At 35.2% G+C, this 144179-nt stretch overlaps 11 protein-coding genes and 3 pseudogenes across 16 annotated transcripts; 6 read left to right on the forward strand and 8 right to left on the reverse strand.

Moving 5' to 3' along the window:
• The first annotated feature begins 11556 nt into the window (after positions 1 to 11556).
• Positions 11557 to 13654, forward strand: LOC120198543. 3 transcript variants are annotated; one of them, XR_005523377.1, is made up of 7 exons: positions 11557 to 11779; positions 12052 to 12114; positions 12433 to 12587; positions 12848 to 12954; positions 13190 to 13255; positions 13371 to 13453; positions 13533 to 13654. XR_005523377.1 is itself a non-coding variant. In XM_039199854.1 (6 exons), exons 1-4 carry the CDS (start codon positions 11656 to 11658, stop codon positions 12901 to 12903), a joined length of 405 nt encoding a protein of 134 aa, XP_039055785.1. In that variant the 5' UTR covers positions 11559 to 11655; the 3' UTR covers positions 12904 to 12954; positions 13190 to 13255; positions 13371 to 13454. The 3 variants fall into 3 exon arrangements, 1 of the variants encoding a protein (XP_039055785.1); XR_005523376.1 differs by having other exon boundaries at positions 11563 to 11779; positions 12841 to 12954; XM_039199854.1 differs by lacking the exon at positions 13533 to 13654 and having other exon boundaries at positions 11559 to 11779; positions 12841 to 12954; positions 13371 to 13454.
• A 9064-nt stretch (positions 13655 to 22718) lies between these two features.
• LOC120198542 (ribosomal RNA small subunit methyltransferase B-like) lies at positions 22719 to 24677 on the forward strand. Its single transcript, XM_039199853.1, has 7 exons — positions 22719 to 22862; positions 23053 to 23160; positions 23491 to 23607; positions 23689 to 23760; positions 23928 to 24013; positions 24094 to 24190; positions 24340 to 24677. The coding sequence occupies exons 3-7, from the start codon at positions 23566 to 23568 to the stop codon at positions 24466 to 24468; spliced, it is 426 nt and encodes a 141-aa protein (XP_039055784.1). The 5' UTR covers positions 22719 to 22862; positions 23053 to 23160; positions 23491 to 23565; the 3' UTR covers positions 24469 to 24677.
• A 792-nt stretch (positions 24678 to 25469) lies between these two features.
• On the forward strand, positions 25470 to 34511 carry LOC120198539 (poly(A)-specific ribonuclease PARN). Its single transcript, XM_039199849.1, has 7 exons — positions 25470 to 25917; positions 26282 to 26412; positions 26513 to 26841; positions 27048 to 27158; positions 27569 to 27695; positions 27779 to 28070; positions 33605 to 34511. Exons 1-7 carry the CDS (start codon positions 25568 to 25570, stop codon positions 34413 to 34415), a joined length of 2151 nt encoding a protein of 716 aa, XP_039055780.1. The 5' UTR covers positions 25470 to 25567; the 3' UTR covers positions 34416 to 34511.
• Positions 27861 to 43207, reverse strand: LOC120198537. Of its 3 annotated transcripts, XR_005523375.1 has the most exons (8): positions 42398 to 43207; positions 40625 to 41927; positions 40163 to 40509; positions 39905 to 40075; positions 39378 to 39523; positions 39129 to 39220; positions 38945 to 39056; positions 38229 to 38334 (listed from the first exon to the last, which is right to left on the reverse strand). XR_005523375.1 is itself a non-coding variant. In XM_039199847.1 (7 exons), exons 1-7 carry the CDS (start codon positions 43073 to 43075, stop codon positions 39016 to 39018), a joined length of 2778 nt encoding a protein of 925 aa, XP_039055778.1. In that variant the 5' UTR covers positions 43076 to 43207; the 3' UTR covers positions 38864 to 39015. The 3 variants fall into 3 exon arrangements, 2 of the variants coding, with proteins under 2 accessions (XP_039055779.1, XP_039055778.1); XM_039199847.1 differs by lacking the exon at positions 38229 to 38334 and having other exon boundaries at positions 38864 to 39056; XM_039199848.1 differs by lacking the exons at positions 38229 to 38334; positions 38945 to 39056; positions 39129 to 39220 and adding an exon at positions 27861 to 28000.
• On the reverse strand, positions 34723 to 36844 carry LOC120198540 (probable L-type lectin-domain containing receptor kinase S.7). The gene has a single exon (XM_039199850.1). The coding sequence runs from the start codon at positions 36824 to 36826 to the stop codon at positions 34844 to 34846; it is 1983 nt and encodes a 660-aa protein (XP_039055781.1). The 5' UTR covers positions 36827 to 36844; the 3' UTR covers positions 34723 to 34843.
• Positions 43208 to 44352: 1145 nt separating the features above from the next.
• LOC120198541 lies at positions 44353 to 46624 on the reverse strand. Its single transcript, XM_039199851.1, has 2 exons — positions 46365 to 46624; positions 44353 to 45702 (listed from the first exon to the last, which is right to left on the reverse strand). The coding sequence occupies exons 1-2, from the start codon at positions 46525 to 46527 to the stop codon at positions 44606 to 44608; spliced, it is 1260 nt and encodes a 419-aa protein (XP_039055782.1). The 5' UTR covers positions 46528 to 46624; the 3' UTR covers positions 44353 to 44605.
• Positions 46625 to 48242: 1618 nt separating this feature from the next.
• Positions 48243 to 49978, reverse strand: LOC120198348 (annotated as a pseudogene).
• A 3211-nt stretch (positions 49979 to 53189) lies between these two features.
• Positions 53190 to 53952, reverse strand: LOC120197885 (annotated as a pseudogene).
• A 1608-nt stretch (positions 53953 to 55560) lies between these two features.
• Positions 55561 to 78215, reverse strand: LOC120198605 (nuclear transcription factor Y subunit B-3-like). Its single transcript, XM_039199913.1, has 3 exons — positions 78212 to 78215; positions 77587 to 77590; positions 55561 to 56498 (listed from the first exon to the last, which is right to left on the reverse strand). The coding sequence occupies exon 3, from the start codon at positions 56475 to 56477 to the stop codon at positions 55938 to 55940; it is 540 nt and encodes a 179-aa protein (XP_039055844.1). The 5' UTR covers positions 56478 to 56498; positions 77587 to 77590; positions 78212 to 78215; the 3' UTR covers positions 55561 to 55937.
• Positions 70660 to 71544, reverse strand: LOC120198604. Its single transcript, XM_039199912.1, has one exon. The coding sequence runs from the start codon at positions 71334 to 71336 to the stop codon at positions 70698 to 70700; it is 639 nt and encodes a 212-aa protein (XP_039055843.1). The 5' UTR covers positions 71337 to 71544; the 3' UTR covers positions 70660 to 70697.
• An 18534-nt stretch (positions 78216 to 96749) lies between the features above and the next one.
• On the forward strand, positions 96750 to 97226 carry LOC120198606. The gene has a single exon (XM_039199914.1). The coding sequence runs from the start codon at positions 96796 to 96798 to the stop codon at positions 97093 to 97095; it is 300 nt and encodes a 99-aa protein (XP_039055845.1). The 5' UTR covers positions 96750 to 96795; the 3' UTR covers positions 97096 to 97226.
• A 907-nt stretch (positions 97227 to 98133) lies between these two features.
• On the reverse strand, positions 98134 to 99760 carry LOC120198603 (annotated as a pseudogene).
• A 15834-nt stretch (positions 99761 to 115594) lies between these two features.
• On the forward strand, positions 115595 to 119117 carry LOC120198363 (meiotic recombination protein SPO11-1). Its single transcript, XM_039199712.1, has 15 exons — positions 115595 to 115703; positions 115814 to 115913; positions 116118 to 116191; positions 116297 to 116398; positions 116625 to 116698; positions 116925 to 116941; positions 117399 to 117468; positions 117565 to 117601; positions 117694 to 117741; positions 117842 to 117900; positions 117984 to 118015; positions 118183 to 118288; positions 118408 to 118528; positions 118813 to 118876; positions 118969 to 119117. The coding sequence occupies exons 1-15, from the start codon at positions 115649 to 115651 to the stop codon at positions 119102 to 119104; spliced, it is 1095 nt and encodes a 364-aa protein (XP_039055643.1). The 5' UTR covers positions 115595 to 115648; the 3' UTR covers positions 119105 to 119117.
• Positions 119118 to 139832: 20715 nt separating this feature from the next.
• On the forward strand, positions 139833 to 143838 carry LOC120198335. Of its 2 annotated transcripts, XM_039199671.1 has the most exons (7): positions 139833 to 139983; positions 140032 to 140401; positions 140855 to 140949; positions 141027 to 141149; positions 141580 to 142398; positions 142640 to 142856; positions 142962 to 143838. In XM_039199671.1, the coding sequence occupies exons 2-7, from the start codon at positions 140107 to 140109 to the stop codon at positions 143426 to 143428; spliced, it is 2016 nt and encodes a 671-aa protein (XP_039055602.1). In that variant the 5' UTR covers positions 139833 to 139983; positions 140032 to 140106; the 3' UTR covers positions 143429 to 143838. The 2 variants fall into 2 exon arrangements, with proteins under 2 accessions (XP_039055602.1, XP_039055603.1); XM_039199672.1 differs by having other exon boundaries at positions 139833 to 140401; positions 140855 to 140913.
• Positions 143839 to 144179: the final 341 nt, after the last annotated feature.

Here is a 144179-nt window from a genome sequence, read left to right on the forward strand (position 1 = left end):
TTCGGCCGAGTTGGAATACGAACTCTCCGCCGTTCAAAAATTTGAACTGATCGTTGTAAGTATCTCGAAATCGCTCAAAATAATTTTTAGAAATTTTTCCGGGAATTTTCCGACACCGTGGCACTGTTCACGCGCCGCACGCGCCGCCGCAGGGATAGTGAGCTGCTGGAAAACCGGTTTGACCAGTTTTGAACCGGTTTGACCGGTCTGACCCGACCCGTCTGACCCGACCCGACTGTTGACCCGACCCGACCGTTGACCCGACCCGACCGTTGACCATTGATCGTTGACTTTCTTTGACCAAAACTTAAAATGTCTTTGACCGAGCATTAAACGACCGTTAATCTTTTCCGAGTATACCTATCCTGATAGTTTTCGACGTGCCGAATCCGTTTCCACTGTCCGTTTTGTCAAATTCGAACCCGAAGGCCTCTGAATCGACGGTTAAAGTGGTTGACTTTGACTTTGACCAAGAATCTGAATTTTCGGAAAGTCAAACTTTATGTTTTTCGACGTCCTGATTCCGATTCCGCAATCCGTTTGGCCAAATTCAGACTCGAAATACCCCAAAATGATAGTCAAACCCGAAAAATGCTTATATACTTAAGAATTCTAGTTTTGAACAATTAATTAAGATTTGGGGCTGATAGATTATTATTGTTTGAAGGTACAAGAGACTCTCCGGATCGTTCGACAGCTCGACCCAGCTCTTCTAGATCAGTTAAACCACGTGTGCCAGTATTCACCCGTTCGAAAATTGTAGCAGAGCGTGGTGAAACCAGCAATCAGTAAATTTGCTATTTGAACCTATTGTCGAGGTGTTCCCTACTTATATATTGAACTGTTTATTGGTTTTAATATGTGGTACACCGAATTCATTGGCTATTGTTTTATGGATGCACCAATTTAATGTGACAATTTATAGAATATGGCTGCTATCTAATTTTTGTTTTGAAATGGTATATGATTACCATGTTTTTGGATTTGTGGAATTTATGTCATGGTGCAATTGAATTTTGGAATTTAAATATGATGGAATAGCTCTGATCAAGCTAACTGGGCCTAATGTGACTCTTGAGGGCCCCAAGATGTTTCATTAGGTCGGCTTTCCTTTGCTGTGTGCTTAGGGTAAGCTATATGGACTTATTGACTTGGGTTTAAGGATACAAGCTTCATAGCCTATCCTTAAGTCAGCTTTCTTTTTGCTATGTGCATAAAGTAAGCTATATGGAAAATAATTTTGGGAACTACTGATGGTGTACCAGAAAAGGGTTTAAACTATGATTTGCAAAAGTTAAACTCTTTTACGAATTTATGAGATTACTGGACTATGATTTGTACCTATTGTGATTTTATGGAAATGTTGGGACACACTGAGCCTAGCTCACCTTTCGAAAATGTTTTCCCCTTTCAGATACCGTTGGTTAGATACCTCGGTTCGAGCACTTGGAGGATCAACATATCTCTTGAAGTATATCTGATTGTAATGTTTTTACCTTGCAAGTTGACTTTATTTTGTTGACATTGACCTTATTTTAAAGTATGGGATTTTACTATGATGACACTTTTGCTATTACTATTCGGTTTATCGTGATTTGATTTTTAAGATATGTTTTAAATTAATTTATTACCTATTGGTATTATATTTACAAGTTGGGTTTTGATAGTATGATTTATTATAATTTCATGTCATTTATAATGTGATTTTACATTGATTTAATAACGGTTTCAGAAAAATGTCTTTAAGAATCATAATGTGATCCACTAGACTTAGTCGAAACGCATAGGCAGGGTCTAGGGGGTTACAGTTTATCACTCTTGCATGTTATCCTTCTTTTGAGATTTACTCAAAAACCCCTAAAAAACATGGTTTTTCACCGATGATAGGGGAAGAGGCTACGAGATCTATTTTTTAGATCTAGCCCTCCCAAGGCGAGTTTTAGAAAACCAAGTCCGAATTTTTAAAGATCGAAAAAGAAAGCTTTGAAAAACAAAAAAAAGGCGGCGGGCCATCGGTTTCTGGAAAACACGGTGGTCATTCTTCATATTCTTGAAGAACATAAGAACAAGAAGAGAGAAAATAAGATGGGGAGGGGGCATTCGTTTGAGTGAAGGAAGAAATGAGAAAATTAAAACACTTTTGGGTTTTATATTAACTCGTTTGGATCGTGACCCGACCCACCATACCAATAAAATCAGCGTGTTTCTGTTGAAAATAGGGTAAACTACCCTTTTGGTCCCCCGTGTTTCCCTCATATTTATTTTTCCCCCTAAATCTGGTTTTCCACGTTAATTTGCTTCCAATTTGGCCACCCGATTAATGTTCATTTCAATCTGGTCCTTTTATTATTTTTACTCTATTTATTTCTTTTATTTCTTTTATTAATATCATTATTATCTTTCTTTTTATCCTACTTATTTATATATGTATATAGTTCTCTATTATTATTTTTTATTTATATATGTACATCTATTTTGTTTTTACATAATATTTATCATTATTATTTTTCTTATTTTTTTAGATACCATATATTGTTATATATATTATTTTTTTAATTTTTTCTTTGTTTTAATCTTGTTTTAATTTAGTTTCATTTTTAATCTTATTTTTATTTTTATTTTCATTTTTATATTTATATTTTTTCTTTTTTTTCTTCTTTGTCATATTTTTACTTATGTTACCATTGTACATATTTTGCTTATTTTATATCTACTCCATTATTATTATTTTGTTCTTTTTTTGTTTTGCTTATCATCCGCATATGTACATACTTTTTATCTTAATTTGGCTCTGAACTTCACTATAAATCTAATGTCACTATCTTTTTAAGGGTTATCGTTCAAACCAGTTAGAGGTAAGTAATTTGGATCAACTTTTACCTTTTAATTTAAAGTTACGATTTTCTTAATTGAAGACAACTGGAAATTACGTAATACCGAAAGGGCAGTTCAAGGGTGCTAACCCTTCCTTGACTATAACCGACTCCCGAATCCGACATATCACTGGTAATACGCAGATCATGTAAGAATTAAGGTATCCGGTCAACCAATTTATTTGCAAATAAATGATCGGTGGTGACTCCTAATCCATTTTCCTAAGTCGAAGCCCAATTCCGAGCCCACCCGAAAGACAGTTCCGACAGCTTGGCGACTCCGCTGGGGACAAAGGTAAGTAAGTTAGGCTAAGGTAATTTCCGGTTGTCTTTTTAACGAAAATGATAAGTTTAAATTTTAAGGTAACATTTCGATCATTATTGCTTACTTTTGATTATATTTTCAAGTATATAGCTGTACTAACCGTTTTCTAATGATTTCAGCCTTCCAAATTTTTTCACCTAAGGCTCTATACCCGAGCCCCGAACCCTATTTAAGTAGGGGTGAAAGCGACGCCTTCGTTTGAATTTATTCACTGTACGAGCCTAGTAAGTAGTCTTCGGGATTCATATACCTTATGTCTTCGTGTGAATTTATTCACCGCATAGACATAAGGGAATGTATCCTCTCGAGTTTAACTTAGTCCACACAAGCCTGTGATGGGCTTAGGACTAAGGGTCTGACAAGCTCAATTGGCACCGACAAGGAGAACTCGGGTATCATTTTTAGAACCTAAACCGGGAGACTATGGAGAATTAGAGCCTACCCCGAAACCACGTTCCAAAACCTAAGATGTTTTTACCTTAACCTTGCTATTTGTGTGTCTTTCTACTTTTTTATTTTTTCTTTCATCATTTATTTATTTTATTTTATCATTTTTATTTTGCTAACTTTTTGCCTTTGTATTTGTTTTAAAGCACTTGCATCATTAAAAAGAGGTGTTGATCCACCAAAAAACGTGTTTGTTAAGCATGAATAATCTGAACTAATGGACAACGGGGTTGTAGTACAAGAGATAAAAATGCAGAGGACACTCTATAAGGCGACTATGTGTCACATTCAATCCAGAAGACGTGGTGCCTACAATTGAAGAGTATACCACTCTGTTGTATTATAAAGGACTCAGAATGAATTGGGTCTACATCAAGCACAATGAAAGTCTATCTTGGAAGAACTGACTGCAGAAGTTGCAGGGGCAAGATGAATGTTACTAATTTTGGGAATCCCTTCAAAGACAATAGCTGAAATTGGAGACCATTGCTGACGAATTCATGAAACAGACAAATGAACTTCACATAGTTCCTATCAATTGAGGGCTCCAATGACGTATTCGTTGGGAACATGCTCAAAGATAAATGCCTGAGATGCAGTCATTCGAGGCTTCTCGGGCCAATACAAAAAGCAACTCAACATTTGCACGGTTCATCCAGAGAAGCCGGAGCAGTACGACAGGTTATTCAACCGGTGACCGACGAACGCAGAAGACTAGTCAGCATGTAAGAAGTTGTCATGATATTTTTGGTCTCTTAAAAGATAAAACATTTTTGTCTCCAATAAGGATTATTCATAATAACAGGCATATTTTTTGGATCAATACCTCAGACATTTCATACATCATGCATTTAGATATATTTTACATTTTGTTATTTTCTTTGCATTCGCATTAACTAACGAAAGAATGCTTCAAAATAAAGGAATAAATACTGGATACACCACCTCAAGCGTTGGACACACCCCATTCGCATAACACCCGCTTGAAAAAGAGGCGAATAGAGGCCATAATCATACAAATCGAAGAGAATATGGCAAAATTACAGACAGAATTGGAGGATAAGATGACTCAAAACAATCAAAGTACCTTGGAGTCCATCAAGAAGAACCAGGAGTCCTTGGTCGATCAAATTATGGCCAAGTTATCGGGTCTCCAACAAGCCAGTATACCAGAGACAGGTTCATCTAAAAGAGTCACTATACCACCAACCCCAGAAGTGGTTGTCTCACCTGGGATCTTACCCGAATTACAAGTGGACTCATCTGCTATCAAGGGGAAAGCCATATCTGGTGCAAATATACAAGCTTCCACAACCAACTATGGCAATCATCCGGAAGACTATCATGTCCTATATTTTGACGATGAGGATAAGACAAAGAAGATGGAGGAGAAGATCAAGATGTTAGAAGATTAGATGAAGATGGTTCAAGGGGACTATGATTATTATGGAGTGGACGCAATGGAGCTGAGCCTGGTTCCAGATTTGGTGCTTCCATAAAAGTTTAAGGTCATTGAGTTCGAGAAGTTCGATGGGAATAGCTGTCCCTCAGCCCACATCACTATGTTCTGTCGGAAGATGACAGGATATGGAGGAAATAACCAACTCCTGATTCACTGCTTTCAAGAGAGCATGTTTGGTTCAGCTATCCGGTGGTACAACCAACTCAACCGAACTCATATCAAGACATGGAAAGACTTAGCCAAGTCTTTCTTAGAACAGTATAAGCATATTAATGATATGAGACCAGACCGAGTTATGCTGCAGAGCCTGGAAAAAAAGCATAACGAAAGTTTTCGACAGTACGCACAGAGATGGAGGGATCTGTCTGTACAAGTCCATCTACTTTTGGATGAAAAGGAAACTAGAAAGATGTTTGTACATACCTTGAAGACGCCTTACTTTGGGCACATGGTGGTAATTACATCGGGAACTTTCTCAGATCTAGTTATGGCTGGTGAGATGATCGAGCTAGCTATAAAACAAGGAAAAATTGAGGGAAGTGACTATAGTGAGAATCCTCCCATGAAGAACAAAGATCGAGAGATCAAAAATATCAACACCTACAACACTAACAAAGGTATTACGATCTTAACCACTGCTGCTGTATCAACCGGTACTTCTAAACGAACTCAAAGAGAACCAAAGAACGAAAAGGAATCTTACCTGACTAATTTGGGGATTAGACCTCATAATGTCTTCCATAAAAAGACTCACATCAGTTCAATCCCAATGACATATGAGGTGTTGTTCCCAACGCTAGTTGAGGAAAATCTTGTGACTATAGTTCAGTCCAAACCTAGGGATACCCCATATCCTGAAGGCCATGATATTAACGCCATATGCAACTATCATATCGGGAGCTCAGGGTACAAAACTGAGAACTGTGGGGCATTGAAACGTAAGGTTTAAGATCTGATCGATTCAGGGGCATTGACTTTCAATGAGTAATGGGGCATTCTGATCGAGTTGATTGGGGCATTCATCATGAGTTTTGTTGTGTTCTCATCTTGTTTTAAATTGTTTTTCTTTTGTGCTTATTATGTTCAAAAGTCACTTGACGTTCAAACATTTTATGATTCATTTTGAGGAAATGAGTAAATTTTAATCTTAAATTCCTTGAATATTACCTTAATTAAAAGCTTTTCATAATTGAGGTTATAAATCTTTGAAAAATGATAATATTGAACCCTGCAAAACAAAGTCCCATTGGTCCTAATTTAAAAGATACATCAGGAGTCCATCAAGGAGCAGATAAAATGGGGCATCTAGTACCTGAAATTGCAAAGCTAATTGGTTTCTACTTCTGTTAATGACGTTCAGTGATGATCATGATCTTCTCAGATGGAATGGTCAAGTAGGTGAATCTAGTTTAGGTCAGTTGTCTGGGAATTGAACTCTAACGATGAGATTTTCTGACCTTAAAAAAAACTAGACTATAACAGGTTCTTCTTAACAAACTTAAGAAATTGGACCCGTATACCCACATTATAATATTATTTATATACAATAAAGCTTGAGTTGTCTCTCTAGAGCAATTGGTTAAACGCCCCAGCTTTATGGATAATATTCAGCTAGCCTGATAAAGGTGATTATACTATACAATAAAGCTTGAGTTGTCCCTCTAAGGTAATTGGTTAAATGCCCTGGCTTTATGGATAAGATTCAGCTAACCTGAAAAAGATATTTACATATTGAGTTGTTCCTCTAGAGCAATTGGTTAAACGCCCTGGCTTTATGGATTCAACTAGCCAGACAATGGCAAATTTAAATAAGGAGTTTCGGTAAAAATGGACTAAGGGAGTTAAGGAACACCTGTTATAGTCAATTTCACATGAGCACTCAAGAATCTCATTTTTAGACTGATATTTTTGCACTACCTTTGTTAGAGGAGCTTACAAAACTTGAACAAATGGAAGATTTCAGAGAACTGAAACAGAAATATCCTAATAGCTCTAGCCATTGATTATGCTAGTTGTGTCATTTTGGTCGCCTCCGATCGAAATGTCAAATCAAGAAAGAGTGGCATGCCATGATCTTCGCAATGACCGAATCGATGAAATAAACCTTAATTTAAATAACCCACCTCTAAACAAACTTTTAAGTCTTGATATTTGTCAAAGATTTGCAGCTATCAAAGCTTAAAAGAGAATTTGATTCTTTTGATATCCAATAAACTCTTGTTTTATGATTTGCTTCAATTGTGAAGCATAGAATGAGGCAATATTTTTCAAAACTCCTTTTGATATTTTTCAAAATTTTGAAAATTCAAAGGAAGAAAAGCATTTTCAAACAAGATAAGTTATCTGGAAGCATATCTTAGGTTGAGGTTTGCAAGAGTACACCCCGATGGAAATGAAGACAAACTAAGAGAATGCAGACTGCTCATGCAATTATTCCCTTCACATATCAACATTCTGTACATCGGATTTAAACATTTGAAGATTTTAAAATCAGGGATCAGAACTTCAAGATTCCATAATCAAGATTCCAGACATCCAACCAAAGATTGAGATTTCTCTCCAAACCCTAAAATAACATGTTTTACATATACATTTTAGGCATACATAGCAGCATCGCATCTATAGCATCGCATATGTGCATAATTTTACAGATTCATGCTAGAGTCAATTTCAACATCACAACGAAAGATGTTGAACTCAAAAGAAGGGCAATTTACAAGTGCATATATGAACTTCACAACGAAGAACATCCAATTAAAAGCTCAATTTCACAGCGAATGGGTCATCCACGATTTTAACTTCACGAAAAATGATATCGTGCCCGATGAAGTGATTTAGTGTCACAACAAACATGCCATCCACAGATTTGACTTCCTTAAGTCAATGATTAAAGCTTCCGAAAGGATTTCTTTAACATGCATGAACAAGCAGATTATCGATCACCTTTGAGACGGTTTCCCTTAAAACAAATTTTGTCTCTATTGAGACAGTTTCCCTTGAAACAAAATCTTTGAATCTGTTTTCCTTGAAACAAATTTCGTCTCCCTTGAGACATTTCTTTTAAAACAAATTTTGTCTCTCTTGAGACAATTTCCCTTGAAACAAAATCTTTGAATCTATTTCCCTTGAAACAAATTTTGTCTCTCTTGAGACGGTTTCCCTTGAAACAAAATCTTTGAATCTATTTTCCTTGAAACAAATTTCATCTCCCTTGAGACAGTTTCTTTTAAAACAAATTTTGTCTCTCTTGAGACATTTTCTCTTAAAATTTTTGTATCTCTTGAGACATTTTCCCTTGAAACAAAATCTTTGAATCTATTTCCCTTGAAACAAATTTTGAGACAGTTTCCCTTGAAACAAAATATTTTAATATGTTTTCCTTTAAACAAATTTCGTCTCTTTCGAGACAGTTTCTCTTGAAAAAAATTTGTCTCCCTTGAGACAATTTCTCTTGAAACACTAACTCTTGAGATAATTCTCCCTTGAAACAAGAAATTTTATCTCACTTGAGAGAGCTTTTCTTAAAATATATTTCTTATTCATTCTCATCCATATGTTGAATATTTGACAGGAATTCCAAATTTAGCAGCGATTTCATTACACAATTCCATGTTGAAGTAGAAGATTTCAGCAAGGAATCCACGGTTTCACCTTCACGACGAAGGATTTCGTGCTCAAAATTTTCCAGTTTTGACTTAACCTCACGATGAGGGAGTCATTACGTGATTTAAATTGACAAACCAATCTTAATATCGGGTTTCAACTCTACAACAAAGGACGTTCGATATGGACAAAATTTGTATCTTTAAGTCTTTGCTCCATTTTCGTTACATGATAATGAGCAAAGAGGGGCAGCTGAAGACACCAAATTTGTCCTTTGATATTATATAATACATCATAGATTATATTATATAATTGTATTGCACATGTCGTACACACATTTACATATATTTGTTTACATTTTATCATGCCCAAAACCAGATCCCACGGGGCCTAGCAAGACACTCTGGTCCAACCCAGACCCAACACACGTGATTCGCTGGAGTGCAACCCACCACATAGAGGATTAGGGTTTCCTGAAACCCTAACTCTCCCCACTATTACCCCAGCTGCCAACAACAGTGACTGTTGGATCTAGATGAGATCCAACAGTCCATAGCAAATGACACATAGGGTTATTCGAACCATAGCCAAGCATCTCAGTGCCGCATGGTCAACAGCCCACTCCCACGGTTGCACGTCTCGCCCCAACAACCCGCAATCATCGCCATTTTCCTCAGCCAGCACAACAAGCAGAGCAAAGTGTTAATTCAAAATAGGACTTCAAAAAACAAAAACCAACCGAGTTTTACTCGGAATCAACCTCTAAAGATAGGTTTTTTTTATACTATAAATAAACATACACAATATCACGTAAGGGTACACACGAAAATACTCGAAAAAAACATAAGGCAAGTCAGAGTTATTGTACACGATTTGAAAGGGAATAAGAAAAAGGTAGAAATTTTTACCTTATTTGCTCGTTTATCACTCTTGCATGTTGTCCTTCTTTTGAGATTTACTCGAAAACCCCTAAAAAACATGGTTTTTCACCGATGATATGGAAAGAGGCTACGAGATCTATTTTTTAGATCTAGCCCTCCCAAGGCGAGTTTTTAGAAAACCAAGTCCGGATTTTGAAAGATCGAAAAAGAAAGCTTTGAAAAACAAAAAAAATCATTTTTATCGTCGATGACCGGCGGTCGACACCGATCAACGGCGACGGCGAGGCGGCGGGCCACCGGTTTCTGGAAAACACGGTGGCCATTCTTCATGTTCTTGAAGAACATAAGAACAATAAGAGAGAAAATAAGATGGGGAGGGGGCATTCGTTTGAGTAAAGGAAGAAATGAGAAAATTAAAACACTTTTGGGTTTTATATTAACCCGTTTGGACCGTGACCTGGCCCACCATACCAACAAGATCCGTGTGTTTCTGTTTAAAATAGGGTAAACTACCCATTTGATCCCTCGTATTTCTCTCATATTTATTCTGCCCCCTAAATCTGGTTTTCCACGTTAATTTGCTTCCAATTTGGCCACCCGGTTAATGTTCATTTCAATCTAGTCCTTTTATTATTTTTACTCTATTTATTTCTTTTATTTTTTATTAATATCATTATTATCTTTCTTTTTATCGTACTTATTTATATATGTATATAGTTCTCTATTATTTTTGTTTATTTATATATGTACCTCTATTTTGTTTTTACATAGTATTTATCATTATTATTATTTTTTTTTTTTAGATACCATATATTGTTATATATATTATTTTCTTTATTTTTTTTCTTTTTTTTTTCTTGTTTTATTTTAGTTTCATTTTTAATATTATTTTTATTTTTATTTTCATTTTTATATTTTTCTTTGTCATATTTTTACTTATGTTACCATTGTACATATTTTGCTTATTTTATTTCTACTACATTATTATTTTTTTCTTCTTTTTTGTTTTGCTTATCATTCGTATATGTACATACTTTTTATCTTAATTCGACTCTGAACTTGACTATAAATCTAATGTCACTATCTTTTTAAGGGTTATCGTTCAAACCAGTTAGAGGTAAGTAATTTGGATCAACTTTTACCTTTTAATTTAAAGTTGTGATTTTCTTAATTAAAGACAACTGGAAATTACGTAGTACCGAAAGGCAGTTCAATAGTGCTAACCCTTCCTTGACTGTAACCGACTCTCCAATCCGACATATCATTGGTAAGACGCAGATCAGGTAAGAATTAAGGTATCCAGTCAACCAATTTATTTGCAAATAAATGATCGGTGGCGACTCCTAATCCATTTTCCTAAGTCGAAGCCCAATTCCGGGCCCACCCGAAAGACGGTTCCGACAATAACACTGTGAAATCAAAAGAAATCCTAAAAAAACTTGATTTTAGGATAATTTTGAGGGGTTCACGTAAATTGAAGGAAAATTTTAAAGAGAAATTTTAAGTATTTCATAATTAATAAAAATATATGTCGTTTTATGAAACTGTTAATTATTTCATAGGAGATTAAATAAAATATGAGCAATTTGAAAGTTCAATGATCAAATTAAAATATGTTAAATTTAAGTGATCAAAATAATAACATGAGCAAATTTGAGTGATGGAAAGCATAGCTTATCATTAATAAAAAGCAAAATGGAATTGAATCGAATATTTTTAATTTTAATTTTGATAATATTGTGGATATTTCGATTTGGATAACTTATTATTCTGGAAAATTTATTCATAGTCCATCGAAGGATTCAATTAGGCCCAATGATCATGGCCAGGTCGAGTATTGACAAAGAAACCAGACCCATCCCAAACTAGCTCAGTCCACACTTGGGTCTTTGGACCAGTTCTCGCTGTAGTCTGTAGAGTATCAAAGACCGGTACTGGAACTGGTAACCGGACAGAGTCTCTCTCTCTCTTTGCCTATGTTATCTGAAAAACAACCAAAGGGAGCGAAACACAATCTCTTTGGGTCACCCTGGTTGCATTGTCATACGAGAATTCTAAGCATCAATGGCACACCTTCTGTCGCTCCATGTATTTCTTTCTTCACATACACGGGAAACTTCTTCCAAGCCGTCGAAACTTTCCAAGAGAACTAGCAAGTTTAACACATCCATTTCAACAGCTAAAAAAGGTAGCTTATAGCTGTTTCTTCCCAGAACCGTAAGAAATTGGAAGTTTTTTCAAGACCCAAAGAAGGGAAAACGAAAGACTGAAAGCACCCAACTTTTAATGTTGGCTAGCTAGCTATATTGGAACTCAAGTTCAGTCTTTTGTAGAATATTTAGTTGCAATTCTAGCTGATGTAGGATAATTTGTTTTACATCTATATTAATGTGAAGTTTTCTTCTTTTTGTTTTGGTTTCGCTTAGTCTTATGTTGCGTTTTGATTATGTGACAATTCAGTTCTTCTCAGTCCCTCTCACAAAACCCAGAAGCTGAATTTGGAGGTTTCTCCTCATAGAGCTGGTAATATCACCTTTTTATTTCCTTTCTAATGCAATTCTTTTTCATTTTGTTAAATATTAAGGTGGAATAAATAATGGTTGAAATTTTGATTACAGTGGATGCATTCATCACTTCATGCCCTTTTAACATTTGATTCTACAAGTAGAGATGTGTTATTTTCCCATCAAAATATATCATATCCTACTCTTGTCCTTTTGTGATTGAATCTAAAGTCAAGGCTGTACCAGATTCAGAGTTAGAAATTAAAAGTATGATATTCTTATGAATGGCTGGAATGTATCGTTGTTTTTCTTATGTGGATTTCTTTTGATCATGCAGTATCTGCTGTGAGGCTGATGAGAATCCAGTTTGGTGGTGCATTTGCTGACCTTTTAAATGAGAAAGGAAAGGGTTCCGGTGATAATGAGATGGGATATGTGGAAAGAACTCTTGGTTTTCGTCCCCGTGATTTAGATGATCGAGATCTTAGATTGGTCATCCTTCTTTTGCCTTTCCTTCCTTTCATATGTTTAAGATGATCTATTGTTTCATCCCAATGTTAATATAGGCAGTCATCAAGATATTTTTAGGAGTGTTTACATCTATGTCACCCTAAAGTTTGAAGTATTATAACCAGGCTGCGTATTTTGTTTCCTCATTTGTAATAATGTTTAGGGATGCTTCTTTTAAGTGCTTAACAGATTAATTTAAATAACTCATAGTGGCATTATGTTTGGAATGTCGTAGGTTACAGATATCGTTGGCGGTACCATTCGCTGGAGGAGATATCTTGATCATTTAATTGGATAATTATGCCATGATGAAAGTACGTTTAGAAACATGGAACCACTTCTGTTACAGGTAATTTTTCTTCAGATACTTTGTATGGTTTTGTTCATACTACTGGTTTGTAAAATATGTGGATATTCTATTTGTGGCATTCTTAAGTATACAAATGGCATATGCAATGTGGAAACTTCGATATGTTTGTCTTTTCCCATCTGAACGACTCTGGCTTCTATCATATGAAACAAGGGCGAATCATGTTGGAATGTTGGAACATGAATTTTTTTATCTTTCTCGTCTATGCTTTTAGTTTCTCCGAATTGGTTTCTACGAGATTGTCAAGCTTAATATGCCACTATATGCTGTTGTAGATGAGGTAGAATCTGTTCATCAATTTTTTATAACATTTGTCAACTTAGATTTGACCTGAGATAAGATCATGGCCTAAAATCAATTTTTTTCCTTGTCGACTTTGTAATGTATAAATGCAGAATGTAAAACTTGCAAAGGTTGCTCTTCGACCCGGTGCTGGTAGCCTGGTCAATGGATTCTCCGGAAGTTAGTTTCAGTTAAGGTTTGCAACTTTCTGTTTATGTTATGGAAACAATGAGCAATCCTTGTGTTTTTATGTCTTTTTCACTTCGGCTTTGTAGGAAAATAACTCCCTTCCTCTACCCAAATTGGAAGGTGACGACCGTGCACAAGCACGCGCTCTTGCTACTCTTTATTCTCATCCTGTAGTAAGTCTGTGAATCTGTGATTGTAAAGCTCTACTTGTCGTTCTTTTACAAATATATATGAGGGTGTGGGATGCCAGTTCTATAATCCTGATTGGCAACTTAATCTTACCATATATCCTTCAACCTGCTCAATGAATCCTGTTAGGATGTATGTGCTCCACCAAACTGCCTGCTGTTTCTTTCTCTCCGGATCAGATAAATATATGCATTCCAAGATGGTGTTCTAATCCCTTTCTCTGATCCATTGGATTCCAGATTTTTTCTGTAAAAAATCTTCCCCTGCTTCCAGCAACATCCCATACTGGTCACTCAGCACCCTTTCCTTTTCTAACAGCGCAACTCTAGGGACTGCCGCAAGTGTGTTCAGCTGCACAGCCTTTAGCTCCTTTTTCTTATCCTGCACCCTCCTAGTTGTTTCACCATAACAGGAGAGATTGAATTGTCTAAAGATTTTTCTTCAATCTCCTAGTTCAACCCTCTCACAGTCCATACTAAATTCCTCATGGAGAGGATGAGAAAGGGTTACCTCCGACTCCAGGGGTAGACATAACTACCTTGCTGCCTTTCTTCACCTTGTCAAGCTGTTGTTTCTTCTTTCTTCAAATCCTTCATCATGTCTGTTACCTTGCTGCTTAGGGACAACTAAGTCAGCTTATGTTGTACATATAGAGGGGACCTGAGGGATAGAGCCTAATGCACTCCAATATAGTTAAGCCCTAGTTTAGTGTATAATTTTGATAAGAGTTTCAGGCCTCGTTAAAAACCCCCTTCTTGATTAATGGAGTTTATATGAACTCCTTAATCAGTGGAAGGAGGAAAAGAGCGCCTTAGGATTTTATTGAACCATAAAATTACATAAGATACAACCATCGTACACCCCACCAACCAAATAAACTTGAAACAACCATAAAACACCCGAAATATAAGACTAGAATAGAATCAGCCAATTCCTTCTTTAGCTAAGGCATCAGCCTCTAGATTGGCTGACCTATTAACCCATCTTACAACACCTTCTAAAACATTAAGCCTATGAACAATATCTTTGATCAAAAACACATAAACATCAGGAACTAGATCCTCTTTCTTAATCCAGTCTACCGCAACTTTGCTGTCGCTTTCAATAATCAGACGACCCTTCCTGTCTCGTAAATTCGCATAGAACATTAGACTCTTTTGAATAGCTTTTAATTCCATAAAAGTTGGAGCTCCCGGACCGGCAGATTCCTTGAAAGAACTTAAAGTTGAACCCGAGGAGTCCTTTAGAACACCTCCTATCCCACTCTTCTTCCAATCTCTTGTAGTAGTTGCATCAACATTTAACTTTACAAAACCTTGAGGAGGAGGAGACCAAGGAAATATAGATACAAGCCGATTAGGATACAGAGAGCACAAATCCCCTAATGAAGGGTCTGAAATAAGAGAATCCTTAGGAATAAACACCTCTTTGTACTTAGCAAGGAACCAAGAAGCTAGTCTAAACCTTGCTAGGAAAAAATATTCAGCCAAATCCAGCTTTCCCCCTTCAAACACAATGAGATGCCTTACTTTCCAAGTAGTCCAAATAACTGCCCCAGGAATAAAAGACCAAATTATAGAAGAAGACTTTAACTCAGCCCAAGCAAGTAGGATTTTTTTCGCATTAAAATGCAAAACAGCCTTAATCTTCCAGAAATTCAGAAATTTGTTCCAAATCATCCACACCACCGAACACGTGAAAAACAAGTGCGATGGAGACTCCACCTCTCTCTTACAAAGAGGGCACCTAATGTCTACAATTCCTTGAATTCCCCTTTTAACAAGTTCTGACCTAACAGCCAGCTTCCCTAACACCACCTTCCAAATAAAGGACTCCACTCTAGGTGGAATCTGGCCCCTCCAAATAATCTTCTTCCAGAAATATACCTCTTCCGAATCCGAAATAATGGTTGAACAAATCTTAGTGCCATATTTAACAGTATATACCCCATCTCCAGTACCTTTCCACATCACCCCATCACATAACTCCGTAGATAGAGAAACAGAGGAGATAGCATTCATCAAGTTAACCCACTCTTCTACTTCCCAGTCGTTTAAATTTCTTCTAAACTGCACATCCCAACTCCATCCATATGAGCTGTAATTCCCAAATTCAACCAGTTTGCCCATTCAGTTTGTGGAAATGGAGAACAATCGAGGGAAAATAATTAGAAGAGGAAAGTCCAACGCCCAATTATCCTGCCAGAACCTAATTAATCTGCCATCCCAACTCGGAAAGAATACAAACTTCTAAACTTAGAGCCAATACTGTCTTCTTTAAAGTGATTCGAAACCACCAATCTCCAAATCCAAGATACTCTTTGTGGAACTTTGTTGTCAAACATTAACCAAGATGGATCCATTTTGTATTTAGAACAAATGAATTCCCTCCAAACAGACCCCCTTTCATTAGCATACCTCCAATACCATTTTGCTAGAAGAGCTCTGTTCATGAAACCAAGGTTTCTAACACCTAAACCCCCCTCGAATTTTGACTTGCACACATTCGGCCAGTTAACCCAATGTATCTTATTTTTACCTACTCCCCCACCCCATAAGAAATTCGCCATAATGGAGTTGAGAGATTTAAGAACCGTAGCTGGTATCTTAAATAAGGATAAATAATACGTCGGGAGCGAACATAGAACCTACTTTATTAAAACCAACCTTCCTGCTAATGACAGTGAAGCAACCTTCCACCCCGCTAATTTATTCATAAAATTATTCACCACCGGATTCCAAAGTGCTGTAGAGTTCCTAGTAGCACCCAAAGGCAGTCCTAAATATTCAGAGGGAAAACTACCCACAGAACATCCGATAGAGTTAGCCCACTGCTGAACTTCTTCCTCATTCATATTCACACCAAACAGTTTACTTTTCTTCAAGTTGAGTTGTAAACCAGAAACCACTTGAAACACTGTAAGCACCCTCTTCACATTTAAAATCTGCGTCTTGGATGCACCACAAAACATAATGAGATCATCCGCGAACTGTAGATGAGATAGTTTTAAAGCGTCAGCACTCCTTCCTAAAACCAGTCCAGAAAACAGACCCTGTTCCACAGCCTTCACAATTAGCAGATTGAGAAGTTTTCCAATAAAATTAAACAACAGAGGTGATAGAGAGCACCCATGTCTAAGACCTTTAGCCATTGCAAATTCCTCAGTAGGAGCTCCATTCACTAAAACAGAAACTGAAGCTGTGGTTACACACTTTCTGATCCAACCTGTCCACCTGGAACCAAATCCCATTTTCTCCATTACTAGAAACAAAATGTCCCACTCCACCGAATCATACGCTTTCTTGAAATCTACCTTGAGAACACAACCTTTAGGGTGCGTTTGGTTCACGGAATGTAAGATTACCAGTGGGAATAAAAGATTACCAGGGAATAGGATTACTGGGAATGTTGTATTTTGTGTTTGGTTGTTTAGCAGGAATGTAAGATTACCGTGTTTGGTTAAAGGAATAAAAGATTATTGGAATGTATATTTTGACCAAATTGTCCTTATTATATATTTGTATAATATTACAAATTGTAAAATATTTATATATTTTCTTTAAAAAATTAAATTCATAATATTTATATAAATTTTTTTACAAAATTAAAAATATAAAAAAGGTTTAATGAAAGGGTAAATTTTTTTTAATCTCTGAACTTCATATAAAATTTTAATTATAGAATTTATTTTGTAAATCTAAAATAATTTAAGGATAAATTTTTAATTTAACCTTCGTAGAATTTTTATTATTCAATGATAGAAGAATGATATTTTTGAAAAAAAAAATAAAAATTTAAGGACATTTTAGTCCAAAACGCCGGTAATGTTACAATACCTAAGGGAAGGGAGGTAATGACATTCCCGGTAATATACCCCAAAAAATCTACTATTGGTAATAAAACATTACCGGGAATGAGATTCCCGGCCAACCAAACATGGGAATGTGGGATTCCCATCCCATGGGAATCCTACAATCCTTGAACCAAACACCCCCTTAAGACCATTTTTCCTCCAATAATTCACCCCTTCATTCGCAATTAAAGAACAATCCAATATTTGCCTCCCTTGGGTGAAGGCAAATTGAGTAGGACTAATTAAGTCTGAAATATAGTTCCTCAACCTCCTCGATAGGCACTTAGATAGGATCTTATATAATCCACCAACTAAGCTAATAGGCCTATAATCATCAAGGTCACCACTGTTCAAGACCTTAGGAATAAGAGTAATAAAGGTATGGTTGATGCCATGATCCCAATCTTTCCCCGAATAGAAGTTGAAGAAGAACTTCATAATTTCTCCTTTAAGAACATGCCAATATCTCTTGAAAAAACCCAAATTAAAACCATCCGGCCCCGGGGCTTTGTTGCTATTACAAGACTTTAAGGTCTCCCATATTTTCATCTTCAGTAAATTCTTTCTCCAAAATTAAACTCTGCTGAATCAAAATTCTGGAAAAATTCAACTCGATTTCTTTCACTTCTAAGGTCGATTTGTCATTAAAAGCCTTAAAGAAGTGATCTTTGACAGTGGCTTTTATATCCTTTGGGTCTTGAATAACATTACCTTTGCAAATAATAGCATTCAACGCATTTCTTTTCCTCCTAACTGAAGCACATGTATGGAAGAATCTGGTATTTCTGTCCCCATCTTCTACCCATTTGGATCTAGAATTCTGGAACCAAATCTGCTCCTCTATCTTATGCAACTTCCATAATTCTGACCTTAACTCCTTTAACTCAGCAGCTTTCTCATCATAAGAACCATCTTGCTGCTGTTGAACCTCCACTTCAAATTTTTGAATCTTCAATTCTATATCTAAAATTAAAGCTCCAGGAAACTTTCCTCTCTTCCCTGCCCAATTTTTAATGGCAGTTTTGGTTTTTTTCAGAATTTTAAAAATTCCAGCATTCATCTGTATCTCTTTGCATTCTTGAATTGAAGAACTGATCACATCCTCAAAACCTGCTTCATCCATCATATAGTTAAACAGTTTAAACGGCTTTTTCCCCCAATTAACACCTCCATTCTCAATAATTACTGCATTATGATCTGACAATGATCTTGGCAGCAAAGACTGTGTTAAATCTGGAAAAGCTGCCAAGAATTGGCTATCAACCAAAAATCTATCCAGCCTTACATAGGTCGGTGAATCTTGGTTATTACACCAAGTAAACCTACCTCCACTCAATGGCAAATCAATTAGACCTGTAGTAAGAAGAAAACGACTGAAAATCTCTAAAGAATTCCTGTTTTGGCCTCTACCAATCTTCTCATCTTCCTGTAGATACACATTAAGGTCCCCTCCAACACAAATAGGCTCAGAATGTCCTCCAATGAACGTGCTTAATTCTTCAAAAAAACTCTCTTTTTCCTCCTCAACCGAAGGACCATACACATTAATGAATCTGCAACTGAAATTATTTGCCCGAAATCTCCCCGATATAGCAATAAATCTTCTAGATGTACACTGATTTTGCAACTCAAATACGTTATCATCCCAGAACATCAGCAAACCCCCTGACGAACCAACCGATGGTGATTCAATAACCCCTTTCAAATTATTTAACCCACTCCTCAAAAAAGACCTTTGAATTTTCTCCAATTTCGTTTCCTGCAACCAAAGAAATTGAGGACAATATTTGGAAACTAGCCTCTGAACAGCCCTTTTATTCTCTAATCTACCCAATCCTCTTACATTCCATGTTATTATAGATATCTTTAACATCATCATAAAGGAATCAACCAACTAGTCCCCCCTCAAAATCCTCCTGTTTGTCCATCCTCAAGCCTTTTTCCAGACTAATAATCTTATCCAAAAAGGCTTGTTGTCCTTGTTTAAAGGAAATACCCAACAACTTACTTATCTCCCAAGTAACTAAAGCTTCATCCAATAAATCTGAAAAACCAGAAGAAGCTGTTGAAATGCTCACTCTTTCTAAAGCTTCCCTTAGCAAATGTCTTCTAGCTCTTCTGATAAAAAAACCCGATTCAAAGCTGTGATTATCACCCATTAACTGCAATCCTTCAACTCCCTTTCCACACTCATATCCCCCGAATTCGATCCATCATTCACATCCTCACAACCCTGAAACTCTGCATCCACTGACAAGCTATCCAGTTGATTTCCTCTGGAATTCATATTTCTCCAGTCCCTGACGATTAAGGCACTATCTTTCTTAGGCTTAAAATTCAAGATACTTCCCATCCAGTATTTTCTGCCCCTACACCTTTTGTAAACCCTTTTATAACTTCGGCTTTTCCTTTTCTCTAACGGAACACTTTTGGTGCTTAACGAACTGTCAGACTTATAACACAGTCTACCCTTAACTTTGCTTCCTGAATTATCAATGGTAGGCTCTATCACCCTTAACTCAGAATCCTTGGCTTGAAAACCACCCTGCTCAATTATCTCTGGATCTGACCTCCTCCCATCTTCTCTGCTAAAACAACTTGACCTAGCCAAATCTTTATCTTGAACCATTTTCCCAAATTTATCAATTTTAATTTTTGGCCCAGCAGGAATTATCCTCTTTACGTTAGGCCCAGCAAACTCATCTTCTTCTGAATGGACTTCAGACCCAACAGCCGTCATTTTTGAATCTCTCAATCCCAAACCTGCAAACTCACCCACTTTGACACTCCCTCCATACTGCATAGCTGACTTTCCATTAATGTCTGATCTATTTTTTGAAATTCTTGGAAACCGATTCTCTCCACCAACTCCATCAAGCCTGATAGCTGCGCCCTGTTCCATCTAACTGTCCACTCTCTGACAGTTTTCTTCTTCTGATCTAGCAAAATCTTCCTCATTTTCTGACCATATCCTGTCTCCTTCGTTCTCAGTCATGAACGCTCCCAACTTTCCTTCATCAGAACTGACCACCGGAGGATTTGTGGAAAAGAAAATAGACTCATCGTTCGTCGATCCAATCTTCATTGTTACTTTAAAAGATCTTCCATATGATCCAATAGTAATCTGATCTGGAACATCAAAAGGACTAGCCACCCTAATTAGCAATCTTGTCTTTGTAAGATCTTCCCTGTGTTTAGTGTCATCAAGAATATCTATAACCCTTCCCCATCTCCCTGCTAACCTTTTAAGGAAGGATTCATTCCAGCATAAAAGAGGTAACCCAAAAAACTCCACCAAACAAAAAGCCATAGGAACACCATCTTCGTTCAGTAATGGCTCTAAACGATCAAACCAAAATTGAAGATCTTCTTTCTTCTTCATCCAAGCATCTGACATTTCTTCAACTGATTTAAAGATTATTACACAAGAATTCCAGACATACCCCCATCTAACAATCTGGACGTCATAGCCTTCATTAACTAAAGCATTATGAACTAACTCTAACTCAAATAAATTCTTGATAATCCCCGTCAATGATCTTTTAACCCAGCTCGAGCTCTCAGATGAAATGTGCATCTGCATGATGTTTTTCCTGACTTTTTCCCTGTTTTCAGCATCGACGGCCAAATCTTTGACCTCCAGAACACTTCCCGACCTCCTATTCGACATCAATGCATCCTTGTATGATCTGTCATCCCTCAAACTTCTAAGAACATCATCTGGCTCTTTCGGATTCGAAATATCAGCAGTGATCGGACAAGCATCCTTCTTAAAATCTTTATTATTACGCTCTACCCATGCTCGGGATTCATTATATCTTGCGACTCCAACCGTGATCCTTCTCACATCTATGATCGCTCCATTTAGATTTTCTATAGCCCTTCTCAAACCATCCTCATTCCCAAACTGCACAAAAGCAAAAGTGGAAAATATGTATTTTGGGTTTCTAGTTTCCTTAGGGATATAGACTCTCTGAACTGGACCTTGAACTAAAAACATTTCCCTTAATGCACGTCTTGACACTCTCCGACTAAGATTATCCACAAACACCTTCCAAATCTCCTCAGAAAAAAGATTACTTTTCGCCCTTTCACTCACAACTTCTCTCTCCCTCTCTCTCATCATGTTTTTTTTGTTTTTCCATAGTTTAGTGTATAATTCCAAAGGGATTCGTCCCAAGTGAACCCAAACAAGTAGCTTCCCCAAATTGAATTCCTAGTTTTTCATGCCTGGCTCCCATTTCCTAAGCATGACTGATTTGTTTTAGATATGCGAGGTAAGGGTGAGTTCAATTCAGTTCGGTCGGGTTTCTTGGATTTTTTGACCTGTTCATTTTAACTAGGTTCGGCTTGGTTTGATTCACGTTTTTTCCATATAATTTTGTGTTTTGAGTTTTTTACTCTATTTTGACAAAATGGCTTCGTTTTATGGGGTTTTTTTTACATTATTTGATAAAGTTTCAAAGTCTTTTTTATGAATATTTCTAAAAGAATTAATTTTCAAGTAAATAAAAATAATTAATGACTCTTAGATAGTATTTTTTAAATTATTTTCACTATTTGAGATACAAAATACTTATTTTTCTCAAGGAAAATACTTATTTTTATATTATAAAAATAAAATAAAATTAGAATTCACTTCGGTTCCGGTAACCACGGTTTTTAAACTTGTAAAACATTAACCATCCAAATACTTCGGTTCGGTTTTTTTGCTCACCTCTAAATTGCCAGGGACCATGTTCAAGCACCCTATCCCTGGCCTCCAATGTTGCAAACTGAATAATAAAAACATTCTGCCCAGTCGGCCTTACCTCTACAGCACCAGATTTTCCCCCATAGCATATTCGCCATTTTCTATAAAGCACTGTAGTTCGGAGGTTTATCTAGAAATTTAGCTATAAGAGAAGTTTGCCATTCCTTTGCCCCTGCTCCAAAAACCTCACTTGTTTATGTCACGATGGAAGGAGAGTTAGGGTTGGAAGGATTTGATTTGGGAAAATATCGGAGAAGGAAATCGGGGAGGCAGCAACAGGAATTGGGGAAAGAGAGAAGGGAATTAGGGATCGAAGGGGATTAGGGATTGCAATGATATCTGGAGGAGAGAGGCTGAAGTAGAGACATGAGATGGGTTATATTGTTATGGGTCTGGGTTAAGAGAGTAAGTGGGCTTTAATTTACTTAAACCCAACTAAGTAGATCAGTAGGTTTATTTGATTGGGCTTGGGGATTTATAGGCTACCAATGATCATTATTATCCAGAAACTAAAATTACTGCTCGGGGTATAGTATCTTGATTGCCCACTTGTCCATTTTCAGAATGTCATACGAGCAGGGTTGCTGAAAGGTCTCTGTTCTGTCCAGGATGAAAGTGCTGGTATAGCTTCAATACTTATTTCAGCAGAAAAGTTTTAAGATATCTAATCAAAGTATAATATATTATAATAACATTACAGTATGTTATATGTACCTATCGAACTGAATGTTAAAGCGCTTTCCCAATTCTTCTAGATTTGATTTGGATTTTATGAACTTTTCCTTTGAATTATATGACAACTTCGTTGCAGGTCTTGTAGTTTCTGTTGTGGATCCTCAACCAGGTGAGGAAATTATCGATTGTTGTGCTGCTCCTGGAGGAAAGACCCTTTACATGGCATCTCGTTTGAGGGGCAAAGGTATACCAGCCAACTTCATGTGATTGCAGGTTTCTTTTAAAGGGTGCATAAGGACTTCTTTGTAAGCTTAAACTTACGTAGTAGTCATTGTCAGGCATCAAAATATTTTTATTTTTCTATTAGTTCCTGTTTTGTGCTAGTATATGTGCACGGACAATAAAAATGGGATCTTCCGCCTTGAATTTGCCTTCTGGTCTGGCAGAATCTTTAACTTGATTTCGTAATTTAGTTTAGCAAGAGTATGCAAAAGCTTATTCGTATTGTTGGTATTGGCATGCTGAGCAAACAATTTGTTTTAAACAATGTTGTGACACCTCATTTTATTATTAGGCAGAGTGCTAGCAATCGACATAAACGATGGCCGGTTGAGAATTCTTGGAGAGACAGCCAAGATGCAAAAAGTCGATGACGTTTACAACAATCCACGCCGACCTTCGTACTTTTTCTGTAATTTCTTGCCCTCTTAAAAGCTTGAAATTTCAAGGAATAAGAAATTTCTTACATACATCCCTATTCTAAAATTTGTAGAACAATAGCACGATGAAATCTGATAAGGTTTTGTTGGATGCTCCTTATTCTGGACTGGGTGTTCTCTCCAAGGTAACTTGAAATGACCATGTATCGATAAGTGTTCACTTTGTAGCGAGCTTTTATCATTATATAAGATTTTCTTCCTATTCTTCTCCGGACTCTTCCCTTTTACCTTTGTATTCCTCGTGAGTTAAGCTATATCTAACCCCACTTTTGTTTCTTTTACCATTTCAAAGAGAGCAGATTTGCTTTGGAATAGAAAACTAGAAGATTTGGAACGGCTTAAGAATCTGCAAGATGAACTCCTTGATGCAGCTTCCACGTGAGATTTGTTTTCTCCTTTATACCTACAATCTTCATTCCAACATTTTACACTTAACATCATTTGTTCGGCATTTATAGATTGGTGAACCAGGGAGGAGTATTAATATACAGTACTTGCTCCATTGACCCCGAAGAGAACGAGGACAGGGTCGATGCATTTCTTGTCAGGCATCCTGTAAGATAGCAGTTGCTTTTTCCTTAACCTCTGCGCCGATAGAGAAAGCCTTGCAGTTCTCGATTCTTTAAACTTAAAATTTGCTCCGACTTGATACAGTCTTTAAGAAAACTATGTTTAGTAATTAATTTGCAAACATTCCTTTTCAGGAATTCAGAATAGATCCTGTGGATAGATACGTACCGTCTGATTTCGTTACAAAACAAGGCTTCTATTTCTCCGATCCTGTAAAACATTCGCTAGATGCAGCCTTTACAGCTCGTCTTGTTCAGACTTAACGAAGAAAACCCTTTGTGGTCCACACGAGGAGCTCAGCTCGTTGCACTACAAAGTTCTCTCCATAACACAGAGCCACTGCAGTGAAAGAGCTCAAGCTTACAAAGTGCAACGACCGATGTAGATTTTAATGATGCTCCAGCACGATTTCTGGGAGGGCCTTAAGAAGGGGATGATAGCTAATGCATTAGCTTTGATATATTGCTTCAACGTACAGATTAAAAAACGGAAAATCTAATGGTTGCTGTCTGGTGATGACAATGAGAGCTGCATGAAGAATATGTTCATGACATGTTAAAGCTTGAATTAATTAGGTTGAGCAAAACAAGCGCTGCTCCTGTCCTGCTTATGAATAACATATTCTGGTGTCAGCATTAAGAGAATATGATATATATATTTAGTATTATTTTTCTTTCACCTACTTTTGTGGATATACATAATACAATTATATAAGTAATTTTTATTTTTATTTTAAATTTATATGTCCTTGGGAAATTTGGTATAAAAAATTGGATCATCCTATATCTAGTTATTATAGAGTTCCTGATTATATATATATATATATATATATATTAAGTGGAGAGATATTTACATTCGTAAGATAAATGTCAGATTCAAATTCAAATTCATACAAGATGAAGCAACATGAATATCTTTAATCACTCGATCAATTAATAGATATAAAATCCCTAACTATATTAATGTTAAAGACTAATTAAATGTAAACTTAATTGAAAGATGATTAAAGAATTTATTCTTTTATAACAATTTGTTAAAATTTATTGTAACTGCTTAAAATGTTAATAATAAAAAAGATTATTTTAACACAATTTAATAATTATTTATGTATTTTACTATGGAATAACTTATTCTTAAAAATCCCAAAAATTTAAGAGAGAGAGAAATACAAAATGACATCGTTTTGCAGCATAAATTTACCTTTTCTACAGGATAACTTAAAAGCTTAAACCTCCAGGCCACCAATGGCCCAAAAACACAAAACCGTATCTCATCTGTCCTTTAGCATTCTAAAACCCCAGCATCACCATTACCACCCGCCGTCACCTCCGTCACCTCCGTCACAGCCACCGCCATGCTCTCATGAACGCCACGAAACATTGGCCCAAGAGGGCCTTATTCCTATCACGTGTTTTGTCACGTGCGTTTTCCGACACCCCTTCCCCCACGTTCCCTCTAAAGCACGTGACGCGATCCAACTTCGACTCGGCCCTCGTTGAACTCCGTTCGCATGTTCGAGCAGCCAATTTCGTGGCCATCGACATGGAAATGACGGGCATAACTAGCGCGCCATGGCGGGAATCCTTTGAATTTGACCGGTTTGATATTCGGTATCTTAAAGTCAAAGACTCAGCTGAGAAGTTCGCTGTTCTTCAGTTCGGCGTTTGCCCTTTTCGTTGGGATTCGCTTAAGCAATCGTTTATTGCCCACCCGTCAGTTCTATCTTCCTCTTCATTTGAATAAACATTCAGCTTTTGTTAAGCAAATTACCCCCTTGAGTTTTTTTGTTTACCTTAGAAAGTTTTTGTTATGATTTATTTGTGAATGACAGTTCATGGTGAGTAGAGTGATTACTTGTTCACTTGAGAGGGAAAAATGTTTTTGGTGGTTGAATTTAGCTTAGTTTGAGTAGAAGAAGAAAAATGGAAATTTGAGCCATTTGTAGAGAAAAGACTTTTGTTTAAAGTTACCGTAATTGCTATGAGTAGAGCCATTTGTTTCCCCTTAACCTGAAAATTTTAATCTTTTGAATGGTGTTTCTTGCTAATGCATTTGACGGTGTAATATCCTTTGCAGGCACAATTTCTTTGTATTTCCTCGCCAAGAAATTCCACTTGATAGCACCTCTTATGAATTCCTTTGCCAGACAACATCTATGGATTTTTTGGCTAAATATCAGTTTGATTTCAACGCTTGCATAAATGAAGGTGCTTTATTTTATATCCCGATGCTTCAATATTGTCTTTACTGCTTAAGTAACTGTTTCTGAACCTTTTTTTTCTAAGTTACCCTTAATTTGAATCTCAGGTGTATCGTACTTATCCAGAGGACAAGAAGATGAGGCTCGAAAAAGATTAAAATCACTTAATAAAGATCAGTTAACAAATCTGTCGAGTGATTTAAGAGAAACTACGGACTTACCACTGGTCCGAGTGGCAGATGTTCTCTTCACCGAAAGAATGAAGAAAAGATTGAGTGAATGGCGTGATGAGTTGTTACAGAATAGGGTAGGAAGGCCTCAGGATCAAGGGGGGCAAAATGACTTAAATCAACAGTTTCAAACAGTTTTCTTCAAAATGCGTCCTGCTCTGGATTTGAATGGATTCACTTCTCATCAACTTAGCCTGATACGAATGGTATATGGTGTTGCTTCTCTCTTGGATTTTATTTGGTCTTCTACATTTAGCTTCTTCATTATGACTTCCATTTGGAAAGGTTTTTTTAAGACCATTTTGCTCCTGTGTCATTAGTATACTGTTAATAATAATTGTCTTTTCAATGGCCTTTTTTTTTGTTATTATGGAGGACGTAAGATTTAATCTCCGACTCTGAATCCCTGCAGGTCACAAGGAAGCATTTTAAAGATCTTGCTTATGTTCATCGTAATGGTGAAAGTACTTCAGAAAAGTTTGTGGTTTATACAGACTCGGAGAGTGATAGGGACAGACTTGTGGTAAGACAAAACATATATGTGAGGAAGATCTGTCAATTTTTTTCCATATATGGATGATGAGCATCCAACTGTTCTTAATATAAAACACTTCCATATGTTCATATTAGAAATTTGTTAGAAGTAGAACTGTAGATTGTGTTCCATTTAGTTCCATATTTAGTTGGTGGATGCTTTAATATTTAGTATCATAGATGGAGTAAATGGAAAAAATAAATAAAACCCTCAAACTAGAACTAAAACATAGGGTTTCAAGGCTTTGATGGTATTATGGGTGTATCATGCACTGACCTGATGGTGCTGGGATTAGATACTGAGGCTATGTAATTAGAAGTATGGATCTGACAGCAGCATTTAGCATGGCTTCTTTTGCATTTTGTGACGGCTCTTCTCCTTTTCCGTGGTTTATGTAGGAGGAGGTGAAGAATGATTACCAAAGAAGGGAAGAAATGAAGATCAATGATGCAGTAGGATTTCGTCATGTGATTGATCTCCTTTCCTCAGAAAATAAGTTGATTGTCGGTCACAATTGCATCCTGGGTATGCATACTTGTCTCAAGTTATGGGAAGATATCATATTAGTCAAATAGATTACTGAAGTGTTTTTTATTTTGATGATACAGATATTGCTCACATTCACAGCAAATTCCTAGGTCCTCTTCCTTTAACAGCTGAAGAATTTGTTTCCTGTGTTAACAAGTACTTCCCAAGTATCATTGACACCAAAATACTACTGAATGCTGACTACACGTTACAACGAAAGATGAAGAAGTCTAGCACTTCATTATCCTCAGCTTTTTCGTTATTATGCCCTGAGATTGCTTATGGGTCTAAGCAAATTGCTTCTGGGTCTAAGCAAAGCTTTCCGTCTAATGAGACATGTGTTAAGGTCGAGGTCCATGTGGGTGAAATGAGGTTTGCCTTCCCTTTCCTTTAAAATGATTAGGTTAAAATCCCTCTGATTTATTTTATCATAATAGCTTAAACTTCCCTTTCTATCTTTCCCTTTTCTCATCCCCCTCAAATTCTGTCTAGTTTTGCAATCTGAGTTGTATAGCTTAGTATTCGCTCACTCTTGCATATTTATGATATCTAATTCCCTGAATCATCCCCTAAGACTATTTTTTTTTGATAGAATATAGGCCTCGTTAAAAACCCCCTTCATATCCTACATGTTATATAAGTAACATGAAGGACATAGAAAGGAGGAAAAGAGCGCCTCTGAATTGTATTAATCTTGAACATAACATACAACCAATCCATAACCATGGTCTGCTTATAACATAAGACTTAACAGCATAAACACAAACTGCAGCACTAAAAACCAAGCCCCTTAAAAAAAACACAATGAACACCCCAGCTTAATAACTATAACTCATAACCACTGATCATCTTATACCAGCTTTTGCCAACTCATCCACTTCCCAGTTAGCAGCTCTCACAATATGTCTTGAGATGATACCCTTTCCTTCCATATAAGTAGCTACGCCTCTTACCAAGGACTGAAACAACGGGGGTACATAAATCTGGATTTTTAATCCATTTGAGAGCCGTGGTTGAGTCTGATTCCAAGATAATCCTCTGAGTTGGAAAAGATCCCAACTCTTCAATGAGACTTAAACCTCTTTTGATCGCCAGCAACTCTGCAAGAATAGGAGGACCTCCAATTTTTTCAGAGAAAGTTCCTAGTTTCAAACCTCTATCATCCCTAATCAGACCGCCAATTCCTCCTTTGTCCCATCCACCATTGCCCCATCAACATTAAGTTTAATGAAACCTTCTGGCAGAGGTACCCACCAAGAAGTAGGAACGCTCCTATGGTTCTGTCTTCCAATCGAGTCTGCCAATTTTAAATCCCCAACTAGAGAATCGAAAGGAATATTAATATCCTTGAATCTCGCCCCAAACCAAGAAACAGTTCTGAATCTAGCAAGAAAGAACAGCAGTGCAGAATCCACTTTCCCTTTCTGGAAAATAATCTCGTTCCTACATTTCCAAACCGACCACAACACCGCCCTTGGAATGAATTTCCAAATTGTAGATCTCGGAATTAACTCATCCCACAAAATTAAGAAGTCAATCACCTTATTAGGAACCACAAAAGAAATATTCCAGCCCCTCAAAAATCTAGACCACAGAACCCAAACCACCTCACAATGCAAAAACAAATGTGAAATCGACTCCTCCCCCTTCCCACACATTGGGCATAAGAGGTCCTCAATCCCAACCTCTCCTCTCTTCGACAGCTCCTCTTTCACTGCTACTCTTTGATGTGCAACTTGCCAAACAAAAGTTTCTACCCGTGGAGGAGCAACCCCTGCCCAAACATGCCTCTCCCAATTACCCTCCTCACCCTCATTACCCTCCTGGTCATAAAACCTTAATATACACGATTTAGCTGAAAAACAACCCTCACCATTACCTAACCATATCCAACAATCTTCCTCCAATAATGAGAGAGTCGTACTATTCAACAATGAAATAAGTTGCAACCATTGCTCAACCTCCCAGTCCACCAAATTTCTTCTCACTTGTATATCCCACACCCATCCTGAATTGCTGTTCACTCTGAAATCTGCTACTTTACCCCTTTTGTTATTCGATAAAGCAAAATGTCTTGGAAACCGTTCCTTCAGAGGAACAATGCCCAACCATGTATCATTCCAAAACTCCACTAATTCTCCATTTCCAGCTCTCAAACACATGTTTTTTCTAAGGCAATCCCTAAAATCATCAGTAGAAAAGAAATTTTGATTAACTCCTCTCCAAATCCAAGAAGCTCTAACTGTCCAATTATTCCCAATCATCATAGCATTTGTATCCAAATTATTCACACTGCACACCACTTTTTTCCACCAAGAGCTCTTTTCCGAAGCAAATTTCCAAACCCATTTCCCCAAAAGAGCCCTATTCAAGAGCAGCAAGTTCGGAATCCCTAAGCCTCCCAATTTCTTTGGCTTACACACTGACTTCCAATTCAACCAATGGATGTTCTTCTTTTCTGCCGAACTTCCCCATAAAAAACCTGCCATAATAGAGTTTAAATTGTTGAGAACCGTAATTGGTATCCGAAAAATAGATAGGAAGTAGATAGGGAGAGAACACAAAACGGATTTAACCAAAACAACCCTTCCAGCCAACGATAGGGAGTTTGCCTTCCAACTAGCCAATGAACTATAGAATTTCTACACAACAGGCTCCCACAAGGTAAAGCAATTCCTCTTGGCTCCCAATGGTAGCCCAAGATACTCCGAAGGAAAAGAACCCATTGAACATCCAATCTCCTTAGCCCATGCATCTAGAACCTCATCCTCAACATTAACTCCAAATATTCTGCTTTTTGTCAAATTCAGCTTCAATCCCACCAAAATCTCAAAAATGAACAGCACCCTCCTAACATTCAGCAAATCGCGAATTGTTGCTTTGCTGAAAATTATAAGATCGTCCGCGAATTGTAAATGAGATAACATGAATGATCGATCTAGAGTACCTAGCTTGAAACCCGAAAACAACCCCTTATCCACTGCTTTTACCAACAGTAAATGCAGCAACTCCCCCCCCCCAAATTAAACAACATCGGAGATAATGAACAACCCTGCCTTAGACCTCTGGAAGGGTGAATTTTCTCTGCTGGATTCCCATTTACTAGAATAGAAATAGAAGCTGTTGACACACATTTAAGTATCCAAGAGCACCATCTAACTCCAAATCCCATTTTATCCATTATTTTCATCAAAATCTCCCAATTCACCAAGTCATAAGCTCTTTTAAAATCCACCTTAATTACCACCCCCTTCAATCCTTTCTTCCTCCAAAAGTCAATACCTTCATTTGCAATAAAGGAGCAATCCATAATGTGTTTCCCTGGATGAATGCAAATTGAGACGGACTTATAACTTCATTAATACATAAACTCAGCCTTCTAGTTAGAACCTTTGAAAGAATTTTATAAAACCCTCCAACAAGGCTAATTGGCCTAAAATCATCAAGCCCCTCCGGATTGACCTTCTTTGGAATAAGAGAAATGAAAGAGTGGTTAATCTCCATATCCCAATCCTTCCCCTCATAAAAGTCCCTAAAAAACAGCAGCAACACTTCCTTCAAACTTGACCAGAACTTCTTTAAGAAGCCTAAATTTAGCCCATCAGGACCATGCGTTTTGTTACAATCCGAATTGGCAATTGCTTCCCATATTTCCTCTTCAGAAAATGGCTTTTCAAGAGCCATACTTTGCTCATTCGAAAGATTAAGAAATTCCAGGTCCAAATCGTCTACCTCCAATGTATTTCCCTGCTGAAACAGAGCCTTAAAAAAGTCCACCACTGAGGCTTTAATCCTACTAGGATCTGAAGTGACTTCATTCCCCACTTTGAGGGACTTTATATGGTTCCTCCTACCTCTACCTCTAGCACATTGATGAAAAAACCTTGTGTTCTTATCCCTTTCCAAACTCCACTTCACTCTCGACCTTTGTAACCAAGTCGATTCTTCAATTTTATAGAGATCCCACAATTGTTTTTTCGCCTCCAATAGATGTTGCATGGACACCATAGAAGAGCCTTGTTGCATATCAATTTCTAATTTCTGAATTTCTTTTTCCAAACAACTAATTTTCCGAGGAAGCTCTAAATAACCCTTCTTAGACCATTTCTTCACAGCTTTCTCCACCCCTTTTAACACAGTGGAAATTGATATTTTATTCTCTACTTTACACAACTTAATCAGTTCATTTTCCATCATCTCCCCAAAACCCTCCTCCTCCATAACATAGTTGAACAGTTTGAATGGTTTAGGACCCCAATTCCAGCCCCTATTTTCCAGCAAAATCATGTTGTGATCCGAAACAGACCTAGGTAGAAGACTTTGGCTTATCCTTGGGAAAAAAGATAAAAAATTATGATCCACAAGAAAACGATCCAATCTCAGATAGGTTGGAACCTCCCTATTGCTACACCATGTAAATCTACCTCTAGCCAAAGGTAAGTCTACCAAATTAGCATTGCCCACAAAGTGTCTAAAAACATTCATTGAACCCACAATTACTTCACCACCAGCCTTCTCGTCTTGTGACAGAACGACATTAAAATCCCCTCCAAGGCACACTGGGCAATCTGTATTTTCCAAAAAAGAAAGCAATCCCCGAAAAAACAACACTTTTTCAGACTCCACACTTGGTCCGTAGACATTAATAAACCAACAAGGCCCGGAGGACTCTTCAATACTTCCCCTTACTGCCAAAAATCTCCTATGAATGACTTGTTCCTTAACAACACACTCATTTTCATTCCACAACGTAATTAAACCTCCAGTAGTTCCTTCAGCTGAAGATACTGCCGAACCCGTCAAGAAATTCCCTCCCATTTTCCTCAATAAAGAAGGGCTCACCAACTCCAATTTCGATTCTTGAATAAATAAAATTGTGGGCTTCTGATCAACAACGAACCTCTTTACTGCTCTAGCTTTCACCCTCCTACCTAGACCCCTAACATTCCAAGACAACACTTTCCAATTTGACATCTATTTCAATCAAAAACCTTACAAACCAATACCCCTTAACTACTCCCATTTGCTTCTTTCTCCTTAACCAATGTAGCTGCTTTCTCCATAAAAACTTGCTTTCCCCCTCTAAACTTCACCCCCAACAGTTTGCTTACATTCCAGCACTCAAGTGCCTCAGCTCCTCCTGCCGTCTCCCTTGGATTAACATAATCTGATCTTGTCCCCACACAGCTCTTAGCTCCTCCCCTTCTTGATCTGGAATAAACACGCTTGCATAAACCGCTCCCTGTTTTACTTCCAGCCTCACTCTTCCCATACATTCTTTGTTGAGACATCATTGCTGGCCCACACTGCAGAGGAGCCCGAAGCTGCTCCTCAATATTATCTGTTATGGGAGTATTACAGCCCATGTTTACTCTTCCATTTTCTTGATCCATTCCACTCAACAAATGTCTTCCCAGGCCTTCCTGAAGCCCAATATCCCAGTCAACTTTGTCATGCCCATAGGAAACACCCCCCATACTTTTCCCATCTTCTCTCCCTTAAATAAAACCTTCTGACTTTCTATGCTGGATGGAGACATCTTCTGCAATTTTCACTCCTGTACACAAGTCTGCCGAAAAGTTGTTTTTTTGAATTTGAACCAAAATTCAAACCTTCCTCGGAATCTGTGATTCTACCTTGCTGGGAACCTTTAACCCATTCCTCTACCCTGATTTGGTTGTCTGACACCTCCTGCAAAACCACGTGCCCTTCTTGCTGCGCCTGAACATCCTCTTGGCTCCAGTCCGAGGAGCTTTTCTCCCATGGACATCCCCTAAGACTAATTAATTAAACATGAACACTTCGTAAGTGTCTGCTAGCATTAATAGTGAATCAATAATGCTACTCTGTGTCTTGAGAAGCACCCCGGATGTCCTTTTATTCTAAAACCTAACTTTAACTGGCAGGTCTTCTAATTGGAACTCTGGAGCCAAGCATGAAGCTGGCTATGATGCCTTTATGACAGGCTGTGTGTTTGCCCAGGCTTGCAGTCATCTAGGCATCAACTTTCAACTTCATTCGACTTCTGAAAATCTGACTCAGAATGAAAAGTTGCAGAAGCACATGAACCTTTTATATCTGAGTTGGATTAACGGAGACATTATTGATCTGACTGGTAACCGGTCTGAGGAGATGTTGGGCTCGTATATAATCAGAAAGCGATTTCGACCAATTTTATTTAAGAACGTTGTTTTACTCTGGGGATTCCCTTCGCGACTGAAACCAAGCATGATAAGAGATTGCATCTGCAAAACTGTTGGCCCTACCTCAGTTATTTCTATATACTGTATAGATCAAACTGCAGTTCTTGTTCAGTTCAGCAAGGCGGAGTTCGCCTCAGACTTTCTGAATTGGAAGAAAACTCTAGAGCAAAGTAACGATGCAATTTCCGTTTTGCATCCGCTTTCACAACTTCTGGAAGGTGGAAATACTCATGCTGCTAGTTATGAAACTTATAAAGAGATATGTGCATCACCTATATCGAAAGTGTTGTTTGCAGATCAAGCAGAGGCTGTTGGTATCAAATGGAAGACCAAATTGCTACCATCCGGCGAAGAGGAGAGCCAAGAGAATAATAGTTTCCATCTTGAAAGTAGTGCAGTGGATACACCAGAGGCTTTTGCAAAATCTAAGATAAGAAAGAAAGATGATGTATTAAATGATATCGTTGATTCATTTATTAAAGCCGAAAAGATTAGAAGAATCACTAATCTGTAACTCAGGCTTTAAGGCAGTTTTGAGCTTTTTTTCCACCCTAACTTCATTGTATTATGTGTATGACATTGAAAGCTTTATTCAAATATTCAGATTACTCAATTCAAAATGAGGATCACATCTTTTATGGCAATTTTAAGGCAACCTTCTGGACATGAACAATTTGCATTTGAAATGGATTTATATTTTCAGATCAGAGAAAGTAAATATCAAAGATTTGGAAACATATTTTCAGATGACAGCAGAGACCACACAGTTGACAGTTCAATGCAGTTCCTTTGAACTCAGACTAATGAACTAGTCTCAGAACTAGCAAACTAAACTGAACTAATGCTATAATGTTGGTCTTAAAGAATCAAGCAATCAATGAATTCTAAATGTTAGAAAAATGAAAATAAATCTAAAATCAGCTTTGGATCCCTCCCCAGCCTTCAAGCAGTTGTTTTGCTTTCTTCATCATCTGAGACAATGTCTTCAACGGTTAAGCTGCAAGAGAAAACCAGACTCGGTTTTGTCTTTGGTACGGCTATTAGATCCACCTCATTGTTAAGGATCTGAAGGACTCTCCTGATTGAAGGCCTCTCAGCACTATCAGGGTGTGCACAGCTCAAACCTACAAGCAGCAGCTTCCTCATTTCTTCCTCTTTGAAATCCCCATTCAACCTTTTATCGGCGGCTTCAACGATCCTACCCTCACCATGCAATCCCCAAACCCAGTCAACCAAATTCACCAGTTTCTGGCGGTTTACTTCCCTCTCAATTGGCCTCCTACCACAAGCTACTTCAAGAATAACGACACCGTAACTGAAAACATCGGTTTTCTCGGTTGCTTTCCCGTACTGAAGATACTCGGGAGCAAGGTAGCCCATAGTTCCTGCAGTAAGTGTCGAAACAGGGCTCTTGTCGTGATCCATCAACCTTGCCAAACCGAAATCACCGAGTCTTGGATTAAAGTTGCCATCAAGCATTATATTACTTGTCTTAATGTCTCTGTGAATGACTTGTTGTTCACATTCTTGGTGCAGGTATGCTAAGACAGAGGCCAACCCAATAGCAATATTCTGTCTATGGGACCATGTCAGCAATATGTCATTCTCGGGTTCCGGATGAAGCACCTTGTCAAGGCTTCCATTAGGCATAAACTCATAAACAAGCAACAGTTCTCCCTTCTCAGCACACCAACCTTGTAGCTGAACCAGATTCTTGTGCCTCAAACCAGCTATAATGGACAGTTCAGCCAGGAACTCAGTTTTCCCTTCGTGGGAATGTTTGGATCGTTTCACCGCTCCGACGACCCCCGAAGATACGAAAATGGCCTTGTAAACATTTCCGAACGCACCGCTTCCAATGATTCGACTTGAGTGAAACCCTCTTGTGGCTACATATAGTTCTCTGTAACTAAACTCACTTGGCCCTGTTAAAATTCCTGCTTTCAGACCCTTTTCTACTCTCATATCCTTCCATTTCTTCACAGAAACATAACTGAAAACGGCAAGAACCACAAAGAAGAACGCCGGACCTGCAATGCCAAGTCCTAAACCAAGCCTGTTATGGTGTTTTTTGGTTGAATTTGATACAGGAAGTTCTGATATTACTGTCACCGTACTGTCGGATACATTATGAGGATGCGATTTCGGTCTCACGGGAAGGAAACCGAAAGTCTTGAAACGCCAACTATGAATCAAATGAACTTCAGTACTCCCTTCTGTTGAAGCCGAAAAACCAACGAACATATCATCATTAAGATAGTGAGACAAGTCAATATCCACAGATAACAATGGCGTTGGAGGCTTTAAAGTCGAATAACTCAAGAACACATTAAAAACCCTCAAATCATTCTTGTAATCAATCCAAGCCGTGATCAAATTCCCACTCTTCAAATCAATGTTCTGCAACACAGCGTCGGCCGTGATGATCGAATCGAGCTCGTCGATATCCAAACCGACATGGTTCCCATTTGGATCATTGAATTCAGTATCGAGCCTGGTATCAAATTCGATGGCTAAAAATTTGTTCTTTTTCGGCTGTGAAGAGTTGACGAGGCCAAGATACCCTCCGGGACTGCCGAGAGTTTGGTTATCAGGGGAAAGGAAAAACGTTAAGCCGTCGCCGAAAGAGCCGGAGTTGAGATTGTTGATGGAAAAAGAGAAACTCGTCGAAAAAGAAGCCGTGGTATTGGATTCTTGATCGAAGAAACGGATTGGGTTTTCGTAGATGAGGCTGCCTGAGCTCGAAGACGGAACACCGATCTCCCTGGTGAGGCCGATCACGCCGTTTTTGAGATGGGAATCACCAAGAAGGGTGAGGTTCCTGAAAGTGAAAGATGGGAAACCAAAGGAGGTGCTTTCGGATAAGGTTAAAGATGGGAAGAAATTCATGAGAAGCAAGAAAACAAGAAGGATCGTCGGCGCCATTGCTTTCTTGGTCTGAAAGATTAAATCATACAAAGGGTTAACACAGGTCTTTGAGTTGTTCGTTTACAAAGAGAATGCATGAAAATGGGCGGCTGCGGAGTTCAAAATTTTAGAGTGGTGATTATATAACGGTTAGAAAGATTGAAGGTGGCCTTGTTTTGGCCATGGTGGAAACGGCGTAGTTTTATGATTATTGAGGTGGGAACTGAAACAAAAGATGAGAGAGATCCGATGTGGGAATCTGGATTTTTTTTAACCCCAAAAGTGACCTTTTTATGTAGGACTGCGTATACAATTCTGACAAGCCATGTGAAAGGTCTCCATTCTTTAAAGCCGGACATGTTCACATTTGACCCAATAATGGTGCATTGACGCTCCCTTCTAAAATTTTATGTACACATAGTTGAATAGTATAGAAGTACTCTTCCAATACAAAAACGAATAGTATAGAAATAGCACGATGAATTTGATTCATCGATGATAAGAAATTCAATTATATTTAAAGGTTTAACTTTGGATTATAAAATTTATGAAAATTTAATATAATCATAATATATCAAAATATCTTAATAAAATATTAATATTGATGTACAAATTATATATTTTGATGAAGATAATATATATAATAATTTTGTTAAGATATTTTATTTATAATATGTATATTATTATTATTTATAAATTATAATTAATATTATTATAATCATTTTATTTATATTTTTAAAGATTCAACCCATATTTAATAAAATACCTAAGTGATCACGTAATTATGTTAAAATAATTTTTTTTATTACTGAAGTGATAAGGTGATAATTAAAATTTTTAAACAGTTATAAAATGATAATTAAAATTTTATTAAATTATTATAAAATAATCATTAAACTTTATCAAACTATTAAAAAATACCTTTAGACTTATTAAGATTTATCACTTTTTTTATAACGTATAATAACTACTTTATAACAATTAAACAAATTTAACAAACATGTTGGAAGTAAAATTTCAACGATTAAAAAATCATTTCATTATAATTTAATGAATATTTATAAGTTTTATCTTAAAACCTTTTTTTTTTGAAGAAAATCTTAAAACTTATATACGAGTTCATAATCATTTCATAAATAAGCATTATTAATAAATTTTACAAAATACATATTATTTTCCTTCACCCGTCACTTTAAACTTTTGGGTGAAATCAGATTCCAAAGGTACATGTACTTTTATATAATTAGACATTTGGAATCTAACTCAAACGGCAACATAGAAAGTGGATGAGAATTGGCGTCACCTCCGAAAAGACGGAGGCAATGCCAATAGGCCGACAAACACAGCAAAGAAATCTGATATAAAAGAAACCAATACCAATATTATTATTATCATAATGGACAAACATGTGATACCAACTCCAGACCCAAATCCAACACCATACCATTCCACGTCATTGAGCCGTTACAGGAATAAGACTTTTTAGAGGTTGAAAGGGTCTAACATCATCACATCACATGTGCACTCTGCTTCAGAAATCAAAACAATTTCAGTTCTATACAACAATGGAGTTCAAAAGTACAACCAAATATGTAATTTCAACATTCTTTGCCCAACCTTTAGTGCTAAGAAAGGGTGAAAAGACTCTGTTCATTTTGGGCCTCTCCCTGCTTCAAATTTTGAGAAATTGCTATCAGACATGTTGAAATTACAGATTTTCACTGTTTTGTATCATCAAACAACCATTAACATTCTACTTATCCAAAAAAAAACCAACCATTAACATTGACAACTTGGAATCTTGCCAGGTGATGATGGCACAACTACAATATACATCATCTGCTACAACTTTTTTTTAACAAATAAAAAATGATAATCACCTACATGTTACTCTTCCAAAAGAAATCATTCACTCTGCCACAAAAAAAAAACGAAAATTTCATTAGAGGTCAGGATTTTAGAAAGAAACATTGTTTAAGCATTAGATTCCTAGCCATGAATAAAAATGGCGGCAATATCCATGGAGGACCGGTTTGTATAAAGTGCTAGTTGCCTCAATATGTGATTTAGGCCTAAAAGTTACAATTGCCTAGAAGGATAGAAGATACTGCTAGTGAAACTGAAGACATAGTGTACCTTTCCACTCATAGAAGAGATGTCATTGAGTCAGCTGAAGATACTATGGTTTTCAAACTGTACCATTCGATCTAACTCGCTCTATTTTGCTGGAGCTTTCTTGGTAAGAGAACTATGAAAGATAATGACTGTTAGTTCAATTTATCAGCATAGTACAAGATTTTATGGTTTGCATGGTAATCACCTTCAGAAATACTACAAAAGCTTCCTGGGGGGAAAATTCCTTCCGGATCTAATTGTTGTTGGGAAGTGACAACAAGAGCCACACGCTTTTTACTGCAAAAAAAGTTAAAAACTGATTTTCTTGGGGGAAATATAGTTGAAAACATCTTATTAATTGCCAAAAACTAACAGCATATATCTTATGCATGTGCATTTTTTTAGAAAAGATGGAATATATGTGTTCCTAAGCTGGAATTCCTGAGTTACATACCTGGCCCATGAAGGAATAAATTTATTGTTCGGTTCATCATCTTCATCGTCAGAACCTTTGTATGGAGAAATATCATATGATTGTTCTTGGCCTATATCTGCAATTGGGTTATCACTCTCTCTTGCTCTATCCAAGGTGCTCATTACCTGAGAAAGATTCAGTCTCCACATGATGCTTGAACAAAAAATATTGACAACCATTCAATTAGTAAAGGACAAATCCAAGAGATGGTTTCAGTTAAACTGGTGTTCATATAGCTTCTAAGTGATGCAAAAACAATCCATTTGAAGGTCCCATTACTAAGCCTGAATTTACACTCCATCAATTTACTGCAGCGTAGCTTAATTCAAACTTATTACGATGGTCCATAAGTTGTACTTGCATAAGAAAAACTCCTTGTGTTTGTACATGGTGAAAAACATACGTTATATTACCCTCTCAATACAAGCTGAGAGAATACGTCAGCATTTTCTCCATATAAGACAACATTGTTCAATCTGAAAAGTATACCGCTACAAGAACTTTACCTTTGTATTATCTTCAATAATTGTGCATGGTTTTACGGAAGTTGAAGCAACAGCTGTCCTCAATTCCATCTCCGACACTTTTCCTCCATTCCCTCCTGCTATTTCTTTTTGCACTTTCTTATGCTTTGCTGCTTCATCACTAGGAACCTTCATTGTTTGTCCTCTCTCATCCTAAAACAGAGATCCAAAGATAATGTCATTCCACATAAAGGAAAACTTAAAAATGAAATATTCTTTAAAACATAAGGGGTTTTTTACCGGGGCTTGGGACTCTTTTTCATTCTCATCCTTCTTTGAACGTAACTTCTCTTCTAGAGCACGCTGCTGCCTCCTTGCGTCCTCCATATGTTTTCTCTTTCTTTCTTTCTCCAACTTTTCTTCTTCTTCCCTCTGTCTTTTCTTGGCAGCCATATCAGCCACTTTTTTCTTTCGTTCTTCTTTCTTTTTCTTCTCAAGCTCCAATTGCCTCAAGTTTTCTTGCTCCAGTCTTGCTCTTTCAAGTTTTAATGCCTCTTTCTTCATCTTTCGATCATTCTCTTTCTTTTCAGCAAGTTTTTTTGCAGCTTCAGCAGCCTCTAGAGCCTTCACTTTAACATCCCTCTTCCCTAAAAAGAATCACAAAAAACCATCTTCATGATCTATATTTAATAGAGTTTTCATAAAATGTTTGGTAGAAAAGAGACAAAAAGAACAGCTGCAGAAGACGTAAGAGGTGATTACCAGTGATAGTGGAAGCTGCTTGTTTCTGCTGAACAATTGGAATGAACGAAGTGATATTCGAAACTATATTGTTGACCTTCGGTTCCTTTTGCGAGAAGCTTGGCCCACCTTTTCTCAGACTGGTTTCATCTGATAATTGTAGTTTACTGGACCTATTACGAAGTGATTCACTTGCCCTTTTGGTATCATTTGCCCCTGGTAGCATATTCCGGTTCTTTTTCAACTTACTAGTGTCTCTCCTCTTGCTGGCATTGTGTTTTTCAACCTTCTGTTTGATCCCGTTCTCGGTCCCAGTGAAGCTGTAGGCTGTGTTCACAGAGTCTAGACTATCTCTAAAGGTAAATTGTTCAGCTCCAGAAACTACTGCAGCAACATTTGGACATTCCTTAATATCAGCAAGTGGTTCCCTTTTGACAGAGCTAGCCACAACCTCAAAAGCAGCATCTTCCTGAAATCTATCCACCACCTCATCTGTGTTCTCGTTTTCTTCACTAATACAGGGAAGGTCAGGATTTAAGCTACGTCGCTTTTCTGAACTGCCAGAGTATGATGTGATTTTATCCCAAAGCATAGGAGAAAGATGAAGTTTCTTCCCATCTTCAGTAACTTGAGAACCAGAATACAGCAAGCAATCTGAAAAGGATCTTCCAAGAAATGCATTGTTGGTAGCATCATCAAAGCAACTAGTGCTGACTTTAAGTTGACTTCTTAAAACATCATTGTTGGGAAGGGTGCTCTTCTGGCCCATGCATTCTAGAAGTCCATTAGGAACAGACTGGTACAGGTCAGTTGTTCGGTGCACTCCGTACGTGGTTGGAAATTGGGATAAAGGGGTATGAATGCAAGCAGACTTGCAAAGCTGCTCCAGGACGCCAGCACATTCTATTGTAGTCTTCGGAAGGTCCAAGTTGGGAAAGCTTATTCCATCGCCACCAATGCAGACATGTTCACTGTCTGTAATGAACCCCTCAACTTCTGGTCTGCTTTGATCAGAACTTAACAAGCCTGCATGTGGTTGACATGGAGAATTAATGAGAGAAGTTGCAAACTCACCATCTTCTCCAAGTTGAGATTTCCTTTTTTGCTTGCTCCTTCCATCACAAATAAAATGTTCAAGATTCACATCCCCACTAAACATAATGCTGGATGGATATACTCCTCTTGTTCCCTCCTCTAAATGATCTTCATTATTTTCAAGGTTCTGTTGTGGCAAACTTGAGATAGAAGCCACATCAAATTGTTCGTGCATAAAAGTGGAAGGGGTGTTTTCATTTCCACCGTTCTCTTGCCAATCACACTTCCCCTGGCAAGCACAATAATAAGACATTAGCTCAGCTAAAGAGTTTAATTTGCAAGTAGGAAAGCAATCTGTACAATCTATCAATGAAATCAAGCAGTAAAGGAGCAGTAAACAGTGCACAAATTCTTATGGTAACAGAGTCCAAAATAATGTCTACCCAAATGTTTTTAGTTCCTGCAATTTTAATTGTCGTTTCTTGTGTTTCCTGTTTTTGCTGGGGCTATAGGCTTAATGCTTGAGCATCTCTAAGGGTTTATGTCCTATTTCTTGTTTATCGTTGGGACTTTTCCCGGCGTTTATTGTTCAGGTATTGTAACCCTTAGGAGACAGATCAAAATAACATGCAAGCAAAAAGCAAGATAAAGAATTGAGAAATTCAGATCAATTAGAATAGATACATGATAAGCATAAGTGTATCTTATACGAGTCATATCCTCATGATAAAACCCAGTGACTAAGCTCAAGTGCTATACCTTCATGCTTAATGACAACGATGGGGAATTACTTAGTTGATCTTCAACCTTCTGCCGCTTATGCGGCCATGAACTTTCCACATGCATGCCAGGATGTCTACCTGGCTGTATGGACTGAACTGTAACCTTGTTTTCACTTGATTTTGCGTGTATGTGATCTAGAACTGAATCAATGTCATCAGCAATACATCTTCCCAGTGAATCTGCATCTTGATTTTGGGAAGGACTTGGCTCCACATTTTGTTTCAGAGGATGACCCTTAGTTTCTTCAAATGGTGCAACACAAGGATGCTCACTAGCATCACTGGAAGTTACATCTGCTTTCATTAGTAGGGAAGGGTTACAAACTCCAGTGAAATCTATATCTGCCAAATTTGCAGGACAGCTACATACACCAGTATTGGGATTACTTGCTTTTTGAGCCGACATTACAGATTTTTCTTCTTCAAGCTTCCCATAGTCCTTAAAGAGATAATCCGTCTCTTTATTGGCATTTAAATTAGATGGTGCCACATCATTTAGTGAGTTTCCAAGCAAATTTTCATTACAAACTTTGAAGGTAGTTGAAAGATCTTCCGTGAAAGTTTTCCATCCAGAGATTTCATTGCTTTCAGGCAGAATACTTGTTATATCATCTGAAGAAGCCTCAGCTGTTTCTTTTATTGGAGGACACAACATTTAATTTAGAAGTTCTACCTGGTCCCAATGTCTTGTTCAAATCTGTTTCAGAACCCCTCTCTCTTTTTCTAAAATATTCATACTTCAACAGCTGTTCCAGGGATGAGTTGTATTTGTTTTGGTTAAGAACAGAAGTTGCTTCATCCAGCTTACCTGCACAAGGTAGAGGTGTAATAGACCTTTTCTCCAATGAGTTGCCCACTTTTTCAGTCTCTAATATAAGACTAGAAGCCCCACTCAAAGTGCACTCTCCCAAATCATCAAAATCAAGTTGCTTGGGTAACACCATCATGGCAGATTCAGAGTGTTGGCTTGTTCTTACTACTTCTAAGTCAACTCTGTTGTACATATTCAATGATTTTGCAAGAAGAGGAATGTTAACACCATCCAAGTTCACTGCAGAACCAGCTAAATGAGCCTCAACTAATTCATCAGAATCTGCATAAGTGTCAGCAACGATTGCATCACATTGATTCAATCCAGCAAGAGAACTGTCATTGGCACAAGGCAGGGAATTTACTTGAGAACCAGAAACTTCCTTAAATTCAATTCTTTTGGAACTGTCTGGTGACGTTGCATGTGGGAGCTTGTTGGAATCTTTTGGTTTGGGCATTTTGACTTCAGACTCCAGACCATTAGAAGAACCAACAAGTTCAAACATATTTGCACCACAATTAGCTCTTGAGTTGGTGCTATCATCATTATATTGGTCTACAGCAGTACCCAGCTTTGTTTGGTTATCACTTGTTCTGGCCTCTCTCCCACAACTTTCATCTGTGATATCACAAGGCTTAATCAACTCCTTATGATCAAGAGTATGGCAGGCCACCTGCATTGATTTGCAAATCCCGTTATCGGTGCTCCTCTCGGGACAACTATCCAACTTCAAATGTTTATTCTCATAGTCTTTCTGTTGGCTGGAACTTCTGGATCTTTTTAATCTTCCTTGACAAACATTGTTTTCTTTTTCCTTGCTTTTCAGGTCTTTTTCTTTCTTGGAACCACAACATCCAGCACAGATAGCAGGAGACTTTACCAATTCCAATAACTCATCAACAACATTATTTTGTTCTTTTGATTTGCGGATGGGTTCTACACTTGTATTTCCGTAATACTGTGCAACATCACATGTTTTGCCAGCACATGAAATCCCATTCATGAAGTTGGGAGGTTGAACAGAATGTCCAGCTCTAGTGACACTGCCAGAGTGAAAACTTTCATCCCTTTCCTTGCTCTGAAATCGACCTCTTTCTTCCTTTTCTACCATACAGGTTACATCATCATCAACTGGTTTGACAGATTGCAATAACTCAACAACAACAGCATGCTCTAGTCCTGATTTTTTAATGGATTCTGTTAGCACAATACAATCCTGCTTTGCAACAGTAGAACTCTTGCCAACACCTGGTGGACTGTTCTCAGATTTTGCAGGTTGGACAGAACTTCTTGACCTTGTTATTCTGCCAGAGTAAACATCATCACCCCTTGCCTTGCTCCGGCATTGTCCTCTTTCTTCCGAAGCATCATGCTCTAATCCTGATTTGTTAATGGATTCTGTGAGCACAATACCATCCTGCTTTGCAACAAAAAACTTTTTTCTGCACCTGTTGAACTATTCTCAAATTTTGGAGATTGAACAGAACTTCTTGACCTTGTGAAAACATCTTCACTCCTTGCTTTGCTCTGGCATTGTCCTCTTTCTTCAGTTTTCACGCCACAATATACAGTATTACAAACAGGTCTGACAAATTTTGACTCCAATAACTCATGAACATCGAGCTGTTGTCTTGATTTGCAGATGGATTCCGTTGGTACCGGACCATCCTGTTTAGCAACAGTAGAAGTGTTGCCTGCACCTGAAAGCCCACTCATAGACATGGAAGGTTGAGCAGAACTTCTTGATCTAGTGACTCGACCAGAGACAACCTTTTCATTCCTTTCCTTGCTCCTGCAGTCCACTCTTTTACCCTTTTCCACCTCATAACTCACAACATTATTCTTCTTAGCAACAAAAGAATTGTTGCATGTACCCAACGGCCCACTTTCATACTTGGAAGGATGGATAGAACTTCTCATTCTTGTGACTCTACCAGGGTAAACATTTTCACTCTTTCCCTTGCTACTGCATTTCCCTCTTTCTTCCTTTTCCAACTCATAAGTTGGAAGAATATCACTGGATCTGGTCAATTCCAACTTATTCACAATACCTGACTGTAAAGAAGCAACCTTGGATGCTTTGTTTTGATTGTTGCAAGAATTATCATTCTTCTCACAGCTTTCATTGTTTTTACATGCTTTTGCACTGTTTCTATGCTCTAAAGCCCGTTGCCTAGACTTAGATCTCTGGATTCTTGCCAGTGAAGAACAAAGATCAGGACAAATATCTGAGGTTATTCCATCTCTACAATCTTGAGGAGGAGATGTAACACTAGGATCCAGCTCATAAGCTTTACCAGAAAGGCACTGGTCTAAGCCATCATTTGAAGCATCAACTCGGGAACATAATATATGGGGTAACAGCACGTTATCAGTTGTAACAACTGGTTGTTGATACAGAGAACAGTAAGGAAATGAAGCCTGTGGATGTGGAAGTAGGAGTCCTGAGATAAGATTTTCTTTATCCAGCTCTGCAATTTAAAAGTAGACACTCCTTGTTTAAAAATTCCATTCAACTACTGTAAACGGATAACAGACAATTTGGAACGCTTGCAATATTGAGTTACAAAACTGAAATGCAATCAAGAATTCAAATGGAAAAAGGACTTTAAAACAAAAATTTTGGAAAGGGAAGGATTTTCTAGCTTTCAAGAGGCAAATTTTCGATAGTTAATTCAGGTTTATGTACTTAATTTTTTTTTAAAAAAAAAATCTTCAATACAATGAAACATTACATCAAACATTTTCTACAATAAAAAGAATTAAGCGTTAAAATCAAAACTCCGAAGTAATTAACAGGTAATATCAAGACATACTGATAAAAAAGTTTTTAGCGGAAATTTTCTTTTGAAAGATAAAAAAATAATACTACGCAAAAACAAAGACGTCATTGCTAAAGAGCACTTCACATTCATTATTCGTAATAATACATTAAAAACTGAAAGAACCGAGAGAATAAATTCGACAATTTCAATGAAGAAAAATCATTTCTAAGAATTAATTAGGAGACCGAAACTACATTCTCTAAGATACTGTAGAAATGAATAAAAAATGCACTTAAATTAACTTTCAAGAAAAAGGGGGAAAATGCGAAACATTAAGCGGAAGAAAAACAGAGAGGGAAGTAAATTACGAGAAGGAGCAGAGGAGATGAGCCAATGAGGTGGAACGAAGCCATCGATGAGACACTTGGAAGCGAGTTGGTGATCGAAGAGAAGGATTTGGTGCTTCACATGGTCGATTATTCGATTCTTCCTCTCGAAGATCTGAATCAAAGCTTTCTCAATCGTCGACATTTCTCTTCTTCTTCTTCTTCAACAGCATCGAGTTCCCATCTACCGTCAAAGGAAAATAAAGAAAAGAAAAACGGAGGTTTCGGATCGACTACTGATAGAGGGATCGAGACAAAGAGGAATAAGCCGCGTTTCTAGAATTTGAAATTCAAGGGTGAATTTGATAATTTGACTGTTCAGTGGCACAATATTCTTAACTTTGAGGTCGTGGGATCAAGTCCCACGGAGGGCATTTCATAATTCAGAGGTCTCTTACGGAAGTTACTCTCAATCTGGTGTTAGGGTTAGCCTACTATCTTACCTCCCCTTACCTCATACATATTGGAAAAAGGAACAACCATTTTTTGACTGTTCAGTGGCAAAAAAAAAAGGTTCTATAATGAAAACGGTGCCGTTGCAATTGTGCCTTACATTATTAACGAGAGTTAATGGCTTTATTTGAAATTTGGTCCCTCAACCATCAATTTATTCTCAGTTAATAAAACACGCACACATACAACACGAGTTAATTAAAAAAACTGACACCTGATATATTCTTATCAGGCGTTGACCGAGGTGGACCTGCATCGGCCGTTAGTATGTAAGCAGAAAATTATACTTGCACCTCTTGACTCGAATGGATCAGGGACTGATTTACTAAGTCTTCCGGTCCGTCTAAACAAGTTAAGCTTCTACACCACCTCTTTCATAAATTTGACAGGTGGCGTGCCAGGCGGCAAAAGACCCGTAATGGAAGAAAAGAGATGAAACATCCAAGCAAACCCTGTAGATTGAGCCTTATAAGTGTCTTTACTCTCTACAATCCCGTAATAATTCACTGATTGTCACATTCTTTCCCCCCTTAACTAATTCAATCGCTTTCTGCTTCTTCTTTTTCTGAAAGTCATCAAACTTTTCTCTCTGGTCAAGGAAAAAAAGATGTGTTCATCATTTTTCATCCTCGTGACACTTTGGGTATCTGTCTTAGGGGAGGATCCTAGTGCAGTGTTGCCATCATCACCAACTGATCTTTGCTTGAATGGTACATTATGTGAACATCACTGTCATCCCCTCCCACCTCCTCCTCCTGTTGCTGGTTTTTCTTCATAAACACCTCCATCTTTTTCAGGCTATCCTGCATATGGAGCTCCACCGCCGCCGCCATCTCTTTCCACCTATCCTTCATATGGAGCACCGCCGCCGCCGTCACGTCCGGTTCAATCCAACTGTCCACCTCCTCCAGTTCAGTGTTTCCAGTACCCCAACACTCCAAATCCTAACGAATACTACCATCCTATTGATGACAACCACTCATCACCACTCCTGGTTCACCCCTTTCAAGCTTTGCCGTTGTAATTATACTGTTATTGTCATTTGCTGGTTCATTCTAGCTCTGCTCTATGCACAGCTAATTTATCTTATTTTGCTGTGTTCACAAGCACGGACACAACTATCTCTAAGAAAATAATTGTACTTCGTTGTTTGTTGGTAATAAAAGTGGTTTATTTTTATTACATGGCCCTTTTTGAGCAAGAAATACCGTTCATGTATCCTGGTAATAAAATTGTTATAAAAATTATTAATTGTCATCACATAAACATACTAACATATGTAATAATATATGGTATAAACGGTAATAAAATGGTTTGAGTTGGTAATCCTTTCCTTTCCACGATGCTGATGCTTTATTTCTATAATCTTATCATAAATACTTACCCAAAGAACAAATTATAATCAAAATGTAACCACACTGGAGACAAGTGATAGGCTAGCCCATAAAGGCATCACTTAGTAACTAGAAAACTTACAGCAAGAAAAACACAAACAAACAGCTCAATACAGCAGCAGCAGCAAACCTGTCAGCCCCCAAAATTGTACCAGCATTCTCATCATCAGCTACCTGATCATCAGGGTCATTGTCCGGCGAGTCAGCTGGCGAGTCTGCATCTGCTGTTGGTGCTGCCTTAGACTTAGACTTGGACTTGGATACCTTTGGTGAATCTGCTGCCTCCTCGGGGCCAGGGGCAGGGGCCGGAGCTGGGCTAAGAGCTGATGCCTTGAACAACTCTTTAGGCATCAAGACTTTATTGATCGTATAAATTGCTACGGGCCCCTCATCGAGCAGTGTCCCTGTTATTTTGACGGTGCTGATCCTGGTCTTTAGTGTCACATCTTCACCCTCATTTTGCACGGTGAAATCGTAGTTGCTGGCTCCGTCGGTAGCCAATGTGTTCATGAGTCCGTTGTTGGATCTCAACATGGACATAGACTGGTACACTGGCACACCAAAGAATTCGAGGAATGATTCTTGCTTAGACGCTGTCAAGTTCTTGAACTTTGGTAAAAAAGGCTTTACATGGATCATCCAGAGGGCAGAACACAGTCAATCCTCCATTAACATTCTCCTAGAGGCGAGCATCGTAACAACAGAATCATTACAAATCCATTCGGAGAATATGAAGTAAGAAACAAGCAAAATCTCGAAAATTTTAAATACTACAACACGGTTCATGCAGATATCAAGTCACAAACTACGCATTGGGACAAGGTAAGAAACAATCCACACACTGCTTATAGGATAGTGTTAAATCTTGATCAATAACGTACATGCTCTAGGATGGTGTTAAACTTAAACACAAATCTAGATTAGACTTTGTCCATAAATTAGCCAACTAAAATTCCACCATCATCACTCAATCAAACTTCTAAAAATGAATTCTTTTCTAGTTTCTACCCTTCTTTCACTATATTGGTTTATAAGAGAATCAAAGAACAAACTTTCAGCTTACCTCATACGTTCCCATGGCTTCAGGATTTGCCAAAAGAGTATCAGCAAACACTTTACATCCATGTGCAGACATAATGTCAGTAATATTCAGCTCATTTGGCCCTGGAGCAGGAGCTTCAGCCACAGCAGAAGGCAAAGCCTTGTTGATCTGAATCACGGATATATTATAAGGAAGTTCCTCAACAGATTTAACAAAAAAGGAATCCAGATTCCCACCATTGTCTTCAGCTCCAAAACCAACTTTCCCACCTTTAAAATCAGTTATATTAACAAACCCAGAATTCCCAGGAGCCACCCCAGTAGCTTGGAACATAGTGGCAGCCAGTGCAGTGCCATTACTTATTTGGTGAAGCTTCCTGGCACCGAAGTAGTCGAGGAGGACATGGAGTGAAAGTATGTTTTTGACGGTATACATGGAAGGGTTTTTGGCTAAGAGGGAAGACATGGCATCGTTTTCCAAGGCAAGAACGGTGATGGTGGTGCGGCGGTTGATCTCTGGAGCCAAGTGTGTGAGTGTGAGGTAATGGTTGAATTTTGATAAAGATGGGTGTTTTGCTATCAGGAGGGTAATGTTGTGGGCATTTGAGGTTTGGAAGAGGAGAACAAGAGAGAAAATGAGAAGAACAAGATGCTGCCTCTGCCCCATCATTTTTGTTTGTCTTCTCTTCTCTTCTCTTCTCTTCTGGGTTCTGAGCAGTATTTGTAGAGGAAGAAAAGTAGAGAGCTTTGAGATTGTAGAAGGAGCTTGGAATGTGGTTAAATTATAGGGTAAAGTACACAAATAATCCCCTGATTATAGGATATTACTTTTTTGAGTCCTCAACTATTAAAATTTATAAAATAATCACCTAATAATTCATATATTTCAAACTCGTCTTCCTCCGTTAAAATAAATTTACAGTCATCTGAGATTATTTAGATGTTAATCTTTTGATTGAGATATAACATTTTAATAAAAAATAAGTTTGGAATATATGAACAGTTAGATAATTATTTTATAATTTTTAATAGTAAGAGAACTCAACAAAGTAATAATTTATAGTTGGAGGATCATTTATGTACTTTACCCTAAATTACAATGGGAGCCAGTATGGTTCTGAGTGAGTTTGGGTTGGAAAAGTTTCTAATGGAAAATTTTGGCAGCATTTCTTATTTAAGAAAAGTTTCTCATTTAAGAAAATAAATTGAAACAAATTTCCTATTTAAGTGATAGAAATTTTGGTAAAATAACTTTCATAAAATATTAAAATTAATAAAATTTTATATAACAAATTTATATTATTTGAGATAATATGAATAAAAAACTCATTATGTTACCAATAATCAGTTAGTCTAGTCGGATGAGCACTAGATCCCTTAAGTAATATAAAGGGTTTTAATTTTGACTTTCGCAAACGGAATAAATTGGGTTGAGATGATCACCTTCACCTCTGTAGTATCTGATTTATTTTAGTTAATTAATAGATCGAAAACCGATGTCTACACATTTTGTTTTATCATTTTATCATCACAATTGGATTGACCAATTTATAATTTGTAGTTGACTGTTAGACAACAAATTAATGTCTTTATATTCATATTAATTTATAATATGGAGCTGTTGACTATTAAACAACAGTCAATATCTTTTGGACTCATATTTGGGATAATTTAATAAATAATTCATGTTCTACATATTTTATCTTTTTCCTTATTAAAAAATTGTATTTGTATTTATGATTGAGTTATCTATTTGTATAACATTTAACATAAAGTTTAATTATCTTTTATGTCATCGAAATTATCAAGTCGGTTAAAAATCTATCACCCGGTGATTGCTTAACATTTAACATTGTTGAACCACTTTTAATAATATTTTGATATAATAATTTAAGGTAAAATATTTTTAGACTTAAATTGAATTTATTCAAAGTTTTTTAAAAATAATTCAATGTCCATTAAAAGTGAATTTGATCACAAAACTGATTTTCACGTACGTAGTACCAATACTGTTCTTACAGTATCGATACTATATGAATTGTATCGATATTGTTAATGTTGTACCGATACCCAAGGTAAGTTAAGTATCAATACTCTCTAGGTAGTATCGATACTACCAACATTGCTCTAATTCCATAATGCAAAAATTGTATCAATACCCAAAGAGGTACCGATATTACTTTACATAGTAGTATCAATACCATAGGCTTAGTATCGATACCGTCAGGCCCAACGGCTAGTTTCATTTAAAAATATAAAGGAAGTACAGATACTCTCTATAGGAGTATCGATACCTCTGTTCTAGACAGTTTTGTTTTGTAGAGAAAAAACATCCCTAACAGCTCTAAATGACTCTCAACAGCTAGAAACGGCCGCAACTTCTTTCTAACATATAAATACAAGTTGAGGATACTTGAAGAAGGGTTAGAACATATATTCAAGCAATCAAACACAAGATAAGAGTTTTCACTTTTTACTTCTATTCTCTTGTACATATTAGTGTTTAGTGAGCTTTGATTTGTAAACACCCAACCTTTAAGAGATTTTATTTGTTTACTTCTTTTCCTTTTGTAAAGGGGATTAGTTTTAGTTTAGCCAATTGAAAAAATAGGGAGTTTGTAAATGTTACTCTTGATCCTTTAAAAAAAGAACAAATTAGTGAATTTGTTGGAAATCCTTAGTGAGGAGCTAAGGTAGTGGAGGTAGACTTAGTTGAGAAGTCGAACCATTATAAATCGCTGTGCAAAATTATCTATCTTTTATTTCTCCTTACTCCCTAAACACAATTTACCAATTCACCCCTCCTTGTATATTTTTCGATTATCAATTAGAGCTTAAAAAATCCTAACGATTGGTATCAGAGCTTGACTCGTTATAATGTTTCACATCATTGAGACGATACTCGAACATTGCGTTTGAATACTAGATTATTCAAAATGGATGTGGTTTATGAACGTAAAATTTGGTTGATAATGCAATAGAAAAATAAGTTTATTAGTAGGAGAGAATAATTTTCTCAAGTGTGATTGTTATGATGTATATTGAAAGATGTTCGGACGATACGTCTTTAGAAAGACGTTCGGATGATACGACGTATTTAAGAAGACGTCCGGATGATACAATGTATGTTTCCTAGTTATATACATGTTCGAAAGTTTCTTGTATGGCTATCTTCCTTTACGTCGCCCAAGCTATGTAGAAAACTCCTCGTAATCTATGCGCAATAATGGATCCACCCTTATCGCAGGATGAACATGTGCCTACTATAAAATTCAAATTTTCTTAGGTTAATTATTTATTTTATTGATTGTATTCATCTTGAAGTTTTACTTGTACACACCTCATACAAAAAAAAATTATGTTATTAATGAAAGTATGACCACCCTCAAACAAGAACGAAATAGGATGAAATTATGGAAGAGATCAAGTTGCTTATCTTTGAAACTAACAATATTCTAAAAGATAATTAAACCAAAGAAATAGAGGATTAATACTTAATTTCATTAATTTTAAAATTTTTATATCATAAAAGGTAATTAAATCAGAAAAATTAGAAACAAAACTTAATTTCATTTAGTTTTAAAATTGATAAACTCTTAAAAATAATTAAACTAATTTTTTTTGAAAAAAAATCAAAACTTATTTTTAATAGTTTCAAACCTTTCAAAAGGTTAAAATACAATTAAATCATAAAAATTAGGATAGTTCATATACTCTTTCCACTCACGTGGTTCCCTTGCTCCATATGTCTTCATCATTTTACTGTTTAAAATATACTACTTAAAAAAATAATTATTTGTGTGTAATGGTTTTCCACCTCGTTATCGGTTTATGCGTTATCTGAAAATTTCTGCCCCTTTAGCTGTCTTAAACAAAAAAAATTAAATATTGTCCACAAAATTTATAAAAAACAATTAAATACATAAAAAATTTATTTATTGTCAAACAATACAGGATAATGGAATATAATGTGCAAATTAAAACTTTAAATTTGAATCTAAAATATGAAATCTAAAGAAGAAAGGCGGACCCAATAACCAAACCGACTGTTATACTCAAGCCTACTTCATAACCTGATCTTGACCCCGACTCATCATTAACAGCAGGACCCTCCGCACTCTCCCGCGACGAACCCACCGGAGCGGAAATCGGTGGGCTACTGCTGGATGGGAAAATCGCAGGAGACTCTGCTGGCGTCGATGAACTAGAAGGAATATTAGCAGAAGACTCTGGAGTTGCAGCAGGACCTTCCGCAACAGATGGAGCCCCGACTGGAGTTATCATAGGAGGAGAACTTGCAGGTGTCAATGAGGGAGCACTTGCCGGAGGTGTAGCCACTGGTGATTGAACCGGGGGCTTGAAGAACCAGGGGGAGTGGCAATGGGTGATTGAACAGATGGGGGCGTAGCAGTGGGAGTTGCTGCAGGCGATATCGATGGAGAACTCACAGGAGTTGCGGACGGAGGTGACGATGTCGTGGGAGGGGATGAAGAAGCATTGGGAGGTTTGGCCGGAGATAGAGGAGTTGCCTTTGGCGATGGAGAAGGTGCATTAGCAGCTTGTGCTGCGATCTCAGAAACAGAAACAAAAAGAACCAAAATCGAAACAAGAATGATTTTGGTCATTTTTTGCTCTTTCTAATCCTTTACGATTATTTTCTTTGAGATGGTTTCGCTTTTTGAGTTGAAAAAGGGGGAAGATAGAGATTTATAAAAGGAAAGAGTTAGAAAATGGCAGGAAATTGATTGGTAAATTTGACCGTTGCCTTGAAGGGATTGTATAACGTTTTAAGCCTCGTTTCTAGGAGCTGTTCTAAAAGGTCATATAGCCGTTATTTGCTTTGGAATAAGTAGACATAAGAGTGGGTCCGACTGCGTTTTTGTCCGATGTTAATAAAATTTGATTTTAATTTAAGTATAATATAATTTATTTAAAATTTGATTTAAAATTTTAATTAATACTTTACATTTAAGATTTAGAATTTAGGGTTATACAAATTAATATTTATTAAAAATTAAAGTAAATTATTCCATATATTGTTGAATTTTATCATTTGACTCGTTTTATATGGCTGAACTTTAAATTTTATCAATTATAACATTAAACTTTAATTTTACATTCAATTATATCTCTCTGTCATTAAATCACTAATGGAACGATAATATGATTTGCCACATCAAAATACGTTTCTTTTGGCGACAACTATTGATACCTAAAACGACATCATTTTAAGCACTAAACTTTAAGAATGTATCAACTTTGACACTAAATTTTTAAACACTTCGCTTTTTTGCATTATACTTTTTGGTCACTGTCGGTAGCGAATCACCACCCGTCATTAATCATTTTCGCAGCAAGATTTGTAGCAAAATGTTCGCATTTCACTCATCTTTCTTCTCATTAAATTAATTTTTCACGAAACTCACTCAAAATCGACAAAAATCCATTTAATAGTTTAACATATAAATACTTCAATCTCTTTCAAAGATTGTCTAATGAAACTAATTTTGAGGTATGTTGTTCGTATTCTCGAAATAATACTTTCCACCATTTGATTTTTTGAACAAACATTAAAAAAATCATAATCTAAGAAAGTCTTTAAACATCTAAAAAATGGTCGATTTTGAGTGAATTTCGTGCAAAATTAATCATATGAGAATTATGAGTGAAATGAGAACGTTTTAGTACCGATTTTACTACAAAAGATGAGAGGTGATTTGCTACCGATGACGGTTGGAAAGTGCAATGTCAAAAATGTGAAATGTTTAAAAGTTTACTGATAAAATCGTTACACATCTAAAGTTTAATGGTAAAATCGTTACACATCTAAAGTTCAATGTCTAAAATAACATCATTTTAAACATTAATACCTAAAATAACATCGTTTTAAACACACCATTTAAAAATATTTTACAAAACAAATTAAAATTTATTTCTAAATCAGTAGATTGTAATTCATTAATAAACTTTTATGTCCTATACAACAAAAACTCTAAAATTTAACAATAAAATGTAAAACAAAAGAATTAAAAGAAAAAGAAACATACCCAAATCTCAACCAAAGACTTGAACAACAGATAACCCCTCAAGGATTTTAAATTTAAGTACATTGTTTGTAAAAATATTTGAACATGTATGTATTGTTAAATTATTAATTTTTTCAAATAATATTATTTTATAATCATTATTAATTTATAAAAAATTGTAAATGTAAAAATGTAGATAATCCATAAACACAACTCAAAATAACTTATAAGATAATAGAATTATGAATAATTTATAGAGTGCACCTCACAATCATCACAATAAAACATAAACCTAATGTTATGTACTTTTACCGCAAACCACAGCCCTAAAGTATAAGTTCTCCATGTTGTAGACGCATAACAAGGGCCTGAAACTGCTTATACATTCTCCCCCACCGTACACGTGTCCTTGCTAATAAATACGAGGGTCCTATCATAATCAGCTTTTCCTCGCCCAAAATTGTCCCGATAGATTTACTACAGCTCCGATTGCCCAAAGTCACCAAAAGCTTACACCTGTACCCAGTGATGACCTAACCCGGCCACCCGAAATCGAGTAGGACTGAAATTTAACAAAGTTATAAAACTCATCACGATCATACACGTGTCGAGTGATGATGATTATGATGACGCATGAAGAACTACTTCGGCCCACCTTTACCCAACCTACCACCCATCCGATGGAACTCGGCAGAACCATACACGTGTCCTTGATGCTGATGTACCATCATCTCATACACCCCACAACCACCATCGACGCCTCCACCACCGCCATCAAGAGGAGCGTCTTTATCACGTGCAACCGAAGTCTTCTCCCCTTCCATCTCCCGAAACCGTTGCAAGTAAACCTTCAAGGGCTCCACGTAGTCTTCGAACCCTAACGTTGTCATGGCCCACAGGAGATCATCGCCGTTGATGGTCTTCCTCTTCTCTCTCTGACACTTATCGGTGGCTTCTCCGGTGATGAAGCTGATGAACTCCGACACGCATTCTTGCACCGTTTCTTTAGCTTCTTTTGATACCTTGGCGTTGGCGGGCAAAGCCTTTTTCATGATCCTACCAACGTTGGCGATGGGCAAGAGCCTGTCTTGTTCTTTCGGTGACGAAAGGTGGTAGTTGTTTCCTCCTGCGTTTAAAGCGCTGTTTTGAGTTCCTCCCGATTCTATGTCGGAGTCCGCCATGACTGGAAGGGTTTTTTGATGCTTATGGTGTAGAGCTTTTGGACAGAAAGTAGGAGCTTTATGTAGATTTTATGGTTGACAAAAGCGAAGGTTGTTGTAATGGTAAATTAGGACCAAACTGATAAGAAAAGGTTATTTGGAGTTCACCTTTTCCTAGAACGACACATTGACACTTGGCACTTTGATATTTTAATATTATAGATTAATTATAGAATAAAAAAATAATTAAATAATACTCAATTTTACAACCGCACTTGTCAGTCATCTGACTCATCTTTGTTCGTGAAGGGTTATTGAAAGTGGACATCGAGAAACCTAGGATGATGCGATGCATGTGGGATTAATTAAGTTGTAATAAAAATATCAAAAATATTTAATAAAAAATAATTTTTTATATCACAAGTCATATTCAAAGCAAGCTGTCGCAACCGTCTTTCGGTTGGGTCCCGGAATTGGGCTTCGACTTAGATTAGATGGATTGGAGTCGCCACCGATCTTTTATTTTAAAACAAATAGGTAGACCAGATACCTTATTTCTTACCTGATCTGCGTTTTACCAGAGACATGTCGGATTCGGGAGTCGGTTACAGTCAAGGAAGGGTTAGCACCCTTGAACTGCCCTTTCGGTACTACGTAATTTCCAGTTGTTTTAAATTAAGAAAATTGTAAGTTTAAATTAAAAGGTAAAATTTGACCTTGATTACTTACCTCTGATTGTTTTAAAAAACACCCTTGAAAAGTCAAGAAACACGTTAGATATAAAAAAAGATAAAACATAACAAAAATGAAGATGTGCATAGTATTAAATAAAAATAATAATAGAAAAATAAGAAATATATATAGAAACGTATAGAACAAAATATAATAACAAAAAATATACGTAGTAACTAAATAATAATAATACATCTCTACTTATACATATAAATAATGACATAATATATATATATATAAGAAAAAATTTAATATAATATAAATAATTTGAAACAAAAATAAAGAAATATTGTAAATGAAAAGAAAATTATACTTAAATATATATATATATATATATATAATATTAATATAATAAAATAATAAAGGTAAGAAAAGAAAAAATATATATACATGTGTAAATAAACACTAGGAAGACAAAATAAATAAAAAAGAATATATATACATGAGAAAATAATAATAATAAAATAATAGTAAACATAAAAAAAATGTGTATATATAATAACGTGAAAGTAAATAAATATAATAAAAAATATACAATAAATAAAATGAGGGAAAAAAGTTGGATTTCAAAAAGTGACTAAATCGAAAGAATCGAAACGTGAAGATCCAATTTTGAAGAGAAAATATTGATTTTGGGGGGCAATTAAATACTTTAAAAACATAGGGGACCAAGAGTGAGATTACCCTTTTTTCACACCCATTCCGAAAATCAAAGTATTTTCTCAAGAAAAGAAGCCTCGGGGGCTAGATCTATAAAAATAGATCCCGAAAAATGCCCCTGTTCATCGGCAAAAAAAATCATTTTCTTTGGTGTTTTTCGAATACAAAATGTAACAAGACACAAGCATGCAAGTATAAACTCGAAAAAGATACTATATTTACCTTGTATTTCTCTTCGAAAATTTGCAGGAAAAAAACTCTAATTTCACTCTAAGATTGTTCGTAATTTCTGCTTATATTTCGTATCACAATCCGTGTCTTCCAAATGGGGAGGATTACATGTATTTATAGTGAAAAAAACTAATTATTCTTAGAATCCCATCAACAATAGAATCCTAATGTAACTAGACTCCTTGCCCGGTTGTTGCACGTTTGTTGGTGTAGTTGTTGATTTAAAAGATATGGTGGTGGAAGAGTCCCTTAGGAGAGAAACTCTTGCTAGTTATATCTTTTAAGAAAATAGGTGTCTACAGCTGCCCCTCTTTGTCCTTTTTCGTGGAACAAAAAATAGGACAAAGATAAAAAGACACAAATTTTCGTTCAGTGGAGTCGAAGAATAACTCCATGTCGAATTGAGTTGCGGATGGCTCCTCCGTCGCGAAGTCGAATCCATCTTGAAATGATTTGTCAATATGAAATGACCCCCTTGTCGTGCGATTGAGTCAAAACTGGAAAATTCTGAGCCTGAAATCCTTCGTCGTGAAGTTGAAATCGAACTCAGAGTACTGGAAGTAGCTCATGGATTGTCTTCTAGCCAAAGATACTTCGTTGTGAAGCTGAAACTCGTCTTGAAGACTTTGGTGTTGTGGTGTTACAGATGAAGTTGTGTCAATCTGTTCGTGAATTTGAAATCGTATAGGGCCCCTTCGTCGTGAAGTTGAGCCTGAGAATTGGATATCCTTCGTCGTGAAGTTGAAATCCGATGCAGGTCCTGCTGTTCCGAGTCCAATATCTTCTGTCGTGAAAGTTGAAGTTGGTTCTGGAACTGGGAAATTGTTTTGTTGACAGTCAGCCGTCCCTTCATTGTGAAGTTGAACTTGTGCTGTCTCGAGTCCAATGCCCTTCAATGTGAAGTTGAAATTGGCTCCGAAATTGGGAAATTGTTTGTTGACAACCAGCCGTCCCTTCGTTGTGAAGTTGAACTTGTGTTGTCTTGAGTCCAATATCCTTCGCTGTGAAGTTGAAATTGGCTCTAGCTAAAACCTGAAAAAGTTATGTATATATGTGATGAGATGGATGCAATGCTCTTAGGTATGCCTAAAATGCATATGCAACATATGTTATTTTTTGGGCTCAGGAGAGAAATCTCGATCTCCGGTTGCTTCTCTGGAATCTTAGTTCTGGAATCTTCAAGTTCTGATCCCTGATCTCGAATTCTTCAAATGTTCAAATCTGATGTGCACATTCTATTTTTTGATTTGAGAAATGCTTCTCGACCATCCCAAGTATGTGCCTGAGCTGAGTGTAACGGTTTAAATGATGCTTCAAGAGAAGTTGTCTTAAAAAAGACAGAATTCGTTTCAAGGGAAACGATCTTAAAGATATATGTTGTTTCATGAGAAACGGCCTCAAGGGAGACAAAATTTTGTTTTAAGGGAAATAAACTCAAAGATTTTGTGTTTCAAGAGAAACTGTCTTAAGGGAGACGAAATTTGTTTCAAGGGAAACAATCTCAAAGGTTTTGTGTTTCAAGAGAAACATTTTCAAAGGTTTTTTTGTGTTTCAAGAGAAACAATTTCAAAGATTTCTTTTTGTGTTTCAAGAGAAACTGTATCAAGGGTGACACAAAAAAACATATTCAAGGATTGATGTTTCAAGAGAAACTGTCTCAAGGGAGACAAAATTTTGTTTTAAGAAAAACATGTCTTAAGAGAGACAAAATTTGTTTCAAGAGAAACTGTCTCAAGAGAGACGAAATTTGTTTAATGTAAAACATATTCAAAGATTTTGTTTCAAGGGAAACTGTTTTCAGAGTTTATGTTTCAATAGAAACTATCTCAATGGAGACAAAATTTGTTTCAAGGGAAACTATCTCAAGAGAGACAAAATTCATTTCAAGGGAAATGTTTTCAATGTTTATGTTTCAAGAGAAATTGTCTCAAGGGAGACAAAATTTTGTTTCAAGGGAAACTATCTCAAGAGAGACAATTTATTTCAAGGGAAATGCTTTCAATGTTTATGTTTCAAGAGAAACTGTCTCAAGGGAGACAAAATTTTGTTCCAAGGGAAATGTTTTCAATGTTTATGTTTCAAGAGAAACTGTCTCAAGGGAGACAAAATTTTGTTTCAAGGGAAACTATCTCAAGAGAGACAAAATTCATTTCAAGGGAAATGTTTTCAATGTTTATGTTTAAAGAGAAACTGTCTCAAGTGAGACAAAACTTTCTGTTTCGAGGGAAACTATCTCAAGCGAGATAAAATCTTGTTTTAAGAAAAACAATCTTGAGGGAAATAAATATTCTTTCGAGTAAAACAGTCTTAAGTGAGACAAAGTCTGTTCTAAGAAAAACAATCTCAAGTGAGATAATCATCTGCATTAAATGAGACTGTCTTAAGCAAGACAATCTCATCTTCTCCTAAAAGATCTGTAAAATGTATCGGGATGTAACTATCATGATGATGGATGTTTGATGTATGCCAAGATGAAATTTATTTACTGTTGAATTTGCCCTCAAGAGAGGAAAAAAATCAAGGTTTTTATTGCTCATGATGATGAATGCAAATATGCAAATTTCATACATCATGTATGTACATGTTGATGTATATGTTGAGATGTGAGGGGAATGGTTGCGTGTGTAGTCTTCATCCTATCTCTGACTCAGTTTGTCTTCATTTCCACCAGGGTGTACTCTTGCAGACCTCAAGACAATTTTTTCTTCCCCTATCAAATTTTGCCCCAAAAATGGTTTCCTTTGCCTCATTTTCGATCTTGAGCTTCGGAGCGATTATTTGTTGAATTCTAAGATATGCTTCCAGAGAACTTATCTGTTTGAAAATGCTTTTCTTCTTTCGAATTTTCAAAATTTTGAAAAATATCAAAAGGAACTTTTTGAAAATGTTACCTCTTTCTAGGTTTCACAATTGAAGCAAATCATAAAACATGAGTTCATTGGATATCAAAAGAATCAAACACTCTTTTAATCTTTGATAGCTGCAAATCTTTGACAAATATCAAGATCGAAAAGTTGGTTTAGAGGTGGGTTTGTTTCATCGATTTGGTTATCGTGAAGATCATGGCATGCCCCTTTTTCTTGATTTGGTATTTTGATCGGAGGCGAACAAAATGACACAACTAGCATAATCAATGACTAGACCTTTCAGAACACTTCTGTTTCAGTTCTCTGAAATCTTCCATTTGTTCAAGTTTCGTAAGCTCTTCTAACAAAGGTAGTGCAGAAATATCGGTCTAAAAATGAAATTCTTGAGTGCTCGTGTGAATTTGACTATAACAGGTGTTTCTCAACTCCCTTAGTCTATTATTACCGAAAATTTCTTTTTTAGATAAATTTGATTTATTTTGCCATTGTCTGGCTAGCCGAATCCATAAAGTCGGGGCGTTCAACCAATTGCTTTAGAGGGACATCTTATTATTATAATCATTTTTATCAGGTTTAACTAAAGGGTTCATCTCATCACAAAGTCTTTGGCATGACAAAAACAGTGGAGCAAACACCGAATTACCAAGTGTCCGAGCAATGTCATGGTTTGAATGTAATCTATTCATAAAGCCAAGGCTTTCGAGTTTCCTCTATAACCAATTGCCTTAGTGGAATAGCTCAGCTTTAGAGGGACAAATCACTGAAGGGTTCGTCTCATCCCAAAGTCTTTGGCCTGACAAAAGCAGTGGAGCAAACACCGAATTGACAAGTGTCCGAGCAGTGTCATAGTTTGAACATAATCTATTCATAAAGCCAGGGCTTTCGAGTTTCCTCTATAACCAATTGCCTTAGTGGAATAGCTCAGCTTTACGGATTTAATTTCTTAAGATTGTCAAGAAGAACCTGTTATAGTCTAGGTATTTTTTGAAAGTCAAGGGATCTCATCTTTATAGTTCAATTTCCAAACAACTGACCTAAACTAGATTTGCTTACTCGACTATTACATCTATGAAGATCATTATCATCACTGAACATCATAAACAAAGGTATAAACCAATTAGTTTTGCAATCTCAAGTGTTAGTTGCCCCATTCTGTTCGCTCTTAATACATGTCTGAATGCCAGACCTTGGATGGACTCTTCATGAGAAGAGAAAACTTAGCTTGGTAAGAGAAAAACATGTAATCTGATGTATCTTTTAAATTAGGACCAAGGGGTCTTTGTTTTGCAGGGTTCAATCTTGTCATTTGTCAAAGATTTACAACCTCAATTGTTAAACAGTTTTTAATTAAGGTGATATTCAAGGAATTCAAGATTAAAATTTGCTCATTTCCTAATAGGGGAGCATTTTGTTTAAACGTCAAGTGACTTAAAAATGTTTACGCATAAGAAGTACGAAAGAAAAACAAGTTCAAACAAGATGATATGTTTGATAATGCAACAAAATTCCTAATGGATGCCCCATATGACTCTCGATCAGAATGCCCCATTACATATTGAAAGTGAAAGCCCCTGAATCGTTCAGATCTTGGACCTTAAGTTTCAATGCCCCACAATTCTCAGTGGTGTGCCCTGAGCTCCCAATATGATAGTTGCATACGGCGTTAATATCATGGCCTTCAGGATATAGGGCCTCTCTAGGTTTGGATTGGACCGGGGTCACAAGATTTTTCTCAACTAGCGTTGGGAGTAACTCCTCATACATCATTGGGATTGGACTGATGCAAATCTTTTCTTGCCTTGGTTCCTTCGGAGTTCGTTTAGAATTACCGGATGGTACAACAGCAATGGAGACCGTAACACCTTTGTTGGCGTTGTAGGTGCTAACATTGTTGATATTCTTCATGGGAGGCTTCTTACTGGAGTCATCTCCCTCAATTTTTCCTTGTTTTATAGCTAGCTCGATCATCTCTCCAGCCATAACTAGATCTGAGAAACTTCCCGATGTGATTGCCACTAGGTGCCCGAAGTAAGGCGTTTTCAGGGTTTGTACGAATAGCTTCCTAGTTTCCTTTTCATCCAAGGGTGGATGAACTTGCACAGCCAGATCCCTCCATCGTTGTGCGTATTGTCGAAAACTTTCATTGTGCTTTTTCTCCAGGCTTTGTAGTATAACCCGGTCTGGTCTCATATCGTTGATATGCTTGTATTGTTCTAAGAAAGACTTGGCTAAGTCTTTCCATATCTTGATATGAGTTCGGCTGAGCTGGTTGTACCACCGGATGGCTAAACCAGACAGGCTTTCCTGGAAACAGTGGATCAGAAGTTGGTCATTCCCTACATATCCTGTCATCTTCCGACAGAACATAGTGATATGGGCTGAAGGGCAGCTGTTCCCGTCGAACTTCTCAAACTCAGGAACTTTAAACTTTGGTGCACCAAATCTGGAACCAGGCTCAGCTCCATTGCATCCACTCCATAATAATCATGGTCCCCTTGGACCATCTTCATTTGATCTTCTAACATCTTGATCTTCTTTTCCATCTTCTTTGTCTTATCATCCTCGTCAAAATCTGGGATGTGATAGTCTTCCGGATGAGTGTTGGTCGCGAAAGCTTGTATATTTGCACCAGATATGGCTTTCCCTTTGATAGCATATGAGTCCCCTTGTAATCCAGATAAGATTTCAGGTGAGACAACCATTTGTGGGATAGGTTGTATAGTTACCCCTTCCAGTGAACCTGCCCCAGGCGCACTGGTCTGTTGTAGGCCAACTAACTTGGCAACGATCTGATCAACCAAAGATTCTTGGTTCTTCATGATTGTATTCAGAATACTCAGACTACTCTGGTTTATCTTATCTTCAAGTTCTTTTTGCAATTTGGCCATGTTCTCCTCGATTTGAGCGATTCTGGCCTCCATTTGTCTTTTCTTTTTCAAGTGGATGTTATGCGGATGATGTGTGTCCAACGCTTGAGGCGGTGTATCCAGTATTTATTCCTTTATTGAGACATTCTTCCGTTAGTTGATGCGAATGCAAGGAAAATAATAAAATGCAGAATATTTCTAAATGCATGATGCATCATGCATGAAATGCTCGAGGCATTGATCCAAAAAATGTGCCTGTTATTATGAATAATCCTTATTGGGGACAAAAGTATTTTATCTTTTAAGAGACAAAAATATCCTAACAGCTTCTGACATGTTGACTAGTCTTCTGCATTCGTCTGTCACGGTTGAATATCCTGTCGAACCGTTCAGGCTCCTTTGGCTAAAATGTGCAAGCGACAAGCTGTTTGCCCCAAAAAAGGTCTCGAAGGACTGCATCTCCGACCTTCACTTTCTGCCGAGCTTGTTTCTAACGAAAGTGTCATTGAAGCCCTCCATCCGAAGCTTATCGACTTGTTTCTGGAATTCATCTTGTTCTCGTAGTTTTTGAAAGGAATCTCCGGGTCAGTAACCTTTTTCCTCGTCTTGCCCCTACAGCCTTTTCCTCTCAAAAATTTGACATTAGTGTGCTCAGTGTAAATTCCGGTCCATTCGAAGTCCTTTACAATGTAGCAAAGTGACATATTCTTCGATTGCGGGTACCACGTCTTCTGGATTGAATGTGACACATAGTCGCCCTGTAGACTGTCCTCTGTATTTTCATCTCTTGTATTACAACCCCTCTGTCCATTAATGCAGATTATTCATGTTTAACAAACACGTTTTTTGTGGATCAACACCTCTTTCGAATGATGCAAATGATGGAAATAAAATAAAAGAGAGAAAATAAAAAAAAAATTAGTGAAGTAAAACAAAATAAAAAAATGAAAAATCCTACCCCACATGATATCTACCCGAAGATGCTTAGTATTCCTACTCGGACATGATCTCTATCCCGCATGCTAATTTCAAACAAATCCTAACCGCATATTTGTCTAGTTCGCATGCTTTGAAGAGAAAGTAAAACATGAAATAATTCAGACATCCTAGGTTTGGAAATGAGGTTCTGGGGTAGGCTCTAATTCTTCAAAGTCTCCCGGTTTAGGTTATAAAAACGGTACCCGAGTTCTCCTTGCTGGTGCTCCCTTGGGCTTGCCAGACCCTTAGTCTTAAACCCATCACAGGCTTGTGTGGACTAAGTTAAACTCGAGAGGATACATTCCCTTATGTCTATGCGGAGAATAAATTCACACGAAGACATAAGGTATATGAATCCCGAAGGCTACTTGCTAGGCATATGCGGTGAATAAATTCACACGAATGCGTCGCTTTTACCCCCACTTAAACAGGGTTCGGGGCTCGGGTTTAGAGCCTTTAGATGAAAAAAGTTCGGGAAGCTGAAATCATTAGAAAACGGTCAGTTCAACTATTTACTCGAAAAAAATATAATCAAAGGTAAGTAATAAGGATCAAAATGTTACCTTAAAATTTAAACTTACCTTTTTCATTAAAAAGACAACTGAAAATTACCTTAGCCTGACTCACTTACCTGTGTCCCCAGCGGAGTCGCCAAACTGTCGCAACCGTCTTTCGGTTGGGCCCCGAAATTGGGCTTCGACTTAGATTAGATGGATTGGAGTCGCCACCGATCTTTTATTTTAAAACAAATAGGTAGACCAGATACCTTATTTCTTACCTGATATGCGTTTTACCAGAGACATGTCGGATTCGGGAGTCGGTTACAGTCAAGGAAGGGTTAGCACCTTGAACTGCCCTTTCGGTACTACGTAATTTCCAGTTGTTTTAAATTAAGAAAATTATAAGTTTAAATTAAAAGGTAAAATTTGACCTTGATTACTTACCTCTGATTGTTTTAAAAAAACACCCTTGAAAAGTCAAGAAACACGTTAGATAAAAAAAAAGATAAAACACAACAAAAATGAAGATGTACATAGTATTAAATAAAAATAATAATAGAAAAATAAGAAATATATATAGAAACGTATAGAACAAAATATAATAACAAAAAATATACGTAGTAACTAAATAATAATAATACATCTATACTTATACATAAAATGACATAATATATATATATAGAAAAAATTTAATATAATATAATAATTCGAAACAAAAATAGAGAAATATTGTAAATGAAAAGAAAAGTATACTTAAATATATATATATATATATATATATATATATATATATATATATATATACTAATATTAATAAAATAAATAAAGGTAAGAAAAGAAAAAATATATATATACATGTGTAAATAAACACTAGGAAGACAAAATAAATAAAAAAGAATATATATATACATGAGAAAATAATAATAATAAAATAATAGTAAACATAAAAAAATGTGTATATATAATAACGTGAAAGTAAATAAATATAATAAAAAATATACAATAAATAAAATGAGGGGAAAAAGTTGGATTTCAAAAAGTGACTAAATCGAAAGAATCGAAACGTGAAGGTCCAATTTTGAAGAGAAAACATTGATTTTGGGGGGCAATTAAATACTTTAAAAAACAGAGGGGACCAAGAGTGAGATTACCCATTTTTCACACCCATTCCGAAAATCAAAGTATTTTCTCAAGAAAAGAAGCCTCGGGGGCTAGATCTATAAAAATAGATCCCGAAAAATGCCCTTGTTCATCGGTAAAAAAAATCGTTTTCTTTGGTGTTTTTCGAATACAAAATGTAACAAGACACAAGCATGCAAGCATAAAATCGAAAAAGATACTATATTTACCTTGTATTTCTCTTCGAAAATTTGCAGGAAAAAAACTCTAATTTCACTCTAAGATTGCTCGTATTTTCTGATTGTATTTCGTATCACAATCCGTGTCTTCCAAATGGGGAGGATTACATGTATTTATAGTGAAAAAAAACTAATTATTCTTAGAATCCTATCAACAATAGAATCCTAATGTAACTAGACTCCTTGCCCGGTTGTTGCACGTTTGTTGGTGTAGTTGTTAATTTAAAAGATATGGTGGTGGAAGAGTCCCCTTAGGAGAGAAACTCTTGCTAGTTATATCTTTTAAGAAAATAGTTGTCTACACAAGTCATAACATATATAAATTAAAAATCATAAAATCAAGTGAAACAAAATGATTCAAATTAACTACAACATAATATTTAAGGTAAAACATATTAAATAATAAATATAATTATATAACTATAATAAAAAAATAAATTTGGGGCTAAAAAAATCATAACAAAATGATATTGTTTGGTTTAATTTTTTTTAAAATAATCTCACATGGCTAAGAAACATAGAAGAGCATCCCAAAAGTCTAAAGAGTAAAAATATGAGAACAAAACACACATTGCTAAGAAACATAGAAGAGCATCACAACTAACTTCTATAAATAATAGAGGTAATTTGACATTCAAAATCATGGAGCCTTTTGGTGAGCATTAAGTGAACTATTCTTTCACTTCAATCAAGCTCGAATTTTAGGCTTTAATTGAGCTTCTAAATTTTTTTTAGTTCAAGCCTTTTTGAGTTCAAGTTTCAATATTATATTTCGAGTTCGAGTTGAACTTGATAATTTTTAACTTGTGAGTTTGAGTGGAGTTGAGCTTACTTTTAAAGTTTTCAAGTTCGAGTCAAGCTCAGCAATACTCGAGTTCGACTTGGCTCGTTTAACAAACAACGTTTGGTTTAATTTAAAAAAAAAAATTCCGATTTTTTCCGGTTTTCAGACGGTCCGGTTCGAACGGTTCAGCGGTTCTGGCCGGTTCACTAGTAGCGGTTCAACCGGTTTAGATTGAATCGAACTAGGCAACGATTCCCGATTGAACCGGCCGATCCGGTCCGGTTTTCAAAACAATGGTTGTATGACAATTTAATATAAAATTAAAGAAATATGTTATAAAAAAATTTAATAATTTTTTGATATTTTTGGTAGAATGTTATTTTTATCGAAAATATTAATTTCATTATTTAAAATGATCATCTTTATATTAACATTTTCAGTAGGAAAAATAATATTTTATGTAACCTCTAATATTAATATTTTTGATAAAAAAATAATATTTTAAGTAAAATTTTATCAAAAATATTAAAAAATATTAATATTTCTGATAATATATTTTATTAGTTTTATATTAGGTTGTCCTTAAGCATCACCTCCAAGCGGGGAAAGCTAATATTTCCACAAAAGTATCAACAGAAAAAAAACATATTAAAAGAAAAATAAATTGAAAACTTCTTAAATTACTTTGAGTTTATAAAAATATTCATAATTAGTATTTTTTTAAATAAAAAATAAATTATTATATTAGCAGGTCACATCATCCAATATTTTAATTATCAAAATTTAATAAAACAATAATAAAAATGATAAAATATATATATTTTTGAATTAATCATTGATATTTGATCTATTTATCGACTAATCTAAATCGGGTACTGTAAAGGTGAGAGCAACACTCCTAACCCAATTTACTCTATTCACAAACGCCAAAGTTCAAACCTTGACCTTGTTTAAAGAATATAGTACCTCATCCCATTAAATCAGCTGGTTGTTGATATAAAATATAACTTTTTAAATTTAGCAAGTAAAAGTATACAAATATAAAGGTATTTACCTTGTAAACTATAGGTAGGAAATAAATCATGTAAAAGAATCAGACAGTTAGCAAAGCTGCGGTTAACGTTGAAGACCGTCTTTCAGCAAGTAGAACAGTAGTTGTAGCACGAGGGGCTTCCAAAATGTCTACCGGCTTTGCAATGATATCTTCCTGCATGTTCATTTTAAGCTTATTAACCACCATCAGAGATGGTCAACTTCTTTATCGTCGAATTACTTAATTAGCGATATGTTCAGACTAGTGAAAGTAGTAGTATTACAGGCCCTCTTACAAATGACATTGATTTGAATAGTTCTAATTGTGTCACTAAAACGAAGCTCATGAAAACCATAAAACTCACCCCTACTCTTATTGAAGCACAATCATGGTAGCAGGATCGAATTTGATATAACTGAAGCATTCCTAGATAGGAAAAAGGGAATACAAAATTCAGTACTTTTCCCACTATAAAAATTATATAAACGAGGGTCTTCAGACAGAAAACATTTATAAACAACAAAACGTTGACTTTCTAGAGAGGAAAAGAATTTAAAAATGAAAAGATTACTCATAAATATGAGAATTCACATGTATACACAGTCGCCTATCCACCAATTTACTCCATCCCATGTAAGACAAAAGAATCCATTGACAAGCGTATACAAGTAGGATTTTTACTGAAAATTTTGCACGAGTATTAAATGACTCTAACTAAGAACAGGTTCTTCATGAATCAAAGCAGTAAAATGTCATCATTTCCTTTTTCATTAGACAGAATTAAAACACAAATTACAGAAACAATCAACAAACCTTACTCGCATTAGCCTTAGTCGAAAAACTCCAGCAACTTCTCTTTTACTTTAGTTTTTTGCTTTTCCTGTAATTATCACAAATGAATATAGAAAGCCCATAAGTGCAGTTCCTAAAGAAAAATCAGCAATCAAAATCAGCAATATACTTCTGCAGCAACCTAAGACCTACAGAGATAGTTTCTTTGCAAACGCACATGGCCATACTCATGCACACATGTATCATTAGAGATTATTTATGTGTGTTTGTAAGTTCGATATGCCCTATAAAGCGAGAAATGGAAAAGCCCGGGTATAAACAGACCAGCTTTGACAGAAATCAAATTACCTTCCCTCTCCTCTGAAAGTGTCATCAGGCTTCCTTCTAGACAACTTGAATGCCACTGCTGCAAATGACATAGCAGATGTCACTTAACTTGCATCATAGTTCTGAACAATATCAAAGATCTATAGCATCAAACAAGCCCACTGTAAAACACTACCTGTGTAAAGAATGCAGGATATAAATAATAATAATTTTACTGACCTAAGGGGGGAAAACACACATACCATTAGGAATATCTTTAAGAGCAGAACCACGGCCCTGTAAATGCCAAAGCAGCCTATTAATACCTATGGAGTATGGACCACCAAAATACCGAATTCAAACATCAAAATCATTAGTAAAAAGAGATAGTCAATGAGAATACCTTCGATTCAGAGTTCCCTGGGAGCATCTTTGTTGATAAATGATATACAAATATCCCCAAAAAAATATACAAATTGAAGACTCAGCAGGAAAAAGGAAACACTTACAGTGATGTGCAAGAGCTCACTTTATTATCCTTCAAAAGCTTGACAGAAAGGCCCAGTAGAGTTCTAATTTTGCGAAATAAATTACTAAATTAGCTTCATGTTTTTCTCCCGAAGTTGCCGGACTTGAAACCCGGATTTAAAAAGTAGTTAAGTGCCACGTCGGACGTGAGGGCGAGTGACGGAAAATGGCGCGGAACTCGAAAGGGGCTGTAATGGACGGCTTTGATCTTGTTCAGTTTCTCGTTTATTTTTAAATCCAACGGTTGAGGATTTATTTTTTTTAGGTATAACATGCGTCTTGATAGAACGTTGTGAATGAATATGAAAAAGATAAAAATATATTTACACCAACATTAAAAATTATAATAAAAATATTCTTTTAATCTTTTATCAATTAAATTAATATATTTTACATAAAATTATCGATTTTTCCCTAATGAATTCATTTCAATGAGAAAAGGCCCCCAACAGCAATAATTCCACATGCAATATAAAAGTGAAAATGTTGATTCCTTTTCTGCAATGTGTGTCAAGCTCAACAAACCATTAAACTTCATAATAAGAAACCCTAATTCATAGCCAAAATAGTAATGAATTAAGTCTGCAAAATACTGATTTAAACTCTTAAGCTTCGATTTCAAAAGCTGGACACTTGATAGAACCCATTGAAATGTCAATTTCAATTAAATTTTCTTCCTCATTTATTTCTGCCAACAGTTCCACAAGGTCTTGCCGCTGGAAAATAGATTCTGGCAAGAAAGTTGGGAAACTGGACTGCATATTTTGTTTTGGTTCTTCATTGCTTGGGATATCAATTTCAATGAGACATTCTTCTTCTTCTTCATCACCATCAGAGGTTGAATATTCATCTGAGATTTCAGGGTTTGGCTCCACATTACCTGAAACCATCCATTTCAGCTCACCGTTTCCACCTGACCCTGAACCATCACTGCTGATTTCACTCTCTGATGTCAAATCTAGTGACCCATCAGCTTTGCACTCATTCACAGTGCCATCATCAGCTGCTCCTTGGGCAGTATCCGATTCCTCTATTGAAACCACCTTTGTTCTCTTGGAGAATTTGACAATGAAACTCGTTGATAAAATCAAGATTCCAGTTGTGAAAATGATGACAGAGAATTCCAGACCAAGGAAACTAGACAAAACGATTGAGGGAACAAGGATTGAAACACAAAGTAAACAAGGTCTGAAGAGATGAAATGGAGAACAGATTTGATTCTCAGCTGTTGTTCCTATCACCATGTTCAAACAGGATACAGCAAAGATTATGGCATCAAAGTATAGTGAACAGAGAAAGGAAAATGCAAAATAGAACCGACCCTAATTTGCCTCTTACACTATCACTGCTTTAAAAGCAAAAGGAAAGAGATCAGCATTCTGTGTTCCATGAAACTCAAGTGCTTTGTTCTTATCAAAAAGTGATTTGATTCTGAGAATAAAAGCATATCAAAAGTTTTTTACTCCCCACTAACCTCAACAAGGTTTGGAATTGCAAGCCATGAAAAACTCAATGTTTACCCACTTAGTACTATACAATTCTTAAAACCATTTATTTGTTTTTAAAACAAAAGTAAAATTGGAATGTAGGGAACAATCAGAATCACGCATGATGGTAAGTAATAATGTCAGATAATTTTCACCGAATTTCATTTGTCAGCAATAAAAAAATCCAACAAGATGCAATAATGATGTTGCACGTTACTTGCTAGTCCATTTCCAACTCCAAAGTGTTGAATGGAACAAGAGATTGTTTGTTTTGGATGGTAGCGTCCCATTACACCTCTGCTCCTGACTTCCTGTAGATTAATCAATGCCATTAGCTAAGCGGCCAGGTGCATGCATTTGGGGACACCTAAAGCTGAAATCTTCAGTATCTCCAAAGAATCAAGAAAATATGATTTAACTCTTGGATTTTACACCAAAAACATGGGTTATGTTGACACAAATCTCATAATTGAGTGGTTACTGCATTTCCTATACAAATGTTTAAGCAGCTCATTATGTTACATGTAGGTGACTTGTCATAAATGAATGATTGCATACAGGAAGAAGTAAATTAAAGTGGAAAACGATGTCTTTGTACTGCTCTGTGTTCGCTTGCTTTGATTGCTTTTACCATAATCATTAACTCCTGCATTCGAAGCAACCAACACACACTACCCATAAAAGACCCCCCGGAAGTTTTTGAATGTTATAAATTGTGATTCTAATTTTATTTTAGTTTGATTTTAGAAAATTACGATGTAATCTGTTTGATGAAAAATGAAAAGAGAGAAAAAGCCATCAATGATGGGTTTTTAGAGTATTAGATGTTTTCCTCAGCCATTCTCTTACAGCTTTTTTTTTTTATATTTTATTATCGACATAATGAATTTTTCTCGTTTATCAGTGTTTTTTCTCAAAATTGTTTCACGTAAAACTTATATGTCTGTTTATTTTCTTCTTATTATTTCACGATCGATTACTCCTCATTATTTATAATAGGGTAAGGTTTGATCGTTTAGGAATTGTTAAATAAATGAGTTAACTTTTTTAAAATGATACAATAGAAAAGCGTGTTCCCCAGAAGCTAGGTTTTAACTGGAAATGAAAATCACTATTCTGCGGAACAGCTTGCGGTTGAAGATCATTATCTTTTGACTTCAAATTAACGATCAGCGGCTGAACATTGCTTGTCATCCGGTTAAGTAGATGAATGTGATACACCACTTCCCAGAATATAAACCCTAATCCCGGTTGAGCCATTACGAGTATCGATATCAGAATCATGAAGCAGCGTCTTACGACTCTTGACATGATTAGTTGGTTAATTGTTTCTTTTAAGAAAATTATTATGTATGAGATGGTTTTAAGAAAGGTCGTTTACTTTTTTTGAATCCAGAAGAATGCACGAGTCCGACAAAGATTGATCATTGACTTAGAATGCATGGAATGGGTCAATTTCATTAGAACCACTTACGTTCCTCTATCAATGGCTTCCCTTGAAGCTCAGAAATGCTCTTTTCTAAATAGGTTATCTGTTATATTTACAAACCGTGGTGCATTCATAAATATTTTTAAGATAAATACATTTATATTAATAATATAAGCTTTTTATATGAAATGAATATAAATAAAATTTTAAGATGGACATCAAACATCATAATAAAATGAACAATTAACATAAAAAAATCCAAAGGTTAACACTTGCATCCGTTACTATTTACAAACCATATTTAGTCATCAATAATAAAGCAAGAAAAGGTGGTGTTACAAGCAACTCCTATACCGCTTCCTTTCTTTGTAAGAGGATCAACATAAAAATTATTGTGTTATTACGTAACAAATTAAGGTTTCAAAGATATATTCTTCCTAATTTTTCCACTGGGGATGACAATTCATCTCCTTCTGTGAAGTAATCTAGCAAAAAGTTGAACAAATTCTTCTCATTATGAACTTCTTCTTCTTCAGATGAGTTCTTCTCATTATGAACTCCTTTTGGAAATGCTGATGATGATATATCTCCTTCTGTGATAGAGTCATGCAAAAGGTTGAACAAGTTCTTCTCATTATGAACTTCCTCTTCCTCTTCAGATAAGTTCTTCTCATTATGAACTTTCTATGGAAAAGTTGGTGTTGATCTATCTCTTTCTGTGATAGAGTCATACAAAGGTTGAACAAGCTCTTCTCATTATGAACTTCTTCTTCTTCTTCAGATAAGTTCTTCTCATTATGATCTTTCTATGGAAAAGCTAATCCATCGAGTGATGAATTAAAGCTAAAGGTTGAACAAATTCTTCTTATTATGAACTTTTTCTTCATTCTTCAGATAAGTTCTTCTTATTATGAACTCTAATTGGCACTGCTGATCCACCGAGTGATGAATTCGAGCAAAAGGTTGAACAAATTCGTCTAATTATGAACTTTTCTTCCTTCTTCAGATGAGTTCTTCTCATTATGAACTCTACCTGGCAATGTTGATCCATCGAATGATGAATTTAAGCGAAAAGTTTGAACAAGTTCTTCTAATTATGAACTTATTATTCCTTCTTCAGATGAGTTCTTCTCATTATGAACTCTTCTGGAAATTTTGATCCATGAATGATGAATTTAAGCGAAAAGTTTGAACAAGTTTTTTCTAATTATGAATTATTCTTCCTTCTTCAGATGAGTTCTTCTCATTATGAACTCTTCTGGAAATGTTTTAAAAAAACATTTCGCACTGTAGGGCTTACAGCTGACTCGAAGGTTTTGAAAACATCAAAAAGCTCCCGAAGGCTTTTTGGAAACATCATGCACTGTAGGACTTATAGATGACCCTAAGGCTTTGAAAACATCAAAAAGCTCTCGAAGGCTTTTTGGAAACATCATGCACTGTAGGACTTACAGATGTGGGAAATAGTTTACTAAGTAAGAAACTATGAAAATCGTTTTCTTACTTTTCAACAATTTTATTTTTAGAAAAGATTGAATGAGAAACTATGGAAATCGTTTTCTCATTATTTTTCAAAATAACATGTTGATTAGGTAACATGACCAAATCTCAAAATAATGTTCATTCTTGTGGATTGCGTCCATATATTCTTCAGATGTTGGCGTGATTCCTGCATTCGAGGTTTTGAATTCTACATTCTTCTTATAAAGTATTGTTCATCATGAATCTTCTTTTTCATATGAAGATCTGCAAAACCTTATGTTTGAATGCAATCATATGTATCAATGTAATGCATTATCTATTGTGTAAATGATATTCTTATGAATGCATGAATGTTGATGCAATCTTCATTTGACTTCAAAGTGGTGAACTTGGTCTTCCTTCACTTCATCATTTATTGCCAGGGTTATCTCTGGATATCAGTGTAGAAACTTATGCTATCAAGCTTGCATTTCTGCAGAATCATCTGATCAACTTGTATCTTTGTGTCTTCTTTGCTTCATTTAAGTCTCAAAGAAATGTTTTATTTGTGGAACTCTTGCTGTAGTCAGAACTATGACTTTGATGCCCCATTTTGTCTTTGGTAACATCAACTTTCTTTGTCTGGACTTGTGTAGAAATCCAATAAAGCTTTCATCTTCGAAAAGAGAATCTATCATCTTTAAAAAGAGAATTTATCATCTTTGAAGAATATAGATGTAGATATGTATGCCTCAGTAGGGATTAATTAGGAGAGTAGAGTCTGTTCTAATTTGACTCTTTGAAACATATCATAAGGAAGATTTATCCTAATTTCTTTCATGTCTCCATATTTAATTGGATCTCGAACAAGACAACTCATACCATATCATGTTGAGATGCTTAACAACAACCTGTCGTTCAATCTTAGTTGGATCCACTAGTTTCTTGTTGTCAAAATTTCAGCTTCCCTTATGTGGAAAGAAATCTTCATATATCTCACTTCTAATCTGGGGTTGAAGAACTTCATCTTGCATCAATAAATGAAAACCATATGATCACAACATTGGCTCAGCACCATAATCACTGGTTTGTAAAACATTTTGACAACACATTCATCATTTTCTGTGGCTTCTGCACAGATTTCTAATCAGGAAAGTTCTTTCATAGTGTTCAACGCTTTTGTATGATGTCATAAAACCGTTTGAGAACAAAACTCAGTGGGGATACAAGTGAGATGTTGGTATGACCAAAAAGTTGGTCAAATTCACGATATATGCTAGTGTCGAGTTGAATAAAAGATACCAACTGATCTTGATATCATCTCGAGCAAGGGAAAGTGTGATATCGATCACGTTTTCTTCCGAAATGAGCATTATAGAAAGTAGAAACACTTAAGCTATAGGATCCATATATAGAATGAGGTTTATAGAATTCTCGCCGCTGGGGATGAAACACACAGGATAAACTGAATAGATGAAAACTCAATTCACCCTGGCTGGTAATGATAACCCTGGTAACAACGGGAATAAGAATAACATTAGTTGAGCCTCTTTATTTAATATCATCAAGTCTTATGTGAAAAACAACTTTGTGATTTCAACAGCGCGGTTGAAAACTAACTGCCAGAAATCTCAAAGAAATATGTTCAATCATTATTGTCACACAAAAGACCAAATTCAAAGCCGAGATCTTGAGGAACTGAACCCTGGATCAAATGGTTTGCCTGGGGACCATCCTTATTCATACAACTATGATGTAGCTTAACAAAGAACATACTGTTATGTGACACATGGTTTAAGAAGATTGAGTATTTGAAACCATTCTTGCTGAGTAGATATTTGTTCAACAATATGATCCTGATGTAATTATCTGATGAACGAAACAATAATGTATAGTCAGCTCTACTGTCAATGTTTCACCATTTTCATTCTTCATTCTTTCTGTCTTATTGGAAATATTTGTTCAAGGTAATGATCTTTAACACATAATGATACGGGCCTTCAGCATGTCCCAGCATTGTTGATACGAACGTTCAAAAATGCATCAACATTCCTAATTCTGATTGAAATGGGCTTTCAGCATGCCCTGATATTTGCTTCTTGTTAATCTGAGCCTTCAAAATGCCCCACATGGATCTGTCTGAAGGAACCTTTAAAATGGCCCAACATTTACTGATACAGATGTTAAAAGTGTGCTCAACATTACTTCTTGTTGAGATGAGCCTCCAAGAATTCCCAAATATTCATATTGTTGTGAGCCTTCAAAATGCCCCACTATTCTATTTCTGGTTAAAATGGACCCTCAAGATGTCCCTCTAGATCTTTCTGATTCACTCTTAATGTCTATTTGACTGAAATGTAATGATCCCCACGAGGTCCAATTTTGACAATGAACTGTTGTAGGTACTTGTAGCTTTATTCGTGCCCCAAATCTGTTTATCTTGAATACTCTCATTTTGGTATCACTAAACAGTAGTATTATCAAGTAACTGGAGAAATTCTCTTCATGTTGTCACACTTAAGAAGTACTCAATCATTCTGACAAAAATGTCTGAGATATGTGTCTTCTGAATGAGGTGACCATTTTCTGTATCTGGAGGGATTTAGTCAGACAGAGCAATATAAATAGCTTGGTAATCCGTTCCAGGCTGAAACAGTGGCTTATCATCTTTCAGTGAAGGCCATCTCTAAAATATACTTTTATGTGGGAGATAAACCAATTTATGTGAACATTAATCTGATACAATAGCAAGACTACATATACAGTGGTACAGACTCATCAAAAATCCACACCCATGGAACATGTTGATTCTGATAACAACTCATCTGATTATGAAGCGATCTTTCAGGATGATTTCACAGATATTGATAGTTCTTTCTGATACCGAGGAAATCCTGAATTCTTATTCTGATGAGGAGAATAAACAGTTATACTTGACAAAAATAGGATATTCAGAGGTTGAGGCTTCAATAGCCATGGAGAGATGTGGTCCGAATTCATCAATTACAGAGTTGACAGATTTTATATGTGCTGCTCAAATGGCTAAGGCTGTTGATGCACTTCTTTAAGTAGAAGATAGGAAGCAATTATGCAATGACCCCAATTACAAGCAAAGACGAAACTCTGGCTATGATTTTTGGAAAAGGAAGAAACAGAGGAAGCTTGAAAAGAAGCTTCTTAATGAAGACGATCATGCAGTTCATTTTTTAATCCAATGATTGGTTTTGGGGTTCTTACCGAACCAGATCAAATAACTCAAAGAACACTTCTAGATGATGCTATTGGGCCTCTTTATTTCTACTACAAGAAAGTGGCACTTGCTCCAGTTGGTGCTTGGACTGAAATGTCACAGTACTGATGTAGAGCCAGAATTTGTAGATTCGAAGTATTTTCATGCTGCTACACTGAAAAGGGGCTATGTTCATAATCTGCCAATTGAGAACAAATTTCCTCTTATTCTACTTTCTTATTGCACCATACATGATGCTTTTCCATTAACAACAAACTGGTGACCTTCTGGGATAAAGTTGAACTGTTTACAAACATGTACAAGAAGTGCCAAATTGACAGAAATGATCCGTAAGGCTCTTGAAGCTTATGACGATGAGTCACCTTCGAGTGTCCAGAAGTATGTTCTTGATGAGTGCTGAAAATGGAATCTGGTATGGGTTGGAAGGAATAAAATTGTTCCACTTGAACCTGATGAGGTGGAAATGCTTCTAGGTTTCCTTAAAAACCATACATGAGGAGCTGTTAGAGACATGTTCTCCGGTGATATCAATATCCTGTCTTTTTTTTCTGGGATCAGTGATGCAGAGGTCGCCTTCTACTGTCTTAGCATATCTTTGAAAACAGATGTGCAAGAACTGAATGATGTTCGGTTGGAGCAATTGATGAGTAGATTTGTCGAATTCGACCTTGTTGTCAGTGGCATCCACGTAACAACCTTAATGGAAGCACTAAACATCATCAAGATCGACTCGAGGATTTTTGTTGGCGTCTTTTCTTGCATTGAATGCTACAGTGACTGCCTCTTCTGCTGCTTTAAGATACTCACTGCTATATCACACTCTTCCCGAACCATGGAAAGGTTTAATTGACAGTAAAACTGGTTATCTTTACTTTTGGAATCCTATAACCAATGTTACCCAATATGAAAGGCATACAAGTGTAGAATCCGCTCCAATGTCATATTCTGTGCCGCAAGTTTAGATTTCAGTTCAACAATCTTTTGCAGGACATAATGGATATCATCTTGACAAAGAAAATGATCGGCATGAAAGAAGCACAATGATGTATTAAGACTTGAGCTAGCACCACGGTATAACCAGAGTGCATGTAGTGACTTGTTCATGGCTCTATGATGTAATCTTCTAGAGAACATGAATTGATGGTTGGGGAAAATAATCTGTCTGGTGATGCTTATCGCCCTCAGCATGAGATAAACGATAATCTTTCTTGATGAGCTGCTAATAATGTCATAGGAGATTGTCACAAGTTCAATTTTCCAGACTTTCTGGCTTCTTGGACCACTTGCCTTCAAAAATGTGAAGTGCTTCATTATTCTGGCCTCGTTCATTATTTTTCTACAACAGAGGTAGAATAAACAACAATTGTTTCAAGAACCTTCCTCATTTGAGACTGTCCTGTTTGAAAATGTTTTTTTCTCCTTTCTTTATTGAAGAATGAAAGAATTTTGTAAAGTATTACCCCTTTCAGGTTCACAATATAATCAAATCATAAACAATGAATTTAATGAATATCAAATAAATCAAATACACTTTTAAATCATTCAAAAATCATAGTTCTATGGCAAGTGTCAAAATTATTGACTGATTTGAGGTGTAGGTTGATTTTGGTAAAGTAGGTTCTTTCAAGTTGGTTCAGTATGTAATGTAACACTAACCCGTACCCGACCCGGATACGAGTCTGAGGTGTCACATTGACTTTTCAAACTTTGACTCTTGACAAAATTCAAAGAAAATTTAAAAATTTCATTAAAGTAAAAGCAATTTAGTTACATAATTTGACCAAAATAACCAAAATCGATCAGAGCATATTTAACTCAATCAATTAGTACATGCCAACTATATTCAAAATAACAAAAATCATTTAACTCATCTATTTTCTGATCTGAAATCTTGTAAGGGAGATGCTGACCTGTATTGCTCCTCACAGCTTCTATATTCACTTTCAGTAACCTGCGGTGAAACACTCACACGCTAAGTTGATGACTTAGTGAGGCATAAAGAAAACACATCTAATGGAATTCATACCCACTAATCATGCATGACTGTTTTATGCTATCAAATTATACAACTCATTTACATATACATCAACATATATTCATGTATATTATGTAACAGATACCAAAACCCCTATCACACATATATCATATCATGCAATTCATATCACACATCATATACATATATCACATACATTGTTCTCATATCACCAACCTGTTTATCCTTACTAATTCCCTTGTCATTACTTCAATTCCGTCATATGAGCATATAATGAATATAAACATATATATATTTTAATATGCCACAATACATTACTAATTTCTATAATCATATAATACATAAACGCATAACATCTCATATCACCATGAAATATATGCACTTCTACCATGTCACGAGAAATACACATATCATTATATCAAATTATGTTATCTTTTCAAAGCCCATGTACACATATGAGAACTATAGATATGTGAGTCTATAGAGGTTGTGCACTATGCTGTCACCATAGCTCGTATAATTGCACCGAAGTGCCACGTAGAATTGCACCGGAGTGCCGCGTAGAATTGCACCGTAGTGCCATATAATAATGTCCATAAGGACCACATATCATTCCTTAAGAATCATATACATATACTAGGGATCAAGTATGTGTCTCACCAGACTTCACACATGTTCCAAAGAATACATATATGTCCCAAATGACCACATATCATTCCTTAAGAATCATATACATATGCCAAGGATCAAGTATGCGTCTCACCAGACTTCACACATGTTCCAAAGAATACATATATGTCCCAAAGGACCACATAGACCCTCGACTCTTGGCATGCCAACCATACCCCTAGCTCTCATGACACATAACATGGGCATTAATATTTATGTTAACATACATTCACATATACACATAGTCATGTAGTTCTTTCACATAGCTCATCGTCATATAAATCACATATCACATATACATATAAACACATGGTTCACTTACGCGTAGAAAATTTTCATATAATCGCATAGTCATATAATATTTCATATAACATATATTTTCTCTTTCATATATCTCATATCATGTATCATATCTTGTGATCATATAATCATGTTACTTATAATCACATAACTTCTACTCATAGGGTTCAACATCATTAAACTTAGTTCACTTTTTCATATTATCATACATTTATACTCTTATATGTCCTATCAATAACCTATAAACTTACTCATATTCTCATATATACTATTTTAATATAATTTGTATAGTAATATTCTATAATTGTATCATATAATGATTTTACCCAAGTACTTCTTTATAAAGTTTATATTACAGGTTCAATTAGTATCATTCTATCCTATAAATAATTTCCACTTATTTTATATCATTTTCCCTTTTCACTCACATAAACCATCTATTTATTTAGTTCAATTTCTCATGACTTCCATAATACTCTTTAATAAAACTGTGTAGCTCTTCACTTTAATACATAAACCATAGTTTCCTTTAATTTATCAATCTTCTCTATATAACTTATGTATCCTTATTTATGCCCTCGAATTCATACTATTCTCTTAGAGTCTCCTAACATTTCTCGTATAATCACTTATACCATATCACATGACTTATAATTGATTATCTTATTCTCTCATGTTCATTTCATTTCTTATGACTCTATCATATAACTTATTCCATGTTCTTCCATTATTACAGAATAAAGTCTTACATAAATCATATAACATATACAAAGCATATCATTATCTTTAGTCATGCATACATACAATCAATGTAATACATATAATCACATATAGTTATAACCAACACATAATCATGTCTATGACTTCATGCATATTACTCTAGGAAATAGACTCATCACAAGTCTTATTTCCATTAAACACTACATGTCACTAGTATGCACTCACCTTGGCCTTACTAGTCAATTCCAATCTCTTATCTTTCCCTTGATCGATCTTACTTGCCAAATGTTCAGGAATTGCTTTACGCGCAGAATCTACATAAATGTACATTTTGAGGCAATCATTAGATACCTACACCTTGTAATTGGATACTAGCAACTTAAACGAACTTATTAAACCCATATTCATAATTTTCCTTTAGGGGGAATCGGTTCCCTCCTGTGGGGGAATCGGTTCCCCTATGAGATTCTGGAATTTCTGGTTCGTTTGAGGGGGTATCGATTCCCCTTGAATGGGTACCGATTCCCCTAGCCCAGAAATCATATTTTCAACACGAAATTTATTTCAATTTCATCTTAAACACTTCATATTTCAACCTCTTTCATATACTAAACTCAAACACACATACTTAAGCCCATTTGTACTCATTTAACCCATTTAATTCTCAAAATCTTCTCCTCTTAATGAAATTCAATAATTATACTCAAATTTCAACATGTTCTAAATTCCTTTCTATCACTCCAAATCTCTTAATTCAACTATTGACAAGTCAAATTCAACTTATCAACTTTATTTCAAGATTTCATTCAAAAATTCAAAATCTTTAATCTCTCCTAATTCCACCATCCTTTGTTTTTAAGATGATTTAAGCTTTCCTTAAGCTTAATTATCATCCAATAATCATAACCAAATCCTAAATTCAGTAAAATATCAACTAACAAGAGATCTTACCTTTGCTTATGGCTTCACGGTGGAAAAGAAGAGAATGAAGAAGAGAAGTCTGGAACTCTCTCATATTTCCCACGTTTATATAATACTCAAAAAGGGAAGATAAAAATCTTTCCCATGAAAAGACCATTTGCCCCTTTAGTTCATCCATCTTTGCTATTTAATCCAATATTAAAATTCTTTACTTAAATCCCGAGACTTTTAATTTCATTTCTAAATTGAACACAAAACTTTCAAAGTTTGCAATTTAGTCACTGACCCTGATTTGGGATGTTACAAATCTTCCCTCCTTTAAAGAAAATTCGTCCTCGAATTTTCACTGCATGCCTTTATAATATCATATCTTCTAATATTTTCATATTGCTTCCCTTAATATTTCCTGCCACCACTACAACCTACCATTTTCCCATACTCAATTCTTCATATACATCCACATCTTTATAAGTCCATATAATATTATTCATTATATAGATAGCAACCCCAAATCCTTAATCCTTTCTATTATGGATCAATTGATCTTTTTCATCATTCTCTATGTGCTTTGCACATAAATCAAGCTTTTGCTCATTTTTTAATCCTTGTAAATATTATTATACACCCAATCTTTTCATATAACCCTTACGTATTTGTTCAAAGAATAATCACCCATTCTCGTTCTTCTAATAATTGAAAATTGTATTATTTCAATATCAACTTATAACTTATATCTCAATATACCTCTTGTCTTACTTGATCGTTTAACCTTCATCTTTGTCTTTTCTTATCCCTTTATTCTTTCATTCCTTCCAAAATCAAAATTTCCTTATAACATAGATCACATCTTTTCTTCAGGCTCTCATACTCTTTTCATATCATTTATACTTATCCCTGATTACTGATCTTCATCGCATCTTCATAACTTTGATAATCCGCTTTATTTATACAGAACCTCATTCTTTACCATCTCTTGTACTTGTATTTTCTTCCTCAAAGCTCCTTTTTAAACATACCAATACTTATTTCCTTGCCAACATCATATTTATATGATCAAAACCATATCCAAATCCACATCATACTTGATTAACTTAACTTTATATTTTCTTCAAATCTTAGAACTTTATTATCCATACTATTACAATTAATCAGTCATAACTTTTCCAATTTAGGGCATAAACCCTAATCAGACTAATCATATTCATCTTCTCAGTTGAAATCCAATCAGTACAACTTACTCACTTATCCAACCCACACTCTTATCCGTATACAATATTATTCTCTTGTTTCCTCTATTACCTTACATTTCTGTGATCAAAATACATAATCGTGTCTCAATTCACACCCTACTTAATTAATTTACCTTGACATCATCTTCTAATCCTTTACCTTTGATACACTTACCATCACATAATTCTGTTAGTCACCACCAATTATTCCAATCTAAAGTATAAACCTTCATCGAACCATTCATATACATTCATTCCAGTCGGAATTATCTCAACAATAGTTTACTTAACTTATCAAATCCACATTTATTATGATCCAAATATACAACTGTATCCAGATCCACCTCATCTTTGGTTTTTTTGTTCTGATAATATCTCAAAATCTTATAATTCACATACATTTTCCATCACATAATCTGGTTAGTCAATGCTAACTCTTTTCATCTAGAATGCAAACCCTTATTATAGCCACACTCTTGCTTATACACAATATTATCCCTTTGTCTTAAATTCATAAACTCTATCTCCATATCTCTTATACACTTGTCACTGATGCATCTATTCTTGAATTCTTATACAAATACTCACCACATCCTTTGATCTTTTTAACAATCTTATAGTGACACTTGTTCACCATATTCTATCTTATCCACATAATAACAAAACTACTCAATATCGTGTTTCCGATTCAAAACAATGAAAATTTTCTATCATTATTTAGATATGATTTCAGCTTTCTGAAATCAACTTGTGATCTTACTAGGCATTTCCTGAGGTATGCTCTTCATCTTGCCTGGCCAGGGCAGGTGAATAGCTATCACAGTCAGAAATATCACCTTTCACTTACTTCGAAATATCACGATCGGATTTCTACTGTATTAAACTATTCTTATTCTTTTAGCAAGACAACATACTCCTTACACTATCAGATCAGAAATTTTTCACTCTATGTTGGCATGTACACATTTATGACACTTTGGACTTCGGTTTATGCCGAGAATCGGCTAAACCTTAGCTCTGATACCATTAAATGTAACACCCCAACCCATACCCGACCTGGATACGAGTCTGAGGTGTCACATTGACTTTTCAAACTTTGACTCTTGACAAAATTCAAAGAAAATTTAAAACTTTCATTAAAGTAAAAGCAGTTTAGTTACATAATTTGACCACAATAACCAAAATCGATCAGAGCATATTTAACTCAATCAATTAGTACATGCCAACTATATTCAAAATAACAAAAACATTTAACTCATCTATTTTCTGATATGACATATTGTAAGGGAGATGTTGACCTGTATTGCTCCTCACAGCTTCTATATTCACTTTCGGTAACCTGCGGGTGAAACACTCACACGCTAAGTCGATGATTAGTGAGGCATAAAGAAAACACATCTAATGGAATTCATACCCACTAATCATGCATGACTGTTTTATGCTATCAAATTATACAACTCATTTACATATACATCAACATATATTCATGTATATTATGTAACAGATACCAAAACCCCTATCACACATATATCATATCATGCAATTCATATCACACATCATATACATATATCACATACATTGTTCTCATATCACCAACATGTTTATCCTTACTAATTCCCTTGTCATTACTTCAATTCCGTCATATGAGCATATAATGAATATAAACGTATTATATATATTTTAATATGCCACAATACATTACTAATTTCTATAATCATATAATACATAAACGCATAGCATCTCATATCACCATGACATATATGCACTTCTACCATGTCACGAGAAATACACATATCATTATATCAAATTATGTTATCTTTTCAAAGCCCATGTACACATGTGAGAACTATAGATATGTGAGTCTATAGAGGTTGTGCACTATGTTGTCACCACAACTCGTATAATTGCACCGAAGTGCTACGTAGAATTGCATCGGAGTGCCGCGTAGAATTGCACCGTAGTGCCATATAATAATGTCCATAAGGACCACATATCATTCCTTAAGAATCATATACATATACTAGGGATCAAGTATGTGTCTCACCAGACTTCACACATGTTCCAAAGAATACATATATGTCCCGAAGAACCACATATCATTCCTTAAGAATCATATACATATGCCAAGGATCAAGTATGTGTCTCACCAGACTTCACACAAGTTCCAAAGAATACATATATGTCCCGAAGGACCACATAGACCCTCGACTCTTGGCATGCCAACTATACCCCTAGCTCTCATGACACATAACATGGGCATTAATATTTATGTTAACATACATTAACATATACACATAGTCATGTAGTTCTTTTACATAGCTCATCGTCATATAAATCACATATCACATATACATATAAACACAAGGTTCACTTACACGTAGAACATTTTCATATAATCGCATAGTCATATAATATTTCATATAACATATATTTTCTCTTTCATATATCTCATATCATGTATCATATCTTGTGATCATATAATCATGTTACTTATAATCACATAACTTCTACTCATAGGGTTCAACATCATTAAACTTAGTTCACTTTTTCATATTATCATACATTTATATACTCTTATATGTCCTATCAATAACCTATAAACTTACTCATATTCTCATATATACTATTTTAATATAATTTGTATAGTAATATTCTATAATTGTATCATATAATGATTTTACCCAAGTACTCCTTTATAAAGTTTATATTACAGGTTCAATTAGTATCATTCTATCCTATAAATAATTTCCACTTATTTTATATCATTTTCCCTTTTCACTCACATAAACCATCTATTTATTTAGTTCAATTTCTCATGACTTCCACAATACTCTTTAATAAAACTTTGTAGCTCTTCACTTTAATACATAAACCATAGTTTCCTTTAATTTATCAATCTTCTCTTTATAACTTATGTATCCTTATTTATGCCCTCGAATTCATACTATTCTCTTAGAGTCTCCTAACATTTCTCGTATAATCACTCATACCATATCATATGACTTATACTTGATTATCTTATTCTCTCATGTTCATTTCATTTCTTATGGCTCTATCATATAACTTATTCCATGTTCTTCCGTTATTACAGAATAAAGTCTTATATAAATCATATAGCATATACAAAGCATATCATTATCTTTAGTCATGCATACATACAATCAATGTAATACATATAATCACATATAGTTATAACCAACATATAATCATGTCTATGACTTCATGCATATTACTCTAGGAAATAGACTTATCGCAAGTCTTATTTCCATTAAACACTACTACATGTCACTAGTATGCACTGACCTCGGCCTCACTAGTCAATTCCAATCTCTTATATTTCCCTTGATCGATCTTACTTGCCAAATGTTCAGGAATTGCTTTACGCGCAGAATCTATATAAATGTACATTTTGAGGCAATCATTAGATACCTACACCTTGTAATTGGATACTAGCAACTTAAACGAACTTATTAAACTCATATTCACAATTTTCCTTTAGGGGGAATCGGTTCCCTCCTGTGGGGGAATCGGTTCCCCTATGAGATTCTGGAATTTCTGGTTCGTTTGAGGGGGTATCAATTCCCCTTGAATGGCTACCGATTCTCCTAGCCCAGAAATCATATTTTCAAAACGAAATTTATTTCATTTCATCTTAAACACTTCATATTTCAACCTCTTTCATATACTAAACTCAAACACACATACTTAAGCTCATTTGTACTCATTTAACCCATCTTAATTCTCAAAATCTTCTCCTCTTAATGAAATTCAATAATTATACTCAAATTTCAACATGTTCTAAATTCCTTTCTATCACTCCAAATCTCTTAATTCAACTATTGACAAGTCAAATTCAACTTATCAACTTTATTTCAAGATTTCATTCAAAAACTCAAAATCTTTAATCTCTCCTAATTCCACCATCCTTTGTTTTTAAGATGATTTAAGCTTTCCTTAAGCTTAATTATCATCCAATAATCATAACCAAATCCTAAATTCAGCAAAATCAACTAACAAGAGATCTTACCTTTGCTTATGGCTTCACGGTGGAAAAGAAGAGAATGAAGAAGAGAAGTCTGGAACTCTCTCATATTTCCCACGTTTATATAATACTCAAAAAGGAAAGATAAAAATCTTTCCCATGAAAAGATCATTTTGCCCCTTTAGTTCATCTATCTTTGCTATTTAATCCAATATTAAAATTCTTTACTTAAATCCCGAGACTTTTAATTTCATTTCTAAATTGAACACAAAACTTTCAAAGTTTGCAATTTAGTCACTGACCCTGATTTGGGATGTTACAATGTCGCTTCGGGCTTCCACTAACTTAAAGAAATGGTTGTTATGCTCATCTTGTAGAGATGCTTCTCGTTTCCAAATTCTCAGGAACATCTTTGGGATGTGTGGTGCTTCATTAAGAGCTTAAGATCATCTCTTATGTCATTGTTGCACCATTCAATATTCGAGCCGTCTTTTCAGGTTTTCAACTCGAATCCTCCTTTGGTTCTAAGATGTTATTTAAAAATTTACATCTTGTACCCCCCTTTTATCATTTTTCATATCATGCATTAAGGATTTTAAAAACTAATTTTTGCAAATAAAAATCAATTTTGAGAGGCGGAATGAATTCTGAAGATATTATCTCTTAATTGGATGCCTTCAATCTTATTTTGCTTGACTTAGATCTGCTTTTACTGGGGATTTTTCTATCATCTGGATCCCTCTAGACTGCCAATTTTTTTTTATCTTTTTTCCTTTTTTTCTCCTTTTTTCCTTTTGTTTTTTTTTCAAGTATAATATTTCTTGACAGAATCTAAGTTTGTTTGGTTTCTCAGAACTTTCCCATTCATTTCTGCCAAAATCAATGCTTCTCCGGAAAAGGCCTATTTTTTATAATATTTGACCCATCCCAATTAGACATCCATTTCTCACGGAAATCTTTATGTATAGGCAAGATCTTTTTAAACACTAGATCACCCTCTTGGAACTCTCTAGGATGTGATCTTTCATCATCCGTTTCTAATGCATTTGCTCATGGGAAATAGCTTTCAATTGATTCTCATCAATAAGGTTTAATTGATCAAATCGAGCTTGGATACATTCAGTCTTCTCCAATTTGTCATCCTTTAGGATACAAAATGATGGGATCTCAACTTCAATTGGTAATACTGCTTCCATCCCATAGACTAAACAATAAGGTGTTGCCCTAGTAAATGTTCGTACAGTAATTCAATATGCATATAAGGCAAAAGTTAGCTTCTCGTGCCAATCTTTGTAAGCTTCAGTGGTCTTTGTAATGATCCTCTTAAGGTTCTTATTTGCTCCTGCAAATGCCCCATTCATCTTTGGGTGATATGACACTGAGTTGGCGTGCTTGATCTGTGCGCGAAGTTTAGTCATCTCATACATAGAAGTCCTTGTAAAAAGAGGTATCTCCATGGGGATGAATATTCAAGATTAACTTTACTTACATGAAAAAATGTAATTAATGCATGATATATTTATTTCAATTAATCACTTTTTCCTTCTTCTTGAGTATGCCCTAATCACTCGAAATTATCTTCAATGAGTTGGTCCATGATGCCTCATCTCGTCTCTTCTTGTAGTAAGATTCACGGATAATTGAAAGTTTGGTTCTTTTGAGGTCTTTTGGTGTATGATGGTTTTGTGTTTGGAAGGACAAATGTGTGACTTTTAAAGTCATGTATATGGTGGAAGGTAGTATAATGAATCGATCAACTCTACCCGAAAAAGTAAACATCTAGAGTTGGTGTCTCAAAAATAGGCGGAGACATTACTTCAGAGTCTCAGATAAATGTAGTGTCAGGATTTGGTTTTGGTAAGGGTCGAGTAATTGGAGTTGAATGAGATATGGAAGATATAATTTTACCACTTGCCAAAGATCTATAACTCTTGAAAATTTAAAAGAATATTTAATCTACTTGATACTCAATAATCTCAAGATTAAAACTTGATTCCTTGCTCATAACCATAAAAGCAAAACAAATTTATTTATTGCACAAAAAGCGAAGAAATGAACAAAAAACAAGTTCAAACAAGATGTTGAAAGTATAAAGTACTACAATGGTAGATAACACTTCCACTTATTTATCTTATCATGCCTCATTACTCCTATAAGGTTAAGTGTGCAATTGGACCAGAGTTCTTGTCCTCATTTGCCCCCCATTTCTTGATCATCTTTTGTGTCAAATTCTTTGGATAAACTTTCAGATGCAAAAATCTCTCATTCTTCTTGAACAGACTCTATCATCTTTTTTTTCGAGTGGAAATTGGGCTTATATTCAGAACAACTTTCTTTGGTGATGACAGTTTTGTTCTGATTCTGAATGCATCTTGCAGCTATGATTGGTAGTATTCACCAGACTCTTTATATTGCCCACTGCCTTACTTGTCCTTAGAAAATCTGATACATGTATTTAAGTTTTCTTCAGAGTTGCATCTTTCTCATTCATTTTTAAACCTGTGGGCCAATCTCGAATTACCTCTCATTTTACTTCTTTATCATTTATAATCAGAGAGGTATTGAAAATTGAACGTTTTATCTTTGGCTCAAATGCTTTGTTTTCCTCTTCCTCTGTTGTATGTACTTCACTTGTTTTAATGCTACCCACTGTATTTTGGGGTTTGATTCCAAATTGATTGACTAAAATAGACTGATCATCCACTTCTATGATTCCCCAAACCAAAAGGTCTTGAACCCGTCGTTTGAAGTTACCGCAATTCTCAATGGAGTGTCCTCGGGCTCCAACATGATAGTCACAAAAGACTTTCTCATTATACCAACTTGGATATGGAAGCAACAAAGGATTAGCTCGACATGGAGCAATAATCTGGGCTTGGAGCAACTTGTAATATATCTTGTTGCATGAAACTGAAGGAAAACATGATAGATTCTCCCCTGACATCATTGTCTCTTTACAATTGTTTACTTTGCTTTCTTGAAGACCTTGTGACTGATGACTAATATATTTGCTTTGAATGTTTGATTCTTGACCAACATCATGAGGAAGATGATGACTTAAAGATCTCTTTTCTTCAACCAACTTTGAGTTTTTGAGGAATTTAGGTTTCTTATCTTCAAAATATAGCAACCCCTCTTCGATAAGATTTTGGACTTTTAATTTCAGGGTTATATAATTTTCCGCAGAGTGACTAAAATCTCCAGAATGATAATTGCATAAATCTTTGACCTCTTGCCAATCTGGACGCCAATAATATGCTCTAGGAGGAATGGGTGTTACAAGACCACTTTCAAAGAGAAATGGTAACAAGTCTGAATATGAGATTAGAATTGGAATGAGAGGTATCACTTTATTTTTTTCCCTTCTTAGCTTTCTTCAATGGCTTTTTAACCTCTTCTTTACTTCGCTTCACCTTGATCTCTGTTGCATTTTCTGGGGTCACACCCGATTTTTGTAGATTTATTGGATTTCCATATTCCCTGACAAAGTCCTGGTCATTTGTTTCCATTGTGTCAGCTATATCATTCATAATTCCATTCAAATCTTTCACAACAGAATCCTCTAAGGGTTTCTCTCCATGTATCACAACATTCATCAGGTTCATCAGCTTAGTCATTTGCTCTTTTGAATCATCCTGAAACTTTTTTGCATGATCAATCATCTCTTATTGAGTCTTGATAAGTTGCTCTTGCAATTTCTCAATTCTACCACCCTTGCTAAAATCTCATTCATAGCTATTATCTCTATTTAGGAAGACCAAGTTAGCTCCACTTTGATTTCAAAAATTCTGTCATGTAATCCTCCACGAATTATTCCAAGTTGTCATGATTAAATGCATGTAAAATAGTTTGAAATAAAATGTAATTATATAAAGATGGAAATGCAAAAATGAAAATGTAAATACAAATGTAAAAATGCAAGAATGAAAATGTGAATATGTGAATGTAACAATAAGAATACAACTTGTGTAATACAAAAGCAAACATAAAAGTATAAATACAAAACGAAAATGCAAAGATGTGAAATGCAAATGCATGTATGAAAAGGTATTACTCAAGAGTGATCATCTTAGAACATATTTCATTGAACACAAAAGTTTCGGTACATCAAATAAAACTTTACATATAGGGATATCTTTCATTTCTAACTTCTCCAAAGCCCAGTTAGTTTCCATTCATGCTCAAAAGTTGAGTCTTCAGTCTGCTTCATCTCCTTGTAAAGTCAGCTAAATCTATCATTTAAGAACCATATTGCTTGTCTGGACTACAACTTCTTCCATGAGATTCTCTTTCATCTTCTGTGTCACTTTTCGGAGTTGCTCATTTTCCCTTGTAAGAGATCCTTTCTGTCCAAGAAGTTCTTGAACAAGATCTTCATATATGTTGCAGTTCTTTTTCAGCTTGGTGACCCCTGTGATCCACTCTTCTGGGGTACTTCCTAGGCCAGCATTTTGAAATGCTTGACTGATCTTCTGAAAATCTTCATGCATGGTTTTCATTTCTGTGCTCAATTTCTTGTTTGGTCGTTCAAGTCCTTCAAATAACATGCTTGAGCTTCATAAAAACCTCCACTACTCTGAATACCCTGACTGTTGTTCTTACCATAGACTGCTTTTGGTATCAATCTGGTAGGATATTTGTGTAATACTTTTGGTATTAATATACCGGTTCTCTATGTACAAACTTCCCTCGATCCTCGTAGTTTCTTCAGGATGTCTTTCCTTGGCCGCATCATATTTGTTGATCATAAAACTTTTTGTCCATTTACGATTTCTTTCCAATTTGATGAACAGTCTTTTAAGTCAACACCTTTGGTTATGCCATGATCATGTAATGCAAGCACAAAATAAAAGAAATCAATATAAACAAGTTAAAATAAAACAAAATGTATGAAAAATAAAAATGAGAAAGGAAATAAATAAATTGGTAAGTACCAATTAATGAAAAGAAAATATTCTACCTATCATGGTATATAATATATCCTAACCTCATGCTTTCTAGTTCCATGCTTTGTTTGGAAAAATTAACCTAACATCATGATTACTAGTTCGCATGCATTTATTCAGAGAGAAAAATAATAAATTAAAAGCTAGAGCTTATTTCTCCTTTGTGTACACCTATTGACATGGTTTCAGTATTGTCTTAGATTAGGAGAATTTCTAGGGTTTATTATATGCAGGTTTTTAGTTCTAGGAGTAAAGGTACTCGAACTGTCCTTGTTGATGCCCTCTTGGGCTGTCAACCCTCAATCCTAGTCCATTACAGACTTAAGCAGACCGAGTTCAATTCGAGGGACACATTTCTTTATGTCTGACACGGAGAATAAATTCTCACGAAAACATAGAGCATCTGAACCCTGAAAGTTACTTGCTAGGTCTGACACAGAGAATAAATTCTCACGAAGACGTCGCTTTCACTCCCACTTAAAAGGGACAAACTCAATTATAGAGCTTTATGTTATGCAATACAAGTGTTGTGTGTGAGGAGAAATGTTCAAACCTCTGACAAAAAAATAAATAATGAAATAAAATACTTGCAAATAAAATGAAATATTAATAAAATAATATATATAAATACTATGAAAATAATAAGTATATATAAAAATTTTGAAAAGAAAGAATTATAAATTAAATATATGAATTTTTAATTTATAATTAATAGAGACAATTTATAATTGATTTTAAAAGCTTGACCAGTCCCCAGCGGAGTCGCCAAGCTGTCGTAACCGATTTTCGCCCGGGCACGGAATTTTTAACTTGGCGGAAAAAAATAACACAAATAAATAAATGATTTTGATTTTTTATAAATATTTTGGGAGTCACCATTGACCTTTTGGATCAGGTAGGTCAAATACCTAAAAATTATATTTTAAAAGAGTTTTTAAGAAAACATTAGTTAAAAGATAAACTGACATGCTTTTTAACCAAAGATTCATTTTTTAATAATAAAAAGGGATGGTCGATTACGTTTGGGGAATGATTAACACCCCCACAACGCCCAAATTTGGTACTTATTAATTATAAATTGTCTCTATTATTAAAAATTCAAAGATATATTTAATTTATAATCATGTTATTTATAATTTAAAGAATATATATATATATATATTATTATATTTAAATAACATATTTATTTATTTAGAAATATCAGAAAGGGCTTCTAGGTACTTTAAGACAACTCTTTCTTTTGATATTAAAAAATAAATAATAATAATAAAAAATTATTTTAATATAGTAAGATATTTATTTATTTAAAAATATTAGAAAATGGCTTCTAGTTGTTTTAAGACAGCTCTTTCCTTCAATATTTAAAAATAAATAAATAACTAAAACATAATAATAAAATAAAATTTAACATATCTAGTTCATAAATAGGATTTTTTATTTCATAGAAAACAAATAAAACAAATAAATAAATATTATTTATTATATATATTTTATGACTAAGATATAATAAATAATAATTAAAGCAATAATTGAAATATAAAAGTAATAATATTGTAATAAATAATGATTAAAATAAAATAAATTAAAAATATAGTGTTAAAATGTAGAATATTTAAACTTAGTACTCTACTTCAAAATATCATAAAATCCAGAGGCCTACAGTGTATTTTAGCCTTAATAATATATACGGGATTAAAATGTAAAATATTAAAACTTACAACTTATAATTCAAAATATTAATATAATATGTATATTAATAATATAATTAATCCTTAATTTTAAATATATACATAAACATATAATCAGTGGCGAAAATATAAATAAAATAAAATTAAAACACCAATTTAAAAAGATATATAAGTTGATTTTAGTGACTAAAATAGAAGTTTATAAACTTCTGGTGACTGCGCGTGTATTTTAACTATTTTGAAATTATACCCAGATCCCTCATCAAAACGACGTCGTTTTGATGAGGGTATAAATAGCCTAAAAACCGGCTCCCTTGAGCCATTTCTTTCATTTCTCCATTTTATCTTCTCTCTCTATGAGAGAGAAGCTCTGACTTCTCTCTAAAATGAAGAGGGCGTCCTAAGGCCCGATCTAAGTTATTTTAACATAAAACCCCATAATATATCGTAAATCTACGATTTTCACCTTCGACGTTTTGGTTCTCTGGCGACGTTTGGAGCTCTCCAGCGACAGAGTAAGTTCCTCTCTTCTCTTCTCTTTTATTTTTGTTGTTGGTGGTTGTTCGTTATGCTCTGTTGGTTGTTTGCTTGCTCTTGGGTTCCTCTCTCTGTTGATGTTCTCTGTGTTTGGCTTTTTTTTCGTTTTGCTCGGTATCTCTCGGTTCCTCTCTTCTCTTCTCTTTTGCAGGATATGGTGAGGCTTTATAGTCATTACCGGTATCCTCTTCAAACCGGTCCAAAGGGAAGTTTTCGGTGAGTCACCGAACTTGTGGTGACTCACCCCTTGGGCATTGACGTGTGGAGAGGTCGTGGCAGCCGCTGGAATCTTCAACGAGGGTGGCAGCGTCGTGGTTGAAGCACCTGGCAATGGCGTGAAAGAGGAAACAACAACGTAGCCCTAGGGTATCATAACCCTAGGGTTTCTTCTGGCACATCTGGGGACCGTTGGATCAAGGCCAGATCCAACGGTTGAGAAGAAAGACGGCTGAGAGATGATGCTAAAACCCTAAGAGGGTTTAGGATTTGTTATTAAGTTTGAGCCAGTCTGTTTGGGCCAGTCTAGTTTGTAATCGGGCCTATGGTTTTGGGCCTGCAATGAATTAAAATTAATTAATTATTTAATAAATATAATATAATAATAATAATAATAATAATAATAAATGAAACAAATGAAATATAAAACTAATGTCTTCATCATGTTTAGTGGCGACGATAATAAGAAGAATGTCAAACAACGACGACGTTTACAAATGAAGCCAATGATTACTATTTCCAAAAAAGATTTTGAGGTTTTTTAAAGAAAAAGACTTTAACGTGTCACGATAGCTTTTCTTAATGATAATTGACGATAAAAGTAGTAATGGCAATGACTTACAAGTTTTAAAAGTTTAGTGAATCAAGTGAAAGTACTATAAAAGTTTAGGGACCATTTATGCTAAACTCATCTTACGCACTTCAATCTCTCATCTAGGGATGGCAAACGGGTACAATTTCGTGGATTCCACACCGTATCCGCTCCAATTAGAGCGGGGATGGGTATAATTTTAGCGGGTAGTATGCGGGTGTGGATTTATAAAGTGGTACCTGTCGTGGGTGGTGGGCGGGTAATGGGTTTGAGACATTACCTGCCCCGCATCCGCCCGCCCCACATCCGCCCGCCCAGCTAAATATCTATTAAATTTTGGACCATTATGAATTTAGGTGTAATTTTAGAGACTAATTTATAAATTTTAATATTGTATAATATATAACATATAATTTAACCAAATATTAAGGATATTTAGTCTTTAATCTGGTATTTAATTAGGGAAATATTCGGCTCTTTGATTAAACCCATAATCCCACTAACCACGTCACTTTCCATGTTCTTTAGCCCATACTGCTCATCCAAACACAAATTAACCGTACTATATGCATTAACATCAAAAGCAACAGTTTCCATATTCTTTAGCCCCTCAAAACCCATATTAGGTGCACTATGAGCATTAACATCGAAAGCAACTCAACAATCCAGATCTATAACTACATGCTCCCTACAATCTGTCTCTATAACATTCGTAGAGCCACTCCTCTGACAAATTGAAGCATGCGTTGCTACCCCATCACGAACTATCTGGGAACCAACTCCAACATCCCATTAGTTTGCTGTCAGGCGGGTCTAGATGAGTATGTCGCTAATGGGTAGTGGGTGTGGGGATGAATTTGAAAATGTACCCGCTTGGGCGGGTGTGGATTTGAAAATTTGTACCAATTATGGGTGGTGGACGGGTGGTGGATTGAAAAATATTAGGTGGATATGGGGATGGGAGAAGGGTTATCCGCACCCGACCCACCCGTTTGCCATCCTACTCTCATCCTCTCTCTCTCTCTCTCCCCCTAACTGGTTACCCGTAATAACCGGTTTCTAATTTTCCTCTTTTGTTTACTACCAACGACTTCGATCTTTTGGTTTTCCCCCTTCTCTAATCCAACGGCCCCAAATACCTTGCCTTTTCACACCGTTGTGTAGACAACAAAAATTATTTAGTTTTTACTTTTCTTAAGAGAAAAATCAGTATACTTCCCAAGAGAATTTATCACTTCCTCTTCTCCCTAAAGTTGCAATATTCCACCATTTCTTTCAAAACCATGGAGATACCAGAAAAACTGGTAAAGCTGAAGTACCCCATAATCTTAGCACTCACTCTTTCACTTACCCTTTCAGTCCTCATCCTTTTCGCACCTTCTTTCCTCACCATTTTAACATACTTTTGGCCTCTTTTGCTCTCCACCGCCCTCTTCCTTTTTGCCGTCATCTTCTTTGGGAAAACCTCCGCTCATACCGCCGCGTCCGATTCCGATCCGGCGGATAAGGCAGGTGAAGTCCTCCTTGACTACGTTGCCGGTCAACCAACTCAACTCACTGTCGACACTTATAAGCCTGAGTAGCAGAAGTTTCGACTCTTTACGGTGTAATCTCTAACTCTCTTTGCTTTGTAACTTCTCCCGTTTCCTTTGCTTTTCTCTTTTCTACTAACTGTTAATTTTGGGAGGACAGTAATAGTGAATGAATGAATTACTACTTACTAGTTTCTGTATTTCTTTTTGTTCTTCACTTAAAGTATTGATTTCTTTTATAAGTTCAGATCATTGAGATCGATCAATTCAATATTCTTAAACTCGGTTTAACATTAACTAATTAAAAAAAATCAATATTCTTAAACTCGATTTAACATTAGGGTAATGATTTTATTTAAGAAGAAAAGCATTAAGGTACGCGTAGGTGTACGCTAATATTCCCATCACGTTTAATCTGGGACGCTGATGCTTTCACGTGGGGCCAGGAGGAGCACAAATGATTATACTATATCCTGTTCTTTTTTATGTTGGGTACGTTTTGATGGGGTCGTGGGTCACCTAGTTGTTGATGGCTACCAGAAAATTCGAAGTTTTGGGTCCCCAATAATTCAGCCTTTCATGTTTAGGCTTGGTTGGTCATCATCATGGGTCCTGCCTCACAAGGACTTTGATCCCCAATCTCACAATGTTTTCTTTCTAACCCAATCTCACGATAAATAAATTTTAAAACCTTTTAATTTTAATATATATTTTATTAGACTATTTGAATTATTTCAAAATAGAAAAAGACTGAAATTATTAAATTATTGGTCGACATTCATACATTCACATTTCGGTCATCATTATTAATAGTTAACCTGTTTATTGTTTTAATTGAAAAATAAATAAATTGAAATTTACGTTTTAAAGTTTAATGTTTATGCGACTACCGAATTCGAGGGGAAGGGAAAAAGAGTTTGGATTGTATTTCAGTATTATTTATTCCAATACAATTACTTCGAAACGTAATCTCAAATGGCATGCAGTTTTCACAACATCCCCCGTCACAAGAAGGTTGAAAATTATGGTAAAATTGGTGAATGGCGATCTAAATTACTGTACGGTGTAATGTGACATTTTCATGGTTTCTGATGCCATTTTGATCACTTCTCTTGGGTTGATTTTGCTGGACCACTCATATCATCAACATTAACATCTTTGATCACATCATCAAGATCCTTCATGGCAACCGAAACATCATCTTCCTTGATCTTTCCCATCTCTTTTAGCTTATATAAGATCATATCAGCGGCCCTGTCAAATGAGTTCAACAAGGTTTAATCGTGTTATCGAAGCGATTTTACGGGAAATGGTTCGGAAAATTAAGTAAAATCTTACCCGTAAGCGTTGCCATCCTCGACTGCCTCCAGGTATTTCTTGGCTGTAATGTTGCTAGCAATGACCCGCTTTGCCAACTTCCTTCTTTCCACATCGGTAATACCTTTGCAATGTAGAGAAATAGCTGGCCTACGCTGGTCGTTCCAGTCGATACCCAAAATATGGCAAACATGCGGCCGAATGTGCTTTGGAAGCTCTCGCCTCCAAAGCCTGTGGTTGACATGGTGGTAATTGCGCAGTAGATGCTGTCGAAGAAGTCCATTCCTTCAATGGTCAGCAGAACAAAGACCCCGAGGACGAAATGTCCCCCCATAACCATCAACGATTTCTTGACCTTATTGTAGTCTATTTTGAGGCCGTCAATCTCCCTATGTGCTTCCACCGGACCAATTTTTTGAGCTGTGCGCAGAGCATTAACCATCACCATCTGTTGCTTCACGACCAAGTACTTTGCGGCTATCTTCACTGCTATTCCGAACAGAAACATCCCGACAGTTATGAAAATGCTCGATAGTATTTGTGCATCGAAAGTGTGAGGGACAAGGTCTCCATAACCAACCGTGGTCATTGTGGTGATACAATAGTAAAGTGAATCGACGAAATCATTTGTTTTATGCCCTCTGATGTCGTCCTCTATTGCATAAAAGCTTATAGTTCCAACGGTCAAATAGACACCGAAGTATATGTGGAGCCGCTTGAGATCAAGATCTCGGAACGGAGGCTATCCGGAGGAGCACATTTCGCAGCTAGCAAAGTAGTTTTGCAGCCCCAAAAGCTTCTTTTCTTGGGAGCATCGTTGGAAGTCATCGAATCGATCAAGTAGAAGTGATCCAGCATTAAGATTACCTGCGAGAAGCATTACAACATACAATATTCATAGTTATAAACTCCTTGAAATCACATATAAAATTACCAGTAAATCAAAATACAGCTCGAAAAGAAGACCTTGTACGTTCAACGGAGATGTAAGCGATTTACCAGAGAAAGCAAGTTTGCAATCCGATAAGAAACGCTTATATCTAGAGGGAACTTTGGTTCCAAATGCATTGCAAAGTTCCTGGAAGATCCATGCTGGTGTCGTTTTGTGTTGTAAGGAACTTTGGTTATGGGAAATTTCATACGCACGTCCAAAATGAGAAATTTCAAGTGCTGGGTAACTCAAATCCATTTCATTGAAGTGATCCATGGAAATATCAATTCTCTATGCAGTAAATGTTGTACACTTGATGAGTGTCTCCCAAGTGCATTCACGTTTTATACAAATTATTATAAAAGATTATTGAAATTAATCTACAAATTAATGTTTCTGCAGAAGATATTAGCCAGAAATGGACTCTCTCAGAATTGCTCCGGTTATGTTTTTGAAGTCTGAATACGAAAATCGAAACATGACTTGTCATATACATTCGAGGGCAACGAACAGCTTGCCATTTAAGTTTGAAAACTTGTGTTTATTGCTCTTTTGCTTGCATAACAAGCTTTCCATTTGCACCAGAACCTGAGAAAGAGAAGTTCATATATTACAACGGAAAAATAGTTTGATTCAATTTGATGAAGACTGAGTGCTCGATAACTCAAAACAGCAATCTGTAAATGATTAAAAGGTCCATATTACAGGTTTAGAGAATAGCTGTTAGATCATTCACCTCATTCCTCCAAATCCAATAGATGCAAGGTTAATACTAAGTTACCAACTGTTATAACCGTTTTCAGGTGGAACAATTATTTATTGTTTTAAAAATAGTTATGATTTTATTTTAGAAAAATTGAGTGATTTTGAATTAATTTGTATGAAATTGGATAGAGTCGCCATCGACCTTTGGGTTAGGTAGGTCGAATACCTAAAAACGTCTTTTTAAAAACAATTTTAAGAAAAATCGTTTTTAAGACAAAAACTGATATGCGTTTACCAAAGATTTGATTAAAACAAGTTCGAGAGTTGGTTACATGTAGGGAATGATTAGCACCCCCACAACACCCAAAATTGGTACTGTGTCGTTTACACGTTGTCGTAATGGTGGAAATCACAAATCGAATATAAAGTTAAAATATGATCTATTTATCGAACATTGATTAATTTGTTTCGAATTAAATAATTAGAGAAAATTCTTTAACTCAAAAAAAATCTCAAAATTAGCAGTCCTCCATCGGGAAAGCTAACTCGAATATTTCTTATCAGTTAAAGAATATTCCCCCTAGTTGATATTAAAAACGTGAATCAAATATAAAATGAAAATCGATCTTCGAATAAAATATATCGCTATTTAGTAACATGCATCGCATTGTTTAACTTAAAATAAAAAGAATTAATTAGCAAAATAAAATCAATTTTATTTCAAGTTCACATTTATTCGAACGTCGTATCAGATTACACCACTTCGATCAAGCGATGCTTTTCACGCCCATTCTATAAATCGTTGTTCTTGAAAATATTTGAAGAAAATACTGACTAGTGGATATCTTATAAATTGAAAACAACAAATAAATTAATAAATGGACTAAGATTAAATATACACGTGTATACAAACATTAAGGGTACTTAGTAAATAAATTTATTTTCATAACAATATATGATTTACATACAAATATCACTAAACAAATATAAACATATATATGGCAAAGTGAAAAGAAATTGCATCTAACTAATACAAAAGATTAAAATACATTAATGATTAAAATGAAACTAAGTATAACATGCCCTATTAAAGTAAAATAAAAATAAAGGGGCTAAAATATAAATAACGAACTAAAACACTATATTTATTTTATATCCAAGGACATAAGAGTTAAAACAAAATATCATACAAAAAAATGGGCTTAAATGATAAAATAAAAAAACAAAGGTGATTTTTACTATTGACTAAAATATACACCTTACAAATTATATGTTAAATGTGAAATACATAACAACATAAAGATAACAAGTAAAATATAACTTTAACAGTGACCTAAATAAAACTAATACAAATTAACAGAACAATTCGAAATAAATAAATAATATACAACAAGTGACCATAATAACATGAAACAAAACATACAACTTAAATCAGTGCAAATAAATAAAAGATAAAATTAGGGACTTTAAATGTAAAATTAAGGCAAAGATAGGAGTACCTAAAGAGAGTTTAACCGATGATTAATATGCAAAAAGTGCTAGAAATATGAGGGCTGAAACGTGATTATACCTTAATTTAGTGACCAGAATACAATAGGACACTTAAATTTAGGGGATATATACGTAATAAACTCACTATTTGGTGACTGAAACACAAAACACGCTAAAGGTTCAAGGACCTTATCGTGGTTTTCCCAAAATTCCTAAATATAATATATTCTTCTTCTTTTTTGTTTCATTAGCCCGATTACTTCAAATCCCTAACATCCATCTAACTCGCCCCTTTTTCTTCGCTCACCACCCCACGGTAGCCGACCCTTCGACTAGCCGGAGTCAACAGCGCCTCGGTCACCCTATATGGGTGGCAATTCTCTTCCAATCGGTGACCTATAAGGCTTAGGGAACACACGAGGACAGCATCACGACCCATGCCATGTCTCTCTTCAAGCGAGAACCAACCCGAAGACCGACCACCATACACGGTGGTCCTTCGATCACAAGTCACCACCAATTATTCTACCCTCTCCGACGACACTACTGTCCTGACGAACACCGGCAACCATGTAACTCTAAAATCCCTAACTTATTTATATTATTTTTTACCTTAATACATTCATTTATATGAATCATCAAGAGTGTTTTCCTTGAACAAAAACATATTGTAACAATTCATATAAAGATATACTCAAATTTTGTACTGACACTTAATAAATGACACTAAATTTCGTAGAATACGTCGAGCGCAGAGCACATACAAATTACATCCAAATGTCAGAGCATTTGTTTTCTTGGTATGATGCTTTCGTTCAACATATATAGCTAAAAAATATGCATGATAATATAAAAACAGTGCAACCAAGAAACTGAATAATTCACAGAGTTTCACTTGATTTCCACGCCAACAGTGAGCACTCCAGCAGTAACAAGTGCACCTTCGAAAGTTGAAGATCCTAGCTCAGTGGGCGTCACGGTTATTGTTCGGCCGAGAGAAATGGAAGTCTTTCTTTTCTTTTTTTTACTCTCTCCCCCCTTACAAATTATCTGATTCCTCCTGCTTTTAAAACTGAATCATCCCCTCTGATTTATTTCTTCACACATCACCTAATCCCACTTTTGCATGTTAATTTTCTTTGTGTTTGGTACTATAATGACGGGTTTAGGTAAGGGTATGGTTATATTTATTTTGACATTGGCTTGATTTGGTGGATGATTGCTTTTTTCCTAGAGAAAATGGTAGCCCCTTGTTTATATTTATTTTTACAGCGTATGAAAAAGGGTCCTACTCCATGACTTTTTCATTTCTGCTTTTGTTATTCTTCCTTTACTGCTGAAGAGTGGATTTGGAACTGGTAATCACATGAAAGCATAAGGCTGACAGGAGTAGTTGGCTTCACGTGGATTATTGCAGTGGTTGAAATCTTAACCGGGTCGGGTAGGGTTGAACCGGTTCGGATCATGTCTGGTCACTTGTAAACGGGTCGTATTTTTGGGATTTGCATCTATTGGGTTGTGCATTGGGCTCCAGGATTAGTCTTGTAATTGGGCTCCAAAATATGTAATAAAACTAATTAATATTAATACTAATAATAATGATAATAATAATAATAATAATAATATTAATAATTAATATTTAATATTTTTGGCCTGGACAAAAATGGGTGTCTATAATTGTCCCTCTTTGCACATTCTTGTGTTAACAAAAATAGGGCAAAGACGAAAAAGACAACTAGTTTTTGTCCGATTTTTTTTTTTAAATTTCATGTATTGGGGACAACGCGGCTCATACGCGATAAAGAGTTCTAGTCGTCTAAGGGTGATACGGTTCCTACATAATGAAGAAATCTAGTCAGGGGATGACACTGCTCATATGTGATGATGAGTTATTGGCCATCTTTAGGATGGGTGATAACACGACTCATACGTGATGAAGAGTTTTGGTTATCAAGGGTTGACACAGATCCTACATAATGAGGAGATCTGGTCAGGTGATGACACGACTCATACGCGATGAAGAGTTATGGCCATCTAAAAGTGATAACACAGTTCCTACGTGATGAGGACAGCTGGTTATCTAGGGGTGACACGGCTCCTACGTGATGAGGAGGTCTGGTCATCTAAGGGTGATAATGGTTTCAAGAGAAACCAACTCACAGATTATGCTTCAAGGGAAGCTGTCTCAAAAGAGACAAAATTTGTTTCAAGGGAATGACTCAAAGATGGTTTCGTTTCAAGAGAAACAAACTCAAAGATTTAATTCGTTTTAAGGGAAACGATCTCAAAGATGTTTGTTTTGTTTCAAGGGAAACAGACTCAAAGATGAGTTTTTCACAATAAATTATCTCGAAAGAGACAAAATTCATTTCAAAGATGATTATTGTTTCATCTGAAATAATCTCAAGGAAAATAAGATTTGTTTCAAGAGAAATGATCTCAAAGATGGTTTTGTTTCAAGAGAAACAAACTCAAAGACGATTTTTATTTCAAGTGAAACAATTTCAGAATTTGGTGTTTTGAGGAAAATTGTCTCAAGTGAGATGACTTTGTTTCAAAGGAAACAGACTCAATGATTTTTTTTCAAAAGAGATTGTCTCAAGAGACAAAACTTGGTTTAAAGAGAAACAATTTAAAAGATGATCAGCTTTGTTTCATGTGAAACAAACTCAAAACTTGTATCTCAAAGGAAAAATGTCTCAAGAGAGACAAAATTTATTTTAAGAAATTGTCTCAAGTGAGATAAAATTTGTTTTAAGAGAAAACACCATCAAAGGTGATAGACAGTCTGCTTGCTCATTCATGTTGAGGAAATATCTTCAGCAGATTTGATTATTGACTTCAGGAAGTCAAATCTGTGGATGTCATTGTTCTTTTAAGTTGAAGACATCTGGTCATTTCTGAGCTTTTATTTCATGAAATATCAAAATGATGTGCTTTTGACCGACTATCTTAGATGTTATGATGGATGCCAAGATGAAATTTATTTGATGTGTTATTGAATTTGTCCTCAAGAGATGAGAAAAATATCTTTGATGCACGTGATAATGAATGTTTGATGCAAAGATGCATGTTTCATGTATCATGTATGTATGCGTATATGTTGATCTGTGAGGGTATGGTTGCGTGAGCAGTCTTCATTCTATCTCTGACTCAATTTGTCTTCCTTTCCACCAGGGTGTACTCTTGCAAACTTCAACATGAGACAATTTATTTCCTTACCCTATTAAATTTTGCCCCAGCTTCGATCCTTAGCTTCGAAAAGATATTTATTAAATTCCAATATATTTCCAGAGAACTTATCTTGTTTGAAAAAGCTTTTCTTCCTTTGAATTTTCAAAATTTTAAAAATATAAAAAGAAATTTTGAAAAATATTACCTCCTTCTAGATTTCTCAATTGAAGCAAATCATAAAACAGGAATTCACTGTACATCAAAGAATTAACTGCCCTTTTAATCTTTGATAGCTGTAAATCTCTGACAAATATCAAGATCAACAAGTTGGTTTAGAGGTGGGCTACCTAAATTCTAAGGTTTGATTCCTCAATTCAGTCACAACTTGCCTATCTTTCTTGGCTTGGCATTTTAATCAGAGGCGGACAAAATGACACAAATAGCATAATCAATAACAACTAGACCTTTCAGAACACTTCTGTTTCAGTTCTCTGAAATCTTCCATTTGCTCAATCTTCGTAGACTCACCTAGTTAAGGTAGTGCAGAAATATCGGTCTAAAAGTGAGATTTCTGAGTGCTCGTGTGAGTTTGACTATAACAGATGTTCTTCAACTCCCTTAGTCCATATTCACTGAAACTCCTTATTTAATAAATTTAATTTAATTTGCCATTATCTAGCTAGCTGAATTTTATCCATAAAGCCGGGGCGTTTAACCAATTGCTCTAGAGGGATAGCTCAAGCTTTATTGTATATATATTATAATCACCTTTATCAGGTTAGCTGAATCTTATCCATAAAGCCAGGGCATTTAACCAATTGCTTTAGAGGGACAACTCAAGCTTTATTGTATACATATAATATTTTAATATGGGCATACAGATCCAATTCTTAAGCTTGTTGAGGAGAACCTGCTATAGTCCTGGTGTTTGTTGAAGGTCATAAAATCTAATCGATAGAGTTCAATTCCCAGGCAACTGACCTAAACTAAATTCACCTACTTGACCATTCCATCTGAGAAGATCATGATCATCATTGAACGCCATTAACAAAAGTAGTAACCGATTAGTTTAGCAATCTCATGTGCTAGTTGCCCCATTTTGTTTGCTCCTAACACATACCTGAATGTCAAATCCTTGATTGTACAACCAATGAGAGAACTAGCTCGGTTCCTATAAGAGAAGGATATATATTCCAGTGTATGTTATGGAGTAGAATCAAGGGGTCTTTGTTTTGCAGGGGTTCAATCTTACCATTTGTAAAAGATTCACAACCTCAATTATTTAAAAACACTTTTAGTTAAGGTGATATTCAATGAATTCAAGATTATAATTTACTCATTGATCATTTCCTTAGAAGGAATCATTTTATTTAAAATGTTTGAACGTCAAATGACCTACAAACATTCACACATAAGAAGTATGAAAGACAAACAAGTTCAAACCAGATGACATATATATGAGAATGTAACAAAAACTCCTGATGGATGCCCCAATCGACTCTTGACCAGAATTTCGCCATTACACATTGAATGTTGGTGTCCAATTGCATTAGGGTTTTTACCCTCATTTAATCCCCATTTATTGATCATTTCTCGTGTCAGGACTCCCTTGTCAACGAGCTTTTCTATCTCCTCCATTAATGGTATGCACTTGTCAGTAGGATGACCCAATGCTCCCAGATGAAAATCACAAGCACTATTCGGGTCATATCCATAAGCAGAAGGGCTAGTCTTCATTCTCAAAGGCCTTGGGGTGAGATATTGACTTTTGATTAAAGGGGATAACAGGTAAAAAATGGGCACTTGAAAAACTTTGAGGATCGTGTTTTTCCAAGACATTTTTTTAGGCCAGTCTCGAATTACTTCTCTTGTAATTTCATTCTCATTATTCCTCATTTTCTTCTCATTTTTCAGTATCGAATAAGTCTCGAGATTTGAGTCCTTTGAATTTTCCACACATACCCTACTCTCCTGGATTTTTCTCTTTCATTTTCCTTAGGTATTCTTCTATATGCACTTCATTTGTTTTGACCTTATCAACTCTATTCTGGGGTCTGATTCCCAATTGTTTGACTAAAACAGACTGATTGTTAACATCCACCTCTATAACTCTATGAGCCAAATTTTTTTTGACTTGGCGTTTGAAGTGAACACAATTCCTGATAGAGTGTCCTCGGGCTCCAGCATGATATTCACAAGAAACATTCTCATTATACCAACTCAGATAAGGTGGTAACAACGCTTAGTGAGATGTGGAGTAATCAGTTGGGCCTCGAGTAGCTTGGAATATATTTCGTTGTATGAAAATGAAGGAAAACTGAGTGGAAATTCTTTTGACTTCATTTTTTCTTCGACACTATTATGATCACCTTGAAGACTTAGTGAATATTCATTGAGATATTCATTTTTAAGGTTCAACTTTGGACAAATGTGTTGTGGGAAACATTGGTGTGCAAATTTCCCTTTATTGATAAATTTTAAGCCTCTGGGAAGTTTAGGTTTTCCATCTTCAAAGCATAACAATCCTTCCGCGATGAGGTTTTGAACCTTTAATCTCATAGCCACACAATTTTCTGTAGAGTGACTAAAATTTCCAAGATGATATCTGCATGAATTTTTAACACCTTGCCAATCTGGGTACGGGTGCCTATAAGTATTAGACTTTGGAGGAATATGTGTTAGAATACCACTTTCAAAGAGAAATGGTAACAATTCTGAATATGACCCTGGAATCTGAATGAGATGTATCCTTTTTTTTTCTTCTTGTTTTTTTAGCCTTCTTGACTGACATTTGAACTTCATCTATACCTCTCTTCTTTGAGTCAGTCTCAGCTTTCGTGTTAAAAGTTTCACCCTCAATTTTCACTTTTCCTAGCTTGATATCTGTCACATTTTCTAAAATCACTTCCGATTGTTGGAAATGACTTGGATTACAATATTCCTCAGCATGTTCTTGATTATCTGTTGTCATCATATTGGCCGTACAAACAACATTCAAAGTCTCATTGAAAGCCTCTATAGCAGGATCTTCTAGCGTACCCTCAGATACATAAATTTCTGCTTCCTCCTGAGCATCTTCTTCGTAAAATCCCACTTTCTTCTTATTTATCAGCTTTTTTTTCCTTGATTAGAAATTAGGCCCAAAACGATTTTCCTTGGTGATGATAGTTTTGGCCAGATTCTGAACACATATTGCAGCTGTGATTGGCGTAATATTTGTCAGGTCTTCTAAACTGCTCAAAACCCCACTTGCCTTCAAGAAATCTGATATAGGTGTCTGAGATGTCTTCAAGGCTACACCCTCTCCATTCATTCTTAAACCCACGGGGCAGTCTCAGATTATATTCATGGAATCCCTTTTGCTTGAATTTCCTTTCACATCCTCTTGCGTCTTATGTTCTTCACATGAATTGCCTATATTAATCTCTGTTGAAGTAATGACTTTCGAGTTTTTGACCTTAACCCCTTTCTCTTGAATTGCTTACTCTAGAGGATCCTTAGGGTTACTAAGAATCTTAACTGAATAATCTGGGATTCTATTCTGGTTTATCCAATGAATCTCATTATAAGCCCATTTCTCTTTTGAAAGACACTGTGGCTGGACATATCCTGGTGTAACCAATCCAGCTGTGAGCATTTTTTAATATATTTTCAAGCGAAAAATGGAAGGGAGTGAACCTAAAACCCTGTACTTTCTGGTTCTTCTCATTTAATCCCCATGATGGGAGACTACTTGATGATGACTTTATAGATAAAACTTGATTGTCTTGACTGGATGATTGTAAAGGGTTAAAACCTCTAATCACGAGAGATCGATCATTCTTAGCCTTCTTGATCAGCATGTGGTCATCTTCTATGCCCCTCTTCTTTGAGTAAACTTTATCCCTCATTAGATCTTCATTCATTATTGGCCCAGTGGAACCTTCTACAACCAAATTTGATTTTTCGAGCTGGTCTGAAATATCCAGCTCCTTAGCAGGTCCTTGATCACTTGCCATAGCACTAGCATTCATAGTCTCATTCAAAAGAGGATCCTCTAGTGACTTCTCTCCATGAATCACAACATTCATCATGTCCATTAATTTAGTCATTTGTTCTCTTGATTCATTTTGAAACCTTTTTGCTTGATCGATCATCTCATGTTGGATCTTGACAAGTTGCTCTTGGATTTTTTCGATTCTATTAACACGTGTTGAAATCTCATTCATGACTCTTTTCATCTCATCAGGATTTGATATATTTTGATCAGTAGAATTATCCTGAGGATATAACATAGTTTCTCTAGTTTTAGTGGCGGAGAAGCCTACTTGGTGACTTGGAAGCTTGTGAGGTGAAATGAGTATCGGTGAACTAGTCTGTGCCTTCACAAATTCAAATGTTTCATAGGTCGAGGAAATCTTCTCTTTGCCTCTTTCTTGGTTGAGCCCAGCCAATTTTTCTATCATTTGGTCTACTAGGTCCTTTTGGTTTTGCAAAATACACTCCATGGTGGCTTTTTGTGCTTGCTCCATTTTAGATTCCCACTCTACTTGCATATTCTGAAGATTCTCTTCCAGTTCTTTCTTTAGTTGCTCAAATTTGGCTTTCATTCTTAGTTCTGTGTGAATGCAGTTACCATTAGAAGTACTTCTTCAAAGTTCCCCACAAGATATGATTAATGCATGTAAAAATGCTTAAATAAATGTTATGCAAAATGCAATTATGCAAATGCAGATGCAAAAATGTTGATCCCAACGATGGATATCGTAGAATAATTTTCACCAGAAATAAAAGCTTTCACATTACAAGACAGTACACTTTACAGACATGTTTTCACTTAGATGGTTGAGTCTGAAGTAGATCACTGCTTCGTCTTGGATCTTCATCCTTGGCGATGCCCCTCAAGTATCTTGTAACCTAATTCCGTTAAAGCCCCAACGGTGCCGAAGTCCGTTTGCCACTCCTTGGCGATTAGCGATGAAATGATCGTAAATGAGAATCTACTATTGGATTACTCCTTGGATCAGTAGATCATCATATCAGTATCGAATGTTGCACGATCTTTGAGCGAGTCTTATTCTTGTATCTTCATATTTGGAACTGATGCCCCTCAATTCTCTGTAAACTAACCCCATCAATGCCTTGGCGGTGTTGAAGCCAGTGCATCGCTCCTTGATGGCTAGCAATGAAATGATCATATATAAGAATCTTCTATTGTATTACTCCTCTGATCAGTAAATCATCACATCATTCTCGAATGTTGCACGATATTCGAGCAAGTTTAATTTTGTAATCTGAACTTCTTTTAGCTTTTGGTGCATGTTTGTGTACACGACCATTTGATTGAAAACTTTTATCTCTTCTTGTGAAAATTTTCTCTTGAATATCCTCTTGCGAATCAACACTTCTCGCATTATGTTATGACAATGCAATGCAAAGAAATATGAAAAATGATACAATCAAGAGAAATAAGTTAGTGTACATACACAAAAGGAAAGAAATTAGTTAATGTACACAAACAAAAGGAAAGAAATCAATTAATACAGGTGAGACAATCAATACAGATAAAAATGTTATTCAAAGATGAATATAACACTTACACCGTCATGATATATACCCGAACATGCTTTAATTAAATAACATTCCTACCCGGACATGCTATTTACCCAAAATAAATTTTCAAGAAATTAATCATAACCACATGGTATCTAGTTCGCATGCTTTTTATTCGAGAGAATTTAAAGCAAAAATGAAAGGTTCAGAAATGCTCCTCCTTTGTGTATGCCTATTTTGGGTACCTACTGACGTACAGAGGTTCGTATGTCTATACCTAGGGTGATCGTTCTATGGTTCACTATATGCATGGTTTTTCTATCAGGAAAAGGTACTTGAATTGTCCTTGATGTCGGTGCCCCCTTGGGCTGCCAAACCCTCGATCATCACCCATTATAGGTTTCAAGGGGAACAAGTTCAATTCGAGGGGATTTACTACCTTATACCCATACGAGGAATAAATCCCTACGAAGATATAAAGTACGTATCCCATGGGTTATTTGCTAGAACTCATTCGAAGAATACATTCTTACGAGAGTAAAGCATTCACCCCGACTAATTTGGATCAAAGCTCGAGTCTAGAACTTATATTATGAAAATGCGCTTGATGTGTGTGAGGAGGAACATTCAACCCTTTTACTCAAAAGAAAAATGAAACCTCTTGACAAAAACTTGGACAGATCTGAAAGCAAAAATTCAAATGTTAGTATGACAATAAAAATGATGAAGCAATTAAAAATTTCAATAAAAGGATCATAAGTTAACTAAAGACTCGAACTCATAATTTCCACCAAATGACAATGTGTAAGCGACTTACAGCCTGACTCTCTAAAAAATGGTCCCCAGCGGAGTCGCTAAGCTGTCATAACCATTTTCAGTGGAACAATGGTTTATTGTTTTAAAAATAGTTATGATTTTAATTTGGAAAATTTGAGTGATTTTGAATTAATTTGTATGAAATTGGATAGAGTCGCCATCGACCTTTGAGTTAAGTAAGTCGAATACTTAAAATGTCTTTTTAAAAACAATTTTAAGAAAAATCATTTTTAAGACAAAAACTGATATGCATTTACCAAAGATTTGATTAAAACGGGTTCGGGAGTTGGTTACGCGTAGGGAAAGATTAGCACCCCCACAACACCCAAAATTGGTACTGTGTCATTTACACGTTGTCGTAATGGTGGAAATCACAAATCGAATATAAAGTTAAAATATGATCTATTTATCGAACATTGATTAATTTGTTTCAAATTAAATAATTAGAGAAAATTTTTTAACTAAAAAAATCTCAAAATTAGCAGTCCTCCATCGAGAAAGCTAACTCGAATATTTCTTATCAGTTAAAGAATATTCCCTCATCGTTGATATTAAAAACGTGAATGAAATATAAAATGAAAATCGATCTTCGCATAAAATACATCGCTATTTAGTAACATGCATCGCATTGTTTAACTTAAAATAAAAAGAATTAATTAGCAAAATAAAATCAATTTTATTTCAAGTTCACATTTATTCGAACGTCGTATCGGATTACACCACTTCGATCAAGCGATGCTTTCCACACCCATTCTATAAATCGTTGTTCTTGAAAATATTTGAAGAAAATGTTGACTAGTGGATATCTTATAAATTGAAAATAACAAATAAATTAATAAATGGACTAAGATTAAATATACACGTGTATACAAGCATTAAGGGTACTTAGTAAATAAATTTATTTTCATAACAGTATATGATTTACATACAAATATCACTAAACAAATATAAACATATATATAGCAAAGTGAAAAGAAATTGCATCTAACTAATACAAAAGATTAAAATACATTAATGATTAAAATGAAACTAAGTATAACATGCCCTATTAGAGTAAAATAAAAATAAAGGGGCTAAAATATAAATAACGAACTAAAACACTATATTTATTTTATATCCAAGGACATAAGAGTTAAAACAAAATATCATACAAAAAAATGGGCTTAAATGATAAAATAAAAAAACGAAGGTGATTTTTACTATTGACTAAAATATACACCTTACAAATTATATGACAAATGTGAAATACATAACAACATAAAGATAACAAGTAAAATATAACTTTAACAGTGACCTAAATAAAACTAATACAAATTAACAGAACAATTCGAAATAAATAAATAATATACAACAAGTGACCATAATAACATGAAACAAAACATACAGATTAAATCAGCGCAAATAAATAAAAGAAAAAATTAGGGACTTTAAATGTAAAATTACGGCAAAGATAGGAGTACCTAAAGAGAGTTTATCCGATGATTAATATGCAAAAAGTGCTAGAAATATGAGGGCTGAAACGTGATTATACCTTAATTTAGTGACCATGATACAATAGGACACTTAAATTTAGGGGATCTATATGTAATAAACCCACTATTTGGTGACTGAAACACAAAACACGCTAAAGGTTCAAGGACCTTAGCGTGGTTTTCCCAAAATTCCTAAATATAATATATTCTTCTTCTTTTTTGTTTCATTCAGCCCAATTACTTCAAATCCCTAACATCCATCTAACTCGCCCCTTTTTCTTCGCTCACCACCCCGCGGTAGCCGACCCTCCGACTAGCCGGAGTCAACAGCGCCTCGGTCACCCTATATGGGTGGCCATTCTCCTCCAATCAGTGACCTATAAAGCTTACGGAACACACGAGGACAGCATCACGACCCATGCCATGTCTCTCTTCAAGCGAGAACCAACCCGAGGACCGACCACCATACACGGTGGTCCTTCGATCACAAGTCACCACCAATTATTCTACCATCTCCGACAACACTACTGCCCTGACGAACACCGACAACCAGGTAACTCTAAAATCCCAAACTTATTTATATTATTTTTTTCACCTTAATACATTCATTTATATGAATCATTAAGAGTGTTTTCCCTGAACCAAAACATATTGTAACAATTCATATAAAGATATACTCAAATTTCGTACTGACACTTAATAAATGACACTAAATTTCTTAGAATACATCGAGCACAGAGCACATACAAATTACATCCAAATGTCAGAGCATTTGTTTTCTTGGTATGATGCTTTCGTTCAACATATATAGCTAAAAAAATATGCATGATAATATAAAAACAGTGCAACCAAGAAACTGAATAATTCACAGAGTTTCACTTGATTTCCAGGCCAACAGTGAGCACTCCAGCAGTAATAAGTGCACCTTCGAAAGTTGAAGATCCTAGCTCAGTGGGCGTCGTGGTTGTTGTTCGGCCGAGAGAAAAGGAAGTCTTTCTTTTCTTTTTTTTACTCTTCCCCCTTACAAATTATCTGATTCCTCCTTCTTTTAAAACCGAATCATCCCCTCTGATTTATTTCTTCACACATCACCTAATCCCACTTTTGCATGTTAATTTTCTTTGTGTTGGTACTTTAATGACGGGTTTAGGTAAGGGTTTGGTTATATTTATTTTGACTTTGGCTTGATTTGTGGATGATTACTTTTTTCCTAGAGAAAATGGCAGCCCCTTGTTTATATTTATTTTTACAGCGTATGAAAAAGGGTCCTACTCCATGACTTTTTCATTTATGCTTTTGTTATTCTTCCTTTGTTGTTGAAGAGTGGATTTGAATTGGTAATCACGTGAAAGCATGAGGCTGACAGGAGTAGTTGGCTTCACGTGGGTTATTGCAGTGGTTGAAATCTTAACCGGGTCGGGTAGGGTTGAACCGGTTCGGATCATGTCTGGTCACTTGTAAACGGATCATACTTTTGGGATTTGCATCTGTTGGGTTATGCATTGGGCTCCGGGATTAGTCTTGTAATTATGTAATAAAACTAATTAATATTAATAATAATAATGATGATAATAATAATAATAATAATAATTAATATTTAATATTTTTGGCCTGGACAAAAACGGTGTCTAACCAACCATTCATAACATGTGATGTTTCTACGAGTCCTAGTTTCGCCGGATTGAGCTTCGGTTATATCAGATACTGTCAACGTTCCAGACTGGTTGACATCTAGAGCCTTTAATTCCTCCTAGAAAAGTGAAATATCATTTTGGTAAATCTTCCCCATTTCTTCAAGTTTGAATAGAATAAACTCAGCAGCTCTGGAAAAATTAAGCAAAGAAAACAGCAAGATTTCAATTAAGCTGATAAAAAGAAAGCATCTAAGTCAATAATCTTAAAATTTTTACCCAATGACTCCATCATCATCGACATCGGCAGCCTCCAAGTCTACCGTTGTTGTTTTCCGAGTAAGAACCATTTCACCAGTGCCTTTTGTCTGTTCTCAGTATTTACCTCAGCAACGTAGAGAAAAAACTGAGCCAAGCAGATAGTGCTAGTTAATATCCATAACACTGCAAAAATACCCCGGCGGTCGAAAAGCTTTTATCTCCATATCCCAAGGTTGTGACTGTGGAACAAACGCAGTAAAACTCATCGACTAGGTCTAAATTCTCAATTTTATACAAGAAGACGTTCCCGGTTAATATAAGCACAACAAGAAGGATCAATGATGTATAAAACTTGTATTTCACCCTTTAATTCTCAATCTCCTTTAGAACCTCAGGTTCAGCAACTCTTTGGTACATATTCAAGGCTTTAATCAGCAATATTTCTTGCTTCTCCGCCAAGTAATCCGCAGTTTTGCTAAACACAGGCTAGCAGTTTCGCGAGGTCGCTGTTAGGTTCAAGGTCTCGCTATCCAACAGTGGTCATTGTAACAACACAGAAAAAACAACAGCATCAGGAATTCCATTACTTTTTTCTCCTCTGATTTGGTTTCTGACTGTATAATGTCAAAACTAGGAGGGCTAACTTTGTAAGAATCGAGTTAAGTCTCCCGAAAATGGACTCGGAATGTGGAAGTGCTTCTTCTCATTAGTATCACTAGGGCTGAAAAGGCGAAAACTGCTGAAGGAGCACTTCGAACATGTCGAAGCCGTCTTCTCTTATTCGGTCCGTCCCCATTACTCTTTCGAGTCTTCAGAGTCGCTAATCCTCATAGCATACGCTGGTTTGTATCATTGAAGGCCATTATGAAGATTCAGCAGACATAAATCACTTCCAGGAACCCTGCAATTGTCAGGAAATTAGACTTCATAGGTGAATTATCATGTGATCTGCTGATTATCATGTGATTTCTTTTTAGTTTTTGTTTCAAAGGTGAATTAGATCTACTCAACTCCAAAATATTTAAATATAGGTGTACTAAAAATAAGTTCAATTTATTATATTTATAAACTGATAGACTTAAAAATATTTAAATATAATATCTTAATTTAATTTATGATAAATTAATATTTTAAATTAAAATATTTAATTTCAAATGTACACAACTAAAATCTTACATGAGAAATTAAAATGAATTCTTGACATAATACTGCTACTAGACTTTAATCTGTATCTTCTTATATAAGTACTCCGATTTTTAAACTTCTCGGAAAATATGGAGGGAATTCGCTCAAGCACTTGCTCTAGAGATCTCTTGAGGAAAATCAAAGGTTTCTCTAATGAAATCTTCAATGAAATTATCCTATTTTAAACTGCTTTGGTTCTTCTTTCTTCTGGTTAACTTTCTCTGAAAATCAAAATATTCTTTCCGTGTTTGCAGAGTTTACGCTGTCGATCTTGGAGGATTTGAGTGAAGGTCGATCTCCGTTGATCTTCATCCAACGCTTCAGAATCTACTGCACCAATTCTGATTCAAATTGGTTTGAAATAAATTTTGCCCCCCTCCCTCGAATTTATGCTTTCTTTATTCTCTTTTTATACTAGCTTATCTAATTTTAATCTGAGATTTGGTGAGAATATTTTTTGAATTATGATGTTCCTTTTAATTTTGGGTTTTCTTCTTAAGAGAAAAAAGAAAAAAAAAATGAATGTTGAATACGTTGTTATTACTGTGCTGAATACAGCAGCTGCCGCTCTAATAAGCCCAACGGACATGAAATTCTTACATTTCAAAAGGAAAGCCATGTCCATAGAATAGGTAATTAAATTAAAAAATAAACTTAAATTAAGATTACATGAATTTTCGTTTATATTTTAAATTCCTGGTGGAAGAACTTGATTGGTTGATTTTAATGTTTTTCAGATGTCTTATTGAGGGTTTTGCTGATAGTTCAGCAACTTCTTCAAGAAAATAAGCATGCTTCAAAGAGAGATATATATTACATGCATCCATTGGTATTTTCAGGTCCAGTTTCATTTCAGTGTTGAAAGATTTGCTTTTAGAATCAGAGGACGGTGACTTGTTTATACAATGTGTTACTTCTATACTGTTTTTGGTCACAATTTGATCCATTCTATTGATTTGCAGCGATGATATTGATGAAACTTGAAATTCTGTTTAGATCAACTTTTGTAATTTAATGATTTTAATGAACTTTTTTGGGGGGGTTTGTTCATGTTTTGTGATGCAGATCAGACTGTCGTAGACAGAGCAATTAATGACATATGCATCCTTCTGCAGTGCAGTCGGCACAATCTAAACGTGGTTGGTAACCTATGCTGTTAATGAGGAATGGTGGTGTGGGTAGAACATATAATAGAAGTTCAAAAGGGACATTAAAATTTTAATCCCATGTATCGCATTCCAGAATTCAGTTTCTTCTGTTTGTTTTTGTTTACAAAAGTAAGGGGAGTTGAAATTTTAGAGATATCAAAAGTTGTCCGTAGAGATCTACTCAATTCGAGACATGTGACTCGTATTCTTTTGGCAGGTTTCTGTTGGAAATGGGTGAGGAAGACTGAAGAAACTAAAACATATTTCTGGCAGATTTGTCTTCAAATAATGCATTTCAAGTTCTTTAGTCATTCGTTTTCTGTATGTTATTAATTAGTAAATGCTATACATTTTTCATTCATAGCTCTCGGCATGTCAAACATGAGTTGTTTAAACCTTAAGATTTGATAACTTAATAAAGTTATCTTCAACCGAATGGACTGTTCTTGTACACTTGTTTGTAAGAATTTGAGGTAAACACAGAGAGTTGAGATCTAATGTATATGTGAAAAAGGTTATGTGGGTTACCAAAAAAAATGGTAGTTGCCTGTTTTGACCTTCTATCAGCTGGCAACCTTTTCTTCATTCATTTCATTGCAGAGTCAGCTTGCATCACCATGATCCCTAGTCTAACATTTGCCTTTCTCAAAAATAACTTACATTGAAATCGATCTGTTTATACCTGCTATAGGTTGGTGATGGGATGGTTAAGATTCTTTGAAGCAGGACGGAAGTTTGATTGCATAAATAGCCCCAACACTGTAAGAATGGGAAAACTGTGTCTCTAAGCTTGTGGCATCATAGTCTAAACATGTCAATATATAAATATCTAATTCATGTTTTATATCGAAATACAGGCCCACACAATCCCTGTTCTTGTTGAGGATGTTAAAGGTGTGTTTAGAAAAAGATAATACCAATAACGGTCACATATGAGCTTAGATGAATATCATCAAATTTCAGCCTCCCTTGGTTATTACATGCAGATCTTGTAAGCGTTGCCCACTACATACTTGTTGTAGAGAAAGAATCAGGTAAACTCATTTTTTTTCAATAATAATGTTGTACTTAAGATGTATGGTAAAATATTTCTAGATTAAATCTTCATTTGTTGAGTGATTGGCATAAATGAAGTCTTCCAGCGTTTAGCAAATGACAAGTTTTGCAGCAAAAACCGTTGCATTGTGATCACAGTAAGCACAAACTTGCCTCACACCAACTTTATTTAATTGTTTAATATTTGTCTTAATTCTTATTAAAAAGATTTCTTGCTCAGGGAAGAGGCTATCCAGATGTTCCCACAAGAAGGTGAAGGAAAGACTGAATTAATAAAAGTGATGACAATAATACTAATAATTTCCCAAGTATTTAGAAGGAAAGATTGATTCCTTTGTGTCGCAATATATGCCAGTCTGATGCTACAGGATCAGTCCATCTTTCTGCCTCTATTAATTACTGGACATGTTACTCTTCAGGTTTTTGCGACTACTTGTTCACAAGTTTTGTCTTCCTGTCTATTGCTTGGTTGATTGTGACCCATACGGCTTTGACATCCTGGCTACTTACAGGTTTGGTTCTATGGTATGTTTTTTATCTGTTGGTGTCCTCAAGTTTTCTACTCAGGCAACACACAAGTAGATTAACTTTCACTCATATCAGCATTATGACATGAATCCTTTCTTATGGAATCTGCTGCTTAGCATATGGCCTATGATGCCAAATTTCTACGAGTCCCACAGATCCAATGGCTTGGAGTTTTTCCTTCAGATTCTGAGAACTTCAGTCTTCCTCAGCAATGTCTCTTGCCTTTGACAATAGAAGGTGATACAGTAAAGATCAGTGGCCGCCACCGGTACCTTCATAATTCCTGTAACACCCCTATCTCATATTGAGAAATTTCAAGAATATGCTATGATACAAAATAAGAGAAAATAGTCAAAACAGACAATACCTTGCAGGTTAGGTGTGCGTGTCCGCAAAGGGGACCAAAACTAAACTTGCGAGGTATTGTGGGATTGGGGTGTTACAATAACATGTTTTGAGTTTACTGTTCTTTTACTTTTTCCCTAGTTAGTTTAGAGATTCCAGTATTTCCTGACTGCCAGATAAGAGGAGAACTGAAGCCATGTTACAGAGATGCTACCTTGACCAAGAAGTGCTAGATTGGAGGTATAATTTCCTAACATTTCTCTTAAAATATTTATGTATGGTTTCTAATTGAATTATTAAATTAAGAAGTATGGGGTTCTTGCATGTTGAAGATCGAAACTAGAGTTGATGCTTCAAAGAGGGACCAAATTCGAGATCGAAGCATTGTCAGTTCACTCACTTTCCTTCTTGGCTGAGGTCTACATTCCATGTAAGATTCAAGAAATAACATCTATTTGTCACATTTGATAATTTGCAACTACATCTATTCAAGTTGCATGTTGAAAATGTTAATCGTTTGCTTTATTTTAAGTTCATTTTTAATAAAAGGAGAGAATTGTGCATCATATACTCTAAATTTTCGATTCATTCAATTTAATCTTTGCAGCTGGTTTTAGGGCCTCAAAATCGTTGACAACAATTGATAACTTTAATAAAATTGTAGATAATTACGCGCAACTTTTAATTTGAAATAAACTGTTTTAAATAATACAAGATGATTTTGAAAAAAATTATAAATATTGAAGATGACAATATCATGAACTATTTAATTTAAATTTTTTTTACTAAATAATTTCTAACTTGGCCTAAAATGTTAATTTTTTTACTTCACATTATTTCTCTAGAAAACCCTTTGTTTGGTTCTGAAAATCTAGGAAACAAAAGTTCAAACTTTGCTGTGCAGACAAGCCCAGAGACATTACAAACGTTGGTCCTCTAAGTTCAGTATCTCGGAGAACATTGTGAAACGAGATAAATGCTCAGCTTACGACCGACCGAGATATTCACACGCCCCCCAGTGGTGGCACATGAAAAGTAGTAATATAATGCCATCACTTTGTGGACACTAATTTTTCATTTTACTTTTATTATTTTATTATTATTATTATTATTATTATAAATATTATTATTGTTATTATTATTATTAAATAATACAAATTACAATATGATCCAACGGTCCAGATGGTTCCAGCAGGAAACCCTAGGGTGATGATACCCTAGGGACACGTCCCAGCCGCCGCCGCTGCTTCCAGAAGACTCCACCGCCACACCAACGTTCTAGTTTCAGCCACGCCCCGTTGAAGACTCCAGAAGTGCCTCGTCAATGCCCCATGTCGAAGCCCTATGGTGAGTCACCACCATAGTCCGGTGACTCACCAAAGGTCACCCCTTTGTGACCGGTCCGAGACGAACCTCATGGTGGCTATAAAAGCCACTGGTTCCCTGAAAAAAAAAAGAAAAGAGAGACAGAGGGGAAACAAACCCAAGAGCACCAAAAAAAAAAAGGAGAGATACGAACCCACAACCAGCAGTAAACCAAAACAGAAACGAAGAGAAGAAAAGGAACTTACCCTTGAAGCCTCGCTCATTGCCGGAAATATCGAGCGTCACCGGAGTCTCATTTTTCGAAGGTAAAAAAATTAGATCTACGTCGATCTAAAGAGATTTAGGGAAAAAGGAGACTAGAACCGTCATTAGGGCGTTCAGATCTATCTTCTGGGGGTTTTGTAAATTTTCGGCCACCGTTGACGGTGGCCGGCGGCGGCGATCGCCACCGGAGAACGGTGGCCGTGGCTGCCGGGATTCTCTCCGTTGAGAGAGTTAGAGAGAAGCCAGAGAATTTTTAATTCTCTCAGTTAGAGAGAGAAGAGAGAAAGAAGAGAGTGAGGAAGATGGCCCGAAGGGCCGGCCATTTGGGGTATTTAAACCCCTCCCCGAACGACGTCGTTTTGGGGGAGGGGTGTGCGTGTAATTTCCATCAGGGGTAAACCATCTCCGCAGTCACTATAGTTTGTAATCCTTACGATTTAGTCACTGAAATAAAACTTCAAACGTTTTAAATTAGTTTCTTAATTTTATTTTATTATAATTTAGTCCTTTACATAGAATAATATATATTAGGTAAAATAACAGATTTAGTCCTATAATTATAATTAATTTTATTTTAATCCCGAATGCATGTTTTAATTTGACATTCGAATTTAAGATAATTTTATTTTAGTCACTAAATTTATAATAGGTAAAATAACATGCTTAGCCCTTGCAATATTACATAATTAATTGTGAATTAGATCATTTAATTTTAGTATGTTATAATTTAGTCATTTTTCATTTTTTTAATTTTTATATTTTGCTACTATAATTTCAATATTATTTATTTTAGCCACTCTTTATTTATATTGTAATTTTTGTTTATTTGAAATATATTTAATTATTATTGTTAAGTATTATTATTTAATTCATATAAATATGTATTAAGTAATATTTATTTATTTATTTTATATCTTACATATATAAATTATATATTAATCTATTTATCATTATTATTTTTATAAAAATATTTTTATTTATTTTTTAATATTGAAGAGAATAGCTGTCTTAAGGCACCTAGAAGCCCTTTTCTGATATTTTCAAATAAATAAATATCTTATTATATTAAAATAAATTTTTATTTTTTAAGAAAATGTTTTAGTTATTTACTTATTTTTTTTAATATCAAAGAAAAGAGCTGTCTTAAAGCACCTAGAAGCCATTTTCTGATATTTCTAAATAAGTAAATATCTTACTTTTATAAATTATATGTATCAATCTATTTATTATTATTATTTTTAGAAAAATGTTTTTATATTTATTCATTTTTCAATATCGAAGAAAAGAGCTGTCTTAAGGCACCTAGAAGTCCTTTTCTGATATTTCTAAATAAGTAAATATATTATATATATATTAATATATTTTTTTAAATTATTTGAAATAACAGAATTATGAATTAAATATATTTTTGAATTTTTAAATTTCTAATAATAGAGACAATTTATAATTAATAAAGTACCAATTTTGGGCGTTGTAGGGGTGCTAATCCTTCCCTAAACGTAACCGACCACGAATCCCTTTTTATTAATAAAAAGAACGAATTTTTGGTTATAAACGCAGATCAGCTTATCTTTTAATCGATGTTTTCTTAAAAGCTCTTTTAAAAGATGATTTTTAGGTATTCGACCTACCTGACCCAAAAGGCCGATGGCGACTCCCAAATTATTTTAAAAAACCATTTATTCACATCACTTTTCCTGCCAAGTATAAAAATTCGTGCCCGGACGAAAACCGGTTACGACAGCTTGGCGACTCCGCTGGGGACCGGTCAAACTTTAAAATCAATTATAAATTGTCTCTATTAATTAAAAATTAAAAGTTCATATATTTAATTTTTAATTCTTTCTTTTCAAAATTTTTATATTTACTTATTATTTTCATAATATTTATATGTTTCATTTTACTTGTAAGTATTTTATTTCGTTATTTATTTTTCTGTCAAAGGTTTGAACATTTCTCCTCACACACAACACTTGCATTGCATAACATAAAGCTTTATAATTGAGTTTGTCCCTTTTAAGTGGGAGTGAAAGCGACGTCTTCGTGAGAATTTATTCTCCGTGTCAGACCTAGTAAGTAACTTTCGGGGTTCATATGCTCTATGTCTTCGTGAGAATTTATTCTCCGTGTCAGGTATAGAGAAATGTGTCCCCTTGAATTGAACTCGATCCGTTTAAGTCTGTAATGGACTAAGATTGAGGGTTGACAGCCCAAGGGGGCATCAACAAGGACAGTTCGAGTGCTTTTACTCCTAGAACTGAAAACCTGCATATAATAAACCCTAGAAACTCTCCCAATCTGAGACCATGCCGAAATTTTGTCAGTAGGTATACACAAAGGAGAAATAAGCTCTAGCTTTTAATTTATTTTATTTCCTTTTCTTTTTCCGGAATAAATACATGCGAACTAGAAATCATGCGGTTAGGTTAAATTTTCCAAACAAAGCATGGAACTAGAAAGCATGAGGTTAAGATTTATACCTTGATAAATAGATTTTTTCCATTAGTTGGTACTAACTATTCTATTTTTTTATTTTTTTCATGCATGTTACATTGCTCTAATCTGTTCATATTGATTTCTTTTGTTTGCATTGCATGATCATGGCATAATCAAAAGGTGTTGACTTGAAAGATTGTTCATCATATTGGAAAGAAATCGTAAATGGACAAAAAGTTCTATGATCAAACAAAATATGATGCGGCCAAGAAAAGACATCCTGAGGGAACTCTGAAGATAGAGAAGAGTTATGCACCCAAAGATCGTATGCCCATTGAAGAGAAAAAGGAGATACGAGAAATAAGAGAGCAGATGCCCAAGATGATGGATAGAATATCTGTTTTGGCCAAAAGAGAAGAGATTCCTGCACAGAAAGAGAGAAATCTTAATGAAGATAATTCTGTAATTTCATATATGCAAGGGCCTTTTGATCCTAACCAATTTGAGAAGTTGCAGACAAGCATCATTTGTATTCACAAATCGTATGGAGATATTAAAGAAATGTTGACCACTATAAAAGCTCCCAGAGATGAGAAGAAATCATGTAATCAGAAATCATCAAAGTTTGGTCTGCTCCCGACGTCTAAAACTCAGGTTCAATCCAAAACAAAAGGTGGTTCTCATTTTGATGCTATCCCCATATCATATAAAGAGTTATATGAGAAGCTACTTGAAGCACGAGAAGTGGATCCATATTATATAAAACCTTTCCAACCTCCGTATCCAAATTGGTATGACATCAACGTTCATTGTGAATATCATGCCGGAGCTCAAGGACATACCATCGAGAATTGTCTTGCCTTCAAACGTCGAGTCCAAAGTCTTTTGGATCATGGAACCTTACAATTTATGGTAAATGATCGACCTAGTTTAGTAACCGAGAGTCCTGCTAGATTAATACCAAAAGTCTTCAAAGGTAAGAGTATCAGTAGGGGCGCCCAGGGAGAAGAAGATATGCTGAGGTTTGAAGCTCAAATACGTCATTTGAAGATTGAAAAAGATAAATTGAGCACCAAAATGGAAACCATACATGATGATTTCCAGAAGGTCAGTCAAGCCTTTCAAAATGCTAGTATAGGGAACACCCCAGAAGAGTGGATAACAGGGGTCACCAAACTAAAGAAGAACTGTAACATACATGAAGAACGAGCCAAGAAGTTTTATCATAATTCACGAGTTGCAGAAGAAAGATGCAATACGTCTGTTAGTGAATTGAAAAGATGTCAAGTCGAAAATCAAAGGTTAAATAGTGCAATGACCAACATGGAAGCATCATATCAGATTCATCAGCATGAGATTGATACTGAATTAAAAGCCACTATGGCCAAGAACAAGACATTGAAGAAATGTTTAGATGATTATGGAGATCTTGTACGAGAACTTTTTGAACACAAAGATTCTCTCACAAGAAAAAATGAACAACATTGTTTACAACTTCGAGAATTGACACAAAGGATGAAGGAAAAAGACAATGTCATGAATGAAGCTGCTGCTCAAGCAAACAATGTGGCTCATAAGCTGGTGGATTTAGCTGGCTTCATAAGAGAATTAAAGCGGATGTATAACTCCACACCTGAGTATGAGTGGAAGTTAGTTTGGGGAGTAAAAGCTATTCCCTACATGTAAAAGTTTTGTTTAATGTACCGAAACTTTTGTGTTCAATGAAATCTGTTCTAAGATGATCACTCTTGAGTATACACCTTTTCATATATGCATTTTCATTTTGCATTCTTATTTTTCCATTTATGCATTTTTCACATTTTTATTTAAGTACTGTTATGTACTTTAATTATAAAAACATGTAAATAATTCATGAAAGGTTCTGTAACAGTAAAACCCAAGATTATTCATTTATTTTACTTTACTATCATCATGAAAACAATGGAGCCATCTTATAAGGGACTACAAGACCAGTGGCCAGAACCATTGACAGGGTTACCTCGGGATACAAGGAAAGAAGCGTCAGATTCAGTACCAGATGAATCAGATCAAATTATTCAGGGAATGGAATATGATAAAGAAAAGATAACTGCTAAAGAGAAATCGTGCTATCAGATTGAAGAGTCGAGACAGACAATATACCCTGGGGCAGCCCACTTGAACCCAAAGAATAGCCTCATTAATTATTCACAATATGAGGAGAAAGTCAAGAGGACAGAGAAAGCAATCAGAAACATGAAAGATGTTAGTGCCCACCACAAAGAATTAAAAGCAAGAAAGCTCAGCTTGGTTCCAGATTTGATTATTCCCCATGAATTCAAAATGCCTGATTTTGAGAAATATGATGGCACCAGTTGTCCCTTAATCCATTTGAGAATGTTTTGCAGAAAAATTGAAGGATATTTGAGTTCTGATGATCTATTAATTCACTCTTTCCATGATAGTCTTGTTGGCCCAACAGTAGTCTGGTACAATCAGTTGACCCAAGAACAGATCAAGAGATGGGTAGATCTAGCTGATGCATTTTTGAGACAATATCGGTATGTTAAAGGCTTAGCTCCAACACGTATGGATCTTCGAAGAGTAAAGAAGAAAACCAATGAAAGATTTCAAGAATATGCCCTAAGATGGAGAGGAGTGGCAGCACAAGTTCAACCTCCTATGTTAGAAGAAGAGATATCACGTATGTTTCGTGATTCCCTTCCCGCTCCTTTCTGCGAGTTAATGCAGGCAAATCCGACAAAAGAATTCGAGAATCTTGTGACAACTAGAGATTTAATTGAGAATGTAATCAGTGAAGAAAATTCAAAAGTCACATCCAGGAGCCCAACTGATCAGAAAACAAAAGCTGATGATGTAAATGTATGTCGCATCCAGAATCCCCGCAATTGTAAAAGAAAAAGAGCAAGTAACTGTTCGGATCGACCAAAGAAAGTCATGCGATCAAGAAAAACTTTGGAAGTGTTCCAAACTTCCATTTCAGACTTGTATCCTCATTTGGTTAAAGGTCAATACATCACACCAAGACCAACTAAAGTGACACCAAACCCTTCTGCCCATAGCTATGATCAAGATAGAGTTTGTAATTTTCACTTGGGGGTATCCAGGCATTCTACAGGCAATTATAGGCCACTGTTAAAAGAAATTGAGATGCTTGTTGACAAAGGGGTTTTGAAACAAGAAATGATCAAGAAATGGGGGGCAAATAAGGATGAGAATCCTGATCCTATTACATACCCAACATTAGAGAAGTAATGAAGCATGATAGATAAATAAGTATAAGTGTTACCTACCACTATAGTACTTTTCTATTTTCAGCATCTTGTTTGAACTTGTTTTTTTTTCCTTTCTCCGCTTTTTGTGTAATAAATAAATTTGTGTTGCTTATTAAGGTTATGAGCATTCAGTCAATGTTGCAATCTTGCAGTTCTTTGAATATCAACTAGATTAAAAATTCTACATGATTAGAGTTATAATCTTTGACAGAATATCAGGATTGAAAACCAGAAAAACAAGGACCATTGACCTTACCTCAGAAGAAATACACCAAAATACTATCCTATTACAAATATGAGATAGCCTACTCCTATTGAAAGGAATTACAAAAAGGCTTGGTATTTATATATAGGAGCGTACAACGTGGGGCATCATTGGTGTATTACATTACAAAACCGACTAGAGTATTTTTCTATTAATGACGTTCGATGATGAACATAATTTTTACAAATAGGTAAATCTAGTTTAAGTCAGTTGCTTGGGAATTAAATTCTAACGAAGAGATTTTCTGAATTCCACAAAAACACCTAGACTATAACAGGTTCTTCTTAACAAGCTTAAGAAATTGGATTTAAATACTCATGTTATATTATTATACAATAAAGCTTGAGTTGTCCCTCTAGAGCAATTGGTTAATCACCCTAGCTTTATGGATAATAGTCAGCTAACCCATTATATTATTATATGCAATAAAACTGTCCCTCTAGAGCAATTGGTTAATTGCCCCGGCTTTATGGATAAGTTTCAATTAGCCTGATAAAGGTGATTATATTATTATATACAATAAAGCTGAATTCAGCTAGCCAAAATGGCAAATGTGTTAACAAATGGACTAAGGGAGTTATGAAACACCTGTTATAGTCAACTTCACACAAACACTCAGAAATTTCATTTTAGACCGATATTTTCGCACTACTTTGATTAGATGAGTATAAATGAAAGATTCCAGAGAATTTAAATGGAAAGACTCTAGAAGGTCTAGTGATTGGCAATCCTAGTTACGTCATTTTGTACACATCCGGTTAAAATACCAAATCCTTAAAGTGAGACATGTGACAAAGTTCACAAAGAGAGAGAGAGGAGTGACATCTTAAATAGATGTAACCATAGAAAATAGGAAAGCCATCCTGAAACCAACTCAAATTTTGATACTTGTCAAAGAGCTATAATTCTCAAACATTAAAGAATTATTGATTCTTTTGATATTCTTTGAATTCATGTTTATGATTTGATTCTATTGTGAACCTATAATAGGCAACACTTTGCAAAATTCTTTCATTCTTCAATAAAGAAAGGAGAAAAAACATTTTCAAACAGGACAGTCTCAAATGAGAAAGGTCCTTGAAGCAATTGTTGCTTATTCTACCTCTGTTGTAGAAGAAGAATGAACGAAGCCAGAATGATGAAGCATTTCACTTTCTTGAAAGCAAATGGTCCAAAAAGCCAGAAAGTCTGGAGAATTGAACTTTTGACACTCCCCTATGACATTATTATCAGCTCATCAAGAAAGATTATCGTTTATCTCATGTCGAGATCGATAAACATCACCAAACAAATTACTTTCCCCAGCCATTAATCCATGTTTCTGGCAGATTACATCACAGAGATATAGGTCCCAGTAAGATGTATTATGGGAATGAACAAGTCACTATCTGCGCTCTGGTTATACTATGATGATGGCTCAAGTCTTGATACATCATTGCTACTTCTTCTATGCTGATCATTTTCTTTGTCAAGATGATATCCATTATGTCCTTCAGAAGATTGCTGAATTTGAATTTGAGGACTTATGGCACAGAACAAGACATTGGAACAGAATATATCCTTATAGGCCTTTTTTTACAGGATTCCAAAAATTGAAGATGACAAGTTTTACTGTTAACTAAATTGTTCCATGATTTGAAAAGAGTGGGATATATTGAAATAGCAGAAGAAACAATCACTGTAGCAATCATTGCAAGGAAATGCACCAACAAAAATCGTCTAGCTCATCCTGATGATGTTTATTTCTTCCAGTAAGGTTGTTACGCTGGATGCCATTGACAACAAGGTCGAATTCGCCAAATCTACTCATCAATTGCTCCAACCGATCATCATTCAATTCTTGCACATCTGTTTTCAAAATTATGCCAAGACAGTAAAAGGCAACCTCTGCATCATTAATCCCAGAGAAAAGAGACAGGACTTTGATACCACCATGGAACATGTCTCTATACAGATCCTTGTATATGGTTTTTAGGTAAACCTAGAAGTATTTCCACCTCATCAGATTCAAGTGGAACAAGTGTCGTGTGCTCATAGCATCTTCTGGAAGTGTTCTTTGAGTTATCTAATCTGGTTTGGTATGAACCCTAAAAACTAATCATTGAATTTGGAAGATGAATGTGCTCATAGCATCTTCTGGAAGTGTTCTTTGAGTTATCTGATCTGGTTTGGTATGAAACCCAAAAACCAATCATTGAATTTAGAAGATGAATATGCTCATAATATCTTCTGGAAGTGTTCTTTGAGTTATCTGATCTGGTTTGGTATGAACCCCAAAAACCAATCATTGAATTTGGAAGATGAATGTGCTCATAGCAACTTCTAGAAGTGTTCTTTGAGTTATCTGATCTGGTTTGGTATGAACCCCAAAAACCAATCATTGAATTTGGAAGATGAATGTGCTCATAGCATCTTCTGGAAGTGTTCTTTGAGTTATCTGATCTGGTTTGATGTGAACCCCAAAAAACCAATCATTGAATTTAGAAGATGAATGTGCTCATAACATCTTCTGGAAGTGTTCTTTGAGTTATCTGATCTGGTTTGGTATGAAACCACAGAACCAATCATTGGATTTGAAAGATGAATGTGCTCATAGTAGAAATAAGAAGACCCAATAGCATCTTCTGGAAGTGTTCTTTGAGTTATCTGATCTGGTTCGGTAGGAACCACATAACCAATCATTGGAATTAAAAGATGAACTGCATGATCGTCTTCATTAAGAAGTTTCTTTTCAAGCTTCTTCTGCTTATTCCCTTCCCAAAAATCATAGCTCGAGTTTTGCCTTTTCTTGTAATTGGGATCATTGCATAATGGCTTCCTATCTTCTACTATAAGAAGTGCGTCAGCAGCCTTAGCCATTTGATCAGCACATATAAAATCTGTCAATTCTGCAATTGATGAATCTGGACCACATCTCTCCATGGCTATTGAAGTCTCAGCCTCTGAGAATCTTATTTTTGTCAAGTATAACAGTTTATTCTCCTAATCAAAATCAGAATTCAGGATTTCCTCGGTATCAGAAGAACTATCAATATCCGTGAAATCAGCTTGAAAGATCACTTCATAATCAGATGAGTTGTTATCAGAATCAACATGTTGCATGGATGTGGATTTTTGATGAGCCTGTACCACTGTATATGTATTATTGCTATTGCATCAAATTACTGTCCACATAAATTGGTTCCTCGACCTCAAAAAAGTATATTCCAGAAATAGCCTTCACTGAAAACAAGGTTCACTATGTCAGCCTGGAACGGATTACCAAGCTATTTATACTACTCTATCCGATTAAGATCTCTCCAGATTCAAAAATGGGCACCTCATTTATAAGAGGTACATATCTCAGATGTTTCTGTCAGAATGATTGAGCACTTTTTAAGTTTGTGACAACATGAAGGAAATTCCTCCAGTTACTTGACAACACTGCTGTTCAGTGACACTAGAATGAGAGTATTTAAGATAAACAGATTTGGGGCATGCTGAAAACCCTTTTCAATCCGAATCAGAAATGTTGAAATATTCTGAATATTTATCAGCAAAATGCTGGGGCATGCTGAAAGCCCATTTCAATCAGAATCAGAACTGTTGATGCATTTTGAACACTTGTATTAGCCAATGTTGGGGCATGCTGAAGGCCCACAACATCATGTGTTAAAAATCATTGACTTGAGCAGACATTTCCAATGAGACAGAAAGGTATGAAGAATGAAAATGGTGAAACAATGACAATGAAGCTGACTATACATAATTGCTTCGTTCATCAGGCAGTTACATTATGATCATATTGTTGAAAAAATATCTACTTAGCAAATATGTTTTAAAATACCCAATCTTCTTAACCATGTGTCACATGATAGCGTGTTCCTTGTTAAGCTACATCACAATCGCATAAATAAAGATGGTTCCCCAGGCAGACTACTTGATCCAGGGTTCAGTTCCTAAAGATCTCAGCTTTGAATTTTGCATTATCCGTATCGGTGATGATTGGAAATATTTCTTTGAGATTCCTGGCAGTTAGTTTCAACCATAACGTTGGGATTATGAAGCTGTTTTTCACATCGGTTTTTGCTTACTTGATGACATTGGAAAGGGAGACTCGACTCACTTACATTACTGTTATTCCCATTGTTATTGGGATCATCATTGCTAGCCAAGATGAACTGAGTTTTCATCTATTTTGGTTTTATCATGTGCGTTTCATCCCCAGCAGCAAGAAATCCATGGATATCTTTATGTACATGGATCCTATAGATGAAGTGTTTCTACTTTCTACAATGCTCATTACAGAAGAAAACGTGATCAGTATTACATTTGCCCTTGCTCGAGATGATATCAAGAGTAATTAGTGTCTTCTATTCAATTCGACACCAGCATATCTTGTGAATTTGACCAACTTTTTGGTCATACCAACATCACACTTGAATCCCCATTGAGTTTTGTTCTCAAATGGTCTTGTAACATCATACAAAAACTTTGAACACCATGCAAAGAGATTCAATGATTGAGAAATCTTGGCATAAGCCACAAAAAATGATGAATGTGTTGTCAAATGCTTTACGAACATTTGAGCTGAAATCACATGAGATGAAGAATGTGTTGTCAAAATGTTTTACGAACTAGTTATTCTGATGTTGAACCAATGTTGTGATCATATGGTTTACATTTTTGATCCAAGATGAAATATGTCTTCTTCAACTTCAAGATTAAAAGTGAGATATAATGAAGATTTCTTTCCACAGAAGGAGAGCTGAAAATTTTGACAACAAGAAACTAGTGGAGCCAACTAAGGTTGAACGATAGGTTGTTGTTAAGCATCTCGACATGATATGGTCCAAGTTGCCTTATTCGAGATCTGATTATATGTGGAGACATGAAAGGAATTGGAATAAATCTTCCTTGTGATATGTTTCAAGAGTTAAATTGGAACAGACTCTACTCTCCTAATTAATCCCTGCTGAGTCAGGCATATCTACATCTACACTCTTCAAATATGATAGATTCTCTTCTTAAAGATGATAGATTCTCTTTTCAAAGATGAAAGCTTTATGGGATTTATACACAAGTCCAAGCAAATAAAGTTGGTTTTATCCAAGACAAAATGGGGCACCAGGGTCATAATTTTGACTACAGCAAGAGTTCCACAAATGAAACATTTCTTCTAAGACTTAAATGAAGTAAAGAAGGCACCAAGATACAAGTTGATCAGATGATTCTGCAGAAATGCAAGCTTGATAGCATAAGTTGCTACACTGATATCCAGAGGTAACCCTGGCAATAAATGATGAACTGAAGGAAGACCAAGTTCACCACTTTGAAGTCAAATGAAGATTGCATCAACATTCATGCATTCATAAGAATATCATTTACACAATAGACAATGCATTACATTGATACATCTGAGTGCATTCAAACATGAAGTTTTACAGACCTTCGGAAGAACAAGAAGATTCATGGTAAAAAAAAATACCTTACAAGATGAAGGTATTCAAAACCAAAAATACAGGAATCACGCAAACATCTGAAGAAGAGATGGATGCAATCCACAAGAATGAGCATTATCTTGAGATTAGGGCATGTTACCTAATCAATATGTTATTTCAAAAACATAATGAGAAAACGATTTCCATAGTTTCTCATTTTATCTTTTCTAAAAATGAAATTGTTGAAAAGTAAGAAAACGATTTCCTTAGTTTTTTTACTTAGTAAACTATTTCCCACATCTGTAAGTCCTGCAGTGCATGATGTTTCCAAAAAGCCTTCGGGAGCTTTTTGATGTTTTCAAAGCCTCAGGGTCATCTGTAAGTCCTGCAGTGCATGATGTTTCCAAAAAGCCTTCGGGAGCTTTTTGATGTTTTCAAAGCCTTAGGGTCATCTGTAAGTCCTTCAGTGCATGATGTTTCCAAAAAGCATTCGGGAGCTTTTTGATGTTTTCAAAGCCTTAGGGTCATCTGTAAGTCCTTCAGTGCATGTTGTTTCCAAAAAGCCTTCGGGATCTTTTTGATGTTTTCAAAGCCTTAGGGTCATCTGTAAGTCCTTAAGTGCATGATGTTTCCAAAAAGCCTTCAGGAGCTTTTTGATGTTTTCAAAGCCTTAGGGTCATCTGTAAGTCCTTCAGTGCATGATGTTTCCAAAAAGCCTTCGGGATATTTTTGATGTTTTCAAAGCCTTAGGGTCATCTGTAAGTCCTTCAGTGCATGATGTTTCCAAAAAGCCTTCGGGAGCTTTTTGATTTTTCAAAGCCCTAGGGTCATCTGTAAGTCCTGCAGTGCATGATGTTTCCAAAAAGCCTTCGGGAGCTTTTTGATGTTTTCAAGCCTTCGGGTCATCTGTAAGTCCTGCAGTGCATGATGTTTCCAAAAAGCCTTCGGGAGCTTTTTGATGTTTTCAAACCTTCAGGGTCATCTGTAAGTCCTGCAGTGCATGATGTTTCCAAAAAGCCTTCGGGAGCTTTTTGATGTTTTCAAACCCTCAGGGTTATCTGTAAGTCCTGCAGTGCATGAAGTTTCCAAAAAGCCTTCGGGAGCTTTTTGATGTTTTCAAACCCTCAGGGTCATTCATAAGATCTCTGGGCAGAATGTTTTCAACATATTCATCCTACTCAAAATAAGCTAAATGAAAAATTATTGTCTTTTTCGTCTTTGCTCTATTCTTGTTAACACAAGAATGAGCAAAGAAGGGCAGCTGTAGACACTAATTTTTCATTTTACTTTTATTATTTTATTATTATTATTATTATAATATTATTATTGTTATTATTATTATTAAATAATACAAATTACAATATGATCCAACGGTCCAGATGGTTCCAGCAGGAAACCCTAGGGTGATGATACCCTAGGGACACGTCCCAGCCGCCGCCGCTGCTTCCAGAAGACTCCACCGCCACACCAACGTTCCAGTTTCAGCCACGCCCCGTTGAAGACTCCAGAAGTGCCTCGTCAATGCCCCATGTCGAAGCCCTATGGTGAGTCACCACCATAGTCCGGTGACTCACCAAAGGTCACCCCTTTGTGACTGGTCCGAGACGAACCTCATGGTGGCTATAAAAGCCACTGGTTCCTTGAAAAAAGAAAAGAAAAGAGAGACAGAGGGGAAACAAACCCAAGAGCACCCAAAAACAAGGAGAGATACGAACCCACAACCAGCAGTAAACCAAAACAGAAACGAAGAGAAGAAAAGGAACTTACCCTTGAAGCCTCGCTCATTGCCGGAAATACCGAGCGTCACCGGAGTCTCATTTTTCGAAGGTAAAAAAATTAGATCTACGTCGATCTAAAGAGATTTAGGGAAAAAGGAGACTAGAACCGTCATTAGGGCGTTCAGATCTATCTTCTGGGGGTTTTGTAAATTTCCGGCCACCGCGGCGGCGATCGCCACCGGAGAACGGTGGCCCGTGGCTGCCGGGATTCTCTCCTTTGAGAGAGTTAGAGAGAAGCCAGAGAATTTTTAATTCTCTCAGTTAGAGAGAGAAGAGAGAAAGAAGAGAGTGAGGAAGATGGCCCGAAGGGTCGGCCATTTGGGGTATTTAAACCCCTCCCCGAACGACGTCGTTTTGGGGGAGGGGTGTGCGTGTAATTTCCATCAGGGGTAAACCATCTCCGCAGTCACTATAGTTTGTAATCCTTACGATTTAGTCACTGAAATAAAACTTCAAACGTTTTAAATTAGTTTCTTAATTTTATTTTATTATAATTTAGTCATTTACATGAATAATATATATTAGGTAAAATAACAGATTTAGTCCTATAATTATAATTAATTTTATTTTAATCCCGAATGCATGTTTTAATTTGACATTCGAATTTAAGATAATTTTATTTTAGTCACTAAATTTATAATAGGTAAAATAACATGCTTAGCCCCTGCAATATTACATAATTAATTGTGAATTAGATCATTTAATTTTAGTATGTTATAATTTAGTCATTTTTCATTTTTTTTAAATTTTTTTATTTTGCTACTATAATTTCAATATTATTTATTTTAGCCACTCTTTATTTATATTGTAATTTTTGTTTATTTGAAATATATTTAATTATTATTGTTAAGTATTATTATTTAATTCATATAAATATGTATTAAGTAATATTTATTTATTTATTTTATATCTTACATATATAAATTATATATTAATCTATTTATCATTATTATTTTTATAAAAATATTTTTATTTATTTTTTAATATTGAAGAGAATAGCTGTCTTAAGGCACCTAGAAGTCATTTTCTGATATTTTCAAATAAATAAATATCTTATTATATTAAAATAAATTTTTATTTTTTAAGAAAATGTTTTAGTTATTTACTTATTTTTTTTAATATCAAATAAAAGAGCTGTCTTAAAGCACCTAGAAGCCCTTTTCTGATATTTCTAAATAAGTAAATATCTTACTTTTATAAATTATATGTATCAATCTATTTTTTATTATTATTTTTAGAAAAATGTTTTTATATTTATTCATTTTTCAATATCGAAGAAAAGAGCTGTCTTAAGGCACCTAGAAGTCCTTTTCTGATATTTCTAAATAAGTAAATATATTATATATATATTAATATATTTTTTTAAATTATTTGAAATAACATAATTATGAATTAAATATATTTTTGAATTTTTAAATTTCTAATAATAGAGACAATTTATAATTAATAAAGTACCAATTTTGGGCGTTGTAGGGGTGCTAATCCTTCCCTAAACGTAACCGACCACGAATCCCTTTTTATTAATAAAAAGAACGAATTTTTGGTTATAAACGCAGATCGGCTTATCTTTTAATCGATGTTTTCTTAAAAGCTCTTTTAAAAGATGATTTTTAGGTATTCGACCTACCTGACCCAAAAGGCCGATGGCGACTCCCAAATTATTTTAAAAAACCATTTATTCACATCACTTTTCCCGCCAAGTATAAAAATTCGTGCCCGGACGAAAACCGGTTACGACACACTTCATCTTAGAAAAAGTGATCATGGAAAATACAATAGCATTAAATATCTAATTAGTAAATTTTATCATTCTTATCGTCATATATGAATTGACGAGATTAATTTTTACTTATTCTGTTAAAGAGATACCCCATGATTCACACGCACAAAATTTCTTTTCCTTTTACGTATACTTAATACTCTATTCATCAGGGAAGAAATAATACCTAAAAGAACCCATTTTAGGGTTTGACCTTGCTGATAAACACACGTTAAAGAGAGAGCAAGCCGAGTGAATAAAGGCATAAAGAGTGGGAAAAGCAGGACATTTGCTTCAAGTAACTCCAACCACATGAGCGTATATGTATGATGATTTGTAGTTGAGTGAAGAAAGTAAACAGATTACGCTCCTTTTGGGTTGCTAAAATACAGGTAACAGAGATCAAATGCATGCATATATACCCCATAAAGAAGCCATAAATTCTTTCTCTTTTCCGTATCCTTTTTCTCGTGATTTTCTTTTTATGATTTATGCAAGAAAAAACCAACTTTCTTGATATGTTTTGTTAGCATTACGGTCTGAATATTAATAAGTTTGGTTGGTATTTCCATCCGTGTCTAAACAAAGAAGCTAACTGATTTAGGCAGCGTACGGAATTGGAAATTGCTACAATTTATTCCATTAATGGGTTATTTGGATTAGGCTTACAAGTTTTCCATTTGAGGAAGAGCAATATGGGCAAGTCTTAGGCCCATCTTAACCCAACCTCGATTTGAGTTTAAATATAATTTTATTTATCTTAAATTAGTTTAAATTTAATCAAAGAAACGATTTAGTCTCCATCCGATTTAATATATTTTTTATATATATTAAAATAGGAAAAATAATACTAATTTACTCAATTTAGTAACATAAATTATCAAAGTAAATTTTATTTAAATCTCATGATTCTATAATTTTTTATCTATTTTTAGTCAAAAATCTAATTATTAATATATAAATGATATTTTTTATAATTATTCAAAGATAGGTCGTATTTCTCTTAAACTTAAAAAATTGATTTGATCTGAACTTATATTTTTTTTAAAAGAAATCGATCGAATAAGAGATTTTTTACCCTCTATTATTAGAGTTCCATTCACAGAAGATTTGTCTTGAGATACTCTAACTTTTCATGTGATAATCATCACTGGGCAAATGGGGACCAACATTTTCCTATTCAATACACCATTATGGCATGAACTCTACAAGGAACAAACCAACAACTACTTAATTGAGTGATGATTATCACATGAAAAGTTAGAGTATAAAATTCTAAAATTGATGATATTAAAATACAGAGATTCTAAAATTGATGATATTAAAATACAGAGATTAATAACAAAATTTAATGTAAATTATAGATTTTGTCTATAAAACATATTCATCTTTAGTTCTTGTATTTTTTTTAAACTTCAATTTTAATTTAAACAATAGTTATAAAATTTAATATTTATATTATTTTTTAATTATTTTTAACCATAGAATTTAACCGCCATTATTTGAGTTATAGACTGAAATTTTAAAATGATATCACTGAACATGACCAAACAAAAATATAAAATTAAACCCATAATATTTTTAATAGTCTGATGTGATTATAATATAATATTTATTCAAAATTTTAGTAATCTATTGACAACATATTTCCTACATACGTAACTGCTTGAACCCAAAACCTCTAAAGAGAAAAATATTCTTTTTTTACCACTAAAATCACTTGATGAGTTCAACTAAACCCATAAGTTAGATCTAAAATAAGAGCTAATAACAAAAATTAATGTTTAATATATGATATTAATGTAAAGAAGCTTGCAAATGTGGCTTTCATGGCACTTAAAAAAGGCAATTAGAGAATATATTACAAGTGGAATGGGAATCATTTAAAAAAAAAACCATTCCATGGTGATTTTAATAAACCCATATATATCATTTGCTTTTGACTTTGTTGTATATCAAACAAAAGGTGGAAAATCGAGAGTCATACCAATCACTTCTTCACACCCGCATATCATTATATTTTGATTTGTTAGTTTGTTCTATATTTATTTTTAGGTAAAAAAGTACGTGAGACTCTTGTACTTTTAAAAAAGATTTAATGTGACTCTCATCGTTGTGACCCTCAAACTTTGAAAATAAATTCAGTGTGACCTTGTGACTAACGGTTTATGTTATTGAACGTTACAATGATGATATGACATTTCATGGTGTTGATGTGGAGTCCACAGTGGCTGTTGATGTGATAGATGATGTAGCAGAGGGTTTAAATTAGTTTTTTTGGTCGAGTTCGAGGGTCAAATTGGGTTTTTTTTAAAAGTTCAAGGGCTTATTTGATTTTTCAAAAAATTATTTTAAATTTTAAATTTAAACTATGCAAATATAGAAAAAAAAATTAAATATAGATATACTAAAAATAACAATTAAATTACTAAAAAAATTATATATATATATATATATATATATTTAAAAAAAATTTAAAAATAAAATTACTAAAGAAATATGAAGAAAAAAATGAATACTTTGACCACCGATCAAATATACTTACTCAATATGGTCCTTTAAATTTATTATTTTTAACTTAAAGGTTGAGATTTAAAAATAATTTAAGTATCATAATTTTGAAAAAAAATATTCCCGAGCAAGTATATTTGATCGGGTGGTCAAGTTGCTCATTTTTATTCTTCATATTTCCTTAGTATTTTTAAAAAAAATTCTAAATATATATTTAATTTTTTAGTCATTTAATTTTTATTTTTAATATTTTTGTATTTAATTTTTTCTATATTTTTATAGTTTAAATTTAAAATCTAAAATATTTTTTTTTGAAAAATTAAATAAACCATTGAACTTTAGAAAAAAAACTCAATTTGATCCCATAACTCAACTAAAAAAATTCTAAGTTTGAGGCCCACATTGTTTTTTTAAGTACAAGGACCACACAAACCCTCTTGCTTTATTTTTATGATTTATGTTAGAATAATGAATTTAAGTGAGTCGAGTCATAATTAAATATTAATAAATTTGAACTTAATTTATAACTTAACATTTGATATTCAATTTGAGTTTGGTTAAACATTAATTTTTAAATTCAGACTCGACTCAAGATATGATCATTATACTTAAATTTCAATTTGATTATATTCATTTATAATATTTTTTATTGAAATTTCAGATTCGAACTCGATTAAACTCTGTCTCATTCAATAATATATACAATAAGGGTATAGATGTAATTTAATAATATAAGGATAAATTGAAGTTGGAAGACTCGGCTCGATTGATGAGCATGGGTTGCCACATGATCCTAAATTCATTTTTTTATATATAAATTTTATATACAAATATTAGAAAAATAAAATTAACACAACTTTATTTTTTTTACACTTTTTAAAAGGAAATTGACACAAACCGCTTAATTTGACCTAGTTTTAAAAAAAATCTCTCTTTTATATATATATATATATATATATTTTAAAATTTTGGCACCATAATTTTTAAATATTTAAATTTTATCATAGTTCATAAGTCATTCGAGTAGAATATTATGATACTTGAATTACACTTGATCAATAACTCAAATTATTTAAGCTTAAATTCAACTCGATAATTATCAAATCAAATTTATATTTGTTTAATCAAATTTAAATAACTTATATATATATATATATCTCATTACATCCTATTCATAATTCGTGATTGGTCAAAAGATTCTGAAGTATTCAGTTATCAAACTTAACTTCTTATGTTAAAAATAATTATAATTAATGAGCTAAAAGAACTATTAAAATGAAGCTGAAGTTGAAGTTGAAGAAGAAGAACAAAGCGAATAGGAAAGCCCCAACTTGTCCGAAGTGTAGTAATGGCAACAAAAACATGTTAATCAGAGGGTCCATGGATCTAAAAGGCCTATCAAAACGAGTGATGGACTCAGTAGCCCCAATTTACAAAGCTACTGAAATATTGTTTCTTTAATTTTCCATTTAAAAAATAATAATTTAGCTTCTCTTCTCCTGCCATTATGCTGGTTTTTCATCTATCATCAGCTGCTGCATGCCAAACATCTGCAACTTCCAAACTACCCATCAAAATGTCCTTTGTTGTCTCTCTCTTTTCACCGCTTTCCCCTTCTTCTTTTCTCACATCTCTTTGCCTCCACTTTCTCTTGTTCCTCTCATCAAAGCAGAGACAAAGTACTCAGCTTTCTCCTCTTTCCTTGTAAAACCTGAATTTTCCCCAAGGATCCTTTGTTTTGATGCTAAATACTGCATGTTTAGGTGTAAAGGAAAGTGCCCATTTCCCTTTTTTCCTTGATGATTCTCTTGGTTCAGTCGGTCGAAGCCATATGTTGGCCCCTTTTGGTTCTTTCAAGCTTGGGCTTTAGTTTTCTCGAGTTTATCTCTGATCTACTTGCAGATCTTCAAGACTTTGCTCTTTCTGGGTTCTGCCCAGTTTTTCCTAATTCCCCTCTCTCGTTTGATACAATTCTTTGAGAATTCAGCTGAGGATTCATGGTGGCATCTTTGGGGGTGGGTTAGTGTATGCTATTTGTAGCTTTAATTGAATACAAAAAAGCTTCTATTTTGTTCTTTGAGAAGTCAGCTGCATATTTTATGTGAATCTATTGCTGGGTAGTTGTAGTTTCTGATCTTAAGATTATTAGATAAACATTTAGTTTCTGTCAATTTTAGTCTGTTCTTGTTCTTCTTTTTTCCCTCAGTCATTCCACTTTTTGACTTTGTTTAAGAGGAATCGTTTTTAGAGTAAAAGCTTGTTGCCATATTCAAGTTTTTTTTTTCTGTATGGTTGTATGGTGGTTGTCTTATTCCCAGCTAATTTACCTTTGCTAGAACCCCTTTTTGTCTAGTTTTATTGGGCATCTTTGGCTATGTGAATAGGTAGTCAAGTATATTCTGTATTGTAAATGTCCTTTTGGTGCTTTATGTCAAAATGTCTGGAAATAGCCATTGTTTCGTCGAGTGGAAGGAGGAGTTTGTTTCACAGGAGCGCGGCAATCGTGTGGTTCACTATTTCTTGAAGGATTCCACTGGGGAATCCATCCGTGCTGTTATCGGTACTGAGAGGAGTGTTAGGCACATGTTTTACACTGTTGCTGAGGAGTTTGTGAGAGCATATGGTGCTGAGCATTCGATTCATGCTGGTTTCAAATGGAGGTCAAGAAGAGAGGTTGTGGATTGGCTTACATCTATGCTCTCAAAGCAGCATCTCGAGGGAGATCGATCTAGTATGTATTGAACCCTTTTTGGCTACGAATTCTGTTATTTTCTTGGCGTCAAGGTAAACCACAATATAATGCATAACTCACAATGTACTTGTTAATTAGACCTTGGAAAAGTTTAGGATTCATAACAAAACTAAACTTTGTTTTCGGGCATAAGAAAAGCGTAATGATTAAGTTTGTCCTGAGTATTAGAAGTTTAATGATGGATTTGAGGTATTGTATGATTGTTTTTACTATCATCACATACTTTGTAACATGATCATCGTTCTTCCATTTTTCTCCTAAAATTATAATTGTTTGAATCACTTAATTTTCGATGGTCTAGTTGTTCCTACCATTTATGGTTGAAACAATAAAGCAGACCAAGTCATTAATCTTTAGAATCTATGTCTCCTTGGAAAGAAAACAATATGCTGAATATCTCTGAAAATTATAGTTTTATATCTTCAATGACAGAGTCTCCAAAACATGACACACTGCCGGCTTTTCTGTCTCCTGATTGTGCAATGATTGAGGTTAGTGCTCGGAAGGCCCTAGTGCAGAGTGATATGGTATCCTCTTGATTTCCTATTAGTTCATTTCCTTATTATTACTTTGATTTTCTCTGACACCGATTCCTGTATTACAGAGCCACTTTTCGAGAAATTTGAATGGACAAAGTTCGGATATTGTTTGGTCAGGCTCTGCATGGACATGTGGCAAACATCTCAAGCATTTCCCAGCATTTTGCCGCAGTGGAACCACAATAGCGGTGAGTATCAACATACAAAGAAAAATAAAGGTGGCAAGGATTTGGGAGGCTGGATTCCTATAAATGTAACTAAAGGCATAGATCTACTTGGCTAAACTCTAATCACATGCCAACACTTGATCATCTTTCATAATTTCAATTGGTAGAGAAAAAAATAATTGGTGCAATTGAATCAAATATCTACAGTTGGTGAAGTGCTTCAATATGGTTAGTTGCATGTGGACGTAATTATGTAATTAGTAATATGGTGCCAGCTCATCCTTATTCTGATGCAAGGAGGCATAAACTTTTCCCTGTTGTGTTCTAGCAATATCTTCGATTCATTGCTCTTTGAGACCAGACATAATGCTTTTGGTTTTGACTTTGTCATCTGTTTCTTCCATTGACTCTTATATCTACTGACATGTTTCCTTTTCAATCTGATGCTCAGGTTCAATCTTTTGTCTTTGTCATGGCTAAAGGAGAGAATCACTATCTTGCTTACTTGGAAGACATGTACGAGGACAAGCGTGGGCAGAAGAAGGTGAAAGTGAGGTGGTTTCACCATACTAAGGAAGTTAAGGGTGTCATTCCTGTAAGGAATCCTCACCCCAAAGAGGTTTTCATCACTCCTTATTCACAAGTCATTAGTGCAGAGTGTGTTGATGGTCTTGCAAGTGTCTTAACCCGTGAACATTATGAGAAATGTGCAGCTGTTTTCCCTGACGCTTTATTAGCTAGAGCTCATATATGCTCTAGGCAGTTCAGAAGTAAAAAAGTGAAGCAGTTTGATTTGAGTAAATTGCGTGGTTATTTTGATCAACCGATTCTCTCATGTTTAAGTTCCACTTTGTCCTCAGAACCTGACTCCCCGAGCCATGGCCTAAATGAGGAAGATGATGAAGAACTAAGTGCCGGTGTAAATGTAAAGCTGGGAAATAAGAGGTCCAGAACTATTAGCAGTAGTCAAAGGTTTGTGACAGATAATTCAGGAAATAGGATTTCTAGTAATCACTTGGTGTCTTATGAAGCTTCATGCAAGAAAATAAAATATGCTTTGTCTGGAAAGAGATTGCTCTCCCTGGAGCATGCCGCGAGTCAATATTGGCATGGGTCACTTTTCAAGTTTGATGAAAAGATAGAGATGCTGTGCCAAGATAGTGGGATCCGAGGCTGCTGGTTCAGATGTACAGTTTTACAAGTATCAAAAAAACAGATGAAGGTCCAATATGATGATGTGCAGGATGAGGATGGATATGGTAATCTTGAGGTATGTTTGTCATTTTAAAACCTTGTATTGGTTTAATCTTCCCATCAGTTGATCTCCATAGAAAATATAGTACGTAAAGAACAAATTTTCATCACAAACATTGGGGATTCCAGTTCATGGTTTGATTTGTTTTATCCCTTTGAGTATTTGCAAAAGTGAATCTATAGTTTAGCTATCCTAGGCTATACATTGGTACAATTTTAATAAATGTTGTTTTCTTTCCTCATAAATGTGTTTGTAGGAATGGATCCCAATTTGCAAGCTTTCTATGCCTGACAAACTTGGCATGAGGTACTCAGGTCGGCAAACAGTAAGGCCTGCTCCTCCTAGCACTCAAAAAGAACTTGCTCTGGAGATTGGGGTTGCTGTTGATGCATGGTGGAGTGATGGCTGGTGGGAAGGGGTTGTAACTGCGGTTAACAGCAGTGGTGATGACAATGTGCAAGTGCATTTTCCTGGTATGTTTATTTTGAACTATATATGTTGCATTTCTTTCTTGGTTACTGCGATCCTATTGGTCGTGCTCTTTTTCCCTCTTCAAATAATAATTTTTATGGTATTAGGTGAAAACTTATTCCTTAACGTGCACAAAAAGGATCTAAGGATTTCCAAAGATTGGGATGGGGACCACTGGATTGACATTGAGGCCAGACAGGATATACTCTCTTTGATATCTGATGCCATTAGCCCGGACATGGACATGAAAGTTTCCGTGTCCACTACTCCTGTCATGGATGCAAAGCTTGGTGGTGGCACAATTCCAGTTGAAGCTGTTGCTGCCAAAACTATTACTGAAATGGAAAAGCCTGAGTTAGCTTTTCAGGACTGTTCTGATAACCTCGTAGAAGAAACTGGTGGTAAGGAGCTTGCATCATTGAACGACGGAAAAGATGGGGATGCTAGTGATGGCAAGAAGCCTCCACCATCTGAAAATGGTAAAATTGCTAATGCCAGTGATAAACTAAACGGTGTGGATGGTAATAATGAAAACAACAACACCAACAGCGATGATGATAGGAAGGCAAATTAGAGGCAGAAAATGACATGGAGCAGAACTGTAAAAGTAAGGAAGTCATGGAGGTGAGAACCTAGAATGTTTCTGATGGGATAGATTCTTTTGTAATGGGGATGTTGGTACTAATTTCAACTAACATGATTCCAGTTTTAAGTTAAGACCTTCTGTAAATAGTGGTGCAGGCATAGCACGAAAGTTGCTGCCATTTGTCGTGTTTGACTTGGTGGCCTTGGTCAGTGTACAGAAACAAGGTTAGCATTCTGTGGTTTTTGTTGTAGCAATTATTTGTATCTGAAATAGGATTTGCACTTGAAGATCTTTGGTAAGGAGATCTTCTAGAATGGAGCTAGTTTTTAAGTTTCTTAGTCATGGACTCTGTCGTCTCTTGTAACACCAGATCTGTGTCCTCTTGTAATGGGAATTTTCATATTTTCTAGACTTTGTGTAACACCCCAATATCTAATTAAAAGAAAGTTGAGGACCAAATTGCAAGTTTCTAAAGTTTTCAGCTCGAGTTTAGAACCTGTGGGAAGTTTAGGGACTTAATCATGAAATATCTCATTTTTTCTTGTCAGTAGAGAAAAAAATGAATTATGGTGGCCGAGGGGTTTAAACACATGACCCTAGGGTGTTAACCCATAAAAAACCCTCGTTCAGGATCCAAGCACTTAAACCCTGAAAACTTAAACCCCAAACCAAACAACCCCATTGTCGCCTCTCTGGCCAGTCCCTCTAGTCGGTGGTTGAGTACACTGTCATTGTCACC

The sequence above is a fragment of the Hibiscus syriacus genome, unplaced genomic scaffold (assembly GCF_006381635.1).
Source record: "Hibiscus syriacus cultivar Baekdansim isolate YM2019G1 unplaced genomic scaffold, ASM638163v2 tig00117056_pilon, whole genome shotgun sequence".
Taxonomy (NCBI): Eukaryota; Viridiplantae; Streptophyta; class Magnoliopsida; order Malvales; family Malvaceae; genus Hibiscus; species Hibiscus syriacus.

What these genes read in the sequence shown, in the direction of transcription:
- LOC120198363 (XM_039199712.1), top strand. Translation starts at nt 115,649, where the DNA reads ATGGAGGGAATTCGCTCAAGCACTTGCTCTAGAGATCTCTTGAGGAAA. An exon ending in TCTCTTGAGGAAAATCAAAG is followed by an intron (nt 115,704 to 115,813) that starts GTTTCTCTAATG and finishes CCGTGTTTGCAG; the next exon opens with AGTTTACGCTGTCGATCTTG. An exon ending in AAGCCATGTCCATAGAATAG is followed by an intron (nt 116,192 to 116,296) that starts GTAATTAAATTA and finishes AATGTTTTTCAG; the next exon opens with ATGTCTTATTGAGGGTTTTG.
- LOC120198543 (XM_039199854.1), top strand. Translation starts at nt 11,656, where the DNA reads ATGGCACACCTTCTGTCGCTCCATGTATTTCTTTCTTCACATACACGG. An exon ending in GGTTTCTCCTCATAGAGCTG is followed by an intron (nt 12,115 to 12,432) that starts GTAATATCACCT and finishes TTGATCATGCAG; the next exon opens with TATCTGCTGTGAGGCTGATG. An exon ending in ATGATCGAGATCTTAGATTG is followed by an intron (nt 12,588 to 12,840) that starts GTCATCCTTCTT and finishes GGAATGTCGTAG; the next exon opens with GTTACAGATATCGTTGGCGG.
- LOC120198606 (XM_039199914.1), top strand. Translation starts at nt 96,796, where the DNA reads ATGGAGATACCAGAAAAACTGGTAAAGCTGAAGTACCCCATAATCTTA.
- LOC120198539 (XM_039199849.1), top strand. Translation starts at nt 25,568, where the DNA reads ATGAACGCCACGAAACATTGGCCCAAGAGGGCCTTATTCCTATCACGT. An exon ending in CAACGCTTGCATAAATGAAG is followed by an intron (nt 26,413 to 26,512) that starts GTGCTTTATTTT and finishes TTTGAATCTCAG; the next exon opens with GTGTATCGTACTTATCCAGA. An exon ending in GTGATAGGGACAGACTTGTG is followed by an intron (nt 27,159 to 27,568) that starts GTAAGACAAAAC and finishes TGGTTTATGTAG; the next exon opens with GAGGAGGTGAAGAATGATTA.
- LOC120198542 (XM_039199853.1), top strand. Translation starts at nt 23,566, where the DNA reads ATGACGTTTACAACAATCCACGCCGACCTTCGTACTTTTTCT. An exon ending in CCGACCTTCGTACTTTTTCT is followed by an intron (nt 23,608 to 23,688) that starts GTAATTTCTTGC and finishes TAAAATTTGTAG; the next exon opens with AACAATAGCACGATGAAATC. An exon ending in GACTGGGTGTTCTCTCCAAG is followed by an intron (nt 23,761 to 23,927) that starts GTAACTTGAAAT and finishes ACCATTTCAAAG; the next exon opens with AGAGCAGATTTGCTTTGGAA.
- LOC120198604 (XM_039199912.1), bottom strand. Translation starts at nt 71,336, where the DNA reads ATGGTGATAGGAACAACAGCTGAGAATCAAATCTGTTCTCCATTTCAT.
- LOC120198540 (XM_039199850.1), bottom strand. Translation starts at nt 36,826, where the DNA reads ATGGCGCCGACGATCCTTCTTGTTTTCTTGCTTCTCATGAATTTCTTC.
- LOC120198541 (XM_039199851.1), bottom strand. Translation starts at nt 46,527, where the DNA reads ATGTCGACGATTGAGAAAGCTTTGATTCAGATCTTCGAGAGGAAGAAT. An exon ending in CATCTCCTCTGCTCCTTCTC is followed by an intron (nt 45,703 to 46,364) that starts GTAATTTACTTC and finishes TTTAAATTGCAG; the next exon opens with AGCTGGATAAAGAAAATCTT.
- LOC120198537 (XM_039199847.1), bottom strand. Translation starts at nt 43,075, where the DNA reads ATGTTGTGTCCTCCAATAAAAGAAACAGCTGAGGCTTCTTCAGATGAT. An exon ending in AGCAGCTTCCACTATCACTG is followed by an intron (nt 40,510 to 40,624) that starts GTAATCACCTCT and finishes GATTCTTTTTAG; the next exon opens with GGAAGAGGGATGTTAAAGTG. An exon ending in TTTATTCCTTCATGGGCCAG is followed by an intron (nt 39,221 to 39,377) that starts GTATGTAACTCA and finishes CTTTTTTTGCAG; the next exon opens with TAAAAAGCGTGTGGCTCTTG.
- LOC120198605 (XM_039199913.1), bottom strand. Translation starts at nt 56,477, where the DNA reads ATGGCGGACTCCGACATAGAATCGGGAGGAACTCAAAACAGCGCTTTA.
- LOC120198335 (XM_039199671.1), top strand. Translation starts at nt 140,107, where the DNA reads ATGTCTGGAAATAGCCATTGTTTCGTCGAGTGGAAGGAGGAGTTTGTT. An exon ending in CCCTAGTGCAGAGTGATATG is followed by an intron (nt 140,950 to 141,026) that starts GTATCCTCTTGA and finishes CCTGTATTACAG; the next exon opens with AGCCACTTTTCGAGAAATTT. An exon ending in ATGGATATGGTAATCTTGAG is followed by an intron (nt 142,399 to 142,639) that starts GTATGTTTGTCA and finishes ATGTGTTTGTAG; the next exon opens with GAATGGATCCCAATTTGCAA.